Source organism: Mauremys mutica, chromosome 9 (assembly GCF_020497125.1).
Source record: "Mauremys mutica isolate MM-2020 ecotype Southern chromosome 9, ASM2049712v1, whole genome shotgun sequence".
NCBI lineage: Eukaryota > Metazoa > Chordata > Testudines > Geoemydidae > Mauremys > Mauremys mutica.
The window spans coordinates 48150778-48269728 of record NC_059080.1 but is presented as its reverse complement, the minus strand read 5'-3'; the positions used below and the strand labels follow the sequence as shown (position 1 = coordinate 48269728).

Below are 118951 nucleotides of genomic sequence, written 5' to 3'. Positions count from 1 at the left end.
TTTGATAGCTGCTTTCAACTACCAGATAGGGGGTTCCAAAGAGGATGGATCTAGACTCTTCTCAGTGGCACCAGATGACAGAAGAAGGAGTAATGGTCTCAAGTTGCAGTGGGGGAGGTTTAGGTTGGATATTAGGAAAAACTTTTTCACTAGGAGGATGGTGAAGCACTGGAATGGGTTACCTAGGGAGGTGGTGGAATCTCCTTCCTTAGAGGTTTTTAAGGTCAGGCTTGACAAAGCCCTGGCTGGGATGATTTAGTTGGTGTTGGTCCTGCTTTGAGGAGGGGGTTGGACTAGATGACCTCCTGAGGTCCCTTCCAACCCTGAAATTCTATGATTCTATGAATGGGTGCAAAGGCTGGGTGGATCCTCTTTTTGAGTTTAAATTAGGCTTATTTCAGTTTAGCTGATGTTGATATAGAGCAGGGATTGGCAACCTTTGGCACGCAGCCCGCCAGTGCTGGCCGCCGCTTCCCGCTGCCCCCATTGGTCTGGGACGGGGAACCGCGGCCAGTGGGAGCCATGATCAGTCAAACCTGCAGACACAGCAGGTAAACAAATGGGCCCAGCCCACCAGGGTGCTTACCCTGGCGAGCCACGCGCCAAAGGTTGCAGATCCCTGCAGTAGAAGTTTCTGTGTAGACAAGGCCTGAATCTTCCTCTCATCAGCTTGTGTGACTGCAAAGAGCAGTGTGGCGTAATAATAGACAGGACTTGTGTAACCAACACACCTCCTGTGTGTGGTGTTCTGCCCCATCTAGAGGCACCGAGACCACTTAGAGAGAGAGATAAAATGAGTCTGCCCTACAGCTTTAGCTAACAGCCAGCTGGCTTTTAGCTCATGCAGTAGAGGCTCATGCACTAAGCTCCAGAAATCCCATGTTCGATCCTGCTGGGGTCTTTCAGCATTACACTTGCGGTACTATTATGTTGCTCATTGTGCTGGTTGGGATGATGAAAGGTTGCAAATCTGCTTGCACTCTAACCCTTATCTACACTTGGTCCAAACTTCTGCAAAGTTTGCCCTTTGCAAGGAAACCCATAACTGATTTGCTCCCAAAGGCAAATGTTTTGGAAAGAGTGAGTTCACTCCACTGCCATTTTTATATTACACAATAGTGGGAGGGATACTTTGTAAAGAACTGCAAAGTGGCTAGTATTCCTTACCTTCTAGCACAGTCCCATGGTTCTTTTCCCATGAGAGAGAGAGAGGCATGATTTGGGCCCATAGCTTTTAGCAGGAACATAGATTTTCATCTGGAAATATACTTAAAGGAATGGATTTGCAGAAGAGCTCAGACCCAAGAGTTCCCATTTAGACTTCTAAATCAGTGATCAGATTTTCAAAAGAGCTCATCACCTAAATACAGTGGTCAACAGGAGAGAATAAAGAGAACAATGGGGCACTGAGAACTACAGTCACTCAGGCCATTACATTAGGTGACTAAAGGGGAGCAGAGTTCTTTTGAAAATCTGGCTTTAAAAGTATGTGCTGGTATCTAAAGACATTTTCTGTCATGGGTCAGTGTAGTCATGATAATTAAACCATAAGGCTGGGACTTTCAAAGGAGTCTGTGGGATTTAGGCACCCAGACCCAAATGAACCTTTCAGTGGGTGTGGGTGCCTAACTCCTTCAGGGTCCTTCGGAAAGACTGCAAGTTGTTTGGGGCAGGGAGCAGCTGTTTGTGCAGCACCTAATGTAATGTTCTCCTGAACATGATGGGGGCTGCCAGGCACTGCTGAAATAATATTAATACATACTTCTGTGCTGACTGTATTAGGTCATTTTGTTTTCATATGAAAGTTGGACATACATTTTTTACAGCCTGGTTCTCATTTACACTAAGGCCTCTCTCTGGCAGTGAACTGGAAACTTAGAATGAGTGCAGCATCAGACCCTGCTAATATGCATTTGCACCCCCCCTTCCCTCGTCTTTTCTTTTTCTTGTAATTTTCACCCTCTTTTCACTGCCGGAAAGGTGAACAGAAAGGGGCCTTAGTGTAAATGAGAACCAGGCCCTTCAATTTGTAGTGCCTTTTCTTATATGACTGGTACCTTTTTAGGACACATAGAACATGTTGGAAAACACTGCACGTCATTTTTCTAGATGGAGTGCTAGTGGGTTAATCACGGCCTTGCTTCCAGCCTCTGCATTGACCAAGATGCAAGAACTAGAATATAATGGGAACAATACCTAGCTCTGACATGGTGCTTTACATCAATGGATCTCAAAGTACTTTACATTTACTCGTCAGTACAAAGCCCAGGAATTGTACTCAGGTGACAGTTCGGTGCATTTTTGGTCTGGCATATGGGGCATGGATGATCTGTGCAACAGAGATTAATTTCACTGAAAGAATGTATCAGAGTGAGCTGACAGACGACATGAAGAGAAGAAACTCTCCCTGTTCTGAAGGGACCACCTGACTTTTTTCAAGTTCGAGGATGTCAAATGGCATCCAATGCTAATTTTTGACATGCTTGGTGTTTTAATCATCTCATTGTTATGCAATGGGTTGGCCAGAGTCCTCAATGAACATTCACCTCAAAGGCATTTCTTGCCTTGATGGGATACCAGCTGTGGGGCTGGTTGGCAGAGAGCCAGCCTGAAGTGGTTTTAAATCAGCAAGCATCAATGGCAACTTGCCAGTGGCAAATGGAAGAGTGAAGTCTGGCATGTCACACTGGGGGATGTTTGTTTCAAGGCTGCTCACTAATACAGGCCCCAGGTCTTGGATTCTGACTGTATTTCCTCCTCTCAACCACAGAGCACTCCAAGAGAGCAGACCCCAGCACAGTGCTCACTGGGGACTTGATCCAACGTTCACTGAAGTCAACAGGACTCTCTCCATTGTTTTCAATGGGCATTGGATCAGGCTCTGAACTTTACTCTGGGCCCAATGCAGTTCTGGGCAGGAGCAGAAGCTTTTCTTTTTCATTTGCTCACAGATTTAGACTAGCAAATAGAAAATAACGCTGACTGTACTAGTGGGCAGTGTGGATAACTGCAGGGCAGCTCATACCCCCTGCCATACAGTCTGTGGCAGGAGGAAACAGAGCATGGACATTTTCCAGAGTGAAAAGTACAGGTTCCTACCCATGTGGCCCATAGTGGAGTGATGACACAGCCTCCAAACTCCTGTCAGGGGGTGGACTGGGTCCTTTCTGAGGGAATTGGTCCAGCCCACCAGTTTCTCATGATGGGGGGGTAGGGGAGAACTGCAGAGTGAGGCTGCAGGAAGAGAGAATCTCCTGCTGTGGTCCCTGAGGAAGGGAGTTGTGGCTGGGTAGAAAGAAACCCCTGGCTCGAAGTTTAGTTTTCCTTTTGGGGAAAAGGCAAAGAAGACAGGCCAGGCCTTATGTCTTCTCCAGCTGCTCAGAAGAGCAGGAAGAGACAGCTCTCAGGGAACAGGGGCTGGAGTGAAAGACCTTTTTGTATTTATTTTTTACCTTTATGTTAATCAGCCAGACCCCAAGAAGGGTTGTTGCTAGTGCACTCACGAAAGTCCTTTGTGTGTGGAGTTTATTGAGAAGCCTGAAGAGAGGAAACTGAGGCAGTGCACTGCACAGCCACTCCAGGTCACAAGGGGCATTCAGGAGGCAGCTGACCCTGTTATACTCCCTAAATCATAGGGAGCTATCTGCAGGCTTTTCAGTCTGGATTAAGGCATAGGCTCGGTAGGCCCATGCCTGGGGCCCCAGCTCCTGTAATTACAGGATGAGATCAGAATTCTGTTTGCATTAAAAAACAACTATGCTTCGAGCCCTCGTAGATGCAAAGAAAACTTGAAAATATGTTCTGAGAATAACTGATGACTGCAGACCGCCTGGAACAGGAGGTCCCAGAGGTATAAACTGGCCGATTCATCTTAACTCTGACACCTGCTGCCATCCCAGGGAGGGGCAGAGCCATAACAAGGGGGGAGGGGTAATGGGGGGGTCTCACATGGATTGTGGGTAGGACCTCAGATTGCCATCATCTGACACCAAGGCTTCCTAAATGGTGCATGAGGAAATGGATGGGCACAGAGTCCAAGTGATCAGTGGGCCGGCTGCCTTGCGGCCATGAGGAGACACGTGACTTAGTCAAATGGACAGAAAACATCCCAAGCAAACCTCTGTGTGTACTGAACCCCTGCTCCTTCTCCCCAGTGACAGAGGGCTGTTCTGCAACTGAGCTCACAGGGAAATCCTTCACTGCCTCTTTGTGTTTCATATAAATACTGCAAACAACGCACTGCAATGGACACTAAGTCAGCTCCCCAGCTGATGTAAATCAGCATCTCTCCATTGAAGCCAGACCCCCAGCAGGGTATAAATCAGTATCTTTCCACTGAAATCAATGGAGTGATGTCTCTTTACACCAGCTGAGGATCTGACCCGGCCATTTCCTGTTTGCTGAGCAGGATAGCTATGTGCTATGCCTCAGACTTATCTGCCTGGCTGGGTCTCTTGCTGGATACATCTGATTGTTAAGTAGCCACTGTCAGGGTTCCCTCCCCACTCTGAACTCTAGGGTACAGATGTGGGGACCCGCATGAAAGACCCCCTAAGCTTATCTCTACCAGTTTAGATTAAAAACTTCCCCAAGGCACAAATTCTTCCTTGTCCTTGGAACGGTATTGCTGCCACCACCAAGTGAGTTAGACAAAGATTCAGGAAAAGGGCCACTTGGAGTTTCTGTTTCCCCAAAATATCCCCCCAAGCTCCTTCACCCCCTTTCCTGAGGAGGCTTGAGAATAATATACCAACCAAATAGGTTAACAAGGTGGGCATGGTTCAGCCCTTGGGTTTTTAGGACACTAAAAACCAATCAGGTTCTTAAAAGCAGAACTTTATTATAAAGAAAAAGTAAAAGAAGCACCTCTGTAAAATCAGGATGGAAGGTAATTTTCAGGGTAATCAGATTCAAAACACAGAGGATTCCCCTCTAAGCAAAACTTTACAGTTAGAAAAAAAAACCCCCAAAAAACCACGAATAAACTGCCCCTCTTAGCCTAGGGAAAATTCACAAGCTAAAACAAAAGATAATCTAATGCATTTCCTTACTATTACTTATAATTTGTAATCTTAGATGCTTAGATCAGGTATGGCTTTAGGAGATGTATTTTCCCTGCCCTGGTTCCTCGCTGACCCAGAGAGAACACACAAATAGATCACAAAACAAAAACCTTCCCCCACAGATTTGAAAGTATCTTCTCCCCTTATTTGTCCTTTTGGTCAGGTACCAACCAGGTTATTTGAGCTTCTGAACCCTTTACAGGTAAAGAAGGGATTTTATGCTACCCTTAGCTGTATGTTCATGACAGCCACCTTGGCAATGAATAGTTCAGAAGGTTTTGGCACTCTTTCAGCTATGTAGGAGAAAAACACTGGGTTTATTAATGTTTTAGAATGTCTCTCCACTGGCTGCTTCTCCCACAGGGCACCTGCTCCCAGCCCTCTCTTCCTTTCCCCCCCACCTGCACGCATACCTGGCTGTACTGGGGAGGGTGTGGCTTGCACCACCAAAGGAGCTCTGCAGACAGGAGTGGGTCTTTGCCCTGGCTTTGTAGCCATGGCTGTGAAGTGTCAAAGTTAGACTCAGGACTCACAGTTTGTCAGACCACTCTGTTTTATTAGCACAGCGCTCTGCTAATAACACCCAGATAATGTGAGCCCCATGCAAGACACAAACTATCTTATTTATACAGATAAAAGGGTGAGAACTTAACAAGGTAACAAAGGAAGCAGAATCAGATAAGTTTACCTGGGCTAGGCATGCATATCTTATTTCCTTACTAACTATTACCCATCTTCTGTTAATGTTTCACCATTAGCACCATTGTTTATGCCTAATGTTTCTTTTCCTGGCACCTGTATTTCAACATTTCTTATTTCTGCTTAAAGGTACATACAACATTTCTTTAATCCATTCTTATTTTTACAATATAATTCATTCTACTTTCACAGAAGGTTTCTCATTGGCACAGCTATCTGTGAGTGATACTGTCCCGCGAAGGTCAGAGGATGGAGCACTTCCAGAAGGCAGAGAACATCCTGCTGACTGTGCTAGAGAAAATCACTGCCATGGACCCCAGATTTATAGCTGATTATTCAAGAAACCTGGAAGCTTTTGAATTTTCCCGCTGCACCTCAGAGGATGCAGTAACTGTGGGGGTTCCCCTGTCCTGCTGCAGGAGTGGTCCAGTAAACAGGGTCAGTCAGAGACAGTTACCAATGGGCACCATCAGATGTCAGGCTGCTGCCACCTAGGAGTGCCCAAAGAAGGAACTGGCTGGGAGAATTGGACCAGTGTGGTGGACAGTGCTGAGTGCAGGGTGCACATAGAGCCAGACAAGATCCTCAGGCTCCTGAAAGAGCTAATTGTCGCTGCCATTGTCCACTGCAGGCACTAGTTCCTCATCAAGCCAGGTCTGTATGCCAACTGCATCCACAGGGGTGTGGGCCGGGGGGCAGAGGGATCGCAGGGGGTTCTGTGGTTTGACTAGAGGCCTGCTACCTCTCTGCTCCTGTCCCAGAAGGGGGGAAGGGGACAGAGATGCAGATGGCAAGAGACAAAAAGGGAAATGAAGAGAGGCACAGAGAGAGGCTGAGAGGTGGGGGAAATGGGAAGAGGAGAAGGGGAGAGGAAGAAGATGGAACAAGTTGGAAAAGACACATCAGGTTATTCAGACCATATTATATGGTGATATGACAAGAAAAGTCTTTGATAGGTTTCAGATCGATAACGGGTCAATAAACTATATAGAAGTGATTGTTGTTACCCCCAAAATGAACATAAACTGAAAGGCTGGATTCTGAACTCCCACCTATGCCAGAAAAGGGAGAAGCTATTCAGTCAGAACTACGTGAAGCACAAGCCAGAGCAATAACAGAGAAACTCAGTTCCCCTCTCATCCCAAGATGCACTGATTGGTCCACTGAGGACAGAGTGACCCATTGATGGAGACATAAACAAGAGGTTGCCAACTTTGGATCCCAATGTCTGTCCAAACTTTGAATTAGTTAGTTACATACTCTGCAGAGTGGGAAAAACAAACAAACCAACCAAACCTCTAGGTTTCACCTAGAGAGGTAAATTTTCTTCAATTTGTGCAATGCTCCTGGCACAGGATATCTTCAGTGTTTCACTCTAGAGGTGGTTGCATTTCAGTGGTAGGTGAGAAAGCCCCATGGAGTGGCTGTAGTCTAGAGTGCTTTGGTATTCTTCAGGCGGAAAGGGCTAGATATGCCATTTGATTACAATTCACTACCACATTGAAATAAAGTTGCTGGGTGAAATCTTGACACCAGTAAAGTCAATGGGAGTTTTGCCGCTGACTTGAAAGGGGCCAGGGTTTCCCCACTGTAACTAAGGATGTCCTAATAAAAGGCTTCTCAATGATCAGATGACTGTTAAACTGTGGACACTGTCCTGGTCTCAGGTCTTGCTCTCTGAATTAAAAACATCACTGCTAGTGGTATGATAAAGAAGTGACTGTGCTGAAGTTAGTCATAGGCTAGTGAGGTATTGCTGACCTCTCTGTTCTGTGAAATAGAACTACGAGTGGGACCAGTTCAAAGTGGGCTTACTACAAGCTCAGCTAAGCAGGACACTTGTTCTAGGCTACCCCTATCCCTGGCAGGGCTGGGCTGAAAACAGGGTGATTACATGAGTTTGTCAGATCAACATCAACTCCAGTCTTTCCTTAAAAGGAGAATGACTCTCAGGCTACAGTTCACCCCTCTGTCTGATCCAGTGCTAACTTGAGCAACAAGTCCATCTTCTTGGGTATGACACATGCAATGTGAATGGCTGGTGGCAGCTAGCACCTGAGAGGTGGGAGTCAGTCTTGGCAGCATGTCAGCACATTGCTTTTTGAAATGCAAGCAGTAGAGAGGGAGAAGAAAGTGTTTACAGTGGAGATCACCAGCAATATAAGCTTCCTGCAGTGCATTTAGTGTGCAATGGTGACATGGGCCTGGTTCGGCTGTAACAACAACAGCAAAGTCACCAGGACGCAAATTCCTCTTTGGTGACCTGCACTGCCTCTTCCTTATAAAGATTTATTTTTCAAAGAAAACAACTCAGCATCATATTCTCATTATATCCATCACAGGCATCATTAGTCATTCTCTGCCGACTCCAGGGCTACAGCCTCTTCAGCATGTGGTCATGCCAGGGGGCTTGGTTTGAACCTCACCACATGTGGCTTGTGCTAAGCATTAACCAAGTGCATTTCCCCAACAACCTCTCCTTGACAGTTGAACCTGCTCTTCCCTGGGATTGCCCATCTGGATCATTTTCTTTGATGGTATCTTTGTCATGCAAGGAAAGAACTCAAGATAGTGGTTCCAGATGCTGAATCAGACTCTCAAGATTGCTGTTACCAGGTTTTAGGTTTCAGAGTAGCAGCCGTAAAAAAGAACAGGAGCACTTGTGGCACCTTAGAGACTAACAAATTTATTTCAGCATAAGCTTTCGTGGGCTACAGCTCACTTCTTCGGGATGCATAGAATGGAACACACAGACAGAAGATATTTATACATACAGAGAACATGAAAAGGTGGAAGTAGGCATACCAACTGGAAGAGGCCAATCAATTGAGATGAGCTATCATCAGCAGGAGAAAAAAACCCTTTGAAGTGATAATCGAGATGAAGGTGTGAGGAGAACTTAACATAGGGAAATAGATTCAATTAGTGAATTGGGTCATTACACTAATTGAATCTATTTCCCTATGTTCTCCTCACACCTTCTATGAGTCATCTCAATTATCACTTCAAAGGTTTTTTTTTCTCCTGCTGATGATAGCTCATCTCAGTTGATTGGCCTCTTCCAGTTGGTATGCGTACTTCCACCTTTTCATGTTCTCTGTATGTATAAATATCTTCTGTCTGTGTGTTCCATTCTATGCATCCCGAAGAAGTGAGCTGTAGCCCACGAAAACTTATGCTGAAATAAATTTGTTAGTCTCTAAGGTGCCACAAGTGCTCCTGTTCTTTTTACCAGGTTTTAGGTAATCCTGGATGACCTGTGAAATAGTAATGCAGTTGTGTCTGTGTGCAGGGAGTTTTTAATGTCATTCTGGTGTAGAGTGATGGGATTCTTATTGCTGGAGGTGATGTTGTGCGGTAACACAGGGGAGGTAATGCAATCCTATCTCAGGGCTGGAGGTTCCTACATAGCTGTGCTGCAAGAAAACAGTTGTTCCACTGTAGTTTTGCATCTGGTTTAAATAAAGAATCCCACTTCCTCCTCATGTTGTTGAAGGACAAACAAAATCTCTTGGGTCCTGCTAGGCCTTCAGAAAGGGAGGACCACACAGCAGCCAGGGAGAACTAGAGGCAGGAAGCCTGGGGGCAGAGTGGGCCTTGGGAGCGCCTCCTGGGAAAGGCCAGGAGATTCACTTGGAAGCCACAGAGATGGAGCAAGCTCCTGTGGTGAACCTGGTAAGACCTCCTGGAGTCAGCCTGAGCAGGTCAGCTTGTGAGGAAGGAGCCAGGAACACAGAGAATCTAAGGAGAGCTGGGCCTGCAGGGAGAAGGTGCTGGGGGAATCACTTGATACAAGAGCCAGAAGGAACTATGCAGGGTCTGGGAAAAGGCAAAGAGTCTGCAGAGGGTGAGCCCAGGCAGGGGCTGGGGAAAGGGCCTAGTGGCAGGCTGAGGCAGAAAGTGGTCCAGGAAGGCAGTTAAAACATAGCTGTTCTCAGTGGTAGAAGATGACAGAACAAGGAGTAATGGTCTCAAGTTGCAGAGGGGGAGGTTTAGGTTGGATATTAGGAAAAACTTTTTCACTAGTAGGGTGGTGAAGAACTGGAATGGGTTACCTAGGGAGGTAGTGGAATCTCCTTCCTTAGAGGTTTTTAAGGTCAGGCTTGACAAAGCCCTGGCTGGGATGATTTAGTTGGGTTTGGTCCTGCTTTGAGCAGGGGGTTGGACTAGATGACCTCCTGAGGTCCCTTCCAACCCTGAGATTCTATGATTCTATGATTCTATGCTTACCACGAGCACCCAGGACTGTACCCTAGAGAAGAGGGAGGGCCCAGGTTCCCCTATCAGCCACTAAGGAAGGGGCTATGAAAACCTACCTGATACAAGGGGGGAAGGACTGTTGGAAGCCCTGGGGAAAAGGGGTGTAAGGAGAACTGGGCCCAGAGTTGGGGCCAGGGTTGCCACCTGTCCAGGTTTTCCCAGGACTGCTCCTTTGTTGAGGTAGCAGATACGGATGAAATGGTTCAGATGTCCCAGTTGATTGTACCTCAGAGGTGACAAGCCTGGCTGGGTCAGAGGACCTGGCATAAGGTCACTGGACAGTTGTTCATGGAATTATGTTACCCTCGAAGGGCTGGGATTGAATGTTACCCGGTCAGAGGGCCAAGTCATATGATGAGGCAGACTGCTGCAAGGCCGAAGCTGCTGTTGGCAGGAGTGTTAGAGGAGGAGGGACTGCTATCTTGTGCCCAGCCACAAGGGGTTGCCAGCCAGTGAGTCACTCTTCTACACACACCCAAACAACCATTTGTCTGTCCAACCATCTGACTCACCAAACACCCACCTATCTGTCTAGCTAAGCATCCTTCTCCATGTTTCCATCAACACACATTTCTGTCATCCCCAGGACGAGTGCACTGGTGGTGATACTGGGAGACTGGAGTGTCTAAGGAAATTGCTTGTGTGACTTGTGGTTAGCCAGTGGGGTGAGACCAGAGTCCTCTTTGTCTGGCTGGTTTGGTTTGCCTTAGAGGTGGAAAAACCCCAGCCTAGGGCTGTGACTGCCCTGTTTGAGCAATTGGTCCTGATTTGGCACTCTCAGTTGGGTCCCGCCAGAATCGCTCCGTCACAGTGGCGTAGTTGGCAGGATCCACAGAACCAGGTCAATTAAGCTTTGGGTCAGAACCCCACGCTATCCAAATTTTAACTTTGGGATTGAGAGTTTGGTTGGTTAAAGGTCAGTGACCATGAGACAGAAAGCATCAGGAAAAGCAAGGAAACTGCAAGCCTTGAGAGACAGCCTGCAGTTTGATTATGAGCAAGAACTGGCAGAAATTCGAATGGAGAAAGAGTCTGATGAGAGAAAGAAAGAAGTTGCTAAGAGAGAAGAAAAAGCTCGTAAGAGGCGTCTGGAGTTGCTGGCTGCTGAGGAGAAAACTCGACAGATGCAACAGGAGACGGTTAGACTCCAACTCCAAGTCAAAAAAGCAATGGAAGAACAGCAGAGACTGTATCCTCTTGAAAGTCCAGTTTGTAACAATGTTGGTATGTTGTATAACTCTGAGCAGTTGTCTGGGGGTAACCAAATGTACCCCAACAATGCCACCTTTTATGTCAATGCTGTTACTGTGGGTTCAGTAGAGGGTGGCCCCATAAATTGTGCCAGTGCTATGTATGGGAGTGGGAATGGAAAATTCATAGAGAGTGTAAAAGTCAATGGTAAAAGCTGTTCAGGGCAAACTATGGCTTCTAACATCACTCTTGTTAAAGCAGATCTGGTCAAAGAGGAAGATTATTTACCAAATCAGGGTGTGAATGTTGTGATCCTCTGTGAGTTTACTGTCCGTGTGCCTTTAGCCAGAATCCACCTTGAGTGGAATGGGGCTCAGCATGAAGTGATAGCTGGCGTCAGGAAGTTATTGCCTAAAGATCTTTTAATTGGGGAAAATGTTAAAGCTTTGTTCAGTCCAGGTAGCCAGTCACAGGAGAGGAATAATCTTAAACCTGTGTCTATTGTGAGCAATGATTTGCCTGAGGTGGGTTGCTCCAAAGGTTTGTCTGTGCAAAAAAGCAGCGTGTCTGTGAGTGGAGTTTCTGAATGTCTGTTTGATGTCTCAGAAGGAAATCTGGAGTTAGATCAAGAGCAGAAAGATCTCATTGGTGAGGAAAATGTTTCTCAGGAGCAGATTAAAGTAAATGGTCAGGTTAAAGCCCTAACTGAGGAAGGAAAGGGTAAATTTGTGATAAGTGATGGATTGGTGGCTAGTGCAGCTTGTAGAAGTGAACCTGAAATGGGTAACTGTGATTTGCTAAAAGTAGCTCAGTGTAGTGAAAAAAGCAGCAGCTTACCTGTTGGGAGTGGCTATGTGCCTGGTAGGGAAAGTTTGGAGGGGCCTAGGCAGCCTTGTGAGCTGATGGCTTTGTCTAATCAGCAGTTTGGGAAGGGAGGGATAGTGGAAAATGAGTGTCCCTGTCCCTTACCTGTTTCCAGAAATGTGACAGTGAAGGGAATGTGCCTATGTCGGTCAGGGGTATTGACTTGCCTATGAAGGAAGCTATCTCGGTCTCCAAGCAGTTGTCTATGAACAGCCATGTGTGCTGGGACAAGGGAAATGAGATCCCAAGCTGTGTGTCTGGTGAAGGAGAATGTGTCTCCGTCTCTTCTGTGTCTGTGGAGCAGACAGAAGGTGCCTGTCAGCCTGTGATGGTTGAGGGTGATTCAGTTGTCTTGGAGTTGGTTGTAAATACAGCTAAAGCCCAGGAAGGAAATGGTCCTAAGTTTGTGTCTGCTGGGGAGAATGGCACTGTAAATAGGTTGCATCCAGTTAGTGTCTTAGCAAAATCCCAGAGAACAGACAATTCTGGTGCTTGTAGTTTGCCAGTTGCTAATGTGTGGTTGGAAAAGGGTGTAGCAATTCTGTCTGATCAGGGTGATACCCTAGCCAGGGCACAAGGAGAGCATGAAGGTGATTTAATGGTGTTACCTACTGACAGTTTGACAACTTGTAGCAAGAAGGAAAAGATTCCTGAACTTGTTCATGGCCAAGGGAAGGAGAGTGCTTCTGACCTGTTATCTAGAAAGTCTGTAGGTGTGCCTAAAAGGGGATTGTGTAGAAATCCGCCTGTTGGGCCTGAAGTGATTCTAAATGTAAGTGAGACCCAGAAAGCGTCTGTGGTTGCTCAGGGAAGTGTTCCTGTAGAGCAAGCCCTAGGTGAAGAGGGGAAGGGCAGAATTTCTAAGAGGGGTGAATTGCTGCTTAGAGAAGCTCCTAGGGAAAGGAATCCTCATGGTAGCCTGTGCAAGCAGTTTACTGCAACTGAAGGGTGTAAAAGTGATTTAATCAAGAAAGTTTCAGTTCCTAACAGCCAGAAATTTTCGGTTGTGAATGGATCCACTGACTTTCCTTTTGAGAGATCCAGTGTGGGCAACTTTGAAAAGGTCTCAGGTGGAGTAGAAGCTGTTAAGGAAGTTAAGCAGCCCTATAACCACCTGGCTGTGTGTGGCCAGCTTGTTGGGGAGACAATGGTGTTGGGATAGGAATGTCTCCATGCTGAATCTGTAAGTGAGCAGTCTGTGCTTCAGGATCTGAGGACAGATTCAGTTACTGGTGTTTCAAAGCAGAACAGTTTTATGGCTGAATGCTTGAGGAGGCAGGGGAGAGCAAGCCAGCTCTCACCCTCAGACCCTTTGAATTGGTGTGGTATCTCTGTAAGACAAAGTCCAGCCTTGGAATCCATAGCAGCTAAGAAGTTAAAAGCTAGTGTCTGTGTTGATGCGAATTACTTGGCTGGCAGGGAGAAGAAAGACTTGCTAATAGCTGTTAGCAAAGAGAGCCCACCCCATCAGCCAGTGAATTCTGTTAAGCAAGAGAAATCAGAGTTTAATCCTGAAGGACAAGAAGGAAAGAGAAGACTGAATTTTGCAAAGGGAAGCCACAGGTTAACCCTAAAAGGCCCAAACTCCAATGGTATTGAGCCAAGGGTGTGGCATGACAAACATGTTTGTAGATGGACACTTGCAATCAATTTGTTGTTATTGCTAATGCTAATTTTTGTAACTAATGTGTTGCTATTGCCAAGAACTGTAACAATGTACAATGTGCCTAATCTTTTGGAAAATCCCTTGAACATGTTGAAAGGAATACATGAAAACACACTTTATGTTAAAGGGCCTTGCTGTACTGATGTTTCACAGTTAATGCCTGTAAAGAGTGTTGGAACTTTTCACAGGGGAAAATACATTCCAGACCTGATGTGCTGTATGAAAGGGGAAACTGAGGCACACTACCATATTGCTTTCATGGCTAAATGCCAAGATTCCTGTACTATGAACAACTTCAATATCTACATTGGTTTAATGTTAATTGGGTTCAAAACATTGGCCAAAGCTGGTATGGATAAAGTAGCTGTTTTCTTTAGCTCTTGGCAAGATCACATGAAACATACAGGAACCATGCTGCAAAAGCTAACCAAGTTATACCTTGAGTTTGTAAAGAGATTCATTCATGTTATTGAACATGACTTTGATAAACCATTTCGGTTATACACTGGTACGGCCTCTAGCCCAACACTAGCTGTAGTGAGACAGACCCAAGGAAAGGGGGCTCTTGGGATGCAGTCAGCGATGTTTTGTCATCCCTTCCTGCATCAATTTTGCGTTGGGGGTGTGACGTTATTGATATAAATTGGGACCATATAGAACATGGGTTGCAACCAAGGTCCTGTAGTGGCACCAAATCTTAAATAAAGGGGGTCATATAAGGTGTCTAAGACCAGGTTCTGGGTTGCTGGTTATGATTATGCTGTCTGTATGTCTGTGTATCATTTTGTAGTTGAAGTTATAAGTATTGGCTCTGTACTGTCTGTATTTTGTATTATGCTCTGCTTCTGGGAAATATCCCAGACAAGCTGGTGTTAGCCCTGCCTAGCTGGCTTGATGGCCCATTAAGGACCATCAGCTACACAATTGACCCATGGAGAGAAGGCAGACACGCCTTGTGACTCAGCAAAGTATGCAGAGACTTGTCCATGTGACTGCAGACTCCATTTTGCTGTAATTTTCCACAGTGAGGACAAAGAGATTCTTACACCTGGAAAAGTCTATATAAGGCTGATGCATCATCTCCATCTTGTCTTCAATCCTGCTTCTGACCTCTGGAGGGACTTTGCTATGAACTGAAGCTCTACACAAGGGACTGAGGACCCATCCCAGCGGGGGATGTTCCAGAGACTTAATTTGAACCTGCAGTTTACTCCATCACTGCTGCAAGCCTGAACTAAGAACTTTGCCATTACTGTATGTAATTGATTCCATTTAACCAATTCTACCTCTCATCTCTACCTTTTTCCCTTTGTAAATAAACCTTTAGATTTTAGATTCTAAAGGACTGGCAATAGCGTGATTTGTGGGTAAGATCTGATGTGTATATTGACCTGGGTCTGGGGCTTGGTCCTTTGGGATCGAGAGAACCTTTTTCTTTTATTGGGGTGTTGGTTTTCATAACCATTCATCCCCAGGACGAGTGCACTGGTGGTGATACTGGGAGACTGGAGTGTCTAAGGAAATTGCTTGTGTGACTTGTGGTTAGCCAGTGGGGTGAGACCAGAGTCCTCTTTGTCTGGCTGGTTTGGTTTGCCTTAGAGGTGGAAAAACCCCAGCCTAGGGCTGTGACTGCCCTGTTTGAGCAATTGGTCCTGATTTGGCACTCTCAGTTGGGTCCCGCCAGAACAGCACCGTCACAACCTCCTTTTCACACAGTTAAGATTCCTGTTATATTAAGAATAAAAGTTAACATGGTTAAAGCACTTACCGACTGCTCCTTCCCCTGATTCAGGGTCCGGGTTAATGGCCGGGGAGGGTTGTTGGGGGATCTCCGTGACGGTGATGAATAGATCCTGGCTGTCGGGGAAACCAGCGTTGTAAGCGCTCTCGCCTGCCTCGTCCTCCACAAACCCTTCCTCATCTTCCCCGTCCGCGAACATCACCGAGGAACTGGCCGTCGACACTGTCCCATCGTCAGAGTCCATGGTCACTGGTGGGGCAGTGGTGGCAGGCTCTGTAGCGTCCGTTTGCCGCTTTGATTTTTTGGTAGCCTTGTCTGGGGTCCTTGATTTTCACGCGGCGCTGCATTGCATCCCGCCTGTATCCTCTGTCTCTCATGGCTTTGGATACCTTCTCGTAGGTCTTCGCATTCCCTGTTTTGGAGCGCAGCTCCGAAAGCACAGACTCCTCGCCCCACACACCGATCAGATCGAAGAGTTCCCAGTCAGTCTATGCTGGGTCCCTCTTTCTATTCACAGATAACATGAACTCCTCTGCTGGAGAGCTCTGCGTCGTTGCAGGTGCTGCGGAGCTCGCCCCGATGTCCAGCCAGGACGTCAGATTCAAAGTGCCCAGACAGGAAAATGAATTCAAATTTTCCCGGGTCATTTCCTGTGTGGCTGGTCAGAGAATCCAAGCTCGGACTGCTGTCCAGAGCGTCAACAGAGTGGTGCACTGTGGGATAGCTCCCGGAGCTACTAAGTTCGATTTGCATCCACACCTAGCCTAATTCGAGCTAGCCATGTCGAATTTAGCGTTACTCCACCTGTCGGGGTGGAGTACCAAATTCGAACTAAAGAGCCCTCTAGTTCGAATTAAATGGCTTCCTGGTGTGGACGGTTGAGCGGTTAGTTCGAATTAACGCTGCTAAATTCGAATTAAAGTCCTAGTGTAGACCAGGCCCCAGACAGTCTTCCCTGGTATGCAGTGGAGACTGGATGACTGGATGTTAGGCATCCATCCAGGAAAGGAGGTTTTATTTTAAAGAACAGGGTAAGAGCTACCAGTCTGAGGGTCCTGCTCAGCTGAACCGGGACTTGTCTCCAAGACAGGCAAAGCTTAAAGACAGGGGGAGAGAGATGAGGATGGGGAGATCACTGACTATTGTTTTCTAAAAGCAACTTCTGCCCATGCCCAGGTGACCTCAGCGCTGAGAGCCTAAAGGAAGAAGGTCTGCAGCTGTCCCTGCTGGTGTCCAGTGGCTGGAAAATGATCAGGTTCAACATTATCCCTGTGGTGCAGAGAAAGCAGGGTGCTCTGAAACTCCACAGCAGACGCAGAGAAGGAGGTTTTCCAGAAGGCAGCCTGCAAAAAGTAACACAGTGGGCTGACTTCATCCCCAGCAGCTACAATCACTGGAGGTAAACACCAAGCTATGCTCCTGCCATCCGCACCCATTCCTGAAACCTTACTGAGGGCTTGGCTACACTGGAGAGTTGCAGCGCTGGTGGTGGCTTTACAGCGCTGCAACTCACTCACCATCCACACTTGCAAGGCACATACAGCGCTGTATCTCCCTGGCTACAGCGCTGCATGTACTCCACCTCTGCCTGGGGAATAATGACTGCAGCGCTGGTGATGCAGCGCTGCTCTGCCAGTGTGGCCACCAAAAGCGCTGTTATTGGCCTCCAGAGGTATTTGGAGGTATCCCAGAATGCCTGTTCAGCCACTCTGCTCATCAGATCGAACTCTACTGCCCTGGCCTCAGGTGACCCGCCCTTTAAATGCCCCAGGAATTTTAAAAATCCCCTTCCTGTTTGCTCAGCCAGGTGTGGAGTGCAACCAGTGAATCTTTCCAGGTGACCATGCCTCCACGCACCAAACAAGCCCCAGCATGGAGTAATGGCGAGTTGCTGGACCTCATCAGTGTTTGGGGGGAGGAAGCTGTGCAGTCTCAGCTGCGCTCCAGCCGTAGGAATTACGATACCTTTGGGCAGGTATCAAAGGCCATGCTGGAAAGGGGCCATGACCAGGATGTGCTGCAGTGCAGGGTTAAAGTGAAGGAGCTGTGGAGTGCCAATTGCAAAGCCCGCAAGGGAAACCGCCACTCCAGCGCTGCCCCCACAACCTGCCGTTTTTAAAAAGAGCTGGACGCGATACTTGGGGGTGACCCCACCGCCAGTCCAAGGACCACGATGGACACTTCAGAGGGGAGGGGGAGGAGAAGGAGGGGGGGAGGAAACCGAGAGTGAGGGTACTGGGGTGAGGGGAGACACCCCGGAGTCCCTGGAGGCATGCAGCCAGGAGCTCTTCTCAAGCCAGGAGGAAGGTAGCCTGTTGCAGCAGCCGGTACTTGGTGGAGGACAAACAGAGGAGCGGGTTCCCGGTAAGCGGCTTTTTATTTTCAGGATGGAAATTTTTCGGGAGAGGAGGGAGGGTTCTGCATGCATGCATGCATGCCTAGATGTGGAATAACGCATTGATGTGGTCTATCACGTCGCGGTAATCGGCTTCGGTAATCTCTTCAAAAGTTTCAGTCAGAGCGTGGGCAATGCGCTTGTGCAAGTTTATTGGGAGAGCCACCATGGTCCTTGTCCCAGTCAGGCTAACGCGTCCACGCCACTGTGCCGCGAGGGGTGGGGGGACCATTGCTGCACACAGGCAAGCTGCATAGGGGCCAGGGTGGAATCCGCATTGCTGTAGAAGACCCTCCCGCTCTTCCCAGGTGACCCGCAGCAGCGAGATATCTTCCAGGATCAACTCCTGTGGAAAATGTTGGGTGAGTGTTCAGTGTAGGTGCCCCCTGCAGCTGTTTGCTTCCCCCAACGCACAGAAACCCCAGTACAGCCCTGAAGCAATCAGTCCCCCTTACTCACCATTTTGGGGCTCCTGTGGGTTATGTGCGCTCTCTTTGGTATGGGAAAATTATGCTATTGTGAAGAATGTTACTCCTTCACTGTGTGGGAATAACTGTCTGAGATATAAACAATGCTGCCTCTGTTAAGTGTTGCCTTTTTTGCCTTTCCACAAGCAACCTTGAGTTCTCGGCTGCTCGTGTTATCAACAGCTCAAAGACTCCAAAACCTCTGGAAGAAGCCACGAAAAAGCAAAGAAGACCTGCTGCAAGCAGTTATGGATCACTCTGCCAGAAAGAATCAAAAAGTGCAGGACTGGAGGGAAAGGGAAAGCAGGATCCACCAGAGAAACACAGCGGCCAGGAAAAAAAGCACAAAGCAGCTGATAAGCATCCTGGCGCGCCAAGCGGACTCTATCCAGGCGCTCGTAGCCATGCAGGCAGAGCACTACCGCGCTGCCCCCCCCATCCCAAAGCTCTTTCCCTTGTGCCCCAATGTCAGCTCAAAACCCACTTCCCCAGCATCCAGGTTCTTACCACCACCAGCTGCCTCCAACACCTGTACGTTCACCAACCAGCCCTGAGAACTACGACCCTTACCCTCTGCACTCAACCCCCATCACCAGGGCCGGCTCTAGGTTTTTTGCCGCCCCAAGGAAAAAATTTTTTGGCTGCCCCCGCCCCCAGACATGAGCCCCCCCCACCCACCAGTACCCCCCACTCACACCCCCTGTTGCCCCAGCACTGGCCTCCCCCCCAAATGTGGGATCCGCTACCAGCACACTGCAGCCGAGCCCTGGCCCAGCTGTGACTCTGTCCCCATGTGGGTGGAGCTGCTGGGCGGCGCGGAGCGGGAGTACTTCCAGGTGGCAGCACGGCTACGGGGTGGCGCAAAGAACACGGCCCCCTCCCTGGGCTTCGCAGCACTGCTGGTGGCCAAGGTGGATCCGTTCGCGCTCACCGCCCTCACCCTCGACATGCTGGCGGCCAAAGACCTGGAGAGCCCCCTGGACCTGCTGCTCTTCAGCCTCACGGTGCCCTGGCCCAGCCCTGGCAGGAGGGAAGGCGAGGATCTCCGGCTGCGGGGCTACCTGCTCAGCACCGACGAACCCAGTCGGCCGCTCACCTCCTCACACACTCCAGGAGCCCCTCGCCACCATCGCAGCCCGGGCTCGGCTCCAGGGGACCCCGTTTCCCTCCCTCCCCGGCTCCTCACACACACTGGGTAGGGCCGCCCAGAGGATTTAGGGCAAAGCAATTTTGGGGGCCCCTTCCATAAAAAAAAGTTGCAATACTATAGTAACATTGTCATGGGTTCTCACCCCCACTTTGAGCTTTTGGGTTCAAAGATGGGGACCCGCATGTATTCTTCCCCCACCCTAACCCTTAGGGTAGGTCTCCTTTGCGCTGCCACCAGTCAGGTTAAAGTGTCTGACACACTGCCTGTCCCCCAAGCTTCCCCTGGGGAACCCAGATTCAAACCCCTTGAATCTCTACACACAGGGAAGCAGTCCACTTCCCCCCTCCCTCTCCTGCTCTCTCTCTGCTTGGAGACAACTCTTGTCTCCACAGAGTGGTGCCTAGCTTCCTTCCCCTGAATCCACAGGTAAGGAACTTAACCAAGTCCTGAACTTAAAAGAGTTTATTAAAAGAATAAAAGAAAGAAGAGAAAAAATACACAATCTCTATGAATCCAAGATAGACATTCATAGGGTCTAATCTTATTAATCCCTGGAGAAATTTCTCCCTTTTCCTCAGTACAAACAATACAGGCAAAATTACGAATAATCAATGCAAACACACAGAATTGCAGACACAGGATTCTTATATGCAATTACCCAGTTCTTTTAATACTCACTAGCTTGAATAGAAGAAATTAGTTCAGAAAGATGAGCAGACTTGATTAAGCGTCTGGTCTGGTGTAGGTCCAGACGGCTAAGAACTCAGAACAAAGAACACAGAGACTCAAGTTCCCGCTCTCTGGGATTTTCAAATTCTCTTCCCTGATTGGTCCTTTGGTCAGGTGTTTCACCAGGTCTGGGTTAACCCTTTACAGGTAGAACTTAACCCTTAACTAACTACTTATGACACGCCCCCCAAATCACCAACAGTGGGAGCACTGGCGGTGATTTCCTCCTAAACTGCAAAACCAACAGAGTAATAACCACATGCACTATTACATATACTATTAAGCATATAACATGTAAAGAACACTTTTTAGCCACTAGATTCTGGGAAACTGTCACGAGAGAGTGCATCAGCAACTTTGTTGGAAGCTCCTGAAATGTGTTGAATTTCAAAATCAAAGTCTTGGAGAGCTAAACTCCATCTGATAAGTTTTTTGTTGTTTCCCTTGTTAGTATGAAGCCACTTTAGTGCAGCATGATCGGTTTGTAGCTGGAACTGCCGTCCCCAAAGGTATGGGCGTAGCTTTTCCAAAGCATACACAATGGCGTAACACTCTTTTTCACTGACGGACCAGTGGCTTTCCCTCTTAGACAGCTTCTTGCTGAGAAACACGACAGGATGGAAGTTGTGATCCGGTCCTTCCTGCATTAGTACCGCTCCTACCCCACGTTCAGATGCATCGGTGGTAACTAGGAAGGGTTTGTCAAAGTCCGGGGCCCTTAATACAGGGTCAGACATGAGCATCGCCTTAAGCTGGATAAAGGCTTCCTGACACTCATCAGTCCACTTAACTGCATTTGGCTGGGTTTTTCTGGTCAGATCAGTTAGTGGAGCAGCGATTTGGCTGTAGTGTGGTACAAATCGCCTGTAATATCCGGCCAACCCTAAGAAGGATTGGACCTGTTTCTTTGATCTTGGGACAGGCCACTGTTGGATAGCCTGCACCTTGGCCTGTAGGGGGTTGATGGTTCCTTGACCCACCTGGTGTCCTAGGTAAGTCACTCTGTTTTGGCCTATTTGACACTTTTTGGCCTTAACAGTTAGTCCTGCCTGCCTGATGCGCTCAAAAACCATTTTCAAATGTTCTAGGTGTTCAGGCCATGAATCAGAGAAAATGGCCACATCATGGAGGTATGCAACTGCACAGTCTTCCAATCCTGCTAGTAGACCATCCACCAGCCTTTGGAAGGTGGCAGGTGCATTCCGCAGTCCGAATGGAAGCACAGTAAACTCATACACCCCTGCATGGGTGATGAAGGCAGATTTTTCCCTGGCGGGTTCATCTAGTGGTACCTGCCAGTATCCCTTGGTTAAATCAATGGTAGAGATGAACTGGGCACGTCCCAACCTTTCCAAAAGCTCATCAGTGCGTGGCATTGGATAGTTGTCTGGACGAGTTACAGCATTGAGCTTACGGTAGTCCACACAAAAGCGTATTTCCCCATCTGGTTTGGGAACCAGAACCACTGGAGATGCCCATGCACTGGTAGAAGGGCGGATGATACCCATCTCCAACATGTTGTCAATCTCCTGTTTAATAGCAACTTTGGCATGAGGTGACACCCTGTAGGGTGGGGTCCTAATCGGGTGAGCATTACCTGTGTCAATGGAGTGGCAGGTTTGCTCAGTCCGTCCTGGGTTGGCTGAGAACAAGGGCGCGAAGTGAGTGCACAGCTCCTTGATCTGTTGACGCTGCAGACGTTGCAGGGTTGTGGTGAGGGTCACCTCTTCCACACCACCATTTCTTTTACCTTCGTAGTAGACACCTTCAGGCCACTCGGTGTCATCTCCTTCCTGAACTGTAAAGTGACAGACCTGTAATTCTCTGGGATAAAAGGGCTTTAGAGAGTTAACATGAAACACTTTAGGCTTTAAAGAGGAATCAGGGAATGTTATGAGGTAGTTAACAGCTCCCAGGCGCTCCTGGACCATGTATGGTCCTTCCCAGGATGCTTCCATCTTATGGGCCTGTTGCGCCTTCAAGACCATGACCTGGTCTCCTACCTTGAAGGACCGCTCCTTGGCATGTCGATCATACCAGACCTTTTGCTCCGCTTGAGCATCTCTTAAGTTCTCTCGAGCAAGGGCCCAAGAGTCTCGGAGGGTGTTTTGAAGGTTGCTTACAAAGTCCAGAATGTTAGTCCCTGGAGGAGGTGTAAACCCCTCCCATTGCTGCTTTACCAGCTGTAATGGCCCCTTAACCTCATGGCCATATACCAGCTCGAATGGTGAGAATCCTAAACTGGGATGTGGAACAGCCCTGTAGGCAAACAGCAACTGTTGTAACACTAGATCCCAATTATTGGAGTGTTCATTGACGAATTTGCGGATCATGGCCCCCAATGTTCCATTAAACCTTTCCACTAGGCCATTAGTTTGGTGGTGGTACGGGGTGGCAACCAAATGATGCACCCCATGAGTTTCCCACAGGTCTTTCATGGTCCCTGATAGGAAATTTGTTCCCGAATCTGTTAGAATCTCAAAGGGCCAACCCACCCTGGTAAAAATGTCAGTTAAGGCCTGGCACACAGTTTGAGCCCTGGTGTTGCCTAGAGCTACTGCTTCCGGCCATCTGGTAGCAAAGTCCACAAAAGTCAGTATGTACTGCTTTCCTCTGGGGGTCTTTTTTGGGAAAGGACCCATAATATCCACAGCTACTCGCTGAAATGGGACCTCAATTATGGGAAGTGGCTGGAGAGGAGCCTTGACCTGGTCTTGAGGTTTTTCTACCTTTTGGCATACCTCACAAGACCGGACATACTTGGCAACGTCCTTGCCCATCCCCTCCCAGTCGAAGGACCTTCCCAACCTGTCTTTGCTTCGGTTCACCCCAGCATGGCCACTGGGATGATCATGGGCTAAGCTTAAGAGCTTTTCCCGGTACTTCGTCGGAACTAGCAACCGTTTTTGAGGATGCCAGCCCTCCTGGTGTCCACCATAAAGACTTTCCTTGTATAAAAGTCCTTGGTCCACAACGAACCGGGATCGGTTAGTTGAGCTGAGAGGCGGTGGGTTGCTGCGTGCCGCCGCCCATGCTTTCTTGAGGCTGTCATCAGCTTCCTGCTCTGTCTGGAACTGTTCCCTTGAGGCGGGAGACACCAGTTCCTCTGGAAGTGATGTAGGTGATGAGATTGTTTCTGTTGACTGTGAACCGCTCTCCGCTGGTCCACGAGGTGTTATTTCAGGCTCCGGCTGAGCCTCTAGGGTAGGCTTGTGTGCTGGTTTTTCCAGTTCAGGCCCGTTGTCGCCCTCTGGCGGTGGAGTTGTAATCGCTGGCGCCGGTGCTGGCGCTGGTTGCTCTTCCAGTTCCGGTTCTGGGACTGGATGTAGTATGGCTGCTGTAGGTGTTGGCATGGGATCCGGTTCCACCACCTCTGTCTGGGTCTCTGGTAACACAGACGGGGTCTTGGTGGATGGCTCAGGAACAGGTATGGGTGCAGCAGCTCGTCTGGCTTGGCTGCGTGTAACCACTCCCTCTGTTTCTGGCGGCTCAACGTGATGGGCCAAGTGGTTGCCCAGTATCATGGGGACAGAATAATTGTCATAGACAGCAAAAGTCCACGTCCCTGACCAGCCCTTGTACTGGACAGGTAAATGCACTGTAGGTAATGTTACAGGTTTTGACATGAAGGGGCGAACTGTCACTTTGGTTTTCGGGTTGATGAATTTGGGGTCCACGAAGGTTCGGTGGATAGCTGACACATGTGCTGCAGTGTCTCTCCATGCGATAACTTCCTTTCCGTCCACTCTCAAAGTTTCCCTAAAGCATATGGGTATTTGAGAGATATCTAATTCCGGGTTTCCTTGGTGTGCAGGTGCAAGGAGTTGGACCCGGTTCAGGTTCTTTGGGCATTTGGCTCTGATATGCCCCAGTTCATTGCATCCAAAACATCGCCCACTTGATGGGTCACGGGGTTGTGTTGGTTTACTGGAAACTGGTGAGGTAGAAGAAGAGGTAGGGTGTGACTGTGCTTGGGTTGTAGGTGTGGGCTTGATTGGCCCTCGATGGTAAGGTTTAGTCTCGGTGGGTACCTTGTGTGATTCGCTCCCTTTGGCAGTAGCTTTCGTGTTGTCTACCGATGCCATCCATCTGGCTCCAATCTCTCCTGCCTCAGTGAGAGTTTTAGGTTTACCATCTTGGATGTAGCGTCTAATGTTCTGAGGAACACCATCTAGGAACTGCTCCATCAATATCAGGAGGTGTAGGTCGTCTAGCTCCTCAACCTTGGATCCTGATATCCAGGAGAAATAGTGTCTTTCCAGGTAAGCAGCGTGCTCTGGAAATGACATCTCTGGTTTCCATTTCTGGGCTCTGAAACGCTGACGGGCGTGATCAGGGGTGATGCCCATTCTGAGTCTGGCCTTGGTTAGGAACAGTGGAAAGTCGTCCATCTGGTCCCTAGGCATTTCAGCTGCCACAAGGGATAATTGTCCGCTGAGCTGTGACCTCAGCTCCATCATGTATTGGTCTTTAGGAAGATGGTATCCAATACAGGCCCTCTCAAAGTTTTCTAAAAAGGCCTCAACATCATCCCCTGCCTTGTAGGCGGGAAATTTTTTCCGAAAAGTGTGATCAGTAGGTGGATGGGGTGGTGGATTATGCTGCTTAGCCTGTTCTACTTCCAGAGCCTGCCTCTGGATTTCCAGATCTTTCTCTCTTAATTCCATTTGTCTGATGTGGTCTGCCTCTCTGGCTTTCTGGTCTGCCTCCATGGCTGCCATGGCCATCTGGTGTTCTCTCTCTTTGGCTTCCAGGATTTTTATTTGCAATCAAGCAAGCTCTAGTTGGTCACTTGTTTCCGTCATATCTGTGCCTTGGGGTGCTGGCCACACCCCTCCCTGTTTATGATAACTTGAGTAGAGAAAGGGTAATTAATCCTGTGTATAGCAAATTGTGTGTTGCAACTCTCTATTGTTCTGTACTGAGCAATAGGGAAAATCTAAAAAACTCTGTCTCTCTGCGAGAAAGTCTAGTGAAATTCTCACAAGTATCAGTGGCTTCCTGCCTTCTGCATTTCAAAAGTCACAGGAAAAAAAAACTGGCTTCAGGAGCTTTCTCTCCTCGCCAAACCTGTTTTCCCTGTTGGACGGGATGAGCTCGGAGGAGCACTCCCCCCACCCAAGGAATCCTGATCACACAAAGGAGGGACACACCTCCTTGCAACCTGTGAGGGCACTTCCCCCCACCTAAGGAATGCACACACTTTCTTTTCCTCCAAGGTGCTTTTCTATGCCACCCGAAAGAAAACTGCTTTCAACAAAGCCTGCTGGAAACTTAATTCCCTCCAGCCAAACTGCTGAAACTGCTTCTAACAATACCACTTAGAAACAGAAGACTAGTAAACTACCTCTTCTCTCAGGTTGCTTTCCTGCTCTAGAAGAAGAGAATAGCTTCCTTCAGCGTAGCCCAGCTGAAAAAACTCCTTCTAACAATGGGTTCGAAACTCCGCTGCCACCATGTCATGGGTTCTCACCCCCACTTTGAGCTTTTGGGTTCAAAGATGGGGACCCGCATGTATTCTTCCCCCACCCTAACCCTTAGGGTAGGTCTCCTTTGCGCTGCCACCAGTCAGGTTAAAGTGTCTGACACACTGCCTGTCCCCCAAGCTTCCCCTGGGGAACCCAGATTCAAACCCCTTGAATCTCTACACACAGGGAAGCAGTCCACTTCCCCCCTCCCTCTCCTGCTCTCTCTCTGCTTGGAGACAACTCTTGTCTCCACAGAGTGGTGCCTAGCTTCCTTCCCCTGAATCCACAGGTAAGGAACTTAACCAAGTCCTGAACTTAAAAGAGTTTATTAAAAGAATAAAAGAAAGAAGAGAAAAAATACACAATCTCTATGAATCCAAGATAGACATTCATAGGGTCTAATCTTATTAATCCCTGGAGAAATTTCTCCCTTTTCCTCAGTACAAACAATACAGGCAAAATTACGAATAATCAATGCAAACACACAGAATTGCAGACACAGGATTCTTATATGCAATTACCCAGTTCTTTTAATACTCACTAGCTTGAATAGAAGAAATTAGTTCAGAAAGATGAGCAGACTTGATTAAGCGTCTGGTCTGGTGTAGGTCCAGACGGCTAAGAACTCAGAACAAAGAACACAGAGACTCAAGTTCCCGCTCTCTGGGATTTTCAAATTCTCTTCCCTGATTGGTCCTTTGGTCAGGTGTTTCACCAGGTCTGGGTTAACCCTTTACAGGTAGAACTTAACCCTTAACTAACTACTTATGACAAACATGTATTTGGAAATGTAAAAAATAACTAGTGAAAATTAATTTGTAATAATTTGAAAATACACCAAATACATTATTTTAAAACATTAAATGCTTTACTGGTCTGTATACATTTGCAATTACAAAATGGGCTGTTGCTGGGTGATGGTGATGGTTGGTGCCAATGGGCTGTCACTGCCTGGAGGTGGTGCTGCTGTTGCCCAGGGCTGGGTGGGGAGCTGGGCTCTGGGGGGTGCCCGGCTCACAGGGGCTGGGCTCAGGACTGTGAGGAGATGGGGTCGGAGGTTGTCTGGCTCAGAGGGGCTCGCCTCAGAGCTGGGGGTCTGGGCTGGGGGGATGGGGTCGGAGGGTGCCCACCTCAGAACAGCTGGGCTCAGAGCTGGGGGTCAGGGCAGTGGGGGATGGGGTCGGGGGTGTCCGGATCAGAGGGGCTGGGCTCGGAGCTGGGGATCAGGGCTGTGGGGGGAATGGGGTCAGGGGGGTGTCCGGATCAGAGGGGCTGGGCTCGGAGCTGGGGGTCAGGGCTGTGGGGGGAATGGGGTCAGGGGGGTGCCCAGCTCAGAGGGGCTGGGCTCAGAGCTGGGGGTCAGGGCAGTGGGGGGAATGGGGTCAGGGAGGAGTCCGGATCAGAAGGGCTGGGCTCGGAGCTCGGAGTAGGGCAAGTCTGGGCAAAGGTCTCAGGGGGGTGTCTGGATCAGAGGGGCTGGGCTCGGAGCTGGGGGTCAGGGCTGTGGGGGGAATGGGGTCAGGGGGGTGACCAGCTCAGAGGGGCTGGGCTCGGAGCTGGGGGTCAGGGCTGTGGGGGGAATGGGGTCAGGGGGGTGTCCGGATCAGAGGGGCTGGGCTCGGAGCTGGGAGTCAGGGCTGTGGGGGGAATGGGGTGAGGGGGGTGTCTGGATCAGAGGGGCTGGGCTCAGAGCTGGGGGTCAGGCCTGTGGGGGGAATGGGGTCAGGGGGGTGTCCGGATCAGAGGGGCTGGGCTCGGAGCTGAGAGTCAGGGGTGTGGGGGGAATGGGGTGAGGGGGGTGTCTGGATCAGAGGGGCTGGGCTCAGAGCTGGGGGTCAGGGCTGTGAGGGGGATGGGGCTGTGGGGGTGCCCAGGTCCTAGGGGCTGGGCTTGGAGCTGGGGATCAGGGCTGTGAGGGGGATGGGGCCGGAGGGGTGCCCAGGTCCTAGGGGCTGGGCTTGGAGCTGGGGGTCAGGGCTGGGCCTGGGGGGTAATGGGGTCGGGGGGTGCCTGACAAACACCTCCCTGAGACCCCCCCAATCCACCCCCCCCTTCCCTGGCCCCTGACCGCCCCCCCCACAGAACCTGTGCCCCCTCCCTGCCCCTTAGCCACCCCCTCCCCCGCCCCGGCTGCTTACCCCAGGCAGCTTACCCCCGGCTCACCGCGCGGCAGCCGCATGGCTCCGGAGGGGGCTGAGCTCTTCCCCACTCAGAGCCACGTGGGGAGGGGGCGGGGCCGCAAGCTCCAAGCTGACCTCAGCTGCCTCCGCTCGGCCCGGAGCTTGTAGCCCCGCCCCCTGACCACGCGGCTCTGAGCGGGGCGGGGCTCAGCACCCCCCCCCGCCCCGCAGCCAAGCGGCTGCCGGGCTGTTTAGGACCCGGGGAACAAGCGGAGGAGGAGCGGCCCGTCTTCTGCAGCCAGGCGGGGCCGCGCTACCGGTAAGGGGCCCCCCCTCTCCCCCAAGTGGAGCCGGTAGCGCGGCCCTGCCTGGCTGCAGGGGACGGGCCGCTCCTCGGCTCGCAGGGGCAGGATGAGCTGGGGCCCCAGCCCCAGCCTTTTGCCGCCCCCTATATTTTGCCGCCCTAGGCAGCAGCTTGTTTTGCTGGTGCCTAGAGCCGCCCCTGCCCATCACCATGCAGTATAGGCATCCTGAAGTGCAGCAGTCATTGCACAGCACTCCAGACAGGACATATTCAAACCTGTGACTGCACAGTTCCCCACCCCACCCTCCTGCCCTTTTAGGTTCCCAAAATGTTGTGTGTCTGTCAATAAAGTTGTTTTCTTTTCAATAAATGAATTCTTGGCTTTGAAAACAGTCTTTATTATTGCAGAAAGTCAAAGATACCTTAGCCCAGGAAAGAAACAGGCACTGCAAATCAGCTTAGGAAAAACAGATTCCTACTAACATTGTAACCACTGCACTTCACTCCCGTGCAAGGCACCAAACATTACTGTTGGTTTTCAACCTCAAATTCCTCCCTCAAGGCATCCCTAATCCTTGAAGCCCTTTGCTGGGCCTCTCTAGTAGCCCTGCTCTCTGGCTGTGCAAATTCAGCCTCCAGGCGTTGAACCTCGGAGGTCCATGCCTGACTGAATCTTTCACCCTTCCCTTCACAAATATTATGGAGGGTACAGCACATGGATATAACCGCGGGGGTGCTGCTTTCCCCCAAGTCTAGCTTCCCATACAGAGCTCGCCAGCATCCCTTTAAATGGCCAAAAGCACACTCCACAGTCATTCGGCACCGGCTCAGCCTGTAGTTGAACCGGTCCTTGCTCCTGTCAAGCTTCCCTGTATACGGTTTCATAAGCCATGGCATTAACGGGTAAGAGGGGTCTCCAGGGATCACAATGGGCATTTCAACGTCCCCTACTGTGATCTTCTGGTCTGGGAAAAAAGTCCCTGCCTGCAGCTTCCTGAACAGGCCAGTGTTCCGAAAGATGCGTGCATCATGCACCTTTCCAGGCCAGCCTGTGTTAATGTCAATGAAACACCCACGGTGATCCACAAGCGCCTGGAGAACCATAGAGAAATACCCCTTCCGATTAATGTACTCGGATGCTAGGTGGGGTGGTGCCAGAATAGGAATATGTGTCCCATCTATCACCCCTCCACAGTTAGGGAAACCCATTTGTGCAAAGCCATCCACAATGTCCTGCACGTTCCCCAGAGTCACGGTTCTTCTTAGCAGGATGCGATTAATGGCCCTGCAAACTTGCATCAACACAATTCCAACGGTTGACTTTCCCACTCCAAACTGGTTCCCAACCGATCGGTAGCTGTCTGGAGTTGCCAGCTTCCAGATTGCAATAGCCACCCGCTTCTCCACCGTCAGGGCAGCTCTCAGTCTTGTGTCCTTGCGCTGCAGGGTGGGAGCGAGCTCAGCACACAGTCCCATGAAAGTGGCTTTTCTCATCCGAAAGTTCTGCAGCCATTGCTCGTCATCCCAGACTTCCATGACGATGTGATCCCACCACTCAGTGCTTGTTTCCCGAGCCCAAAAGCGGCGTTCCACGGTGCTGAGCATTTCCGTGAATGCCAGAAGCAATTTAGTGTCATACGCATCAGGCGACTCGCTATCATCGTCAGACTCCTCATCACTTTGGATCTTAAGGAATAGCTCAACTGCCAAACGTGATGTGCTGGCAAGATTCGTCAGCATACTCCTCAGCAGTTCGGGCTCCATTTCCCACAGAAATTGCGCTGCATAGAAACCGTTGAGAGAGTTAAGATGGCGCCAAACGTGGACGGAAAAACAGGGATTGCTGGGATGTGAAGCGATGCATCATGGGGTGTTGGGACAGGAAGCAGAATGACCCGCCCCCTCTGCCCCCTTCCCACAACCCACTGCGCCAAAATGGCACCAAAATGGGACGAGGTGCTCTGTGGGATAGCTGCCCATAATGCACCACTCCCAACACCACTGCAAATGCGGCCACACTGCAGTGCTGGTAGCTGTCAGTGTGGCCACACTCCAGCGCTTTCCCTACACAGCTGTACAAAGACAGCTTTAACTCCCAGCGCTGCACACCTGCAAGTGTAGCCAAGCCCTGAGAGAGAGACAGAGGGTTTGTCTGCCATTTAGACTCTTAGTGGGGATGCAGTCTTAAGCAATGGAGTATAGTTCTGTAGAATTTAAAAAAGCTAGTGAAAAATGGAGAAACAACAAGGAGTACTTGTGGCACCTTAGAAACTAACAAATTTATTTGGGCATAAGCTTTCGTGGGCTAAAACCCACTTCATCGGTTGCATGGAGTGGAAAATACAGTAGGAAGATATATCTACACAGTACATGAAAAGATGGGAGTTGCGTTACCAAGCGTGGGGGGGAAGGGGTCAGTTTTAATGAGACAATTCAATTAAAGTGGGCTATTATCAACAGGAGGAAAAATCACTTTTGTAGTGGTAATCAAGGTGGCCCATTTCAAACAGTTGACAAGAAGGTGTGAGTAACAGTAGACGGAAATTAGCATGGGGAAATTAGTTTTTAGTTTTTGTAGTGATCCATCCACTCCCAGTCTTTATTCAGGCCTAATTTGATGGTGTCCGGTTTGCAAATTAAATGTGGTTCTGCAGTTTCTCATTGGAGTCTGTTTTTAAAGTTTTTTTGTTGAAGAATTGACACCTTTAAGTCTGTTATTGAGTGTCCAGGGAGGTTGAAGTGTTCTTCTACTGGTTTTTGAATGTTATAATTCTTGACATCTGATTTGTGTCCATTTATTCTTTTGGGTAGAGACTGTCCAGTTTGGCTAATGTACATGGTAGAGGGGCATTGCTGGCACATGATGGCATATATCAAATTGGTAAATGTGCAGGTGAACGAGTCCCTTATGGTGTGGCTGATGTGGTTAGGTCCTATGATGGTGTCCCTTGAATAGATATGTGGACGGAGTTGGCAACGGGGTTTGTTGCAGGGATAGGTTCCTGGGTTAGTGTTTTTGTTGTGTGGTGTGTAGTTGTTGGTGAGTATTTGCTTCAGGTTGGGGATCTGTCTGTCAACCTCCTTCCTATTGTATATTCCACTCCATGCATCTGATGAAGTGGGTTTTAGCCCACAAAAGATTATCCTCAAATACATTTTTTAGTCTCTAAGGTGCCACAGGTACTAGTTGTTTAAGCTGAAACAGACTAACACAGCTACCATTCTGAAAAATGGAGGGAACATTTTGATTCTGTAAATTTTGATGAATTTGTTTGCTGTTTTTCATCCAAATTTGAAGTTTCAGTGAAAATTTTCATCAAAATTTGAAAATGTTATCTTCAAAATTAAAAAATTTTCAATCAGCTTGTAAGGGTCCGGTGTTGGGGCCTCGACCGTCTCAGGTGCAGCTGGGAGCCAGGCCGCCTCATTACAGGGGGCAACAAGTGACAGTTCAGGGCTCAGACCCCCAGGCAGGGGCTGAGTAAACAGTTCAGTAATTTAAGCCCAAGCCCTAGGTCAGGGCGGGCAACAAACAGCTGTTCCGGGCTCAGACCCTCAGGCAGGGGCTGAGCAGCAAACAGTAATTTAAGCCCAAGCCCTAGATCAGGGCGGGCAACAAACAGTAGTTCAGGGGCTCAGACCCTCAGGCAGGGGCTGAGCAAACAAACAGTATATAAGCCCAGGCTCTTGGGCAGGGCGGGGCAGCAAGCAGTTCAGGGCTCAGACCCTGAGCGTTGGGGCGAGGAGGAGACTGCCACCCATGAGTGGGGGTGGCAGCGGGGACACAGGCCCACCCACTCCACTGCGTCCCAGCCCGGGGCCCTAACAGTGGCAGGTCGTCTGCTGCTGTGTCAGTGGGGATCCTGGCCGCAACACACTGACATTGGCTCGGGGTCCCCTGGAGCCAGACTAGGGTCGGCTACCCCCGGGCCACTTCCAATCTCCCCCTCCACTGGTACCTGTGTATCCCCAGCGTCTTCCGCAGTGTCCCACACCATGGGCTCCTCAGGGTACTAAGCGCTGGGTAAGCCGGGCTGCTCCTCAGGATACTGGGCGAGGGGAAGCTCAGGCAGCTCCTCTGGGTACCGGGCGCGGGGAAGCTCAGGCAGCTCCTCAGGGTAGCAAGCACGGGGCAGGCTCGGCCCAGCAGGAGCTTGGGCACCAGCGTCTGGCTTCTCTGGCGGCCAGCAGTCAACTGAGCGCTGGGGCCGGGCCTTTATACTTCCTGTCCCGCCCCTTGACTTCCGGGGGGCGGGGACAGGCGGCAGTGGCTCCGCCCACCTCGGCGTCTGTTCTGGCTTGACCGTCTCAGGCGCGGCTGGGAGCCAGGCCGCCTCACTACACAGCTCTAAATAAAATTCAGCCTTTCACTAGGAAGAAAAGTCATAATAAAATGAGTACTCTGCAATGGAGTTCAGTACCATGTAACACATTGTGAACCACAAAATCTATTGCTGAGTTCAGCTGCCATGCCATGCTGGCCACTCCTGGGTTCTTCTATGGAGTTGTCATGATCACTACTAGCTTCACCCTGGAGCACAGGGCAGATTCTGTTGCCTCAGTGGGCTGGATCCACCAGCTTTTTCTGCCTGGGAAAGTTGTGGCTGGTAAGAATTCTGGAAGAGCATTGGCTGCACAGATGGTGCTCATTTAAAAACAGAACCGAGCACTATTTTTAAATCTGTGTTGCTATGTTCCTAATCTAGGGATGTACAAGGTGCGACTGTCCTGTGTGAAAGAGGAATCGAACCAGTTCCGTTCCTGGAGAGGCAGGGCTAAATCTGGTGTGTCTGTTACAGATCTATTATTAATACATCACTGGATAAAGGCAAGGACCCAAGTCTCTAGCCCTGCTGCGCAAAGGTGCCTTGTTCCCCTAGGACCTCTTCCCACACCAGCCTGGCGGGACCTATGAGTGGTGCAGAAGAGGAGGAGGATGAAAAGTCTTCAGGCTTGCTCCATTGCCAGGAACCATAAGCTGCTCTCTGCACCTCCTGGCGCCCTTCACCTCCTGCAGGCCATAGAGCTTGGGCAGATGTTTTGGGAGACACAACAGCCAGAAGGGGTTTGTACATTAAAAACAATAAATACATTGAACATCTCTGGGGAGGATCCTCTCCTGGTGGCCATTGTCAGCTCCCCAGCTGGGAGTGCTGTTACTGAGCTGTTAGTGAGGGTCTCTCTTTGGGCTACTCATCCTGCTCTGTCTCTCCTGTTGCCAACCACAGGAACCCCCCTCTCAGACGGGGATATTGGAGATCCACCACCAACCCAGTCTTAGCTCCAGTGCTCTTTTGGGAAGTGAGGTCTCAGATGCCACAGAGGGGTAGGCAAGAAGTTTGGTGCCACAAAGCCACCAGACTGCCTCCCCTCTGAGAGGGTGGATTTGACGTTGCACTCCATATGCTTTCTGTAAATATGCTTATAAATGTGAATACGATGTAACTGGAATATGCTTTATGAAAAAGGTCTCTTGTAAGGTATCATTACAAAGCTTACAATGTACTGAGTGTGTTCATTCTATTTGTTTGCATTTATTATTTCTATGTCTGGAGTTAGGAGAATAAGATACACACTTGTATTACTAATGTAAACATATTAAGTGGAAGCCATTAAGGGTGCTTCAGAATCAATGAACTATAAATGGCTCTGTTTACTTGCAAATCTTCCTGTGTATGTGTGGACCAGCCCAGGAAGAATGGAGGCTGGGGTTTCAGAGGACATGTGACCATGTCACATGATGCTGGAATCCATCTTAAATCTGGTACTTTTCCATTTAGAAGGAGGGGTTGGGACCTAGAGAGACAAAAGATTCCCACCTTGTGCCAAAGCTATAAAAGGGGGTGGAGCAGGACAAAGGGGCGGCCAGTCATAAGAAAACCCCTAGTTAACACCTAAGATGTCTGCTGGAACTAGTAAGGACTGTATCAGCGGAAAGGATTGGGCCCAGACTAGGAAGGAGTCTAGTCTGTGATAGAAGCTTATTGGACCATCCCTGAGGGTGAGATATTACCTCTAATCAGTTTCTTAATGTATTAGGCTTAGACTTGCGTGTTTTGTTTTATTTTGCTTTGTGACTTACTTTGTTCTGTCTGTTATTACTTGAAACCACTTAAATTCCACTTTTCATACTTAATAAAATCACTTTTGTTTATTAGTAAACCAGAGTAAGTGATTAGTACCTGCGGGAGCAAACAGCTGTGTTTATAGAGGGTGGACAAGTTATGAATTTACCCTGCATAAGCTTTATACAGAGTAAAATGGATTTATTTGGGGTTTGGATACCATTGGGAGCTGGGTGTCTGGGTGCTGGAGGCAGGGAATCTGCTAAGCTGTTTTCAGTTAAGTCGGCAGTTTTGGGGGCATGGACCAGACTGGGTCTGTGTTGCAGCAGGCTAGCATGTCTGGCTCAACAAGGCAGGGTTCCGGAGTCCCAAGCTGGCAGGGAAAACGGGCTCAAAGGTAACTTCACCACATCAGATGACAGTCCCAAAGGGATCTCTGTGACTGAATCCCCAACAGTGGGATCATCCTCTGGCTAGAGTTTTGTCATGGCCAGAATTTAATTTGAACTGGGGCTTGCCAGGGCTCTGCCCGGCACCTCTTTTCATGCCAGGGTACAGCCTTGGCACCTCTTCTGTCAGTGGCATTTAGTAAGGCATGAAATTCTATACTTGCATGCAAGGCATGTCCTTGCACGTACAGTGTGTGAAAGGTCATGCTGTGCAGAAGTTGCCGTTTTGTTTTGCTTGAGCTCCAGCACCTCTTTACAAATGAAGCACTGGGCAAGGCTGGGTCTCCCAGTTCTGAATGGCTCTGCAGTGTGAGAAGAAACACAAAGAGCCATGCTTTAAGCAGCAACTGGAGACCTCCCTGAACCAGGAAGAACTCATGTTTATTAAGCTTCCTGTTGCAACCCATCCTGGTCCTCTCTGGTAACTGTGGAGAACCAGGAATGCTATAGCCACTCCACATCTCCCTTTATGATAAAAGATTAAAACTTAACTTATAAACCAATGTGTGTACTCACACCACAACCCAAAATAAACTTAAATTCCTTAATACTATTTACACATGTATGTCCCCTTATCCATTCCATTTAAATAGCCCTGAACATTATTCTATAGATCACATCTTGGGGGATTCTCATTAGCCTTCCAAACCTTGTTCTCACTTTGGCTGAGTTCCTGTGTGGCATTCCCTGTGGAAAGCGCTTAGTTCCTGACAGAGTACCTGCAAGTTTTAGAGCCTCTCTTTGTTGTGCTGGGGAATACTGAGAGTGAACCCAATTGCTCTGGAGAAGTCCTTTTGGAGTCTCCACTTGGGAGGATCTGGGAGTTCCTGCTGAGTTTTGAACAGTTCCAAAAGCGAGGAGCTGTTATCTACATTTTGTTCCCTGGGCTCAGTTCAGGCAGTGCTTTCCTTCTGTGCTGAACACTGAAGTTTTATTTCTGCTGAATTTTTGTTTCAGCATTCAGTTTTCAAATTCCTTCAGATCAGGCCACTTTGGTTTAAGTCTACATTGAACTTGTTCCGGCAGCAATTCCAGCATCAGCCAGCTCACTTCAGCAAATTAGTGATGAACAACTAAAGGATGAAACTTGCCAGAAATTGACTCACCTCTGCCAAAGAGGGTAGGGTCAAAGAAGACAACTTCCAATTGGCCTACTACCCTGTGGAAGTAGAGCAAGAACTGACAGGGATTTGAAGAGGATTTCAATTTTCTCCGACAGTCCTATTAGCAGGACCAAAGTGACGTTCACAGGGCTGATGGACTGCTTCTGAAAGGACGGCACTTTTTAATTGTGGAAGCCAGGAAATAATTAACAAGGATTTGAAGGGATCTTAATGAATGTCAGTTACTTAGCATGAGTTAGGCTAGCTGTGACCCTAATGACGTGAGATTTGTAGAAGCAAGATAATGTGAGACAGAGTGAACTGTGTGAAAAGTTATTACGACCTTGCAACAGTCTAACCAAATATGCAGGCTTGCTTTTCTTAGGAGTGAGACAAATAAGATAGCAGAAAGGCTTATGTATAAACAAAATGTATTTGTTGCTTTTTACCGTCTGTATTATTGCTAGAAATTGTCTGTAACAAAGGTATAAAGCTTGCTGTAATTGTTTACCAGTTGAGAGACCTGTCCGGGACTGGGGTGACCCTGTGTCCTATGGCACTCTCTCCCTCCATTGTAATTACTGGAGAAATAATAAAGTATTTGATTTTGCTGCACCAAAACAAAAAGCGAGAACTTAGTTTTTCTTCGACAATTTGGGGGCTCGTCCGGGATGGCAACGCCCACGGACCCACAGACGGCTACTACGGATCATTCCCCTTCGAACCCCATGGCGCCACATGAGAGGTATGAGAACTTTTGAAATCTCTATTGGGGTATCGGAGGAGGACTTTCCGTGAGGACGTCTGTCTCTGTTGGGCTCACGCCATCTGAACTTATTGACTGTGCAGCAGGATCAGATGCAAAGTGGTATTGGGGAGAGGCCCCAATAAGGTTAGTTTATAGCAGTACTGGGAACTGCTGAGTTGGCCAAGGTAAATGCATAGGTAAATGCATAAGGTAATGCATAGGTAAATGCATTAGAATGCACCGGTGCTGAGGGGTTTTTACCGCCTCAAGAGGGGTTGTCATACCGCCTCATGGTATTGGTCCGGACCAGGTAAAGATGCATCGAGGTTAAAAAAAAAATTTTTAAAAAGAGATAAAAAGGTTAAAAAAGGGTTAAAAAAAAAAAGGAAGAAAAGAGGCCTTGGTGTGTGTGAGTGTGTGTGTACACCAGTGTGAGTGATCGTTATCGGAAGACGCCCAGAGTACCCTGTGAAGCGGAAGCTCATGATCAGGACTGCTCTAACATAAGCCCGGTAACTAGTGGATCTTTAGGAGATCCGACCCACGGTGGGCTGACTCAGCCTGGCATAGTCCGGCGAGGAAACTGCCTGGGTCTAGGCGTGTGTGAACCCATCTTCCCTCCCCTTCCTTTCCGTGTGGGCTACTGACAATCTGATCGTCTCACTGGATGCAATTAGAGTAAGCGGCGCCGTCTCCCAGAGACTAGCCGACGCTCTTTGCTGAAGGGAGGTGTAGGAGAGTCGTAGTCTTCCTTGTGAGTCTCTCCTGTGTGAGTGCCCTGTAGGGAAAGATCCTTAGTTTCTGAGCCGCTAGCGCGGACAGGGCACCCTCTCTGTGTGTGTAAGTGGAAAATGGGTAAGGGACAGTCTAAATATTCCACCTTACCCCCTAAGGGTACCCCAGCATATTACATGTACGTACATTATGGTCCTAAAACCTGCAGGTATTTAGAAAATTGGAATCTTCACATGCGTGAAAATCCATCTAAACAGTGCCCATTAGAAGGTACCTTCAATCTAGATAAGATCATATATCTCAGAGGAGCCTTTAATCACCAAAGAAAAGCCTCTGACACAGTGTGAGCAATTTGTCTAGGAACGGGTTAATTTGAAATTCAGCTTAGCCCAGAGATAAAGGAGAAGTTGTTTTGTGTTCAAGGTCAAGAATAAGTGCGGACTATGCTATGTGCAAAGAAAAACTGCTTTCAGCCCCAGCTGCTTGTGGAAAATAGAGACAGAGGCAAACCAAAGGCAATACAAGTTACAGAATTGAAATTACATTTGCAAAGCTTAACTTTCCAGTGAGACATGTGTGAGTATTAAAGTGGCTTAAGGCTTGGGGCATTCATATTTTTCCTGTGTGATGTGGGAGCGTTCCCAACACTCTCCATTGTTGTTTTATTATTTTTAATGAAGCTTTAAAATTTGATTATATGCAGTGTCAGTCTGATCACCTGACATGAGGGATAAATTGGTAACAGAAATTTGTCACAGTTTGGTGAGCAATTGAGAATGGGGGGGGACCTGCAGAATTTACACCATCTATCTGTTTTACCCCTGTTATTTTATGTTTGTTTTGTTTGGTGCTGTTGGTGTTATATGTTAAGAATAGCATGATTAAAGGTAAGCCCTAATAGAATATGGAAACACTATCTGGTTTTGTTCTGTTTTGTTTAACCGGTTACTGTTGTTTTTCTGCTCTGTTCATTTGGGCGTTGGGTGTGTGAGCGGAACTGAACTTCTCGTTCGTAATTCATCAGAGTGAAGCCATGTGTGCGATGAAGCTCTGAGGTTGTATTGAGATCTTTCTGACCCGCCCCCTGTAACGGACAATGTAATAGAAGTAGAAAATCTGGCTTAGACTATAATTCTCTCTGCTCTCTGTGTAATTTTCTTTTCTGTTTAAGTGTCAGCAGACAAATGGGTGGGTCTCTGGGTAGACCCCCTAAAGGGGTTTGGATTGGCCTTTACCCAATGGCCATGTATTTTTGCCCAGGTGGCAACCCTTACTAGGGAGGACTCGGGTAGTTTTGTGAGTAGAAATGTTTTAGGGAATAGACCAGAAGGGTGGGGGCTAGTTGAGAAGCTCACCCTCCTAGCTAAACTGGTAGTGGAGCAAATTGGTGCCAATGGAAGGGACGGCTCAGCGAGAAAAGCAGGATCGGGCCCAGGCGGGCAGGCAACAGACAGAGAGATTGGAGAACAGGTTGGAAACTTTTGATGGTGTAGTGGAAAGAAGGAGTAAGTGAATATAAGCATGAGGATTTCAAATACTCGGGAGGATATTTGGAATGGTGATTTGCGTTGATAAAAGTGACTGTTGGGAGACAAGCAAGTGATTTTTAAGGAAAGTGAAAAGTTGACTCTGTAGTTGCTGAAGGGAACAGCAGTTGAACTTTGTAAAAATGCTAAAGAAAAGTTTTTGGTGTCTTTGAAATGTTTGTAGATAAATTCAGGCAAAGAAATTATTAGATTGCAATTGTTTGGCTATGAACAATTTTGTTAACTCAGTTGAAGAATGTATACAGTGCTATGTAATGAAAATTTTATTAGGCTCTAAAGGCACTATAAGTGGTGCTGTTTTCTTTCAGTGTTTAAAAGCAGGAGTTAAAAGTCAAAAAAAAGCAAGCCAGAAAGCATCTGTGTTAATGCAAATTAACTAACTGATAAGGTAGAGGCCGCTGAACCAGGGCTGTCTAAGAAACACATACGAGAAAATATGGGGTAATTCCTCTGTTTTGCCTAGAATCAACAAGAGTATTTGTATATTTTAAGTATTTAACTGCCCAGAAGGGGTGGGCCTCTGTTTTTGTCTTTCAGATAATCAAAGAAAACTAATGCCAGCTGCACAGCATTCAACGTACCATGATTTACTGGCACAGTCACAATTATGTTGTGTGTTCTATGTTCTGTCTTGTGGTGTTTGTCTCGTGGCCAGAATTGTTGTGTTTAATATTTTCATGAGATGGTCTGATTTGAAATCAAGCGGAAGTGTTGGATTGAAATGCAGATACTTGTTTTGTTCAACTTAGAATACAACGTGTTTGGTTACATCAGAAAAATGTGATATACTAAAGTCTAATACATTTTCTTAAGTAAGAGAAAGAAACTGAATTGGCCAAATCTTTTAATTGAGAATTGTTGTTAAAATTTGCATACTGACAGTCTTTGGAAGCAAGGACATGAAAAGTTAACCCACTCCCCATATTGTACAAGGGATCCTTCTGGCTACCTCAGACTTTTAGCCAGCGGGCTGGGGATGGTGGAATGCTATTGGACTAGAGGTTATATTAAGTGAACTTCTCAAAGTGGGTGTCCCGTCAGGGTAGTTCCTCGACCTCCACCCTCTCAGCAAATATTGTCATAAACAGTGACAACTTCCCCTGGCTTCAGTTTATAGATACACTGAGCTGTGGTGGTTCTAACGGCCAAAATGTCCATTGACTCTCTATTCTTATCCAAAATGTCAGGTGTTATTCTAGGGGTACTGTTTAGAAATCAGTTAGGTATACCAGGTGGTCTAATTTCCCAGATGTCTCGGTAAATAATTACAGTCCCACATGCATCCTCCCCATGGACCCAGCAGGATTCGGTATGTGGGAGCCCACACCCACCCTAACCGGTCCATATGCTTGGAAGGAGCACTGTGAATGTCCACACTTCCATCCAGAAAGTGTCCAAGTACGTCTCCATGACCATAGATTAGATGGTACTCCTGATGTGTCTGTAAGGGCAGTGGGCCAAGATCCCACTGCAATGCCTTCCCAGCCTCAGTGATATTCAATACCATCTCTGTCAGTAACTTCTGGGTCATAGAACTAAGGGTGGAAATGGCATGTAACTCACCAACTCCAGCCTGTACTTAAGATAGCTGAGCTTCAAAAATAAGGCTAGTGTACCTGCTGGACAGCAGGAAAAAGGACAAGGTGACGTACTAGCAACCTCTCCCTTGTCCACTGACAGACCTACTGTGCCTTTGAACTTTTGTAGAAAAAGCAAATCATTACAGGATGATGCCCTGGTAATCTCCCCTGTAGGATGCTGAACCACAACTGCTTCAGGAAAGAAGAAGAAACACTCACTCCACTGACATTGCCAAAGTCCAGGAATTCCTGACTAAAAAGGACATTGAGAACTGACCCTGGTGAAGAAACAAAGAATTACACACTGGCAGGAAGAAATTTGTGGGACCCATGCTTGGGAATGTGGTATTGATTGGATTTTGGGGTTTATTCTACAGGCTGCGCCCTGTGTTTTGGATAAATCCTTCAGTATGTATTGCCCTCCCTAATTGGATTTTAAATGACATTGCCCTTATCCAGTTTTCAAATCACTTTTACATACCCAGATTGCTCACAAGGGGCTGCCATTAGATTAGCACAACGGAGAACCTGGAAAAAGAGGAAATTGGGCAGATCCCTGTGGGCTGGGGCCAATAGTGTCGTAGCCATTTGGACTATTCTTAAAGGCCAAGAACATGATAAGAAATTGGGCCAACTAGAAAAGGCCACTAGCCTTATTTTTGAAGCTCAGCTATCTTAAGTACAGGCTGGAGTTGGTGAGTTACATGCCATTTCCACCCTTAGTTCTATGACCCAGAAGTTACTGACAGAGATGGTATTGAATATCACTGAGGCTGGGAAGGCATTGCAGTGGGATCTTGGCCCACTGCCCTTACAGACACATCAGGAGTACCATCTAATCTATGGTCATGGAGACGTACTTGGACACTTTCTGGATGGAAGTGTGGACATTCACAGTGCTCCTTCCAAGCATATGGACCGGTTAGGGTGGGTGTGGGCTCCCACATACCGAATCCTGCTGGGTCCATGGGGAGGATGCATGTGGGACTGTAATTATTTACCGAGACATCTGGGAAATTAGACCACCTGGTATACCTAACTGATTTCTAAACAGTACCCCTAGAATAACACCTGACATTTTGGATAAGAATAGAGAGTCAATGGACATTTTGGCCGTTAGAACCACCACAGCTCAGTGTATCTATAAACTGAAGCCAGGGGAAGTTGTCACTGTTTATGACAATATTTGCTGAGAGGGTGGAGGTCGAGGAACTACCCTGACGGGACACCCACTTTTTCAAGCTAATGATAGCTGTGTGTACGTTAAAGCCACCGCATTGCAAGATATACATATTAATCTTACCACTGCTGCAGGCAATCATATCATTTCCTGGCCTGCAGATAGAATGTTGCAAGTAGCTCTTAGATTTCAGGTATATTTTAATTGGATTAGAGTAGTGCCTGATCGGTTTCAAAATTTGCTTTCATTGTTACCAGAGGTTCGAAGAATCTCTGAATTGCAAGGGCAAATTCATATGCTTCAGAATATATATCATGCTGAACAGAATGCCTTTTATACAGCTTATAGAGTGTCTACTTTATGTACTACGTATGATGTATTGTGCTTTGTAACCAAAACTGTACAACAACCCCATTATTTTATTTCTATGGGAATGTTATTGTTTGTAGTGTTGTTAGTTAGTTTAGGATTATGTTATTGTTGTTGTTTTTGTAAAAAACGTAATGATAGTAATAATACCTTTCATGTTCATGCTAATCATGCATTGTCATTACATCCCATGAAAACCCCTAAGGTTGACATATCTGCTGTAGAATCTGAAATCCATGGTTTAATGCAAATTGAGATTTGGAATATTTGTTGTACTAGAAGTACAAAAGGGGGGAGTGTGGAAGCCAGGAAATAATTAACAAGGATTTGAAGGGATCTTAATGAATGTCAGTTACTTAGCATGAGTTAGGCTAGCTGTGACCCTAATGACGTGAGATTTGTAGAAGCAAGATAATGTGAGACAGAGTGAACTGTGTGAAAAGTTATTACGACCTTGCAACAGTCTAACCAAATATGCAGGCTTGCTTTTCTTAGGAGTGAGACAAATAAGATAGCAGAAAGGCTTATGTATAAACAAAATGTATTTGTTGCTTTTTACCGTCTGTATTATTGCTAGAAATTGTCTGTAACAAAGGTATAAAGCTTGCTGTAATTGTTTACCAGTTGAGAGACCTGTCCGGGACTGGGGTGACCCTGTGTCCTATGGCACTCTCTCCCTCCATTGTAATTACTGGAGAAATAATAAAGTATTTGATTTTACTGCACCCAAACAAAAAGCGAGAACTGAGTTTTTCTCCGACATAATGCACTTTTTTTATTTCAGAAAGATGCCCTCCAAAATCCATTTTAGGGACACCAAAGTATAAACAAGTGCAGGGATGAGCACAACAATTCACATAGTGACCGGATCTGAGGAGGAACCTTAACAGAGGGTGCCATGGTGCTGTAGACTTCCTTGGCCTCCACTGCTCCCTAGCATCTTCCCCTTGCTTGGAAGGATCCAGGAGAAAGGGCAAACCTGCTCATATTAATGTCGATTCAATCCATACCAGCTCTAGAAAAGCCCTGAAAAGGCAATGAGCGGTTCAGCTGCAGCCTATACATTTCTCTCGCCAGGTACTCCACCAATCGCCCTATCATGAAACTACTCCATATTGTGGGAATGCTGAAGGGCCACCATTTGGACAGCCTTTACCTACTGGACCAGGTCAACAGTGAGGACTGGAAAGAAGAGGCCAGGAAAGGAGGGCTCACATTTAATCACTTGAAGGTATGTTTTCCTGAGAGACCAACTAGGGACACTGTACTTGTGGCTGTGAATAGCTCGTATTCTGGTGTATGGCACCGTATTCCAACCTGAGTCACTTTGACTTTATGAGAACTGTGCATCTTACACATCTTTACTGAAAGAAACATTCAATTAACCTTGGCATATGAACCTAACAGGATGGGAATAATATAGCTGGTGTGTATTTGTACCATTGTCTTATGCTGAACAGAATGCCAGGTCTGGTTAGGTGTATCAGAATACGTCACTCTCTTGTGCCCATGAGCCAGAGAAGGTACATAAGGCTTAATACTACTAAAGCTAATAGTGATTCTTGTTCCACTCATGTGACAGTGGCCTGTGTTTCCAGCCCTGAAGATCTTGTGTTCTATTCCCTGTGCTCCATGTGTGATGGCTAGGGCTGCACATTTGTCATGGCTGGGAAACTGTCACAGAGAGTGTGATTTTCCTGTTCATCTGTGACTTTTCTCCATGTCTATGACACACCCCACAACAGCTGTTCCTGCAGCCGCTCCAGGTGTTGCAACCTGGTGCATCTGGTTGCAGCGCTGCTCAGCTTTGGCCCACCTGACTCTCCATAATGATTGGGAGGGGGCCCAAACCTGAGCAGCACTGTGACCCCACACACCAGGTCACAACACCATGCCCAGCCACATGGAACACAGGAACCGCAGGAGCCGCCAGAGCTGGGGGAGTGCAGGGTGGGCTCAGTGCTGGGGGAGTGCAGGGCAGGCTCACTCTCTGGCCTCCATCCCCCCAGGGACTCTCCTCTATAGCGGGCCAAGATTAGGGTTGCAGTACCAGGGCAGAGGGTGCTGCAGTGGTGGTCAGGGCCCTGTTGGTGGGGCAGTAAGGAGAGTTTGCTCTTTAAAAAAGTCAGGGAGCAGGCACTGGAAGTATAGCAACCCATGCCTTTTACTACAGTTACTGTGACTGCTCCGGGATTTTTGATAAAAAATACTGTGACAAATGTTCAGCCCTAGTGATGCTTGATACATGGGGAATGGAACCAGGGACCTCCAGAACTAAGAGCACGAGATGAGCTAAACAGCCAAGGCTCTATAGATGGGGGTTACACATGTTGGGCTCAGCCAGCAACTGCAGTGTCAATTCTTTGTGGCTACTGATTTGGTACAAGAGAATCCTACTACAACTTGAGATGTTGCTTTTTCTACCAAGTCCCAACATGCCATTAGGAGGGTCATGCGTCATGCTTTGGACAAACTTCATCTTTCAACACCTTAGGAAAGGGAAGATTGAGCTGCTGAATTTGTTTTTCACAGCCTGAGCATGCACCAGCTGCTAACATTGCAGCCTGATGCTGAGGATGTTGTGCTAGTGGCAGTACCATCTTTAGTAATTTGGACATGCTCCATCTCACAGGCCGTAGCTAAGGTATTACGAGGCACCATGCTCTTGGATGTGCTTCCTTTCATGGTTGGGACACGTTCTGTCCTCCAGAACTGCGGATGGTGTTGAGGAATTTGTCCTTCAGATTTGAACCCAGTTAATACACCACTCCACAGCAGTTTGGGGTGCCCACTTTGGGCAGTGCTAACCTTTATGACTTGTGTATGCTTCATGTTATAGCATGGTATTGGAAGGTACTAGCCATTGTGACCAGTGCTCCGTTTCTCAGTATCCCAGCATGGCAATAGGGCTATGCTATGCTAATTATAGACACAAGAGTGTTAGTAGAGGAGTAACCTGCCAGTGATGGCTGGTATGGAATTCTGCCCTGGCCTTGCTGATAGTTTCAATGTGATGATGCCCCATGTAAATTGCCACAGTAGTGCTGATTATTTTCAAGTTGCTGAATAATTTGAATCAAGCTTTCATTAGACAAAAATTAAGATACTTATTAATTTGAAGAAAGTCTTCAGAATATGAACCGAGTGTCCTTGATGTGCTGATGTCTGCTGGAGTCTGCAGCTCTGGGAGACAGAACTGCACCTGTCAAGTCAATGGGATGAAAACTAAAGTCTGTCCACATTTAAATGTCCTCATTAAGCATTTGGCTACCACAGTTACAAACATAAATAATGGGTGGAAGTTTCAACATTGCCGAGGGATTTGGATGCCCAATTCCCATTAACGTTAGTGGTGCCTAAATCCCTTTGGCAGCTTTGAACATCCCAGCCATAGCTGTATAACCCCTGATAGTTTGCATATTCTGTATTCTTGCTCTCTGAATAAATCCTTTCAGTTTCCTCTAGATGGTGCTACTGTGGGCCACTGAGCTGTTCCCTTCCCCTGAGGATTGGGAGGACCTGGAAGGGTCAGTCTATCAGCTCCTGGTGATCCTGCTTTGTTGCTTAGCAACCAAAAATCTCCCCCACTTCCTGTATCCAGAAGAAAATCTTTTCCAAGGTGTGGCATTATGAGTTTAATATAATATCTCATTGAAAGGTGAAAGGGCCAGAAAGAGTTAATTAACTCACAGACTGACCTGACCCATGGCCGAACTTCAAATACTGGTTAGGAAGATATGTAAATGAATAGAGCTTTGACATGCAGGCCTGTATTGTTAGAGGTAGAAGGGTAAATGTTTGCTCAGGTCTTGTGATATAAGCAAGCAAGTCTTGTTTATTGCTATAGCTCTGATTCAAAGATCAAAAAAGGAGTACTAATATTTAGGAAGATACTTGAGTGAAATAGTATTATTGTCTATATGTCTCTTTGAAGGTTGTGGTAACCCGTATTTGAACTGTTTAAAGGATTAATTACCCCATGCTAATTGCCATGATGTTTAGGAGAAGGAAAGTTAAGCTATTGTTTTCTCAGGCCAAAAGGCTGCAGGAAATGTATAAAAACCCTGGGACACGGTCCTTCTTCATCTCAGATTTGCTTTGGGTTTCAAGAGGGGGAAACCTTAGGCCATAAGGATTGAGATCCCCAGTCACCCTGGGGCGTCCCCTGAATATGGACATTGGACTATAACCTATGGACTATATCTAAAAGGACTTTTGGCAACTACAAGCTCATCTCTGCTGTGTATCTGAACCTCAAGAATTGAATTCAAGTCTGTATGTGTATTGATCTTTTAACCAACACTCTCTCTCTTTTCTTTTTTAATTAATTTTAGCTTAGTTAATAAGAATTGGCTATAAGCATGTATTTTGGGTAAGATCTAAGTTATCATTTGACCTGGGTCTGGGGCTTGGTCCTTTAGGATCAGGAGAACCTTTTCTTTTATATGATGAGATACAGGGCCGTCCTTAGGATTTATGGTGCCCTAGGTGGGATTATTAAACTGGTGCCCCTGTGCCTATCTTGCTCGTAGCAACACAAACATAAGCTTACACTGTTGGAAAACTTGCTACATGCATGTTATTAAAACCAGTTTAACTTAGTTAAGCACACTGTAACGCTGATGGACTAGCACTGAAGAAGTAGCACTATAGAAAAAATTCTGATTTGACAGAATGATGCAAATAATATATATTTTTTTAATTTGTCAACATTTTATTGGAAATGTATATGAAGAGGTGTTGAAACAAGGATTAGTTTTGAATTAAAAGCAATCTTTCTGGCTTTTTTGGCTGCAAAATCAGTAATAATGGCATTGTATGACAAAGACAAAGTGATGTCTTGTTCGATTGCAAGAATAGCAAGACCAGTCAAGTGTTCCTGACTCCTTGTAGAGCGAAGATAGTTTTTAATGAGCTTTAGTTTTGAGAAACTCCATTCTCCTGATGCTACTGTTACAGGAATTGTCAGGAGAATACGAGTGGCAATGTACACATTAGGATATATGTCAACAAGTTTGCTGGTATGAATAAACTGTACAATGTCCATCATCAATTTTGCATGTGGCAACAACTCAATTCTTCTTAAAGTTCAAGTCCATTTAAATCAAAACGATCGCCGTGCTTCAGGAGGCTCTCTAGGTCAGGGGTCCCCAACGTGGTGCCCACGGGTGCCATGGCGCCCACAGCGGCCTCTCAAGGCACCTGCGTACTGGCCAGCAGGCGAGCATCCATCAAAATGCCTCCGACGTCGCTGGATGACGCTGCTTGCCGCCGATAAGCAGCGTCATCCAGAGGCGTCACCGCTGAAATGCCACCGAAATTCGGTGGCATTTCGGCAGATGCTCGTCCACTACCACGGTCCTTCGTCTGGCACCCGCCAGACGAAAAAGGTTGGGGACCACCGCTCTAAGTGCTTGCACTTTGTCATTAGTTGCTCTTGTTTTCCTATTTCGTTGAATTTAGACCTGCTCAGCCTGCTACCAGCTGAGTGACTGGAACCCCAGGCCGACAGCGGGTTGAATGGCTCAGCCGGGGTATCAGCCGCCGGCCTGCTCAGCCTGCTGTCAGCCTGGGGTTCCTTGGGGGTCCCCAGGCCAGCAGCAGGCGCTAATAGGGGCCAGTGGCCGGGACCCCGGGTGGCAATGGGGCAGCAGCCGGAACCCCAGAGCAGCAGCGGGCTGAGCCGCTCAGCCCACCGCTGCGTGCCATAAAAAATCAGCTCGCTTGCCACCTTTGGCACATGTGCCGTAGGTTGCCGACCCCTGCTCTATACATTAGTAAGGAGATGAGCATATTACAGTTGTTGGAGGGCTCTATTTAGCAGTAACAGGTCTATAGGAAAGTCAGTTAACATTTTTTGTTTCTCTGATGAAAACTGGCCCACTCTCTTCCCCATACCAAACTTGTCACAAATAATTGTCAACAACTTAATTTTCTGTTTTTGGCTAAGATATTGATTTAAAAAAAATATATTGAAATTGAATTCAGGATTGTTAGCAAGCATTTTTGGCAAACAAATTTGTTAAATGACAATCTAAATGGCAACTCAGTACTGCTTTCATGCTTGGCTCACCCCTCAGCCTGCTGGTCCAACAGTTGCAGTAGAGGAGGAGATAGGTGGAAAACTGCAGGACCCCAAAATCCACCTCTTGGGGTGCAGAATGGCAACAGCAGCAGCAAACCCTCAGGTCCGATCACACACCAATGGGCACCACTGCCAGCCCAATAGACCATGGTGAAGTTAGCACATCATCTGATCTCAGGGACGGGGCACCCATGGAGCCACAGCGCTCATCCTGCCCTGTGCAGCTCCCCCTGGATGAGATGGATCACTGCCAGCCCAGGGGAGAGACGCACTCCCCAGCTATGGTGACCAGATCCAGATGTCCTGATTTTATAGGGCCAGTCCCGATATTTGGGGCTTTGTCTTATATAGGCACCAATTACCCCCACCTAGGGTGACCAGACAGCAAATGTGAAAAATCAGGACAGGGGTGAGGGGGAATAGGAGCCTATATAAGAAAAAGACCCAAAAATCGCGACTGTCCCTATAAAATCGGGACATCTGGTCACCCTACAGGTGAGTTCCTTCCCCCACCCCTTCCCAGAGACCCCAGCAGCCAATCCCCTCCCTCAGACTGTGCTGCATTTGGCTCTCTCTAAGACCCAGCAGCCCTGCTCTTACATGCTCCACTGCTTCCCATCTGTCCGGGCTCCCGGCAGAGTGGTGCCCCCAGACCTAGTGGTGCCCTAGGCGGCTGCCTGTTCTGCCTATGGCTAAGGACGGCCCTGATGAGATAAGATTTTCAGTAATCATCATCATATCTGACATGTGTGTCTGGATGGAGGCCTGAGGCTGGGTACTTTAAGGGAACTGCATTGTTTGGACTGCTGAGTAACCAGTGAGATAATATAGAAGCTGTTTTGTGCTGGCTTGGTAAATCTAAGTATTGGAATATCCACCAGCTTTTGGGGTTTGTCTGCTCCGTTCTGTTTGCAGTTCACCCTAATTGAGTGACCTCAGCTGGTTCCCATGGGCAGCAGCATCACACAAGGAGAGGATCTAGACCCGAGTGCTTTGTACCACAGAGTAGAGGGGATTGCCAGCTCACCAGAGCATTTCCTCAAGTGCCATTTCACCCAAGCAGGGCAGAACAATCACCAGTGGGTAGACAATGGCATCAAGACCTGGCTGCAGCTCCCAGCTCAGGCTGGAGCCTACTGGGACACAGCCTACTTTGATGTGCTGCTTAGCAAGGTAATTCAGAATCACGCTCAAGGATCCCATCAGAGTGCCGGAACAGCCGGAGGCCTGGATTCTCAGCTGTCTGTAGTATAAACTGGACCCAGTGGGCGGGGGGAAGCTGCCAAGGAGAGAAGAAAGCTGGTTACAGCTCCCTGATTCTCTGCCCTGGGTGCAAGATAGAGTGGGTTAGGAGATGCTCTTGTTGGTGTCCCTAGGCCTAAATAAACCAAAGTGGTAACCAAAGGTCTTCCATGCTGTGAACTTTAACCAGCCTAAGATGCTAACAGACAGCAAGCAAAATGTGTAACTGTCAGCTGTCTCAGCTTGCAGCTGTAGGACAGTTTGAAACAGCAAAAAGCGGTGGGGAGGAGGGGGAGGAAAATCTGCATGTGTCTGTGCTGTGAAGGCCATAGATAAATATGTGAATGGGAACTTTTCTAACACGCTGAAATGTAATGTTTAAAGTAACTGCTGTTGGGAAGGGAGGGGTGAGGGGGAAAACCTAACAAAAGGCTTACACAAACAAGAGGGGTATAAATGCTGGGACCCCGCCTGCGCGCGGGTGTGCAGGATTTGAGAATGCTTTTTCTCCCTGGGCTCAAATAAACGTGGTTTGCTTCTCCACCCTGGTGTGTTAATTAGTGCGACGCACACCGGGCAACGAACCCTGCTGTTGCTCCGCCTTGGGCCCTTTGAGCCGGCAACATTCTTATCTGTGCTAGCTGAGTGTGGTCCTCAGAGAAACTTCCACCAGCTGGGGATTGCTGAAGCTCCTTGCCATGCCCACACTGTCGTGTGGTTAGAGGTAGGATTCCGCCGAAATATCAAAATAGGTCAGCATGGTGCTAGAGTGCTAGCACTTAACCTGTGGCTCTAGAGCAGTGGTTCCCAAACTTGTTCTGCCACTTGTGTAGGGAAAGCCCCTGGCGGGCCGGGCCAGTTTGTTTACCTGCCATGTCTGCAGGTTCGCGGCTCCCAGTGGCCGCGGTTCGCTGCTCCAGGCCAATGGGAGCTGCTGGAAGCGGTGTGGGCCGAGGGACATACTGGCTGTCACTTCCAGCAGCTCCCATTGGCCTGGAGCAGTGAATCACAGCCACTGGGAGCTGCGATTGGCCGAACCTGCGGATGCGGCAGGTAAACAAACTGGCCTGGCCCACCAGGGGCTTTCCCTGCACAAGTGGAAGAACAACTTTGGGGACCACTGCTCTAGAGCCACACATAGCTCTCTGGGGCTGAGAAATGCCTCTGATCGGCAGCATTTCATGATCAGAGTGGGCCTTCCATCTAACTCCTCCTCTTTCCTTGCTGTTCAGTTCCAGGCCTACCACATGCAGGACAAACAGCGAATCTCTGCTCTGTCGGACATCTTGTCAAAGGCGAAGAAGGTGGTTACAAGGGCGGCTCTAGGCACCAGCAAAGCAACCAGGTGCTTGGGGCAACCCATTTGCAGGGGCGGCAGGGATCCAGCATGGGAGCTGAGAACCAACAGGGGGCTCTGAGAGCTGTAGTTCCTTGGTTAGCTCCCTGCCTATAGAGTCAGCCCTGGAGCAGGGAAAGAACTACATTTCCCAGCATTCCCGTGACCACCACCAACTGGAAAGGAAGGAGGGGGCCCTCATGCGGCAGCGTGCTGTGAGTGGAGAGTTGCACTGTGAATGGTAGGGGTACCATATTTTAACATTTAAAAAACAGGACACTCCATGGGGAGGGAGGGTAGCCCCAGCCTGCCACCATCCACTCCCTCCGACTGCCCCCCACAGAAACCCCAATCCATCCAACCCCCCCTGCTCCCTGTCCCCATATCACCCCCTCCTGGGACCCCTGTCCCTAACTGCCCCCCAGGACCCCACCTCCTATCTAAGCACCTCTGGTCCTTGTCCCCTGATTGCCCCCTCCTGGGACCCCTGCCCCTAACTGCCCCTTGGGACCCCATCCCCTATCTAAGCCTCCCTTCTCCTTGTCCCCAACTGCCCCCTCCTGAGACTCGCCACAACTTCCCCCCTAGGACCTCACCCCTACCTGTCCCCTGACAAGCCCCTAGGACTCCCATGCCTATCCAACCGCCTGTCCCCTGACTGCCCCCCGAACCTCTGCCCCATCCAACCCCCCCCGCTCCCTGGCCCTTGACTGCCCCCCCGGAACCCTCTACCCCTTCTCCAACCCCCCAACCCTCTTACCGTGCCACTCAGACCAGCGTGTCTGGCTCCGCACAGCGCCAGACACACTGCTGCATACATGCTGCCATGCTCCCCCGCAGAGCCACAGCCCCCGCCCCCCAGCACCTACCTTCCAGATTTGAACACCTCAAAATTCAGGAGTGCTCAAGCTCAGTTTGGGCAGCTGTTACTTCATTTCTCCCAAATCAAATATACTGATCCACTGTAACTTGCTGTAGAAAAAGTAGGATAAAATTGAGCAAGAAATGCTTCCCAGGAGTTATTAGGACTGGAATTGTTATTTTCAACAGCCATTGCCTTTTTGTTTGTTTGTTTGTTTGTTTAAAAGGAAGACAGTGATATTGCATTGGCAAATTCCCCATGGAAAGAAAGAGTGGAACAAAAGAATAATAAAGGCACCTCAACTTTTCCTCATTTATGGAGGACAGTCTTATGCATCCAGATATCCTCCAATCACACAAGCTGAAAATTGTTCCACTTTACTGCAGCTCTGTAACCATATGGGAACCAACCCTGTCTGTGTTTTGCGCACATCCAAAATTCCTGCTGAATGACCCGCCCTGGGAGCGAGTTACCAGTGACCCAGGGCTGCGGTGGAAGGAGGGTGCAGGTGGTGGGGGAGAGAGCCCAGGGCTGGGGTGGCAGGAGGTGTGTGTGGGGGGCACTGGTGGGGGGGAAGGGGGGATCCCAGGGCTGGGCGGCAGGGGGGTGGGGGGAGGGCACTGGTGGGGGGCAAAGGGGGAATCCCAGTGCTGGGGTGGCAGGGGGTGTGGGTGGGGGGGGGAGCCCAGGGCTGGGGCAGCAGGGGGGTGCAGGAGGGAGACCAGGGCTGGGACGGGGGGCAGCCAAAAATTTTTTTGCTTGGGGCAGCAAAAAACTTAGAGCCGGCCCTGTGTGGTTAATGACCAGAGCTGAGCCAGCTCATCTCACATGATCATGCCCTGAACCCATAAACTGAATGGGTTCCCCCCATGTTTGCCTTTACTGCTTTGATCACAGCAGCTGTGCTGGGAACCCAACATTCATTGGCTTCACATTGCACAAATGGGAAAAAGAGCAGTTGGGACAGAGCTGAAATAAGCTTGTGGTGGCGGCCAGGTGTTGACACCAGAGTGTCACCAGATCAGGAGAGGTGAAGGGGCTACCCATGGCACATAAACCCTTTTCAGTCCTCTGCCTTTGAATTGCTAGATGAATGGACACAGGACAGTTCTCTGTGTGTGACACACTCAAGTACACTACTACCACATGGCTGCATAGCTGAGCTCCAGTCAGTGCAGGGTAAGCCATGACCCCTGGAATTACTCCTAGTATTGCTGGTCACTTGTACCGTGTCTTCTGCTACGGGAAGTATGCTGTTCTGTAGCAAATCAGAGTCACACACAAGCTGTGCTGTGCCATATGTCGCTGTTTATTAACACAGTATGATCTATTCTGGGGTCATGCTCTGTGCACCAGTGAATTTACACATGTATATAGCATATGCTTTTGCATGGGTGTGCCAGTAGAGCTTGGCTGTTGAAGGGAGCTTCCAAGTTCCTGATTGGTTGTAATATCTGCTTTGATGATGTAGTTTCCTGTTTGTGGGACCACTGTAAGCAGGATTGTGAGGCCGTCCAGGCTGCTGTGCTCATGCTGAAAGGACTAACATGGCAGAGGGCAAGAAGGAGGAGGAATATGAAGCCTTGATCCCAGGAATCCATGGGCCTGCAAGTCAGTGTGCAACAGGGAGTGCAAAGCTGTTGTGCTGGAGGGCAGGTGTGAACAGAGCAGGCACAGAGGGCATAGATAAACACCAGGCCAGCCCTTGGCACTAAGCACACGCCTGCATGTCCGCTGTCTTAAAAGAGGGCAGGGTGTGAAAGGGGGAGGGCATAGGAAGAGAATGGGCCTGGCTGAGGAGACCAGGACTTAACTTTAGCTTGGTGCTCACCTCTCTGGCCTTGCTGTCACTGCTAGACGGGAGCACCGAGGTGTCCAGCAGAACTCTCACTGATGCAGGTTCAGGTTCCACTGTGCTCCCAAGTCCTCCACATCCCTTTTGCCTCATCCTTCACCTGAATGCTGTCAGATCAAGTCTTGGTCATTCATCAGTAAAGCAAAAACTCTCAATATCCATGTGAAGATCCACCTGACACTGCAAACAGTCAATTCTCAATGGAGCATGGCTCCTTGGGTATGGCATGGTTCATTTTTCCCCTGTAGGGTGCTGCAGCTGGTCAGGCGCTCATCAATATTTCATCGGGTACAACAGACATGAGGGAAATGAGAGCAGTGGCCCCACTTCAGCCTCCTGCTTGAGTTCAGAAGAAGACAGTGGCATTAGCAAGGCCTGAAATGATCTCTCTGTACTTGTGTCTGCAGCTGCACTAGGAGCTGCTCACAGCTTGTTCTTGTGGCAGTGCTGGAGGGCATCTTTCAGGGCATGGAGGGCTCGGTCCACATTGAATTTGGTGGAGTTATAGCCCATGAGTCCTATTCGAAGAACCTGAAATTGAGAAAAAAAGAAACTCAGTAGAAAGTAGTAAATATTGATGAGATCAAATTGGTTCTCCAGGGTTCGCCCAGTGACACGTCAGATTGCATGTCTGCAGGGGATGCAAGGCTCATGGAGGAGGTGAGACCCATACCAGTGACTTCCTACACACATACCATACAATGGGCTGGATTCTCCAGTGCCCTGCACTATGTATGGTCACTTATGCCTGGGCAAAGTGAATGCAAAGGTGGTGTAAAAAGGTAGCAGATCAAAATGGAGTCAAGCTGTCGTCACAGCCACATTGCAGTAGTGTACGCTGCAGAAGGTGCATGGCAGTGGGGGAATCAGACCACATAGATGTAATTGTTTTTGTTATCAGTAATTTAAGCAAATACAAGTAAAATGAAAACACAAGAAATCTTCAGCTTCTTTGGTGGCACCTGCTTTAGCTCTGCTGGCCAGTATGCCAAAGATAAAATACACTAGGGAGCAACTATGTGGCTGATTTCCTCCTAGGGTGACCACCTACAGTTAGAGATAATAAATGACATTATATGAAACACTAAAACAAAGCTTATTTGTAAGGAGCCGCCCCTCCCAATGCTTTATTCATCCCTTTGTATCTTGTTATACTATTCCTTATGACTACTGGAGAAAAGTACCTCATATATTGACTTGGGTTGATCCAATTCCTATTGAAATCAATGGGAGTCTTTCTATTGACTTCAGTAGGAGTTGGATCATGCCTCCAATAAGGAACAGCTCTTAAAATAAGGAACCAATGGTCAACCTAGGTCCTCCTAGCCAAGGCCCTGCAAGAATAGCTTTGCTTAAAAACTCACCCCTGTAAGTCTGCAAGCTTCTCACAAGTGGATACCAATCCAGAACAAGGTATACTCTCTACTGAGGCTTGGAAAAAGTGCTCAGAGCACTTGACCTAAAGCCAGCATAAATCTCATGCTGTTATTGGAGCTTCCCTCTCCTCTAATAAATAATTGCATTTGAACTTTCCCATTTTCCCTAGTCTCTTCCAGTTTAAGGTAACGACTGGTTAGTAACAAGCCTACAGAAAAAGACTTTTCAATGCAGCTGTCTTAGGTATTCTCTTTTAATTTGCATTCATTGACACAAACAAGGAAAACATGGAAAGAACAAAGACTAGCTTTTCTTCTCCTCTGAAATTTGCTTACACAAATTTTTTCTACAAGCAATTCCATTCTCTCTTGGAAAGACCTACAAATGCTACACCTTCTACCACACACCTTCTATTCTGCCACACACCTTCTACCACACACATAATGTTGTGTGTTGGGGGGGGGGGAGGAGGTTGTTTGTTATTACAGCCCCTAATTAAACAGATGTCTATGTTAGAATTCCCTCACAGAGCAACTGGCTTCTTTAAGAGGAAATCGGTCCAGTTCACCTGTGTCCAGGGGCGGCTCTACAAATTTGGCCGCCCCAAGCAGTCATGCCCGGGAGGCGCCCCCGAGCCGCGGGAGCAGCGGACCTCCCGCGGGCATGACTGCGGAGGGTCCGCTGGTCGCGCGGCTCGGCTGGACCTCCCGCAGCTGCGGGCGGTTCGCTGGTCCGGCGGCTCCGGTTGAGCTGCCGCAGGCATTCCTGCGGGAGGTCCAACCGAGCCGCGGGACCAGTGAACCGCCCGCAGTCATGCCTGCGGGAGGTCCACGGGAGCCGCCGGCTGAGCGTCCCCTCCGCAGTCATGCCTGCGGCAGGCCCGCTGCTCCCGGGGCTCCAGTGGACCTCCCGCAGGCATGACTGCGGCAGGTCCGCCGGCCCAGCCTGCCGCCCCCCCGGGAAAGGGCCGCCCCAGGCGGGTGCTTGCCCCGCTGGGCTCTGGAGCCGGCCCTGCCTGTGTCTAGTTAGTTGCCTGATAGAGGGCACCTGACCTCTATAGAGACCCAGGCAGCAGTTGAGAAAGGGGAGTAGGAAGCAGCAGCAGGAAGGTGGAGAAGAGCAACTTGGCCAGCCCTGGGGACCATGGGAAACTGGGGCACAACTCATCTGTATCATTGTGGTTGGCTACAGAAGGGTGGTAAACCCTGCTATAGGTTCCCAATAGTCACTGCTTATTTTGCAAGTGGCTGTAAGAGCACAGCATGCCAGGCCTTATCTTGAGACAGCTTTTTCTCCAAGTTTGCTTGTTTCTGGATCTCAGTGCATGAAGCCCTGATGCAGCAGTTTGTATCAGTCTTGGGCGGCATTCCCTATGGAAGGCCCGAGGGATCTATTTGGAAAGGAGTCTGTGATTGGATGAGCTGGGAGTTCAGCACATCTCCTGGACTCTACTCTTCACAAGCCTATCCAGACCAGTGCTGAAAGTCATTGGGACTCAGCAAAGGCAGACGCTCATTTAGGGAAATCCTCAGATACCAAATCATCCCTTGGCCCCAGGTGAAATGACCCATTTCTGTCAAGGAAACTGGCTCACTTGGTACCTTCCTGACACCAGACTGGGAGTTCCTTTGCGGGCAATGGATCCTGAGGTTCTTATTAAGCAGCAAGGAGGGAACCAGGAGGCTGATGGCACTGGTGGCACTATCAGGATCAAGGCAAGTTCTTGTTTGGATACATAAAACACATATAATGTAGCACTAGGGTGATGTTCCACCAGTATCATTCCAGTGATGTCAATAGAGCTGCTTTAGATATAACAGAGGGAACTGAGAAAAGAATCAGGCCCATAATCTGTTGAGATCCATATGAGCATTTGTAGCAAGCTCAAGTACCTGACTAGCCACAGACACTCGCAGACCTTGGCTGGCAGCTTGTACCTACCTTCCCTGCTGATGGTCCCAGGCCCCCTGAGATCTCAATTGCATGTTTATTCATAATAAACTCTGTGACCTCCTTCCAGTCATATCCCTCAGGCAGTACAAAGGTGGTGATTGTCGGGAGCCGCACCTCCTGAAAAATAGAGAGATCCATTCAGGAGGTCTCCTCTGAGCATATGCAAACAGTCCTCTTCCCCCTCTTCCCCACTCCTTCTGTACCTTGCTGCAAACTTTGCCGTCTGGAACAAAGATTCCTTTCTATGGGGATGATCCTGCTTTTCCATCCTGGGTTGGCTGGGAATCTCCCAGCATGTGAAACCGCCTGAGAAATTCAGAGCTGGGCAAGATCCCCAGCTGGGGTCAATCAGCGTAGTTCTGCCAATGTCAGTGGAGCTACACAGATTTACACCAGCTGAGGATCTGGCCTCATCTGTCCCAAACTATCCCCTTATCTCTCTTTCTCTGTAGCCCAGCTACACAACACTTCATCCACAGTGTCAATCTACCAACATCAGTGAGATCCAGCAGGTCCTATACAGTGTCCAGTAATATCAGCCCAAGTCCTACCTGTTCCTTCACAAAGAGCTGGAGACCCAGCTCCTGCAGCCCTGCACACAGGTAGAGACTGTTCTCCTTGTGACGCTTCCAGGAGTTCTCCAGCCCCTGGGCCAATGGGGAGAAGAGCACAGCCATTAGCTAGGAGGTTACTGTCCCAGGGCCAGGCATGTGATAGGCAGACACAAATCCCAGGTCAGATAGGTCGATTTAACGTTTCATTTTGATGGGGAGAAGGCGGCTCAAATGACCCTTGATGGGGCCTCTCACCTCCCAAGCACCAGTTCCATCTAGCCCAGGTCTGGAATGACCACAATTTGTTACCCGCTCGTGGCTGCACAAACCGAGCCCAGTCCTTGGGGGCATCTCTAAAACAAAAAGCAGCTCCCCCAAGATTGGTCTCCTGCCTGGCAGGCTCAGCAAGAGGCCAGGACTGAATGGCGGTGGAGATTGAACTGGAGAGGCACTAGGCAGACACTTGGATGTTTGCCTGGCAGCTGCCCATACTGTAGTTAAACAAAAGACTTCAGTCTCCAGGGCTGTCCACCTGGTTTCTTCCATAAGCACCAAGCACAGATTTTTAAAGGCATTTAGGTGCCTACAGAGGCAGACAGATACCTAGCTCCATTTGAAAATCCCACCTGGCCTATGTTTGCATCTTTAAGCACCTAAATACTTAAAAAAAAATAGCAGTGTTATCTTCAACTGCATTTCTAAATAGCAATCCCAACAACCAGCTCGGTGATGATAGTCCCAGTATCGTTTTCCCACTCCTGTTCCTTCTCTTTGCTTTTCCCCAGCCTGCCTGGCCCGAGTGTCTCCTGCCATTGCTCACCTGTTCTGCAAGGATTGCCAAGCCTTCCCTCAGGCTGAAGAAGCTATTGATCGGTGCAGTATGATGATAACTGTAATATACATGTGACATGCTGGAGAAGGGCTCATGACCACATTGACTAAATACATTATTGGATCAAATCAATACATTACAATTAATACTGAAACCTAGACAGATCCTGGAGGCTAAGCCACCAAAACCATACTTCAACCTGACCTCCTCTTTCTATCCCATCATAGCAAGGGGAAAATGAAATGAAGTGAGGTCACTACCAGGGCTGGATTTATGACCCACAGGGCCCGATTCGAATACTCGGCATCCAGGGCTTCGGGGCACTTTGGCGGCGGGGGGTTCGCTCTGGGTCTTCTGTGGCACCGAAGGACCCCCCGCCGCTGAAGACTCCCGGAGCAGACCCCCTGCCGCCAAAATGCTGCCGAAGACCCCCAGAACCAGGCCCCCGCTGCTGAAATGCTGCCGAAGACCCCTGGAGTGGGGCCCCCTTAGGCATGGGGCCCGATTCCAGGGAATCGGCCTAAAGCCGGCCCTGGCACTACACTGACATCAGAGGTTGGAACTGCATGAAGACTAAGCAGCAGCCCAGAATCTGCTGATGCCAAGGATGCAGATAGCAGGATGCTGTAAGTTGGTGCTATGTGAGAAGTATTCTCTGTATTCTCTGGTTCACCTCTCCTCTTCTAGTGAGGTAATGGGGGTGGGGCATGAATTAGTTTTGGGGGAAGAATGAGGATTAGCTCAGGGTTAGGGTGAGGGTGGACACAAGGGGCTTGGGGTCAGGTTGAAGTTTAGATGAGAAGTAGGTAAGTTGTGAGGTCTGAATGGATGTCAATTATGGAGCCGGGGTGAGTGCTGGGTTCAGATGGGATTTGGGTGGGATTTCAATTTGGACTGAAGTGGAAATGCTTTGTGATTTGGATGAAAGCCCATCTGGACTCAGGTCGTGGTGTGTTAAATCCCTGGTCAGAGAGCTGCTTCCAGGACACCCCAAAGCTCGCCCCTCACATTCTTGGCTTGTCGTCACAGCCCCAGTAATTGGCCAGCCAGCCCATGTCCAGGAAGAAGGAAGGTGGCTTCGTCCTCCTGCTGAAAATCTTCTTCCTGACAACATGGATATGACAAAGCTGAGTAACTGATCTGAGGAGCTCTGCCCTCCAGCCAGAACCTTTACTTAGTTTTCCCACTACATGCACCACACAGATACACTCCTGGCCCCTCTGTTCCTCAGTTCCCCCCCTGTAAAATGGGGATAACAATACTGCCCTCCTGTAAGGCACTTTGATACCTGCCAAGGGAAGTGCTAGATATGAGGTAGATATGGTTATTGTTAACTAGTCGGGCTTACTCCCACTGACTAGGGAAGGGAGGGGTTGCCTGGGTAGCACTCAGACGTGACACTGACGGAGGAACCGCTGGGACCGAGATCGATTCAACAGATTAGATAATGGTGAGATGGAAAGGAATCCCGCTGACTACTCCATGGGGGAAAAGGCAGCCACTGCACCGACCAGAACTGACCCAGTGAGACAGTGCCAGTGCCTGGCTTCCTGCAGCTTGAACTGGCTGCGGGCGCAGAGAGCTCCTGTGTACTGGGGACACTCTGACAGGCTGGGGCTGCAGGGGTAATGCCTGCACCTCAGGCTTAATTGGAAGTTGTCAGGCCTGGTCAGCGGCTGCTTTTACTCCACCCTCATATGACATAGGACCCAAGCCTGCCACCCTTCCTCCCGTGGCGTGACGCTGACTCATGGGAGGGGTCCCCTAGATTCCAGCGGCACTGCCCCCAGGGATGACAGCCCTGCTGCTGGAGGGCTGAGTGATCACCCTTCTGTACACCTAGGAATCAATGGTCTCAGTCACTGGGAGAGAGGATATTTCTGGGTGCTTGAACACCTTGGGCTGGACTTGCCCATGTGTAACAGAGGGTTGAATGTGGGCCACCTTTCCTCACTTTCAGGGACATTGTTCAACCTGTGTAGGTGCTTCTACACATCTGTGGACCTGAGTCAGTGGCTGCTTAGCCTGCCTCGCCCTGGTGTTGTGTACATGAGCACCCCTCCCTGGCCCCGTGCACGTGTTTCACAATCTACAGGGATGGCGGTGTTGTCCTCACCTGGCTCGCTCACTGAAGGAGATAGGGGCACTGCCAGGGGGAGCATTCAAGACTTTTTGAGATCCCGAGTACAAGATGTCAATACCTGTGTTAAATGGAAAAGTAGTGTTAGAAACCCAGCCATTTAAGATTGATTGTGGAGGAAAGGCAGTGACACCATCCTTCCAGTCCTGACTAGCAACTAGCTTTCCATTAGGAGCCCAGTTCTGCACCCAGGGCCGGATTAACTCGCCTGGGGCTATTAGATTTTGTGGGGCCCCTGTATACAAGCCTTTATCCTAATTTAAAAGAAAAGGATCACAATTATGGCATCGAAGCTATTCATTCTATACTGGACTTGCCTTTTAATTAACATAAAGCCGTTCTGTGTTTACATTTCAGTCTTAAAACATGTAGAATATAGTTAAGATAATTCAAAATAGCCTACTTCTTACCTTAGAACAGCTGTTATTTTAGTTTCTTTCTGGTCTTCAGGGCTGAGAAATCCTCGATGATGTAACTGAAATCCAGTTGACGAAGCAAGTCATACTCTATTGACATTAGAGTCAAATTATTCAGTCTCATCTGATCCATTCTTGACCTCAGCTTGTTTTTTATTAGCACCAGTTTTGAAAACGATTGTTCTCCTCCAGTGTTAGTTACCGGCAGTGTCAAAAAAATCCATAAGGCAATATCTACATTGAGAAACACAGACTGCAGACTCCATTGTCTTAAAATGAGTAGTGTCTTTGCTATTTTGTTTTCCTCGTGTTTTGTGAACTCCCTAAATTGAACCAGTTCATTTGCAAAATCCTCTTGTAAGTTGGTACTATATTTGTTTTGTAGTTTAACAGCTGAATCATGTAGTTCTGATGCAGAAAGTAGATGAAGATAGTTCATACATCTGAAGTTGCCGCATACCCCTTTGTATGCCTTACACCTGCAATGCAGCTCTGCAACAGATTTATCAATAATAACATTGAAAAGCTCCACGCACGATTTCTCTAGGCCTGACAGCTTACAGTCCAGCTCCCCAGACTCGTTCTGTTGTTTTTTACACTTCAGTTCACAGTGTTTTTCCGAATTATACTGTTGAGAAACTCGAGGTGTCATTTGTTTAGTGGTAGTTTCAAAGCTGTCAAACTGAACTCGTAGACCAGCCACAAAATCCTTAAAGAGCCCACCAACTTTACAGCATTAGGCAAGTCAAGGTCAAAAGCCTGAAGTGCAGTGCTTGTTGCTTGAAATGTGTTCCAGAGGTTGCAAAGAAAAACAATTTACAGCTTTGTCCATTTTCATGACCTGTGATCGAGCATCGTTGCACATATTTGGGTTCCGATTTAGATTGTCTGCTAGTTTTCAGAGAGATTCCTGAATATTTTCATAATTCAGCTGTAGTGCTTTTGTAGCCTGGGCATGTGCTGACCACCTTGTATCTGAAAGAGCTTTCACATCTCAGTTCGTTTATTGTCATTTGGCTCTAATCTTGCAGTAACAATTTGCCAGCGAGTGGTTGATTTCAAGCAGAAATTTAAAAGTGACGGAACAAAACAAAGTATTTGCCTCCAAGCAGCAGTTTATGCTCATAACCCCAACTAAATTGAGAGTAAAAAGAACAGGGATACTTGTGGCACCTTAGAGACTAACACATTTATTTGAGCATAAGCTCAAATTGAGAGTGTGAGCTGCGCAAGGTACCCATTCTACTAAAGGGTTTATCTCCTGAATTTGTGATTGCAGACCTTTGTATGCCCCTGACATGTTACTAGCATTGTCATAACACTGACATCTCAGTTTGTTATGTCAATGTCCATCTTCTGCAAAACTGTCAAAACTGACTTGTTATTGCGAGAAATTTAAGAAAACGCTCTTGAATCTGCCCCTCTTCCGACACATAGCGGACATCTACGTGGGATATGTCAGAAGTGGAATCTACAATAACTGAAAAGTTCTTTGCAATCTGCAACTGACTGTTTATTTCTGAAAGCACCCTTTGTCCCATTAAAGTTATAAATTCCTCACAAATCATATAAGAAAGGTATGAAGGCCTTCCTTACCAGCATTCCCGTATTTCTTTAATGTTCATAGAATCATAGAATATTAGGGTTGGAAGACACCTCAGGAGGTCATCTAGTCCAATCCCCTGCTCAAAGCAGGATCAACACCAACTAAATCATCCCAGCCAGGGCTTTATCAAGCCGGGCCTTAAAAACCTCTAAGGATGAAGATTCCACCACCTCTCTAGGTAACCCATTCCAGTGCTTCACCACCCTCTTAGTGAAATAGTGTTTCCTAATATCCAACCTAGACCTCCCCCACGGCAACTTGAGACCATTGCTCCTTGTTCTGTCATCTGCCACCACTGAGAACAGCCGCGTTCCATCCTCTTTGGAATCCCCCTTCAGGTAGTTGAAGGCTGCTATCAAATCCCCCCTCACTCTTCTCTTCTCCAGACTAAATAACCCCAGTTCCCTCAGTCTCTCCTCGTAAGTCATGTGCCCCAGCTGGCACATTTTCATTGCCCTCCACTGGACTCTCTCCAATTTGTCCACATCCCTTCTGTAGTGGGGGGACCAAAACTGGATGCAATACTCCAGATGTGGCCTCACCAGTGCCGAATAGAGGGGAATAATCACTTCCCTCTGTAGTGAGGCGGTGTGGCTCCGCCCAGAGGAGGAAGAGCCCAGCCGGAGGCCAGAGTGGGCGGAGCTAGGGAGCTCTGAGCCTGCCCCTCAAATGGTCAGGCAGCGACACGGAACTATAAAGGCTGTCCCTCAGAGCTCAGTGAGGCACCAGCAGCCGGATGAGCTGCCGGAGCTCCCCCGCGCCCGCTACCCGGAGGAGCTGCCGGAGCTCCCCCGCGCCCGCTACCCGGAGGAGCTGCCGGAGCTCCCCCGCGCCCACTACCCGGAGGAGCTGCCGGAGCTCCCCCGCGCCCGCTACCTGGAGGAGCTGCCGGAGCTCCCCCGCGCCCGCTACCCGGAGGAGCTGCCGGAGCTCCCCCGCGCCCGCTACCCGGAGGAGCTGCTTGAGCTCCCCCGCGCCCGCTACCCGGAGGAGCTGCCAGACCTGCCATTAAGCCCCGGCCGTGACGAGTCCATGCTCCTGGACCCTGCAGAGACCGACGTCAGGACCCAGGTAGGTCCCGAGGGGGACCCCAGTCTGGCTGTAGCATTACTGGAGCCTATGTCAGTGTGTTGCGGCCAGGATCCCCACTGACTAAGCAGCGGACTGTCAGCCGCTGCTAGGGCCCCGGGCTGGGACGCAGTGGAGTGGGAGGGCCTGCGTCCCCCCTGCCACCCCATTCCAGACTCCCCCTTTCCCTGGCCTGAGGAGGCCGAAGCCTGTTACTGTTGCTCAGCCCTGCCTAAGGGCCTGAGCTTCCTGACTCAGTGTTTGTTGCCCCACCCTGACCTCGGGCCTGGCCTTAACTGTTACTGTCACTCAGCCCTGACTAAGGGCCTGAGATTCCTGACTCAGCATTTGTTGCCTCGCCCTGACCTAGGGCCAGGCTCATAGTTCTTGTGACGGCTCAGCCCTGCTGAAGGGTCTGAGCCTCTTGCCCCGCAGGGCAGGCAACTGCCGCAAGGACTGCCGAGGGAGACCCCGGCCGGACTATTTCCCCGGACTCCCTGGTGTGTAGTGAGCCAGTGTGGCTCCCCTGCACCCTGGAGAGGGTCGAGCCCTGGTGAACACTTGTACACCCTCAATCTGCTGGCAATGGTCCTATTAATACAGTCCAATATGCCGTTGGCTTTCTTGGCAACATGAGCACACTGCTGACTCATATCCAGCTTCTCGTCCACTGTAATCCCCAGGTCCTTTTCTGCTGAACTGCTGCTAAGCCAGCCTGTAGTGGTGCATGGGATTCTTCCTTCCTAAGTGTAGGACTCTGCACTTGTCCTTATTGAACCTCATCAGATTTCTTTTGGCCCAATTCTCCAATTTGTCTAGGTCACTCTGGACCCTATCCCTACCCTCCAGCATATCTACCTCTCCCCACATCTTAGTGTCATCTGCGAACTTGCTGAGGGTGCAATTCATCCCATCATCCAGATCATTAATCATTAATCCTTTAGAAAAAGATCAAACTGACTCAATAATTCCAAGGCGCCCAAGTAATTCCCGTTATTGGGGGATCCAACAGTTTCATTTTCTCCTTTGAAAGAAAGCCCACACTCTGCCAGAAACTTAACAACTGCAACAACCCGTCTGAGGACCTTTTTCTAATAAGCAAGGTCAGTTTCAAACTATTTTTCCAGTTCCGAGTCAATTTGCCTTTTGGCTTGTGTCGGAGAAATCCTGGTAAGCATTGCATTTCTGTGACAAATGTTGCTCTCGTGCTCGACAACTCAAACTGCATCATGTTTCCAGTCATTAAAGCCAGACCACTAAATGCCCTTGTATGAGAGGATGAATCTCCAAACAATCGACACACACACAAAAAAAAACCAGACCCTGTCGATGGAGAATAAAGAAGCCACTCAAGAGGTACAGATTCCCCATTTTGAAGAGTATGTGTGAAGAGGGTTTTCAATAAACACCGTTTTTGGTGTTTGTATTGTTTTTCAGACACTGAAAAATCACAATGTTTGTTTTGATACAGTGTTGGCCCCTTTGTGATCCAATAAGATTGCACTGTTTCATTTATTGGGCCCAACGTGCTGCATCAGTGCTGTATGGGTCAAAGTTAGCTGCGTTTTTGCCTTCATCACATGCAGCTATTTCACTCTCATCCAAAACTGGCTGACTGACTGTGTCTGGACTGGCTGTTGTGGCTGCTGTTGTTTGCTCGTGTGGATTTGTGACACTCGTTGACTTATTTTCCAAATCATTAATATCTGTTGTTGGTGGTTTACTGAAATAGCCTGTCAATTTTGGTATTTTGTTTAACAACTGTTCCCGACGAATCATTTTTAACTTCTGCACTTTCCTCTTTTGAGCTCCGCTGTCGTATTTTCTAGGTGCACCATTATCCGACATTTTTATAAAACCACTGCACAGGCGCACAGATCCAAGCAATAAGAAATGGCACATGATTGGATTTTATCACATGATAATTATGATCAGAAAGTTGTTTTAATAAGATATGTTAGTAAAATAGATTTGTTCTATCCCAAACCATAGATCATACATTATATATATATATATATATATATTCATGTATATAATTATGGATTTATTTTTGCGGGGACCCCCCCTTAGCCCAAGGCCCTGGACTGCAGCCCCTAAAGCCCCTGTGTTAATCCAGGCTTGTCTGCACCCTATCATTTCCTCAAAAATGCCTCATGTCTCATTACATATGGGCCAGCAGCTCCAACACATACCCTCTTGCACTTCAACCACTCACTGCAAGACACAGGACATCTCATCTCATGCTGCACAGATGTTACATTAGAATGACTATTCCATTGCCAGCCAACCAGGCCAATCTGCATAATGCACAATTCACTATTCTCAGCTCATCATCCATCATCCTAAGGATAGAGTGGTTTTAATATCCCATTAGTGCCTCTTAGTCACCCTGTGATCTGGCTCAAACTACTCCTGAAAGTGAATAGAAACTACACCAGAAGACAGTATCCCTAGTGAACCATAGTGACATGACAAACTAATCATAGGTCCATTGAGGAGAGGGCTATGGGTCAGAGTTAAGGCTCTTTTTGAACACAAACTATGAGGGTTTGCAGTCCTGACTACATTTTTTCCAGGTTTGGGAGGAAGGGTTTGTACCTGAATTTCTTTCACAATGGAGAGCGGTAAATAATGGGGTTCCCCAAAGGTCTGTACTGGGACCAGGGCTGTTCAACATATTCATATATGATTTGGAAAAAGGGGTAAACAGTGAGGTGGCAACATTTGCAGATGACACAAAATTACTCAATATAGTTAAGTCCAAAGATGACTGTGAACAGTTACAAAGAGATCTCACAAAACCGGGTGACTGGGCAGATGAAATTCAATGTTGATAAATATAAAGTAATGCATATTAGAAAACATAATCCCAACTATACATACTCCAGAAAGAGACCTTCATATCCCATCATACCATCCCTTCCATAAACTTATCAAGCTTAGTCTTAAAGCCAGATATGTCTTTTGCCCCCACTACTCCCCTTGGAAGGCTGTTCCAGAACTTCACTCCTCTAATGGTTAGAAACCTTCGTCTAATTTCAAGTCTACACTTCCTAATGTCCAGTTTATACCCATTTGTTCTTGTGTCCACATTGGTACTAAGTTTAAATAATTCCTCTCCCTCCCTAATATTAATCCCTCTGATATATTTATAAAGAGCAAGCATAACCCCCCATAACCTTCTTTTGGTTAGGCTAAACAAGCCAAGCTCTTTGAGTCTCCTTTCATAAGACAGGTTTTCCATTCCTCAGATCATCCTAGTAGTCCGTCTCTGAACCTGTTCCAGTTTGAATTCATCCTTCTTAAACATGGGAGACCAGAACGGCACACAGTATTCCAGATGAGGTCTCACCAGTGCCTTATATAACGGTACTAATACCTCCTTATCTTTGCTGGAAATACCTCGCCTGATGCATCCTAAAACTGCATTAGCTTTTTTAACGGCCATATCACATTGGCGGCTCATAGTCATCCTGTGATCAACCAATACTCCGAGGTCCTTCTCCTCCTCTGTTACTTCCAACTGATGTGTCCCCAATTTATAACTAAAATTCATATTATTAATTCCTAAATGCATGACTTTGCACTTTTCACTATTGAATTTCATCCTATTACTATTACTCCAGTTTACAAGGTCATCCAGATCTTCCTGTATGATATCCCGGTCCTTCTCTGTGTTAGCAATACCTCCCAGCTTTGTGTCATCCGCAAACTTTATTAGCACATTCCCGCTTTTTGTGCCAAGGTCAGTAATAAAAAGGTTAAATAAGATTGGTCCCAAAACTGATCCCTGAGGAACTCCACTAGTAACCTCCTTCCAGCCTGATAGTTCACCCTTCAGTATGACCCTTTGTAGTCTCCCCTTTAACCAGTTCCTTATCCACCTTTCAATTTTCATATTGATCCTCATCTTTTCCAATTTAACTAATAATTCCCCATGTGGAACCGTGTCAAATGCCTTACTGAAATCGAGGTAAATTAGATCTACTGCATTTCCTTTGTCTAAATAATCTGTTACCTTCTCAAAGAAGGAGATCAGGTTGGTTTGGCACGATCTACCTTTTATAAAACCATGTTGTAATTTGTCCCAATTGCCATTGACCTCAATGTCCTTAACTACTTTCTCCTTCAAAATTTTTTCCAAGACCTTACATACTACAGATGTCAAACTAACAGGCCTATAGTTACTCGGATCACTTTTTTTCCCTTTCTTAAAAACAGGAACTATGTTAGCAATTCTCCAATTGTACAGTACAACCCCTGAGTTTACCAATTCATTAAAAATTCTTGCTAATGGGCTTGCAATTTCATGTGCCAGTTCTTTTAATATTCTTGGATGAAGATTATCTGGGCCCTCCGATTTTGTCCCATTAAGCTGTTCGAGTTTGGCTTCTACCTCAGATGTGGTAATATCTACCTCCATATCCTCATTCCCATTTGTCATCCTTCCATTATCCCTAAGCTCCTCATTAGCCTTATTAAAGACTGAGGCAAAGTATTTATTTAGATATTGGGCCATGCCTAGGTTATCCTTAATCTCCATTCTACCCTCAGTGTTTAGTGGTCCCACTTCTTCTTTCTTTGTTTTCTTCTTATTTATATGGCTATAGAACTTTTTACTATTGGTTTTAATTCCCTTTGCAAGGTCCAACTTTACATGGCTTTTAGCCTTTCTCACTTCATCCATACATGTTCTGACCTCAATAAGGTAGCTTTCCTTGCTAATCCCACCCATCTTCCACTCCTTGTAGGCATTCTGCTTTTTCTTAATCACCTCTCTGAGATGCTTGCTCATCCAGCTTGGTCTACAACTCCTGCCTATGGTTTTTTTCCCCTTTCTTGGGATGCAGGTTTCTGATAGTTTCTGCAGCTACGACTTAAAGTAATTCCAGGCCTCCTCCGCCTTTAGATCCACAAGTTCTTCAGTCCAATCCACTTCCCTAACTAATTTCCTTAATTCTTTAAAGTTAGCCCTTTTGAAGTAAAAAACCCTAGTCCCAGATCTATTTTTGTTTATCCTTCCATCTAGTTTGAACATAATTAGCTCATGATCACTCGAACCAAGGTTGTCCCCTACAACCATTTCTTCTATGAGGTCCTCACTACTCACCAAAAACAAATCTAAAATGGCATCCGCTCTTGTTGGTTCTTCAACTACTTGGTGAAGAAATCCATCAGCTATCACATCCAGAAAAATCTGAGCCCTATTATTGTTACTAGCACTTGTCCTCCAGTCTATATCTGGGAAATTAAAGTCTCCCATGATCACACAATTCCCATTAGTGTTTATTTCATTAAAAACATTAAAGAGGTCTCTATCCATATCCAAATCAGATCCCGGTGGTCTGTAGCACACCCCAAGCACTATCTCAGGGGAGGCTCTAGTAGCTTTCTTTCCCAGTGTGATTTTTGCCCAGACAGACTCTATCTTATCCATTCCATCACTTCTTATTTCTTTACAGTTAACCTCATCATTGATATACAATGCTACTCCACCACCTTTGCCTTTATTTCTGTCTTTCCTAAACAGCACATAGCCTTCAGTACCTGTATTCCAGTCATGACTACTATTCCACCATGTTTCTGTTATCCCTATAATATCTGGTTTCACTTCCTGCACCAGTAGCTCTAGTTCCTCCATTTTGTTACCTAGGCTCCTCGCATTAGTGTACAGACATCTTAATTTTTGCCGTTTGGCTTCACTGACATTCTTTACCCTGTCATCATGGATAGTTCTCTGAAAACATCTGCTCAATGTGCAGCAGCAGTCAAAAAAGCTAACAGAATGTTAGGAACCATTAGGAAAGAGAGAGACAATAAGACAGAAAATACCATAATGCCCCTATATTAATCCATAGTACACCCACATCTTGAATTCTGAGTGCAGAGCTGGTCTCCCCATTGCAAAAAAAATATATTAGAATTGGAAAAGGTGCAGAGAAGGACAACAAAATGACTAGGGGTATGGAACAGTTTCTGTATGAGGAGTGATTAAAAAGACAGGGACTGTTTCGTTTAGAAAAGAGACATCTGGCGGGGGGATATGATAGAGGTTTATAAAATCATAAATTATGTGGAAAATGAAAAAGGAAGTGTTATTTACCCCTTCACATGACACGGGAACCAGGGGTAATCCAATAAAATTAATAGGCAGCAGATATAAAACAAACATAAGGAAGTACTTCTTCATACAACAAAAAGTCAACCTGTGGAACTCATTGCCAGAGGATGTTGTGAAGGCCAAAGTATAAGCCAATTAAAAACAGAATTAGATAAATTCATGCAGGATAGGTCGATTTATGGCTATTAGCTGAGATGGTCAGGACACAACCCTATGCTCTGGGTGTCCCTAAGCCTCTGACTGCCAGAGGCTAGGACAGGGAGACAGGGGCATAGGCAGCAGGTTATATATTTGTGCGGTGCCCGGGCTCCAGGAATATTCAGGGCCGGGTGCCCTGCTCCAGCAATAGTTGGAGCTGGGTCTCTCCCCCGGCCCTGCCTGGATCGGGCCCCGGCCCCCGGCCCCCGGGGGCCTCCCCCCCCCACGCCGCATCCCTGCCTGGAGCAGGTCTCAGCCCCCGCCTGCCACCCCCCTCCGCGTATCCCCCACCCTCCGCCGAGCCGTGTCGCGTCCCTGCCTGACAGAAATAAGCGCGCGCCTCTCCCCTGCCTGCTCTGTGCTGCTGGAGGGCTCCCAGCAGAACTGCTGTCTGCTGCCGCGGGGTCCTAGTGCCTGCCATTCACTAATGGCAAGGCAGGCTGCCCTTACCGTGAGCCTCTCCAACGCCCCAAACCCTCATCCCCAGCCGGAGCCCTCATCCCCCCGCACCCTAATCCTCAGCCCCAGCCCTGAGCGTCCCCGCATCATGAACCCCTCATCCCCCTGCACCCTAATCCTCAGCCCCAGTCCTGAGCCTCCCCCCACAGCATGAACCCCTCATCCCCAGCCAGAGCCCTCATCCCCCCACACCCTAATCCTCTGCCTCAGCCATGAGCCCCCCTGCAGCATGAATCCCTCATCCCCAGCCCCACAGCCCTCACCCCACATCCAACCCTCTGCCCTAGCCCTGAGCCCCCCCTGCATCATGAACCCCTCATCTACAGCCCTCATCCCACAGCCCAACCCTCTTCCCTAGCCCTTAGCCCCCTCCTGCATCATGAACCCCTCATCCTCAGCCCCACAGTCCTCACCCTGCACTCCCTCCTATCCCCAAACTCCCTCCCCCTTCCCACACACCCCTTCCCAATCCCAAACTCTGTCCCAAAGCCTGCACCCTTCACCCCCTCCTGCACACCCACCCCTTGCCCCAGCCCAGAGCCTGCACCCAGCACCCAAACTCCATCCCAAAGCCTGCACCCTGCACCCTCTCCTGCACCCTAATCCCCAGCCCAGGATCTGCACCCCAGACCTCCCCCGCTGAGCCCCCTCCCAGAGCCTTAGGCAGGTGGGGGCAGTGTTTGGGGGGTGGAGTTGGGGGGCGGGTTCTGGGCACCACCAAAATTTTTACAAACTTGCCACCCATGGACAGGGGGTAGATCACTCGATAAATTGCTCTGTTCTGTTCATTCCCTTGGAAGCACCTGGCATTGGCCACTGTCAGAAGATAGGATACTGGGCTGGACGGACCATTTTTCTGACCCAGTATGGACACTATTATGTTCTTATGAACAGGAAATGCTATTACAGCCCCACCCTCTGGATCTCGAACCCTAGGCCGGAAAGCCCTACCCTCTGAACCAGAACCCTAGGCCGGAGAGCTCTACCCTCTGGATCCCAAACCCTAGGCCGGAGAGCCCTGCCCTCTGAACCAGAACCCTAGGCCGGAGAGCTCTACCCTCTGGATCCTGAACCCTAGGCCAGAGAGCCCTGCCCTCTGAAACCCTAAGCCTGGCCTGGGGAGTCGTAACATCTGAAATCCTAATGCTAGACAAGGAAGTCATACTCTCTTGAACGCTCACCCTTGCCTGTTAACATTTGTACCCTCATCCTAAACCGAGAAGCCCTACACGGGAAGCCTAACCCTTGCTCGGGGAGCCCCGTCTGTTGGAATGGCTAACCCTACCCTGGTAGCCTTAGGCTCTACAACCCTAAGTCAAATCCAGGGTGCCCTACCCTCTGGAACCCTAACCTGAGCCTTGGGAGGCCTACCCTAGCCTGTGCAACCCAAAGTGCTAGAACACCAACCCTATCCTGCAGAGCCTTACCCTTTGAAACCCTACCCACAGTTCAAGGAGCCCCATGCTTTGTTTCCCTAAGCGTAGTTTGGAGAGTCCTCTCCACTGTAACCTTAACCCAAGCCTGGGTAACCCTACCCTTGGAAACATAGCCCTAGCTTGGGAGCCTTGTCCTCTGGAATCGTTCTTATAGCCCAGATGGCCCCACCATGTGGAACATTAATGTTACCCTGAGATGTCCTACCTTTGGGCATTCAGGTTCAGCACCTGGCCATAGCACTACCTTCTGGAAGCTTAACCATAGCTTGGGGACCACCTGCAGTGGAAGGTCTCATCACTACCCTAGACCAGTTTCTCCCAAAAGAAATCACTCTAGAGAATATGGTTCAGGATGAACCTTCTGCTAACTTTCCCTGCCCCCAAGCACCATGTGGAATAGCCCAAGAGCACTGGCTTTTAAGGCAATCAGAGTTACCCTTTCCCCAGCCTCCCCTGTAGAGGGGAACTTTCTAGCCACACATACTTTTTTTCTTGTTTATTGTATGGGGCTGGTGAATACTCTAGTTAAGAAGATGAGTTCTTTGCTCCTTACCCTGTTGGTCCATGAGGATGGGAGCTCCACCTAATGATGCCACAGAGTCCACCAGTAGTAAGCACTTATATCTAGCAGAGAGAAAGGAAGAGCAGATATTACTTAGCAAATGTCAACCTGTTTGTGTTGGTGTCTGAAAGCTTCTCATTCATTCTGGTTCTTATCATTTCTCTCACCAAACAATATTTTTCCAGAGTCTTGGATTTCCCAGGACCCCATGAAATGTGTTAAGCACCACTGCAACAGCTCTAGCAGGGTCACTAACCGGCCCATTGCTTTGCCCATGGGCAGTGGTGAAAGAGAAACATGCAATTGTTCCTTACCTGGGAATGCTATTATGCCCCACTGTTCGATAAGTATTCAGCCCCCCTCTGGGCAAATGATCCACAGAAGATCTAAGTTTGCAACAGCTGCCTAGGAGGGCCCTGGAACCCTAACCCAAGCCCAGGTAGCCCTATCCTCTGGAACCCTAACCCTAGTGGTTCTCAACCTTCCCAGACTACTGTAACCCTTTCCGGAGTCTGATTTGTCTTGCATACCCCCAAGTTTCACCTCACTTAAAAACTACTTGCTTATAAAATCAGACATAAAAATACAAAAGTGTCACAGCACACTAGTACTGAAACATTGTTACTGCCTCATTTTATCATATAATTATCAAATACATCAATTGGAATATAAATATTATACTTACATTTCAGTGTATATGTAAGGGACTGTTAGCCCCTTACTAAAACTCAGTGAGGTTTTTTTGGTTGGCTAGCTCCCAGTACTAAAAGTAAGGGGAAGGGCCAATGGGAAATCAGGACCCTGAGACTGACAGTCCCCAGGAGCAATGGGGAGAGACCTATGCTCCAGGTGAGTCTGACTGAAAAGTCAGGCAGGCCAATGAGGGAGTCAGGAGGCCAGGGGAGGTTCCCATCCTCTGTGTGAGCTGGAATTGCCTGGAACAGACTGGGGCCGAGTTAAGGAGAGGGTAGGGGCCCAAGCTGAGCTGGGGAGCAGGGCTGTGCCCGACAGAGAACCTGAAAATAATAGAACATTAGGGTTGGAAGAGACCTCAGGAGGTCATCTAGTCCAACCCCCTGCTCAAAGCAGGACCAACACCAACTAAATCATCCCAGCCAGGGCTTTGTCAAGACAGGCCTTAAAAACCTCTAAGGATGGAGATTCCACCACCTCCCTAGGTAACCCGTTCCAGTGCTTTACCACCCTCCCAGTGAAATAGTGTTTCCATTGCTCCTTATTCTGTCATCTGCCACCATTGAGAACAGCTGAGCTCCATCCTCTTTGGAACACCCCCTTCAGGTAGTTGAAGGCTGCTATCAAATCCCCCCTCACTCTTCTCTTCTGCAGACTAAACAAGTCCAATTCCCTCAACCTCTCCTCATAAATCATGTGCCCCAGCCCCCTGATCATTTTCATTGCCCTCTGCTGGACTCTCTCCAATTTGTCCACATCCCTTCTGTAGTGGGGGGACCAAAAGTGGACGCAATACTCCAGATGTGGCCTCACCAGTGCCGAATAGAGGGGAATAATCACTTCCCTCGATCTGCTGGCAATGTTCCTACTAATGCAGCCCAATATGCCGTTAGCCTTCCTGGCAACAAGGGCACACTGCTGACTCATATCCAGCTTCTCATCCACTGTAATCTCCAGGTCCTTTTCTGCAGAACTGTTGCTTAGCCAGTCGGTCCCCAACCTGTAGCGGTACATGGGATTCTTCCTTCCTAAGTGTAGCTCTCTGCACTTGTCCTTGTTGAACCTCATCAGATTTATTTTGGCACAATCCTCCAATTTGTCTAGATCACTCTGTATCCTATCCCTACCCTCCAGTGTATCTACCTTTTCCCCCAGCTTAGTGTCATCCGCGAACTTGCTGAGGGTGCAATCTATCCCATCATCCAGATTATTAATAAAGATGTTGAACAAAACCGGCCCCAGGACCGACCCCTCGGGCACTCTGCTTTATATCGGCTGCCAACTAGACGTTGAGTTGTTGATCACTACCTGTTGAACCCGACAATCTTGCCAGCTTTCTATCCACCATATAGTCAATTCATCCAATCCATACTTTTTTTAACTTGCTGGCAAGAGTACTGTGGGAGACCATATCAAAAGCTTTGCTAAAGTCAAGATATATCACATCCACCGCTTTCCCCATATCCACAGAGCCAGTTATCTCATCATAGAAGGCTACCAGGTTGGTCAGGTATGACTTGCCCTTGGTGAATCCATGTTCATAGGCGCCGGGGCTGGAGCACCCACAAGGAAAAATTAGTGGGTGCTCTGCACCCACCGGCAGCTAAACTCCCCTCCCTCCCCTCCCCTCGCCCCACCTCCTCCTCCACCTCTCCCCCGAGCATGTTGTGTCCCCGCTCCTCTGCCTACCTCCCAGTGCTTCCACCCGGCCACCGCCAAACAGCTGTTTGGCAGCATAGCAAGCTCCAGGAGGGAGTGGGAGGAGTGGGAACGTGGGGCGCTCAGGGTAGGAGGCAGGGAAGAGGCAGGGCTGGGGAGGGGATTTGGGGAAGGAGTCGGAATAGGAGCAGGGAATGGGCAGAGTTGAGGCGGGGACTTTGGGGAAGGGATTGGAATGGGGGCGGGGCAGGGGTGGGAAGAGGCAGGGCAGGGCAGAGTCACATGGAAGGGGTGGAGTGCGGGCAGGGCCAGGGGCACATGGGTCGAGCACCCAGGGGAAAGCGGAGAAGTCGGCGCCTATATGCCTGGCAATGACCTGGCTGATGATTGTTGTGCTGTGCCTGACTGCAGAACCATCTCCTGACCAATGCGCTGCTTGACACTTTGCCCCCCCCCCTCCATTCAGTCCCCTTGAGTAGAGGCTGTTGATAGACGTTTGCTCCCCTTGCTGCTGCTTTGTCACCTATCTCTTCTCTGCGGCACTTAGCAAACAATAATGTGTGTTCCCTGGGCTCTCACAGGGCCACTTGCTGATCTCCCATGACTTAGAACAAGAATAAAGTGCAGGTGTGGTAACCTGGTGGTGTTTGAGCTTTGTGGTTTCTAGAGAGCATGATGCTCATTGGATGTTGTTAGTAAGTGTAGTGATTGTTTTCAGTTTCCCAACACACCCTGATATCCCTGCCTTCCATGGCCCAGACAGTCTGTCCAGCCACAGGGCACCGTGTGGGGGATCCCACTGACCTGTGGCAGAGCTCTCCAAAGCCATCCAGGGGCTGAAGCACCCCGCTGGATGATTCTCCATGTGTGATGAAGAACAGTGAGGGCTTGTGCTGCGCCAAAGCCTACAGGGGCAAGAGACAGAGAGAGAGAATTAAATACACCATCCAAGCTGAGGAGACTCTGGCACAAGGGTGGGCAAACTTTTTGGCACGAGGGCCACATCTGGGTGGGGAAATTGTATGCAGGGCCATGAATGTAGGGCTGGGGCAGGGAGTTGGGGTGCGGGAGGGAGTGCGGAGTGTGGGAGGGGGCTCCAGGCAGGGGGCTGCGGTGCAGGAGGGGCTCAAGGCAGGGAGTTAGGGGGGCTCAGGGCAGGGGATTGGGGTGCAGGAGGGGTGTGGCAGGGGCTCCAGGCAGGAGGTTAGGGGGCTCAGGATAGGAGGTTGGGGTGTGGCAGGGGGCTCAGGGCAGGGGTTGGGGTATGGGGTGCAGGAGAGGTTCAGGGTGTGGGCTCTGGCCCGGCGCCGCTTACCTCGTGCAGCCCCACAGTGGCTCCTGGGGGTGGGGTGGGGCAGGCGGCTTTGCAGCGTGCTGCCTTGGCCTGTGGGTACCACCCCTGAAGCTCCCATTGGCCGTGGTTCCCCGTTCCCAGCCAATGGGAGCTGCAGGGGGAGGAGGGGCAGTGCCTGCGGGCAAGGGCAGCCCCCTCAGTCCTCACACCAAGAGAGTAACCTGCTGTCATGGGGTGTAGAGATCCCATTCTACCACTGTCACTACGGGGTTAACGGGTAGGCTAGCCATCTTCTCAGCTGCAGCAACAGCTGGGGGATAAGAAGGCAAGCAGGGCCAAGGAGAGGGGGGCTGCAGAGGGACTACAGAGAAGGAGTTGTCTTCAGCTGCAGACTGGCAGGAAACTGGACTTCTAGAGAGGCAGAAGCAGAGTGTGAGTCTGGCAAAGGCTTCCAGGAGAGCTGAGGTAGGTAGCAGTGAGGGTTTGTGAGGAGACAGTCCCCACTGTTTAATGTATGGTCACTGGGCTGAACCCTGGAGGAGTGGGTGGGCAGGCTGGGGTTCCAGCAACTTCTTGGAGCAAAGGGGTCAGAGTGCTCCCCCAGGGGCCTGGAATTATTGACCCTTCGTTGGACTCCTGGTCAGTCAGACTCTTTATTGCCCCAGCAGGGGAGAGACTATAAATAACTAGGCTGGAGTCATAGGAGCAGCCACCCAGCACAAGGCCAATGACTGTTGGGGGAAAGTGAGGCAGAATTTCTGCAACATCACACTGAGATGGCACTGGCTGGCAAAGACACTGTCAGATGCCTGCATGGGCAGTGGTGCACTGGGAGCTCTCCTGTGGCTGCTGTCAGGTGTAGGTACTGGTGGGCTGCAGAGGTGGCACACCTGCTGGAAGACAGGTGTGTCTGTGCAATGAGAGCAGTGCCACAAGGTGCTCCTATTTATTGTAGGCATGTGCCATCATCATCTCCCACTTGTTACCTCAAACTAGCTCCTTCGTGCTTCTTCCAACCTACCTCTGACTCTTGGGGCTGCTCCCTATAAACCTCTGCAAAGACACCTCATAATCCACCTTATAACTCTCCTTTGCTGTGGGGCCTGCCAAAACCCTGGGGATGGCTGGTGAGCCGAGACCCTGCCTGTTGTTTCATTGTTTCCTTGTGCTCCCCTGTCTGTCTGTAGCCATCTGTTGTCTCCTATCTTACACTTGGACTGTCAGCTCTTTGGGGAAGGCTCTCTTTGTGCTGTCTTTGTACCTCTCCTAGCACAGTGGGATCCTGGTCCATGGCAGCTTCAAGGTGCTAACACAGGGATCGGCAACCTTTGGCACCCTTTGGCTGGGCTGGTTTGTTTACCTGCTGCGTCTGCAGGTTTGGCCGATCGCAGCTTCCTCTGGCTGCGGTTCGCCGTCCCAGGCCAATGGGGGCTGTGGGAAGCAGCGCGGGCTGAGGGATGTGCTGGCTGCCACTTCCCGCAGCCCCCATTGCCCTGGAGCAGCGAACTGCGGCCAGTGGGAGCCACGATTGGCCGAACCTGTTGACGCGGCTGGTAAACAAACCGGCCCGGCCCAGCCTGCCAGGGTGCTTATCCTGTTGGGCCGCGTGCCAAAGGTTGCCAATCCCTGTGCTAACACAACACAAATGAATAATGCTGTTACAAAGCCAGGTGGGCTTGTTAGTGATGAACGCTCTCCCTCTTCTGGACACTGTAGGTGTACCAGGCATTCAGGTCTGCTAGGAAGCTACACAGCAATCTCAGGGTGAAGGAGTCCTGCCTGAAAATGCTCACTGTATATTCTTGCAGTTAAATACGTGCGCGTCTAGTGGAAACAGTGCATGGTTCTCTCTCTTACTTCTCCATGCTTTCCTCCTGTACTCCCTCATGTCTTTCCTCTGAAGAGCCAAGGAGACAACCCTCAGCCCCGAACACTTATACAACAAAGCAAAGGGTGTGTGGGTGGCAGCATAACAGATTTAGGGCCAGGTCATCAGGTGGTGTAAACCAGCATTGCTTCCATTGCACCAAGCTGGGGCTCAGCCCTTTGCTTTCCCTCTAGCAGTGCAGGACGAGTTCCCACATGAGGGCTGCGTTTGGCAGGAGCCAGCGGAGACGCACAGTGCCCCGACTGTCTGCTAGGATGGGGAATGCTCCTTTTCCCAACATTTCTCAGGGCTGCAGGCAGAGATGGGCAGGGAGCTGAGGATCTGCAGACACGCTCTGATAGTGTGAGTAGCTGCCCGCCCTCCACTTGGTGAGCTGCAGGGTTCTCCTGGGCAGGGCAGCTACTCGTAAGCCCAGAGGATGCAATCAGGGGACTATTGAGAATGGTTTCTCCTCTGGGCATAGCCCATTCTTGCTTTCTCTGCCTGCCATTGCAGCAACATAAGGATTCCTGCCTCTCCTTATGTCCCAGGAGGCCACAGTCACCCAGGCTGTTCTAGCCAGTGCCTGTGCACTGCAATCTAGTCCCAACGTCCTTGCTCCGATACATGCAGCACTCACCTCCTCGATCTCCTGTAGTGCAAAGTATTCTCCAGGGGGCTTCACCAGTTGGTGGACATCAGCTCCTGAAAGGGGTGGGACAGAGTCAGTGACCTAACAGAAATGCCCTAGCAGACCCTGCTGTGCAGTCCCATCTCTAACAACAGCCCTGAATAGCACCAGTAGCCTTGAACCCCCAACATTAAACAATGAGGGACAGATTGTGCTGGCTGTGCTGCGGTATGCAAGCGTGGGAGAGGATGCACAGAGCCCTTCCCCACAGGGCCGGCTCTAGAGTTTTTGCCGCCCCAAGCAGCGCACTGAATTGCCGCCCTGGGCTGGGGGGGGGGCAGTCCGTGCGCCCTTAGGGCGGCAGGCGTGTCTAAAGGGCTCTGGGCTCCCCCTGCGGGGAGCCCAGAGCCTTTTAACTCCCAGCCGCGGCCGGGAATCAGAGGGCTCCGGGCTGCCCGCCTCGGCGGGGAGCCCAGAGCCTTTTAACTCCCAGCCGCGGCCGGGAATCAGAGGGCTCCACTCCCAGCTTCCCCATGGGCACCTTGGCACAGTGCAGCCAGCATCCCAGGGTTGGTGCAATGACCTGGGGAAAATTAGCATGTCTGATGGCACAAAGCTCCCCAAAGGGGGTGGGTGGGGAGGTGGGGTCACCATGGTGCCAAGCCTCCACTCATCAGCGGATGGACCATGACCAACTTCGAGCTGTTGTTCTGGGTATGTAATAAGTCATGTATTAACTGGAAAGTGGAGATGCCTGTCAAAGTCCAGCCTGGCCTCATGGGAATTTGTCCAGTTGAAAACTGGGAAAATGCTGAAAGCCCTCCCAATATCACTGATTAAACTTGGACATGCTGTGCTCCTGGGTAGCAGCCTCCCTATCCCCCGTCCCAACCACTGGCTCACTAGAAAGGAGGGGAAATAGAAGCTTCTCTGTGTGGGTCAGAGACCTAAAGGACAGAAGATGCCATCAGGATCATCTTGTCTGGTCTCCTGTATCATGCAGGCCAGAGAGTTTGGCCCAGGAATCCCTGCATGGAGCCCAAAGACTGTGTCAGTGTTACACAGCAGAGTCAGATTCTCACTGAGAGACCGAGAACTGCAGCTGTCATGGCTCCCACTGGGATATCACATACAGGGACTCCATGCATTTCTGAGGAAGGCAAGGTTGACGGTTCCGCGAGATGTCTGTTCTTTTTAAGGCTTCCTGGGTGGATTCAGTTCCCCTTCACTACCCCCAAAGGCCTGTATTGATGGCAGGGCCCCTGGACCTACTTCTACTCAGTGAGGCTGCTCTACACTGGGGTTTTTGCAGCAGGGTAGCTACAGTGATGGATGTGCCCAAAGCAAACCCTTAGTGATGCTTGTATTAGTGTAATACATCACTTGCACTGGTTTAATTTACCCAGGCTTGCAACTGGGATTAGCTCCACTGATATAATTCATGGCTTACCCTAGTGTAGTGTGTCTATACCAGGCATTTGCACTAGGGGCTTACAATGGTCCAGCTACCCCAGTGTAATTACACCAATGCATAGAACCCCAGTGTAGACAAGGCCTTATGACAGATCCTCAAAGGCACCTAACTCCCATTGAAATCAGGTGGGAAATATATGTCTTCGTGGATCTTACATACTATCAGTCCTGCCCAACTTCTTCTCTCCTTCAGTGCCTGAAAGCTTTCTCTCTATTCTGCAGCAAGCCCCTTGCTAACCAAATCTGCCTTTGCCAAAGCTTCCCTGATTTCTATGAGTTCCCAGAAGACAGTCAGTGGGAAAGGGAGAGAGGGCTAGTTCGTCCACATTCTCTCAGGCCTGCCAAGTGCCCAGCTGGGGCAGAGTGAGCAGGGCCATACTGTATCTGAGCAGCGAGAGTCCAGGTGAGCTGTCAGTTACACTAGGTCAGTGTAATCACTCCAGAGTTTGGACAGAGCGATTTGGCCCTGTGTGTCAAGATGCAGCATGTCTCTGTATAATGGTTCTGACCTAGCCATGGCGCACATTTTACTGAGAGCCACTCAGGGTGACCAAGAGTCTAGCTTAGTCCCTGGTCTGAGCCATCCTGGAGCTGTTTGTAGCTGGGGGCCTCACACAGCAAACGGGAAGGGGGCCAAGTCCCATACCCAGTCTCTTGGAGATGTCTGTTGCGCGCTCGCCCCAGATTCCATTCACTGCCATCAACACCACCTCTCCAGCCTCCACTGTGTTCAGAAGCGCAGCCTCCATGGCACAGTGGCCCGGGCCACTGATGGCCAGAGTCAGTGGGTTCTGTGTCTGGAAGGCATACTGGATTCCCAGCTTGATTTCATCCATGATCTGAGGAGAACGGACAAGATGTCAGAGTTAAAGCAGCCACCTGCAGTTTGGCAGTGTAACTGCATTGAAATCGGCACCCACTAACAGTGACATTTTGTGTGCTAGGAGGAAAACAACCAGGATGTGGCAGCTGGTAGTGGGCCAAAGTTTACATCTACACCCTTCCAGTGACTCTTATACAGAGGAAATAATCAGCCATCAAAGGGGGAGCTAGAATGTGCAGAGCTCCAGCCCTCGTCTGCTTGCTGTTGTTTCTGCTCTGTGCTAGGCAATATACATGCAGTACTTCTAATGAAACAGGGATAGGCAGAAATCACGGAGTTCATGATGTGATCCAGCGGAGCTGTCACTTACTGCAGAGTATTTGACTGTGAGACACACACACACTATATTTACAGCTTTTAGCTATTTCTTACAGAAATTGGTTTTACCAAAAATAAAACTGATCCCTAGCCCTCCCTTTGTGGAAGGCCTCTCTTGTGGTGCCCATGGGGCACTACTGAACTAGACAGACACTCTACTCAGTTCTGAAAGCAATTTAAAGAGCTAGAGACCAACACCAAACAGCTAGACGCAACCAATGCCAGACCCTGCTGGCACCGCTCATGGAGAGCTTTGCCATGGAAGCACTGAAGGAGGTTAGGGAAAGGATTTTGTTTTTACCCCTGAGTTCTCCAAATGCTGGGAGAACTGGGAATCTGACAGGCAGTGGACGGTGGTCCTCTAGGCAGTCCTCCAAACTGCTTGTCAGCTTGATCCAAAGCCCATTCAAATCAGTGGGAATCTTTCCACTGACTGAAAGGGTCACGGGCTTTGGAGTAGTCCCAGAGTGGTGAACGGGGAGGAATCAGAGCTGTGGCTCTGAGTCTGCAAGAGCCTGAAGCATATGAGTCATCGCAGTGGCCATGGGGGCAGAGGCACACGCACAGAGGAAAGATATCAAGAAACACACTGACACCAAAAGCTGAAAGAAGCCAGGAGAAATGACAGCCCAACAGTGATTTACAATTAGTACCTGGGCCCTAGGAGACTCAGAAAGTGACCTCATGTGGGAATGGAACCCAGAAGAGGGGAAAAGAAGATCGGGAGCAAGGGAAAGTGGATTTCATCTGCTATCTAAAACATTGCACTGGTGCTTGAGGAGAGGGGGGGGGGGCTGCAGATTGCAGGAAACACTTGGAATGAGTCAGTGACCATGTTCTGGAAAAGTTGAGTTGTAGCCCTCACCTGGAACATTTCCTTGTGGAGGTGTCCAATTAGCTGCCGACCTCCTGCACTCAAGATCCGAGGAGGGACGTTTGAGGGCCCAGGCCCCAGGAGCAGCCTGTCTGGAACGGCCAGGGGCTGCTGCAGCACTGCAGGGGGTGGCACCAGCAGCAGTTGCGAAGACATTGTGCGATAACGTGGAGCTGGGAGCACAGGCAGACGGAGAGAAGCCCGAGCCGTAGCTTGGAGCACTCGGGAGGCACTGCCCATCACTGTTCGGTGCATCTTTTGGGCCAGAGATAACAAAATGAACCTTCGCCCTGACAGCAACCAGCTCCTGGGCCTGCTGCCACTAGCCTTCAAGCTCCTGTTCCTCTCTGACAGAGCCTCTGCTGGCAGTGGTGACTCAAAGCCTGTCAAACCCCCCTTCCTGTCACACTGACCTTCACAGTCCTGGCAATAAAAGCCTGAGCCCACCTCCCAATGACCCAGCAGCTCCCTGGCTCCTCCTTGATGCAGAGAGCTCCTCTTGAAAACACCCCCTGCCCCATTGGCCCTCCTGGCCTGTGAACTCTGCACCTGGTAGGAGCTGGCACTCTGACTGCCGCTCTCATGTGGCACTAATAGCTTTGCTGCTTCTTGCTTTAGCCACATAATTTCCTGCTGCAGGAGAAAGTCCCCATGTTTGTTTAACTTGCTCGGTCAGACCGGTTTTCCCCAAAGCTCAGTGAGATAACAATACACTGCTGCACTCTGCCAGACTGCCCTATTGGGGCCCGGTCCTTACTCCCTGTCCTATGTCCTTTTTACCATGCCATGGTTTCTGGTAGCTCTGAGAGGCTGCAGCCATACTACTGAGCACTCAGAGAAGCCCTGCCCCGAAGAGCTTCCAGTCTCAATAGCCGAGATGTGCAGAGGGTGAGAAGGAAAACAGGCACAGAGAGGTGAGGGAGTCTTGTCCCAGGTCATCCGGCAGGGCAATGGCAGAGCTGGGAATGGATCCCAGCTCTCCCGAGTCCCACTCCCGTTCAAGAAGTCACTTTTCATCACTGTGGGTTACTCAGATATTGGTGTGTGAACAGTTCCAGGCTTCTTCCCTGGCATTTCCCTTCAGGGATGCGTTTGTGACATCCAGTCCCTATCCTGTAGTCAGGGATGTCACAGACATTGCCCGGGAAGTACTAGATGCTGCAGTGGGTTTGTGGCCTGAACTCCACAGCACAGCTTGTTGAAGAGGAGGAGTGTGAAGTATGGAGAGCTCTGAACTCTCATGAGGTGTTTCTCTCTCTCTCTTTTCCTTCTCACATTCTCCCTCCTACTCTCCCTCTTCCCCCCACTTCCTCTGCTTTCCTTCCCTTCCTCCCCTCTTCCTCTGAGCCTCACTTGGGCCCTGAACCAAAGCCTGGGAAAGTTAGCAGGAGTCATTTCATTGATTTGGGATCAGGCCCCTAGGCCTCATCAAGTGCCAATGAAATCAATGGGATGCTTACTATTGATTTCAGTAGTGCATGATTAGGACCTTGAATTAGCACTATTACTAGTTTGCCAGGACTAGCAGGTGGAGAAGCAGGATTAACTGGGGTTAATAGCTGGCCATATCAGTGCACTTCTCAGGTCTTCGGATCTCAACTTACTGGTAGTGAAATTCCATGAACCAGTGCACAAGCAATAGCTGCCCCGTGTGGTTTGCCGCCTCCCTCTCTTGGATGAGTCCCCTCCCCAGTGCTGTGCCTCTGTGTTTCTGTGATTTTCCTGGATGCTGCCACATTTTGCTCACTCAAGTCCCAATCCTCATTTACTGTCGACTAATCTGTATAGTTTCTATACGAGTCCTTTTGCAGGATCCTGGATTTAACAACAACAACAAAAGAGAGAGAAACCAAAACATGTAGAGGCTAGGTATTTTCCCCTTCATCCAGAAACACTTTACAAGCTGATTCAGTGAGTATATAGGACTCCTGTCACTCTCCACTGACATGCAGTTGTCTCTGGGCTGAAACATAGCAGCTGTTTAAAAATACACAAGCAGTGAAGAAGAAAGATGCATTGAACCTTCAGGGGGAATTTAGAAAGGCAGAATGCAACTAGACCACCTGGAACTTGGCTAGGGCTGCATGGCTAATGCACATGTTCTCTTGTACAGAAATGCATCCCCATGGATCTTTAATGCACCCCAGGACGTCAGTTGTGTGTCTCAAAAGAAAGCCAGCTCCGAGCACTATGGTGTGGCACTGATTCAGTACTCGGTCCACAGGTAGAGCCACATTTGGGGAAGCAACTTTTCCTGCTGCTTTCTGGCTTTTCCAAGAGGTCACCCATCCAAGTCCAACCTACTCTGTCTGACAAGAGGACAGCCTGGAGTGGTGTCACTCTCACAGGCCAGGGGGCTCCTCTAAATGCTTAAAAGCCAGGCTCTTTCCTTTCATCATGGATCAGAAATGGCAACCAGTGCTGTTGTATTCTGCTCTCTTCATGGCAAGAACTCCATGCTGGTGGCATTAGAATGGCTAATAATCCGCCAAAGGAGACAGGAGCCCCCAGCTTGTAATAGTAAGAGACAGGGATGTCGCAGTGGTAATGCAGGCAGTGATGAGAAGCGGTCGTGCAGGAAGGGGATGAAGAAAGGAGCAACATTCAAGACAAGATTTGAAACTCTTAGCTCTGCAGGCCCAAAGCTCTTTCCCTTTTTATGATCCATCAGGTGCCAAATGCTGCTCTGTCCTCCTGGTACAAATCTAAAGTAACTCAGCTGAGTTAGAGCCGCTCAGGGCTTACGCTGGCATAACCAAGTGTAGTCCAGATTTACACCAGTTTAACTGTGCACAGCATTTTGCCCAGTTGCTTCACACTTTAGGAGTATGGGCCCAGTCAGAGCCTCTATGATGTCCAAGGAGCTCACAGTACAGTTTAGGATGTAGGAGACAAACTTGGCCTTTGACCTCCTCCACCTATGTGCTTGACTGGGGCCTTGGCATAATTTAAAGCAGGGATTCTCAGCCTCTTTCTGTCTGAGGCCCCCCAATATACTCCCAAAATTCCAGGGCCCAGCACAGGAGAGGCCAGGGCTCCAGGCTCCAGCCACAGGGAGGCTCAGGGCTCTGGACTTCAGGTGCCAGGGGGGGACACAGGGCTTGGGCCTTTAGGCCTGTGGGGCAGAGTGGGGGTCTTGGGGCTCTGGGCATCAACCGTGTGGGAGGGGAGCTCAGGGCTCTGGGTTTCAGCTGCTGGCAGGGGAGCTCAGGGCTTGGGGCTTCTGCCATGTGAGGCGCTGGGACTTGGGGTTCTGGGCTCCCAGCTTTAGCCCTGCAGGGTAGGGGGACTTGAGGCTTTAGATCCACAGGACGCTGGAGCCCCGGGGCTTGTGGACCCCCTGAAATGGCTCACAGACCCCTGAGTCACTGAGCCTTGGTTGAGAACCGCTGATTTAGAGCATCCTGGGAGCTGCTCTCAATTACACTGCCAGTTAAGCAGCCGGGGATCAATGTGATACAAGGATGCCCTGGCCACACCCCTTCCACAGGCCATACCCTATCTATTATCTCCCCCAAGTTATCCTGGGGTAGCTAAGAGTAGGAACCAGTCTTCTTTCTTTGTTTTCCTCAGGACCCCAATTTGACTGGCTCTGGGGAAAGATATTGCATGCCCAGATGATGGTGTGTGGGGGTGGAATTTACCACCATCACAAAGAGTCATACCGGCAGCCATGCCCAACGTGCATGTAAGACTGTGGCTGTAAGAGTGAGGCTATGGGACAAGAATTCACTCTGTTATGTTAATTAGTTCCCCCTTTGCCTGGTCCTTCTGCATCTTCCTGGCCAACATGGAATATACGGAGTGTGTAACTGACTTGTGGAGGACTCCGTTTCACCCCAGCTGGGGAAGGCTGACATGTTGCCTCAAGCAGCACCACAGCCGGTCTCTGTCAGACCCCCAGCTGTTTTTGTACTTTATTGACTTAGCTGGGCTGTGTGTGTTTTTTCTTGTGAGGCAACAGTGTAGTTGAAAGAGTGCTCCCTTGACGTGAAAGCTGACTGGATAACTGCATGGGTGTTTGTGTACGATAACTTACCCAATCAGCATGGTGTTGGAGCCAACCCTCCCATCCAGGATTGTTTAAGCAATTTAGTGTTTAGGCAGAGCTGTGTGGTGAGGTTTCACTGTGTCAACCCACTGGTCAATGCATGTGATGCAGCAGCTGGGGCTGAGCCACTGAAAAGATGGATCTGGTGCAGCTCTTGGCTATAATAATAATAATATCTAACTCTTATACAAGGCTTTTCCTGAGTAGATCTCAGTGCACTTTACCAAGGGGGGGATCAGGATCACTATCCTCATTTTACAGATTGGGAAACTGAGGCACGGCAGTTACGTGACGTACCCAAGCTCACCAGCAGGCCAGTAGTAGAGCCAGGACTAGAACCCAGTGTAGTGGGGCAGTTACCCCGCTCCTAGAAAAAAGGCTGGGCTGACTGGGGAAGCAGCCACAGCTGGGGCCATGCCCCAATCAGGCCACACTTGGCCCTGTTATAAGGGCTTAGGGAGGAGCTGGGACAGGCTCTCTCCAGCCTTGGAGGGAGAAGGACCCAGCTGCCTGGGAGCTCAGGGTACAGAGAATAGAGCAGGGCTGGGGAAAGGCAAGAAGCCCTCGGGAGCTCTAGCCTGGTAAGTCCCCAGGCTGCAGGCCTTGCTAAAAGGCCAAAACAGGTACAGGGGTTGCAGAGGCTGCCGCCTGGGCTTAGGCAGAAGCAGCTGGTCCGACCCCCTTGCCAACGATGAGTGGCCTTTACAGACTGAAGTTTGCCCCAGTAAGTGGGGGCTAGATGATGACTGGCAGTATCCACTGAAGGAAGGTGGGTGAGAGGGCTGGAGGTTCCCCTGGGAGGGGAGACCCAGAGTGTGGTGGGGTACTGCTTGGGCAGAACCCCAAGGTAAAGGACACCGGGGTCTCGGAGGGACACAGGGCCTGAGGCAGGTGAGACATTATCCGGCAGAGGACGCTCCAGAGCTGGAATTGAGCTGATAACCAGCAGGAGCTGCTGCACTGGTGAGTCTTCACTTTGCTTCACCCAGGTTTCCAGCATGCCAGTTCCATGCGCTAGCCACTTGACCACACTATAAAAGGTTGCTTTCTAGCAGCTCATGCAATTAGCACGGGAGCCCCCTGGTTCAATGCCGATTGTGTTGGCCAAGCTGGCAGCCATCACAGAGGTAGGAGCTGGTTTGGGAGTCAAACTGCAGTGGGTGTCAGATGCTTAGGATGAGCTTCCTCTGTCTGGAAGAAGCATGTAACACACTGGTCAGTGTGTGTATTGTGTGTCCCCATCCAGAAAGGCTGTCAGGCTGTTGTAGCCTCAAGCCACAGAGCCTTGGCCAGACTATAAAGGTTCATACTTTCAGCTCTGGTGGTCCCCAGGTCAATCCCAGATGCATCAGCCAAGACTGCAGCCATCACCCCAGCACAGTCTCCTGTCTGAGAGCTACAGAGGATGTGCACGTCCAGCAGCATCTTAACTAACACAGCCCCTCTGTGTTTACTGCACTGGAGACCTGTCTGGCCTCTCTCATAAGGGACAGTACAGTTCTTGTTTGGGCAGTAATGAGACTATGTTGCACTACACTCTCTGCCTCAGTCAGCACAAACCAATGGGCTGATTTATGAATGCAGACGATACAGTTGCATCTACTTATAAGATCATGTAATGTGTTTGCATGTCCAGTAGAGATGGAGCATAGTTGAGCTCTTGAATCCACATGCAAGGATTGGGTGTGCAGCAAGGCTGGGTCGGGGAACCCAGATTGGAACAAAGATTTAGTGTGAGTTAAAAACCTACCTCACAGGATCCGGGGGCTTATTTTCCAGCTTGGGTTAGCCAAAATCTTTACAGATCCTTTGTGAGTTTGGGCCCATGATGGTGGTGAAACCATGCAGTAATACTCATTGCCCCCCAGGGTTCCAGTTGCAGGCCCACGTGGGGCCACTGCACCACAAGGAGAGAGTGGGTAAGAAGGGAAGCCTTCTTCAGTTTCACAGAGTCCTCTAGTGAACCTACTAGTCCAATGTCTCCAAAGTCATAGAACCATAGAAGATTAGGATTGGAAGAGACCTCAGGAGGTCATCTAGTCCAACCCCCTGCTCAAAGCAGGACCAACATCAACTATATCAACCCAGCCAGGGCTTTGTCAAGACGGGCCTTAAAAACTTCTAAAGATGGAGATTCCACCACCTCCCTAGGTAACCCATTCCAGTGCTTCACCACCCTCCTAGTGAAGTAGTTTTTCCTAATATCCAACCTAGACCTCGCTCACTGCAACTTGACACCATTGCTCCTTGTTCTGTCATCTGCCACCACTGAGAACAGCCGAGCTCCATCCTCTTTGGAACCTCTGGGGCATTCTTCCGGATACCAGCTGCCAACTAGACATCAAGCTGTTGATCACTACCCATTGAGCCCAATGATCTAGCCAGCTTTCTATCCACTTTATAGTCCATTCATCCAATCCATACTTTTATTACCTTGCTGGCAAGAATACTGTGGGAAACTGTTATCAAAAACTTTGCTAAAGTCAAGGTATATCACCGCTTTCCCCATATCGACATAGCAAATGATCTCATCATGGAAAGCAATCAGGTTGGTCAGGCATGACTTCCCCTTGGTGAATCCATGCTGACTGTTCCTGATCACCTTCCTCTCCTCCAAGTGCTTCAAAATGGATTCCTTGAGGACCTGCTCCTTTCAGGGGACTGAGATGAGGCCGACCGGTCTGTAGTTCCCCGGGTTCTCCTCCTTTGCTTTTTTAAAGATGGGCACTATATTTGCCTTTTTTACAATCATCCGGGACCTACCACGATCGCCATGAATTTTCAAACATAATGGCCAATGGCTCTGCAATCACATCAGGCAATTCCCTCAGGTGCATTAGATCTGGATCCATGGACTTGTGCATGTCCAGCTTTTCTAAATAGTCCTTAACCTGTTCTTTCACCACTGAGGGCTGTTCACCTCCTCCCCATATTGTGTTACCCAGTGCAGCAGTCTGGGGGCTGACCTTGTCTGTGAAGACTGAGGCAAAAAAAGCACTGAGTACTTCAGCTTTTTCCACATCATCTGTCAGTAGGTTGCTTCCCCCATTCAGTAAGGGGCCCACACTTTCCCTGACCACTTTCTTGTTGCTAACATACCTGTAGAAACCTTTCTTGTTACCCTTCACATCCCTTGCTAGCTGCAATTCCAGTTGTGCTTTGTCCTTACTGTTTATACCCCTGCACGCTCAAGCAATATTTTTATACTCCTCCCTAGTCATCTGATGAAGTTTCCACTTCTTGTAAGCTTCCTTTTTGTGTTTAAGCTCACTGACGATTTCTCTGCTAAGCCAAGTGGGTCGCCTGCCATATTTGCTATTCTTTCTGCACATCGGGATGGCTTGTTCCTGCACCCTCAATAAGGCTTCTTTAAAATGAAGCCAGCTCTCCTGGACTCCTTGCCCCCTCATATTAGCCTCCAGGGGATCCTGCCCTTCAGTTCTCTGGGGGAGTCAAAGTCTGCTTTTCTGAAGTCCAGGGTCCATATTTTGCTACTCTCCTTTCTTCCTTTTGTCAGGATCCTGAACTCAGCCATATCATGGTCACTGCTGTGCAGGTTGCCACCCACTTCTACTTCCCCTACCTGTTTGTAGCAGAAGGTTTAATGCTGTCCTACATCTGCGAGAGAGTCCTATGGTCTGCTGCTTCTTGGGAGCCCAAGAACCTTCCTTAGAACCAATCTCTGCCTCACTGGATGAGGAGCCTTGCACTGCTCCCTATACCCGGTGAATCCAAAGCAGGACAAGGTGTTTCATTTATAAAACCAACACAGGATGCATGAGGTTTTGCCAGCAATCAGCCCTCTTGCTCCAGCCTATCCCATCTGGTGTGGTGTGGGCAGTGTGAACAGCAGTGATGCCTGCCTGGTATTCTTTTCTGCCTTTGGGTGTGCGCGGGAATGAGCAGGCAAGGTTGTGTCCATCCCTCTCCTTCACAGAGCACATGTAGGGGTTTGGGGCTGTTCCTAGAGATCAGCATGTCCCCTTGTCTCTGAATTCTTCTGGGGGAGTTCCCCTAGGTGCCCCTATGGCGGCTGGCTGTGCATGTGGGGATCCCATGTTGTTGGGTTTGTATGCTCGAGTGTCTGTTTTTAACATGATTCCCTGGGCAACTTTTAATTTACTGCAGCCTCAGGTTAAATTCACTGAGCAGCCGGGCCCCCTCTCAGCTAGGGGGCCACTATCGAGGTGCTAATCCAAAGCCCCTGGATGTCCTTAGAGGGATTCCAAGGAGAGCAGCCAGGTGAGCTTTGGGAGCTAATAGGTTTTCAGGGCTGACACCCCTCCCCAGGCCAGCCAGAAAACCCCTGAAGAGAGTGAGCGGGGCAGGGGCGGACTCTGCCCGGGAAGTTTCATGGAGTCCCCCTGCTGTTTCCCTCCTCTCCATGGCTTTTCTGCAAGAGGGAGTGATCTAGGCAAGAAAAATTATTGCCTAACTCAAATGATACATACACGCAAGTAACAAGCATAGATCTCTCTCTCATGCAGACGCACACACCACCCCCCTCCACCCCGCAGTCATAAGGTTAAAATAACTTGCTGAGAGACTGGCTGATGTTTTACCAGTGTTTGCTTCCCTCTTATGACAGCACCAAAGTCAGTTTACTCTGCTCCTGATGGTTTTTAAAAGGAGGGTGAAGGCTGAGCAGACTGCATTGGGCTAGGCTGTGTTTGGGAAGATCTTGTGTAAGTTGCTGATGACATCCATCAGGACAGAGACCATGCAATGGTCACACTCCGAGGGTGAAGGCTGAGCAGACTGCATTGGGCTAGGCTGTGTTTGGGAAGATCTTGTGTAAGTTGCTGATGACATCCAGCAGGACAGAGACCATGCAATGGTCACACACCGATGGGACAGTTGTGCAAGGGGCTTTACGTACTCAGGAGGTATGGTGGGAATTTTTCCAGGGGAACTGTGAATTTGGTGGAAAATTGGGGGTTTGACTAAACAAAAATCTGTACGGAAAAAGTCTGCTTCCCAGGAAAAACCTGAACTCTGAACCCCCGGGGGTGGGGATTGGGGGGAAGTGTTGTGATGAAAAGGTGAAAATGTCCACATGAGAAAAAAGCCCACATTTTCCAGCCAGCTCTATTTCCTGAGAGCAGCAGCACAGCCCTGTTCCAATGCCCTCTAACGTCCGTAGGAGGCTCTTCACTGTCTGCAGGGGGCTTTGGGTCAGGCCTGGCATAGGAAAATAGGGATGAATAAGATCATACAATGGGCAGTGCTATTTCAAAGATCTCTGTTCATGCTTTCCTCATCCTCAACATGAAGGGAAAGAGTGTGGTTGGCCCGTACAAAGAGGGGGAGCAATTCACATATCTATTCTCCCATGTGCAATGTGCCAGCTCTCCCTGGAGAGCCAGCCCCACCCCAAATCAACAGCTGCCCCTCTGATGGAGAAGGCCAGCAGGCTAGCCCGCTGCATCCCAGGCACTGGTACGGCAGAGGCCTAAAGCAAGTCAAGGCTAATTACACTTCATATTAGCCAACAAACCGGTGGATTGTTCAGAGCTGCTGAGGCTAGAAGGGAGGCCAGTGATTATCTAGCCTGACCTCCTGCATAGCCTGAGGGCTGTAGAACTTCCCCCCAGCGGTTCCTGCATCAAGTCCCGGAGCTTGAGGAGGAACTAAGGGCTGTCTTGTTTAGAACGGTGTCTTTTAGAGCTTGACTGGACTTGGGTTACTACCCCAGCCCTTGGGAATCTGTTTCTGGGTCAATTAAACTCCTGTATAAGCATTTTTCTCTGTATTTCCTCTGTGAACTTTGCTGAGTTCAGCTTCCAGCCATTGGATCTCCTTCTGCCATTGCCCTCTAGCAACACCCAGCAGAGTTAGATTTCGCTGTATATTACTAAAGGGACTAATTACATTCTATTGGCACAGCTGTTGCCTCTGGCCCAAAGCTAAGCATTCCAACACCTACTGAATACACCTCTTCACACACCCACAGGTTGGCATGCTGCTTTAATAAAAGCTTTCATATACAAGTCCAATGTTCCATAGCTCAGCCAGAAGCATTGCCTCAGGGTCTGGTTTGCTGGCTTACAGTTCTGTCTTTGGGGTGGACTCCAGTGGTTCTGCAAAGCTCTCCATTGCACCAAAGGGGAAAGAATGTCACTCTAACATACATGGCATAGTTCAGTCCATTGCCATCATAGGTCATTGCAACATCAAGGCTGGGATTTGCACAGGAGCCTGTAGGAATTAGGCACCCAAATCCAATTGAAAGGCAAGGGGAGCTGGGTGCCTAAGCCCCTTAGGCTCCTTTGAAACTCCCCGCAAAATGATTGCCCATTAGGGTTGTAAATTGGATGTGTGGGGCTCAGCGCTAGGCAACAAGAGGAGAGGAATTTTTTGCTCTCCATTGACCGCCTTTGGTCTCACTTCTCTCCTCCTCTTGAAGACCTCCTCCAGCAGCTGAGCCAAAGATCAGGCAGTGTCTCTACAGCCACCCACAAACCCTTTTTCCTGCAAGCGTGAGTTTATGGAAGTGAACTAGGGAATGGGCCATGCCCTCTGCTTCCACGACTGTTTTCCCCACCCCCACCTGCTTCTCTTCTCTTTCCAGGTCTACAGGGGGCTCTCAATAATTTGGTTGGTCTCATGGTCATGTTCTCTCCTCCATTCTTAGTCAGTAGTAGGGTGAGGAGGAGACTGTTGTGGACATCTTTCTCTGAGTTACAAGCAGGACTCCTTCCGGCTTGGGTGAGAACTTTCCTTTCAGATAAACCAACCTGCCATGCACGAGAGTGGCAAAAACCTCTCCACGAAGCTGGAAGCCAAGGTATGGGGTCAGCTAGGAGAAAAAACACACCAGCCATTGCAATGCAAACTCTTACCACAAGTTTCCATTTACAAGCCACAGGTTGCCAGATATTGACATAACTCCCAAGCCCCATGCTCATTCCTGTAGGCCATTGCTATGGATCTTCCTCTGCAAGAGGAAACCAATGATACAGTCGACATGAAGGTTGAATATCCTCTCGCTACAAGACAGTGTCCTTTCAGGTGCATTGTTGGGCAGTGTAAAGAACTCCCTGACTAAACAGAGATGGCAATTAGAATCCCTACAGGGTCTGAGACACCATTTGTACTTCTGTAAGATTTTCTTACAACTAGAAGCCAAAGGAGCAGTGTGTTCTACAGTAGGTGAGGGTGCAAGTTACCAACAATAAAAGGGGGTTAGTTTAAAGTCTTACTACTTTCCCGAGGGGGTTGGGAGAAAGAGGATGTACTGTGTGAATATAGAAAGTATGAACTGTTCTTGTACCTGGCTTTTATGTTGAATCATGTTTTTCTTCACCTAAAAACAACAACAACAACAAAAAAAACAATGAATTTTATGGCTGCTGAATTGAGAATGTCTTCAAATATGGCCTGCCCCCTGTCACCACCTACGAATGGGACTCTTTTAGCCAGCATCATCCTGGACCTACCAAGTAGGGAAATAAACAGAGGCTCGTGTTCCTTTTCAGGGTAACAGGTCACAGGAGATGAACGAAAGTGGCAACCAAAAGTTAGGTGAAATTTTATTCTACAAGTGTCCGATCTTAGTCTATCAAGACTGCCCTTCCATTCATTATGTATATACTATTGTATATCTCAGCCTATGTCATGGATCATATCAAGCGAAAGACTCATCCTATTTCCCTATTGATTATTATAGTGCACACACCCAATGTTGGGCATTTCCAACTCTGTGCTACCTTTCCCATCATTACCTCAAACTCCTTGTCTGGATCCCAGATCACCAAGTCAGCATCCATCCCTGTGCACAGCGCCCCCTTGCGGTCATCCAGTCGGCTCAGGCTGGCAGGATTTTTGCACATCAGTTGCACCACGTCATGAAGGGAGAATCCCTTGGATTTTGCTGAGGTCCAGAACAGAGGAAGCCCTGCGTGTAGTTCCAACAGTAATCAGGACATGTGTAGGGGGGTCAAGGCTGTTACTGATGGGTCAGCTCTATCTCCTGCTCATGGAAGGTCACACATGGCTCCTGAGATTCAGCAACTGAAGCTGGAGAGGTCTCTACCACATTTGAGAGTCACCCTCCATGTTCCTCCATCAGTAGTGGGCACAAGGGTCTCTGTTTATTGTAAGTGTGAGTGCATTTATTTCTCATTACACTACAGGGGCTGATAACAGGGGCTAGAGCTAGCCAGAGCTTGGACAGCCACTGCAGCCTTCCTCCACATGCCTTAGCCAACAGAGGCTGTGTGGAATGCATGCCCACGACTCTCATCGCTGTCCCCTTCAAGTGCAAGATGCACTCCTTCCACCTGGCCTTTGCTGATAAAAACAGACAATGCAGTACCCAGAACTGAACATTAAACAACAAAACAGCCACATGCACTATTTCCCCTGGGACTTGGAAGAAGGACTGGACCACATGTGGCAGATGCTAGGCCTGTCGCTTAATGCACTACTGGAAAGTGCTCAGATACCAGAGTGACAGACATGGTAGGAGAACATGAATAGAATAATGCAGAAGGACTGGGCTAGTCAGCTTGAGGCTTGGAGGGGTTGGGCAGTAGATAAGGCACAGTACAGCTAATGAAACCACCGCGGGGGGGTCAGAACTGGAGTCTGCAGCAGGCCCCATCCCCTCGGAAGATGACCAAGCACTGAGTTGCCATGAGTGTACACCAGGGCTTAAGTTCTCAGAGATTATTTCCCAGAACCTCTGCCCCCTCCCGCCTTGAGGGCTCGGGGCTTCAACTGCAGGGCAGGGTGACTTGGGGCTTTAGATGGGGATTAGGCACTGGGACTCACGGCTTCTGCCCCATGTGGGGAAGCACCAGGGCTCCTAAGGTTTTGAAAACATTCACCGGAGCTCTGCTCTGGAGGGCTCTGGCTGAATTTAAGCCCTGCTGTACACCATATCTCGCAGACTCAGTACAGCCAGTCTGGTCTGACCCACCCCTCTTACCAAACTGCAGTGAGGCAATGCCTCCCTGTGCCTGGAAAAAGTCTCCATCATCCAAGATTTTGAGATCTGGTGAGCCGGGGTTATGGGCTGACACCACCATATCGATCAGCCCCTCTTGCAGAGCACTCCACAGTTGCTCCTGGAGGCAAGAGAAAGAGAGAGGTTAACCTCACAGCAGACTGGGATGGGTGGAGGACTCTTTCCTGTATGGAAGAGGGTATTTGCTCTGCCAGCTAGTCTGACAGGACCACTATTATGTGCAAAAAATCTTAAATTAGCCTGAGTCATCCTGTCATGATATATGGACTTACAGTCAATTTTATATAACAGACACTGATTAAATTAAACTACTACATATAAACATAAACAAGGAGGTTTCTACACAGCTCCTGTTCCAGCTTTGTTTCCCTGCCTGGACCCGTGTCCAGTGTACGAAACAGCTAGTGGCTGAATAGCACACAGCCCCATAGCTTATCAGTACATCTCATCCCATAGCAATTAATTGCAACTGTCCAAAGCCAGCTTCCCCCTAGCTGATGGCACACTAGGCCCTGCCAGAGCCACCGGAAGGAGCAGCGAGCCACATGCACTCTTCACACCCCCTTGCCCTTCATGCTCTGTCCTGGAGGGCTGGAATGTTCCTGGCCTGACAAGCTTCATCTGATGTCTTTCATAAGACAGTGAAGTGGTTCCACCTGACAACATCAAATGGGACATCCTGCTTGCCAAGATGGGCTCCACCATCTTCCAGGGGCTGCTGTGAACTGAGCAGTGTGGAGATGGAAGCTAGGAAACATCCCTCACTGACTGAAGAGAGGCCTTGGTTATCACAGCTTTAATAGCCTCCCGTCCTGGACACCCATAACCCAGGCTGGTTTATTCAGTACCTGGACCTTGCTCTAGCCAGACGGGTAACTGCCCAGCCCTGCCTTTCTCCTGGGGCCCCGGCAGCCTGGCTTCTGCTCCCTTGCTGACTCCACAGCAGCCACCCTTGCCAAGGTCATCAGCTACCTTTCTGTAGCCAAATCCAGTGTGGACAAGCCCCAATCCACTCGGGGACCTGCTGACTTGTCCCTGATCTCTGAGCCTGTCAGATGCACTTGCTTCACATTTTCAAACTTTCCTCTACAATCTCGGGGGCTAGAAACTGCACTACCACAACCCACAGCCACTGTTCTCCTGTGAGACTCTGACTTCCCGAGCTGGGCTTTACAAAACACACCAGATATCTTGAAACTCAAGAGAGCTGACACCAACGCAGAGCTCATGGCCTCTTCATTTGTGTCCTTTTAACTGACAATAATCACCTCTTAGCCAACACTTGTCACCAGTTAGTCTCCAAGCGCTTGACAAAGGAGGGGACATTATTACATCCATCGTACAGAGAGAGAAACAAAAGCACAGGGAGGGGATACAACATGCCCCCAGTCACCTAGAGGCTGACTGGGACTAGAACCCAGGTCTTCTGAATCCCAAGCCAGTGCTCTAGCCATTAGGGGGCACTGCCTTTGGCACCATGGAGCACTTCAGCTTCCTGGAAGCACTCCATTCTTGAGGCTGCAGAGCCTGCACTTTCCTGCTTCTATTGCTTACCTGAGGCTCCTTTGGTACTTCCTTTGGCAGTACCTCCCCTCCTCCCTCTGTTAGTTTCCTTGGCCTGCTCCATCCCACGTAACTTCAGCACCAATCACATGGTTTAGCTAGGAGAGTTTTGTGCTGGTGACCCTCAGCCCTACCTTCCTGTCCTTAAGCAGGCACCCTTTGTTCAGAGCAAGAGCAATCATGTCTGTTCAGACCATCCCTAACCCCTGCCACTCTCCCTCCATAACATGTCCAAACCCCACCCATTCCTTTCTGTTCCTGCGGCTAAACCCCTTGTCTGGGCCTTGGTCACCTAGAGCCTTGGCCACTGTAGCCTTGGCCACTCCTTTCCGAACCTCACCATGTCCCACAACAGCCCATCCCAAGAGTGGACCATGTCTGATCGAGGCCACACTCAAGGATTCACCACCAGGTGACTGAAGCAGAGGAGACATGACTGACAAAGTTGCCTGGATTCTGCAGAATGGGAGTGAGGGGCAAGAGGATGGGCTCCACAGAGATTGAAGAGCTGGGCCAGTCTGACTTTTGCTGCTCCTGAAATGTATCTTCTTAGATGGTGGCCTCATTTCCCTCCTTTGCTGGTGCCCCTTCCCCTAGCCCCGGTTATGCTCATGGCATCTGATGTCTTAGGCTGAAATTCCCCTCTGGAGCCCCTCTAGGTCTCATTACCTGATTGGTTTTGGCCCTGATAGGAGGACAGCACTTGTAGTAGGTGCCCCCAGGTGGAATGCGTTCAGCCGTCAGGGTGAGGTAGTGGTGGGCAGTCTCTATAGTGAGTGGTGCCCCTTTCTGGCAAGCCTCTCTGATGATGGGCAGGGCTTGAGCAGAGGAGAGATGGAGGATGTGGCAGGGCACCCTATTAGGAGAGAGCATGAGACAGTTATCCTGCTGGCTGGGCAGCTGTCCTCAGGCCGGTGACTTCACTCTTCATCTCATGATGGTTGAGAGCAGAGCTGAAATGTCACCACCTGTGGGTTAAGGGGAGGGCCTTGCCCATGACTTAGCCACTGTCCTCAGCCTCACTGATGAGCTGGCAACACAAGTGATAATTAGTGACTCCAGCTCCGTCTCCTGAGGCTTAAAGAGAAACTGACCCCAGCTGTGGTGGTGAAGCACCAGAGCTAAGGAGGAGGGTCCCCTCTGGGAAGAGCCTGCAGAAGCCAGCATGTGAGCTGAACAAGGAGCAGAGGGGAGCCCCAAGCTAGGGTGTGTGAGGCTGAGGGAATAGAGGAGACGCCCAGGAGGTGTGTGAGTTAAAAGAGAAGTTCTGCAACAGGGAGATCCCTGGGGAAAGGAGGCAGGAGAACCCTGCGGGAGAAGCTCTGCAGGGCCAGGAGAAGAGGCCAAGAAGCAGAAGCCTTTAGTGGCACCTGAGAAGGGCAGGAGGACTATTAGTTGGGCCTTTTGGTAGCTGGAAGGAGACTGAACCAGCGTGTGACTTGGCCAGAGAGCCAAGCCACAGGAGACCCAGCAAGGCAGTCTGGGGAAGAGAGCAGCTGGGCGTGGCCTCCACAACACAGGAAGTGGCCACCAGAGGGTATGAGAGGCAACATTCCGGGCAACACTGCATCTGGACGGGGGTGCCCGAGAGGCAAGGACACATGTGTACGCCAACTTACCGTACTATGAGATGGGTGAGGGAAGGGGGTCACTGGCTTCCCTGCTGGAGGGGAAGCCCGGGTGTGTGTGCACCTTTCTGCCCAGTGACGGGTTGCCCTCAGTTTACATTGCCATGGCTCTCTTGGCACGGATAGGGGCCACACACCCTTTTGTGCAATGAAAGCAGAGAGCCAGATGGGGTGGGCCTGCAGAGAGCAACTTTCTGGAGGTCAAAGGTCACTGCCACTAAAGCACTCACATGTCTCCTCCTGCTTCCCAACCCCAAGGAGAATGGTTCCTTACTTGTACTGGAGGCAGAGACTAGCGACGGTCTGGATGGCCTCCACTTCCATTGCATCGGGGCGGGAGTCCAAGAGTGTCCTGTACTCTGTGGGGTCTGCACAGACACCGGAGAAGGAAAAAGAGTCAGGTTTGCATCTCGAGGTGCAGGAGGTTTGTGCCTAAGGGACATAGTGATGTGCTCCTGGACTCCGTGGGCTATTTACACCAGCGGAGGACCTGGCCTGGGATGTGTACAGAGTGGCTAACTGCCCAGAAAGGGTAACGGCTAGGGGAATTTTATTCCGTGACTCCCTTATCAGTAGGCTCTTGCTTGCAACATTCATCAGTGTCGTGGGATGTCTGTGTGTGCTCTGCCCTGGCAGCGTAAAGTGAGAGTCAGGCCCATATGTCTCCTGCAGGCTGTGTACATAGAGAGATGTGCTTGCCGTAGTTTCCATCCCAGAGTCGTCACCACGTACCCTCTAGTGCCGGCTTCCACTGGCCCAGCTCTTGCTCTGCGTGGAACTGGAAAGCGAATCCAAATGGAGGGAAGGGTTAATGCTAACAGGTTAGAGAGGTAAGCCCTTTCCAAGGCTACTCCTCCCATTACCCTTCTTTCCCATTTGTGGAAGGAAACGGAAGGGCCTGGTGGGTCACACTCTGAGCCATACATTAGAAGAGCCCTGCTGTCTCCTGAGGATTGAAAACCCTCAGAAACCGCCTATCCTGGGGAGTTGAGATGACACACAAATGATGGCAACTTCCTCCCTTTCTGGGGTGCCAGGAAAGGTTGGCTCTGTCTAATCTATCAATGGCTTTTCTGGGATGCTTGTCCCCCGGGTCTCCATGTGCTCTGGGATCACACTCCAGGGGGAGAGGCTTGTCATGGGGATGGTTGTCTGTGAAGGTAATATTTGAAGGAGGAAGCTGGAAACCAGTATCTGCTTTTAGTCTCCAGGGCAGGAACACTGCCCACTGAACTATGTGGGCCCTCCCCTGCCCTTCCCTTTGTGCAGTTAGTTACACCTATGCCAAGTGCATAGGAGATGCTGCTGTTCTGATTTGGTAGTGTAGCACCGACAGACCCCGGTCATTGGTGGGCAGGACCAAACCTGGAACCTAGGGAGCTAAATGCATGCGCTTCTACTGCATGAGCTAAAAGGCATATGGCTGTTAGCTAAGGCTGTAGAGCAGACTCATTTTATCTCTCTCTAAGTGGTCTCGGTGCCACTCGATGGGACAGAACACCACGCCCAGGAGGTGTGTGGGTTACAGTAGCACTGGGTCTTGAATCTGAAGAGAGAAAGCAGGGACCTGAACTTCATGGGACCAGGGTAGCTGAGTATAAGCAGTGACACTTACCAAGAGAACACAGTCTGTGCCTTGCAGCTCATTCATTGCCATGTGCAGATCTTGGAGGCTGACATGGGGGAATTCCTCCACTCCACTTCCAATCAGGGAGCACTTAAAGCCTGGGACTCCAGCCTGCAGCATGGACAGGAGCTCATCCTAAAGCAGGCAACCGAAGTGATGCACTCAGGCCTGGACATCCCACTATGCACCAGTTCTGCCTAATGCAGCCTTTGCAGGGTGTGCATTCCAACCCTAGCATTTGCTGCAGAATGATAGCCTGGCCATCTGAGATGATGAAAGTAGGGCAGTGACTGAGATAGATGTTATGTTCTATGTTTGCAGGTTATCAGGCACCTGGTTCAGCCAGCCCTTCTGGATGGCTCCAGCTATGAGAGCCACATTTAAGCAAAATCTGCCAAAGAACGAGCACCTAAACTACTGTCCATATGCCCCACGAGGCATCGTCCTAGCCAATAACTCAGCATGCATATGGGACAGCTCTGCTCCACAGTGGATAGGGCCATCAGTTTCTTCAACATTTACCTCCACAGAAGGTCAAATTCCAATAGACTTTGAAGGTCAAGATGCCCCTTAGAAGGCAAATGCTTCATTTCAACAGATCAAAACTGTATTTGTGCTAGTGGTTACCCAACAACTTTGCTCAGCCAATGCCCACTAACCTCTGACCCCTGTGCTAGGACAATGGGATTCTATGATTATTATGATATTTACTGCCCCATTGCTAATAAATTGGACCAACACAAACCTCCCAACACCTGCAAGTTGACCCAGCCCAGACGTCTCTTCTAACAACCAAGGGCGGCTCTAGGCACCAGCAAAGCAAGCAGGTGCTTGGGGCAACCCATTTGCAGGGGCGGCAGGGATCCAGCATGGGAGCTGAGAACCAACAGGGGGCTCTGAGAACTGTAGTTCCTTGGTTAGCTCCCTGCCTATAGAGCCAGCCCTGGAGCAGGGAAAGAACTACATTTCTCAGCATTCCCGTGACCACCACCAACTGGAAAGGAAGGAGGGGGCCCTCATGCGGCAGCATGCTGTGAGTGGAGAGTTGCACTGTGAATGGTAGGGGTACCATATTTTAACATTTAAAAAACAGGACACTCCATGGGGAGGGAGGGTAGCCCCAGCCTGCCACCATCCACTCCCTCCGACTGCCCCCCACAGAAACCCCAATCCATCCAACCCCCCCTGCTCCCTGTCCCCATATCACCCCCTCCCAGGACCCCTGTCACTAACTGCCCCCCAGGACCCCACCCCCTATCTAAGCGCCGCTGGTCCTTGTCCCCTGATTGCCCCCTCCTGGGACCTCTGCCCCTAACTGCCCCCCAGGACCCCACCCCCTATCTAAGCACCACTGGTCCTTGTCCCATGATTGCCCCCTCCTGGGACCCCTGCCCCTAACTGCCCCTTGGGACCCCATCCCCTATCTAAGCCTCCCTTCTCCTTGTCCCCAACTGCCCCCTCCTGAGACTCGCCGCAACTTCCCCCCTAGGACCCCACCCCTACCTGTCCCCTGACAAACCCCTGGGACTCCCATGCCTATCCAACCGCCTGTCCCCTGACTGCCCCCCGAACCTCTGCCCCATCCAACCCCCCCCTGCTCCCTGGCCCTTGACTGCCCCCCCGGAACCCCCTACCCCTTCTCCAACCCCCCAACCCTCTTACCGTGCCACTCAGACCAGCGTGTCTGGCTCCGCACAGCGCCAGACACACTGCTGCATACATGCTGCCAAGCTCCCCCGCAGAGCCACAGCCCCCGCCCCCCAGCACCTGCCTTCCAGATTTGAACACCTCAAAATTCAGGAGTGCTCAAGCTCAGTTTGGGCAGCTGTTACTTCATTTCTCCCAAATCAAATATACTGATCCACTGTAACTTAGTTGCTGGAAGAAAGCCTCGTCCCCCTCATCCCCCTGGTCCGAGGTGTGCTGCTTGCCAGGGGCTAGGATTCATGATGTGACGGAGAGACTGCCGAGACTCATCCAGCCCTCGGATCGCTACCCCTTCCTGCTTCTCCACGTGGGCACCAATGATACTGCCAAGAATGACCTTGAGCGTATCACTGCAGACTACGTGGCTCTGGGAAGAAGGATAAAGGAGTTTGAGGCGCAAGTGGTGTTCTCGTCTATCCTCCCTGTGGCAGGAAAAGGCCAGGGTAGAGACCGTCGAATCGTGGAAATCAACGAATGGCTACGCAGATGGTGTCGGAGAGAAGGGTTTGGATTCTTTGACAATGGGATGGTCTTCCAAGAAGAAGGATTGCTAGGCAGAGACGGGCTCCACCTCACGAAGAGAGGGAAGAGCATCTTTGCAAGCAGGCTGGCTAACCTAGTGAGGAGGGCTTTAAACTAGGTTCACCGGGGGAAGGAGACCAAAGCCCCGAGGTAAGTGGGGATGTGGGATACCGGGAGGAAGCACAAGCAGGAGATTACAAGAGGGGAGGACTCCTGTCTCAGACCAAGAAAGCGGGACAATCAGCGGGTTATCTTAAATGCCTATACACTAATGCAAGAAGCCTGGGGAACAAGCAGGGAGAACTAGAAGTCCTGGCACAGTCAGGGAATTATGATGTAATTGGAATAACAGAGACTTGGTGGGATAACTCACATGATTGGAGTACTGTCATGGATGGATATAAACTGTTCAGGAAGGACAGGCAGGGCAGAAAAGGTGGGGGAGTTGCGTTGTACGTAAGAGAGCAGTATGACTGCTCAGAGCTCCAGTATGAAACTGCAGAAAAACCTGAGTGTCTCTGGATTAAATTTAGAAGTATGAACAACAAGGGTAATGTCGTGGTGGGAGTCTGCTACAGACCACCGGACCAGGGGGATGAGGGGGACGAGGCTTTCTTCCAGCAACTAACAGAAGTTGCTAGATCACAGGCCCTGGTTCTCATGGGTGACTTTAATCACCCCGATATCTGCTGGGAGAGCAATACAGCACTGCACAGACAATCCAGGAAGTTTCTGGAAAGTGTAGGGGACAATTTCCTGGTGCAAGTGCTGGAGGAACCAACTAGGGGAAAAGCTCTTCTTGACCTGCTGCTCACAAACAGGGAAGAAATAGTAGAGGAAGCAATAGTGGATGGGAACCTGGGGGGCAGTGACCATGAGATGGTCGAGTTCAGGATCCTGACACAAGGAAAAAGGGAAAGCAGTAGAACAGAGACCCTGGACTTCAGAAAAGCAGACTTTGACTCCCTCAGGGAACTGATGGGCAAGGTCCCTTGGGAGAATAACATGACGGGGAAAGGAGTCGAGGAAAGCTGGCTGTATTTCAAAGAAACCTTATTGAGGTTGCAGGAACAAACCATCCCGATGTGTAGGAAGAGAAGTAAATATGGCAGGCGACCAGCTTGGCTTAACAGTGAAATCCTTGCTCGTCTTAAACACAAAAGAACAGCTTACAAGAAGTGGAAGATTGGACAAATAACCAGGGAGGAGTATAAAAGTATTGTTCAGGCATGCAGGTGTGAAATCAGGAAGGCCAAATCACACTTGGAGTTGCAGCTAGCCGGAGATGTTAGGAGTAACAAGAAGGGTTTCTTCAGGTATGTTAGCAACAGGAAGAAAGTCAAGGAAAGTGTGGGCCCCTTGCTGAATGAGGGAGGGAACCTAGTGACAGAGGATGTGGAGAAAGCTAGTGTACTCAATGCTTTTTTTGCCTCTGTCTTCACAGACAAGGTCAGCTCCCAGACAGCTGCACTGTGCAGCACGGTATGGGGAGGAGGTGACCAGCTCTCTGTGGAGAAAGAAGTAGTTCGGGGCTATTTAGGAAAGCTGGACGAGCACAAGTCCATGGGGCCGGATGCGCTGCATCCGAGGGTGCTAAAGGAGTTGGCCGATGAGATTGCAGAGCCATTGGCCATTATCTTTGAAAAATCATGGCGATCGGGGGAGGTCCCGGATGACTGGAAAAAAGCTAATGTAGTGCCCATCTTTAAAAAAGGGAAGAAGGAAGATCCAGGGAACTACAGGCCAGTCAGTCTCACCTCAGTCCCTGGAAAAATCATGGAACAGGTCCTCAAGGAATCAATCCTGAACCACTTAAAGGAGGGGAAAGTGATCAGGAACAGTCAGCATGGATTCACCAAGGGCAAGTCATGCCTGACTAACCTAATTGCCTTCTATGACGAGATAACCGGCTCTGTGGATGAGGGAAAGCAGTGGATGTACTATTTCTGGATTTTAGCAAAGCTTTTGATACAGTCTCCCACAGTATTCTTGCCAGCAAGTTAAAGAAGTCTGGGCTGGATGAATGGACGGTAAGGTGGATAGAAAACTGGCTAGATGGTCGGGCTCAACGGGTAGTGATCAATGGTTCCATGTCTAGATGGCAGCCGGTATCAAGTGGAGTGCCCCAAGGGTCGGTGCTGGGGCCGGTTTTGTTCAATATCTTCATTAACGATCTGGAGGATGGTGTGGACTGCACCCTTAGCAAGTTTGCAGATGACACTAAACTGGGAGGAGTGGTTGATACGCTGGAGGGTAGGGATAGGATACAGAGGGACCTAGACAAATTAGAGGATTGGGCCAAAAGAAATATGATGAGGTTCAACAAGGACAAGTGCAGAGTCCTGCACTTAGGACGGAAGAATCCCATGCACTGCTACAGACTAGGGACCGAATGGCTGGGTAGCAGTTCTGCAGAAAAGGACCTAGGGGTTACGGTGGACGAAAAGCTGAATATGAGTCAACAGTGTGCCCTTGTTGCCAAGAAGGCTAATGGCATTTTGGGTTGTATAAGTAGGGGCATTTCCAGCAGATCAAGGGATGTGATCATCCCCCTCTACTCAGCACTGGTGAGGCCTCATTTGGAGTACTGTGTCCAGTTTTGGGCCCCACACTACAAGAAGGATGTGGATAAATTGGAGAGAGTCCAGCGGAGGGCAACAAAAATGATTAGGGGGCTGGAGCACATGACTTATGAGGAGAGGCTGAGGGAACTGGGATTGTTTAGTCTGCAGAAGAGAAGAATGAGGGGGGATTTGATAGCTGCTTTCAACTACCTGAAAGGGGGTTCCAAAGAGGATGGATCTAGACTGTTCTCAGTGGTAGAAGATGACAGAACAAGGAGTAATGGTCTCAAGTTGCAGAGGGGGAGGTTTAGGTTGGATATTAGGAAAAACTTTTTCACTAGTAGGGTAGTGAAGAACTGGAATGGGTTACCTAGGGAGGTAGTGGAATCTCCTTCCTTAGAGGTTTTTAAGGTCAGGCTTGACAAAGCCCTGGCTGGGATGATTTAGTTGGGTTTGGTCCTGCTTTGAGCAGGGGGTTGGACTAGATGACCTCCTGAGGTCCCTTCCAACCCTGAGATTCTATGATTCTATGATTCTATGAACTTGCTGTAGAAAAAGTAGGATAAAATTGAGCAAGAAATGCTTCCCAGGGGTTATTAGAACTGGAATTGTTATTTTCAACAGCCATTGCCTTTTTTTTGTTTGTTTGTTTGTTTGTTTAAAAGGAAGACAGTGATATTGCATTGGCAAATTCCCCATGGAAAGAAAGAGTGGAACAAAAGAATAGTAAAGGCACCTCAACTTTTCCTCATTTATGGAGGACAGTCTTATGCATCCAGATATCCTCCAATCACACAAGCTGAAAATTGTTCCACTTTACTGCAGCTCTGTAACCATATGGGAACCAATCCTGTCTGTGTTTTGCGCACATCCAAAATTCCTGCTGAATGACCAGCCCTGGGAGCGAGTTACCAGTGACCCAGGGCTGCGATGGAAGGAGGGTGCAGGTGGTGGGGGAGAGAGCCCAGGGCTGGGGTGGCAGGAAGTGTGTGTGGGGGGCACTGGTGGGGGAGAAGGGGGGATCCCAGGGCTGGGCGGCAGGGGGGTTGGGGGAGGGCACTGGTGGGGGGCAAAGGGGGAATCCTAGCGCTGGGGTGGCAGGGGGTGTGGGTGGGGGGGAGCCCAGGGCTGGGGCAGCAGGGGGGTGCAGGAGGGAGACCAGGGCTGGGACAGGGGGCAGCCAAATTTTTTTTTGCTTGGGGCAGCAAAAAACTTAGAGCCGGCCCTGCTAACAACAGCAGGGACTGGACTTCTATCATCAGCCTCACAGGAGCCAGGGCCAAACTCTGGCTCCATTGAAGTCAATGGGAGCCTTGCCAGTGGCTGCAGATTCGTTAGCAGCATCCCTGGGACATTGTTCTGTGTCCCTTCCCCAAGAGACCCCAGTGTGGTTAGGCAGATCAGCTGAGTGGGAGGCATTCACCACAACTTTGTTAGACTGATCAGTTTCCTCTGCATTATTTCGCAGTCTGCACTGACTGTGCAGCAATTTTTTAGTGACATGCAGCCAGGTTTCCAGAAGCACTAAGCCCGTTAGCTCCTTGCACTGAAACTCCCCAGAGAGGAGATGAGTCCTGGGTATCTGCCCTTGCACCATTCCAGCTGGTATTTCATGCTGTTGCATTTGCCGAATGACAGCCACTGACCTGGTTTCCAGGGATGACTCCACCCCAGAAGGCTACATCCACATAGCACTGCCCTTCGGCAGACTGCAGCTTGTCCTCAAAGTTTGCCAGAGTTGTGGTTGGGGGAAGACAGCTCCTGGAGGGCATAGAGAGAGAGAGAGAGAGCATCTTAGCAAGGCCCAGAACCCTTTCTCGACTGGAAGGGAGAATGCTACACAGATATAGAGAAAGAGTGCACAAGGGATGCGGGATGAGGAGAGTGCAGGGTAGACAGGGGCGCAGCTAGCTCCCATAGAGGATTATAGGCAGATTTCATTTCCTGGTGTGGCGCTGGGAGCAAAAGCGGGTAATAATATAGTGGGATGGGAGTAGACAGAGGATGATTAAGACAAAATGGGGACCAGAGCTACCAACACTTTGGTGCTCTCCTAGATCACTCGTCCCCACCAGACACTTCCTCCAAAGCCCTCAGCCCCTACAAATGGATTATACTTCCTAGTCCCCTGCCAGCGGCAAGCCCCTTTTTGTTCTCATCCCCTGTAGATGGTCTCCTTCTGCTATTGGGACCCTCCATGCCTGGATCCCTACTTCCACTAGTTCAGCCTTGGGATGGACATCAGAATGAGGATCTTTGCCCCTCCTCTCAGAATAAACTTCTGCTTATAAATCCTTTTTCTTTTCGTCCTGAGGGTACTAGGTGTGGCCAGTAGAGAGCACTGTTGGACCACATTTGTCACTCAGGAGCTGGGTCAAGTGGCAGTGCTTGCTGGGATCAGGCAGATTTGGATGCAGTTTATTCCCCTTGCAGCTCTGAGCTGCAGTTTGTAGGGGATTTGTCCTGCATTCCAAGCTGGGTGGGGTGGCGGAGAATAGTTTCCCTGACCTGGCAGGAGCTTAGCAAATAGCATGCACCCATTGAGCTCCCATTCTTTTGTCACCCCATACCCTTCACAGACACAATAACTCAGCAGCATTGCAGAGGGAAAGGGCGACCCAAACAGCACATGTTCAACACCTGCAAAGAGTGGGCTGAAGTCCTGGGGCCAGATTCTCAGCTGGTGTAAATTTGCTTAGGTTCATCCTTTATACCAACAGAGGGTCTGCCCCATTCTGCAGGGGCCCTGATCCACCTCCCATTGCAGGTGATGGAAAGATGCCCATAGATTTCAGTGGGAGATGGCGTGCGTCTAACTATCCACATGCAGGACAGGCGGGTCTCCAAGACTCATCAAACCCAGTGCAATGCAGTGAGGAGCCACTTCGCTCTCCGCTCCATCCTTCCCTTTACAAAGGTCATGCTATCATTGTATGGGCCCCTTCCAATGCATGGCAACAAGGAGGTAACCCATAGGTGCATGCAGTAATGCTTAGGGTGACCAGATGTCCCGATTTTATAGGGACAGTCCCGATTTTGGGGTCTTTTTCTTATATAGGCTCCTATTACCCCCCCACCCCCATCCCGATTTTTCACATTTGCTGTCTGGTCACCCTAGTAATGCTGCTCCCACCCCACCTTCGGTACCGTACAGCGGCATAGCCACCAGGGTTGTGACGCCTCCTGCAGCAGCAGCCTTGGTTGCAGAAGAGTAACCCTCCCAGTCTGTGTGCCCTGGCTCACATGTGTGGACATGAGTGTCTATGATCCCGGGCATCACCACGAGATCGCCAACATCCAGCACCTGCAGGGAGAAAGGAACTCTCAGACAATCCTGGGGGGGAGGTCATGTTAGAATCCTCTCAGCCCACATCAACATTGCGATTAGCACTGAAAAGGCCCAGTGTCCCAGGGTGGCTGGCCCTTTATGGGGAGATGGGTTCAGCCCCAGCCACTCTCCTGGTGGGAGAGGAGAGATGAGGTAAGCCATGTGACCCAATCAGACCTTGGGGGTAGATAGGGATTGTCTGGATGGAGCCAAGGATGAGCTAAAGTCTCCTGCAGGAGTCCCAGAGAGATCTAGCAGGGGAGGCTGCTGGCTGGGTGCTTAAGCTGACAGGCTGCGGGCGCCCCAGGAGAGCTGTCTGGAAGGAAGCCCTGTTGTCAGGATGATTTTGTTTCTTTCTGTTTCTTGCAAGACTTTGTTGCCCGCCATGGCGGAGCTGCTGGAGGGCAAGGAGAAGCACAGAAGTAACTATGGCAGGAGGGTGGTGGAGTCTCTTAGCAAAGCGGGAAGGCTTTGGGCCTGGAGGCCGGGCTTCAAGGGCATGGTGCAGACCTGGCAAAGCAAATACAAACTGGGCTGGGTTACTGAGGGTGCATTTTAAGCACTGTGTTACCACAGCAGCTGCCCCCAGATTATGATTACTGCTCCCCCCACATGCACATACACACACATACATACACAAACACACACACTTCAGGCAGTGCTAGAAGTGGTCTGAAAGGAGAGGGCTGCTGGAAACTGTACAACTGCAATAAATCGGACTCCAGAAGGGGAACCTTTTATATTAAATACTCTGGACTATGGAAAGTCATGAGGAGGCGCAGGAGGGGAATGTGGGGTGCCTGCAGGGCCACCCTTTACCATGAGGGGGTACTCTAGAGGTGATGTCCCTGCTACACCCACTTTCTTGTATGCAGGCTAGGACCCTGCAGTAGGACTGGGTGGGATCCCGTGGATCCCAGGATTGCTGCCATAAGTGGGAGTGGGTAAAATGTACTTTGTTGCAGTTGGGATTGGGTGAGGAAAAAATCCAGTCTGGGGGGGTTTGCAGGAAAACACTAACTTTCTCGTCACCTTGTCCTATATAGAATTTGAGCAATGTACAGCAAGTTTTTCTTTTTTAAAATAAAGGTTTTAATACTTAAATTTAAGCAAGGGATAGAAAGAGATTTGATGTCTCTTATAACGGGAGTTAAAGTATTTTTACATGGTTTAAGCAAGATTTATTCTTTTAGTGGTAAAATTGTTGTTTTAGTAGCATAAAAAAATCTGTCTCTTTTGCGGGATCTAAAGTTTTTGCGGGTGGGAGTGGGATAAAAATGCAAGAAACTATGTGGGAGTGGGTGGGAGTGTATTACGGGGCGGGGCGGGATCAGGATTTTAAAAATAGTCCCGTGCAGGGCTTCACTGTCAGGAAGTGACTTCCAGAGTGATGGGAAAATGTGGATTTCCCAACAGCTTCTGTGAATACTGTGATGGAACAAGGCCGGATGGCTACAGGAAAGTACTGAGGAACAGGTATGTTAGCCCCAGGCTAAGCAAATCCCTAGTACCATGGGAACCAAAATGGCAGTTGCTCCAGGGTAATTAAGGCACCTGGGGCCAATTAAGAACTTTCTAGAAGGCACCGGAGAGAGCTACATTGATTGGAGCACCTGCAGCCAATCAGGGCACCTGGTATAAAAAGGGGAGCTCACTCCAGTCAAGAAGGAGGAGCCAGAGGAAGGAAGGGCGTATGAGGAGCTGGGAGCCAGAGACACAAGGAACTAAGAACTGAGAGGGTGTACTACTGGAGGACTGAGGAAACACCATACAATCAAGCAGTATCAGACACCAGGAGGATCCTATGGTGAGGATAAGAAAGATGTTTGAAGGAGGCTATGGGGAAGTAGCCCAGGGAGCTGCAGCGGTCAAGCAGCGGTTACAAGTAGCACTATAGAGACTGCTGCAATTCACAGGGCCCTGGGCTGGAACCCGGAGTAGAGGGCGGGCCCGGGTTCCCCCCAAGCCTCGCTACTCCTAATCAGACATAGGAGGAGGTGATCCAGACTGTGGGTTTCATCCAAGGGGAAGACCACTGAGGGGAGGAAATCCGCCAATAAGCGCAGGACCTACTAGAGGAGAGGAGGAACTTTGCCACAATACCTCCAATGGATATACTAGGCCAGTGAAGTAGCAAATGTTCTAAAGGTCATCTGCATCCAGGTACAATTCCTACAGACTTTCAAAACAGCTCCCTAATCTCAGACATGCCAGTCTGATGGTCCCAGTTAATCAATGATTTACTTGGCTATTCTTTTCATGTGTCCAGTTTGCTCCTGTGCACTAGATCCTGCTAAGATCTTTTAATCAGGTATTAAAAATATGCCAAACAGATTTTATGGCTGACTTCACATGTTCATGTCCCTGATACCAAGGGCCAAACTTACAAAAGGGTGTTCTTCCAATTGTGGGTGAAATTTGCACTGGCCAAGTTTGCACCTCTACTTTAGAGGTGCAAGTGCTCTGATGTGCACCTTCAGTTCATCTAAGAAGTACAACACTGTAAGTGCAATTTGCACCTACAGAATGGGAGGCTTGGCTTCAGCATGTTTGAAAATACACTGTTAAGGAGGACCAGAGGTGACTCGTGCCTGCTGATAGTGTGCGGGGAGGGGCGGAGTGAGGGCAAGCGGCTTCAGCCGTGCTCAAGCAGCAAATCTGGGGGGAGAGGGACCCTGTCCCCTCTGAGGAGGATTTCCCCTCTGCACGCTCTAGCACTTACCTGACAGAACAGAGGTGATCTTGATGAGTTGGGCCCAGCTGGCTTGCCCACGCTGTGAACTTCACCAGATCTGTGTGTGGGTGTGATTTCTGTGTCTCTTCTGGTTCAGGCCAATCTCTGGGCCAGATACTCCACCGGTGTAAACTGGCATAGCCCGTTGACTTAAACAGTGCTACACTAACTTATGCCATCTGGGGATCTGCCCAAAGCAGTCAAGTTTTCTGGCTTCCCTCTCCTTATCCAGACATCGGTAAGCATAGCATCATAGAATATAAGGGTTGGAAAGGACCTCAGGAGGCCATCTAGTCCAACCCTCTGCTCAAAGCAGGACCAATCCCCAACTAAATCATCCCAGCCAGGGCTTTATCAAACCTGACAAAAACCTATAAGGAAGAAGATTCCACCACCTCCCTAGGTAACTCATGCCCATGCTTCACCACCCTCTTAGTGACAAAGTTTTTCCTAATATCCAACCTAAACCTCCCCCACTGCAACTTGAGACCATTACTCCTTCTTCTGTCATCTGGCACCACTGAGAACAGTCTAGATCCATCCTCTTTGGAACCCCCTTTCAGGTAGTTGAAAGCAGCTATCAACTCCCCCCTCATTCTTCTCTTCTGCAGACTAAATAATCCCAGTTTCCTCCGCGTCTCCTCATAAGTCATGTGCTTCAGCCCCCTAATCATTTTTGTTGCCCTCTGCTGGACTCTTTTCAGTTTTTCCACATCCTTCTTGTAGTGTGGGGCCCAAAACTGGACACAGTACTCCAGATGAGGCCTCACCAATGCCAAATAGAGGGGAATGATCACGTCCCTCGATCTGCTGGCAATGCTCCTACTTGTACAGCCCAAAATGCCATTAGCCTTCTTGGCAACAAGGACACATCTGTTTTCCCCCATTACACACACCTGAAATTGTGATAACGGAGCACAACTAGAGTATTTACTAAAAATGTTTATGGAAACTTGAAAGGAAATGTGTGCTGACCAATTATTCTGGTCTCTGAGAGCCCTGGCTCACTACACTAAGGGTCAGCACTGAAGTAAAGAAAGAACAGCTTGATTACTTTCAGTGATGCTGGTTCAACTCTGGAGTAGTTCCATTCAAATGAATGGAGTTACTCTCAAGTCACGGAGGTCACAGGCTAGCCGTCTATATGGAACTAATAAAATGGCCCAGCATCTTTCCTACAGTTAGGGATGGGTACTTCAGGGGCTGCCTCTACATTATTTGTCCCAAGTTCCAGGGGCCTGATCTCACTTCCACCAGTATAATCCACTGGGTTAGACCCTCAGTGGTGTAAATCTACATATACCTCTGTAGTCTTTGGAGTCTTGCGGATTCACCTGAGGATCTGCCTCAAGATTTCACTTTTTGGAATGATTTTTAAATGCAACTACTCTATCCCCGATAGCTATTCCTTCTGCCATCTCTCTCATCTTTGATACATGGTTGTTTCCTCAATACCAGTTCATCTAGCACTTTGGCCCATACTTGCCTTCTCTCCGCTGGCACAAGCCCAGCTCCTCTTGGGCAGAATGTCAGCTATCTTGCCATTGCAGATGATGATTTCAGCTGGGCAGATGGTATTATCCAGCACCACCCTGTTACTTCTCACAGCCATGACCTCCGAGCCCACCTCCACTTTGGCTGCCCCTTAGTGGGATGGGGAAGAGAAGGGGAGCATACTTAGAATCCAAGGACATAGTGCAGTTAAGGAGAAGACCAGGCAGTTGGACTCTTTGCGTTTAAGAGAAGTAAATTGACAGTGGAATATTGTTGTCGGGGGCAGGCTGGGGAGAAGGGAGCTGCTCCCAAAGTAAGCCATTTTGAGGGGGCTTATATATGAGATAAAACACAATTTGATTCCCTCCTCTGCCTGCTTATGGTCTTTATTGTTAGAGCAGAGCCCAGAGGTCCATCCTGAACTGGAGATCTCATGGAACTAGGCCTGGAACATATATGGAGTCAGAGACTGTCCCTGTCCCCACAACTTACCATCTCCATAGACCAGAAAGGCACGGGGTCAGGGAGGAGAGGGAGGAGCATTATCGCTGTTGTATGGATGGGGAGCTATAGAGAGCGAGTTACTTGCCAAAGGTCACCTAGTAAGCCAGGCAGACCCTGAACTGAGCCAGCGCTCTGAGGCTAGTGCTTGAAGCCCAAGCGCCCTTCCTTTCTAAAGTTCTGCTCTCTGCGCACCTCTACCCCCTGCATAGTCCCAAACACCCGGCCAGACTAAGTGCTGCTTGTTAATTCCTTCCTATGTCTACACCTCAGTCTTGCTCCAGTGAAGTCAGTGGGAGTTTTGCTATTGATTTTAATAGGAGCAGAATTTGGCCCCACCCCTTTACAGTTGCAGATTTTCCTCTCGCTTTCCTTGTGAAGTGTTTTTCTTCTCATGGATGTGTGCATATGCAGGTGTGTATGTGTGTGTGTGAGTGCAGGCCTTTATCCAATGGAGACCACCTCTTCTAGCCCCCAGGAAAACAGTATTTGAAGACTTCTCATCCCATTGCACTGCTGCTGGGGGTTCTCACCCCCATCCACTTGCTAACTGCATGCAGAACCCAAGACAACAGCTCAAGCGGCCTATGACACAGAGACCTCTCCTCCTAGTGCTCAGTGGGTGTGGTTGGAAGCTTGAGGAGCTAAAACTGGCTACCAATCCAGCTCAAGCGTGAGGACAGGGAACCACGAGAGACCAGCGGGGTTGGCTAATGTCCAAAGGGATTGATGAGGCCCAGCTCCCTGACGAGAATGTTCACTGGCAGTTTATCCCTATGGAATTGCTGCCTTTAATCCTACGAACAGAGCCCTACTGGAGGAGGATTTCTGCCAGCTAGTCCTAAGCGTTCTTTCACCTGGAGGTTGGATCTGTTCCTTACTCACCTGTTTGGGAAGCTTCCCCGTGTTTTGTAGACATCCTAAGATCTGCCTTTCTACCTGGCACCTCCTCGATGTTGATTTGTTGATTCCGCTTCCCTGTCTCACACTTGCGAATGGCTCCTTTTTCAGTGAAGCTCGGGAGCAGGAGAAACTTTCCAAATGATCCCAGTGAGGATTTTCCTCACTCCCTCATCAGGGATGTGGCAGGGAGGGGATAGTTAATATTTGATGAGCTCTGAGCTTTGCAAACAGACAGTCACTTTTACCCAGTGCAGGCTCAGTACTTCCATGGCTTTGACCTTTGAACTCATTTATTTTGTTTCATTTCTTAGCATAACTTTAGTGCTGTGGCAAGCCACTGAACTGATGACAGTGCAACAGGGGACAAGTGCCAGCTTCCTCGCAGCCCAGCCAGTGAGCCTTGAGCACGTTCTGGGAAGAGCACCTCCAGGAGTGCTTCAGCCTTGCTGCTTATCCAAGTCTTCCATTGTACATTCTTTGGAGATGGCTGCAGAGGGTTACGTGAATCCGAACTTTCTGAGATCAAGTTCTTGATTAGATTGTCAGCTCTCTGGGGCAGGGACTGTTCTGTGTTTGTCCAACACCATGCACACAGGCTCCTGGGCTATGGCTGAGGTTCCTACGTACTACCACAATATATTTGACTGACTCTGTAGGCAGTTAGATCTTGGAGAAATGCTGATTATTAACTATCATTTTAGAAGCTGTGCATGTACTGACGATGTTTGTTTACTTCCTTTAGTCTCTCTGATTGAATAATTCCTTAGGTGCAATGTTGCTTCAGGGATATGGCAAAGCAAGCAGACAAAAACATTACATGGTATAAAAGCACTCCAGGCACTACATCCCATTATCTAGCACCTGCACCATCCAGTGCCTTTGCTTTATTTTTATTGATTTTTTTTGGCATGGCAAGGAAACCAATACTGCATAAACGCTGCACTCTCTTCTTATACTATTAAGCAACCATAATGTCAAAAGCACGTTCAGCCCTAATGCCACGTTAGTCTAGATTTGGAAATATATGAATTAATAATAAACCTCCAACCTAGGCTTTATCCTGTCCCCCTAGTTAGGCAAATAATTTCCCCAACTGTAGGAAGAGAGAGTCTAACACAAGCAATACCCAGGTCTAACAAGTCAAAGTGAGCATTTAAAACACCCAGGAAAGCCATACTGAAGCTGACCTACTTATCCTTTCTCACGGTAATTAGTACAGTGGCAGAAAGGGGCCCCAACAAGATCAGGGCCCCATTGTAGTACACGCTGTACAACCATGTAGGGCCATCCCCAAGGTGCTTGCAATATAAATACACCAGACAAAGGCAACATACCTTGGCTAAGGCCACCCATGACAGGCTGGGTGGGGGGGAGTAAAACCCTGATTTTCCATGTCTGATCCGCTGGACCATGTTGCGTCGCTACTGCATCCTGCTGGCCATTAATAAGAAGTCAGAAAGTATATCATAAAAGCAGGCACAGCTCCATGGAAATCAGTGGAACGATGTAGATCTGCACTAGCTGAGGAGCTGTGCTCTTGTGTTTCTTAAAAATACAAATGATTTTGTAGCTCTGTACTTTCCCTTGATGGGCCAGAATCCAATTAACAAACCAGCCTACCAACCCCTCTCCTCCCACACTCCCCCAAAAAGCACCATCACCATCCGCAGCTGATGCCTTCATTTGAACTGTGCTACAGTTTTTAGCCTTAAAATATGGAGACATTAAAAAAAATCCTTGTCCCTCTTAAAAGAACGTCTCCATGTCATTTCATATACCATTCGTGTATAGCAGGGATCAGCAACCTTTGGCACACGGCTGGCCAGGGTAAGCACCCTGGCGGGCCAGGCCCGTTTGTTTACCTGCCGCGTCTGCAGGTTTGGCCAAGGGGGCTGTGGGAAGCGGCGTGGCGCGGGCCGAGGAATGTGCTGGCCACTGCTTTCCGCCACCTCCATTGTCCTGGAGTGGCGAGCCATAGCCAGTGGGAGCCGTGATCGGCTGAACCTGCGGACATGGCAGGTAAACAAACCGGCCTGGCCCGCCAGGGTGCTTACCCTGGTGAGCTGCATGCCAAAGGTTGCCGATCCCTGGAGTATAGGATACTGGACAGGAGTAAAAGTTAATAATATGTAGCTCTTTTCATCAGTAGATCTCACAAGTGCTTTGCAAAGGAGGTCAGCCTTGTTTTAGGAGCAGCAGTGATCTGTATGCTCTGTATAACCTGTATGTTCAAAGGATCTGTTACACCTCCCCCACATTTTGTCTCCTCTCCCTCTCTGAATACCCATGAAGTGGCTTTCCCCCTCCCCCTTCCTCCTGGAATGCTTGTGGAATGAATGGGCTGCTTGAACAGCTGGAAGATCAGAAGAGCTCCCAGGTAGACACGGTATCTGTGACTCTAATTAGGCAGCGCTCACACACCCAGTGCATGGACACTGCCCGAGGTGGAGTGTGACCAACCAGATGCGGCCAAGTCATCTCTAGTCGCAGGTCATGAGGAGTAGGTCCTTAAAAGGGGAAGAGGCCATGTGCTCAGGAGTGCACTCACAAGCTTGTACCTCCCGTAGGCCCTTCGCCCGGACTGCCTGGCCAGTGGTTCACTGCGTTGCATTTCATCATACCTCAGGAAGACTTACCTCCATTGCACCGTCCATTGCTGCGCTGTGGGACACTTACCTTGAAGGATCCTGACATCTCCATTGCTGTGCCTGTCCTGGGAGCGTGAATATATGAGTGTGACCCCCTCCCGCTTCTTTTGAGCTTAGCTATCAGTATAATAAACGTGCTGCTTTCTGCCAAACTCTGGTGGGTCATTAGTTCTCCCTAAGCTTACTAGCTGGCCCAATTCTGGGTAAGAAGCCTCATAATCCCCATTGTACTGATGGGGAAACTGAGGCACAGGCAGGGGATGTGACTTATCCAAGCTCACCCTCCCACAGAACTCAGGTCTCCCAAGTCCCACTGTACTGCTCTATCCACTGACCACCCTACTAGCTGAGTTTGTTTGACAGCCTAAATCCTGAACCCTGAGTGCAGCCTTTATCTGAGGATTTTCACATCAGTGAGGGAGAGGGAAACCTCCCCACCAGGGCACAGAATATCAGTTTAGCCGCTGCTCTGCTAGTGTGATCCCTGGACTGCAGTACTAGCTCTGGCACCCTTTCTCAATGGGGGCGGTGGTTGTGCAGCGCATCTACATGTGAACCTATCCATTGACCCATCGCCTGTCCATCTCTCCTGCTGGGCTATGCCAGAGACAGCTCCTGTGGAGCCCAGTTCCTCTGTGCCATTTCCCTGTGCAAATGCCCCATTGCCCTCCGTGGTGCTGCTGCGCTAGGCAAAGCGGCTGGAACCGGTGCTCTCAAAGGAGAAATGTGTGCTGGATTTTTTTATATTGTGCTTCTGTTTATAATTTATTGTCACGGACCCATCCAGTAATAACACACCTCTTCAGAACTCCATACACTGCTGACAGATGTTAAAGTGACAGCTCAGACAGATAGAGAGACATAGATATTTAGTGAGTGTTCCAGGTTGATTGGGCTGGAGAGGGTTAATATCTGTTTGTAGGAGGCTGAGGTGGGTGGCAAACAATTGGCTCCGTGTAAATTGTAAATTATAAAATGATCTTGGCAGCTTTCCCTTTTTGCTTTGTGTTTTTGATTATTTTTTTTTAAAAGCAAAGGCAGCTGAAGGCTTCTGTGAAACTGGCTGATTGACAGACTTGGAAATGGCTATTCATTAGAACTGCTACAACAATATACGCACAGCAGGCACTTGCCTAGTGCAGGGAGATGCTTAGTGGTTCAGTTTGGAGAAATTGTTAATAAAGATCTAGAGACAGGTTAGAAAAAGAACCGCTGAGTTTAGCACGAGTTTAGCTGATTGTCACGCCAGCAGAGGAGCTTCTCTTTCACCTTCCACCTCCGGACCCTCCAGAAGGATAGAAGCTAAAATTGTTAGGGGCTGGGTTGTGAAGTCCTTCTGTCACCCTCCTGCTTGCGTCGCAACATGTAATGGTGTGAATAAGAGGAGGTACAGTGGGGAGGACAAATGGCTCTTGGTTTTGTTTTTTGGGGTGAGCTCTGGGTGCCTGAAGACTTGACTAAGCCACTTGGTGACTCTGCCGGGTGGGCCTAAATGATGCAGGCACAGGGTATGGTGAGCACAGGGCATCCTCATTAGCTGTTTGAAACTGCTTGGTTGATTTCCATTGTGGGTAAGTAGCCTGACAGGATACCTCCTGAGTCCCTCTCTGAGAATGAATGAGAATTCTAGGGGAGGGAGGGGAGTTCATAAATAGGAAGGGTGGGAACCAGAGTGGAAATCTCAGTGGTGAAGCAGCGCAAGGACCAGAGAGTGCTGCTGCATGGATTGGGATTCAGGGGCTTTGCCAGTTTTGTTGAATTAGACAGCAGGCTCCCTAACGCCTCTGAAGAAGATGAAGACTAGGATGGCTGCAGATTGAGCAAATTGCAGACTGTTGTTGCACAGACTCAAGGGGAGTTTGAAGGAGATTGTGGGGCTTTCCTTTGTTTCTCAACTTTAAAGAGCCAGCATGCCCTACAGAGGGATTGGATACCACTCCACAGAGACGGTGAAGGGTAAATATTTCCTCCCAGAGAAGAGCCCTAGGACAGTGTATGTATGTACGTGTGTATAATTATATTCTATACTGAACTTGTGGTAGTACCTAGAACTAAAATTTGGGGAACCCCCTCCAAAACTGTTAGCTTTAATTATCTTGTTATTAAGAACATAAAAATGGCAACATTGGGTCAAACCAATGGTCCATCTAGCCCAGTATCCTGTCTTCTAACAGTGATGAGTGCCAGGAAATGAACAAAACATCAAGTGATCCATCCCTTATCGTCCACTCCCACCTTCTGGCAGTCAGAGGTTTAGGGACACTCAAAGCATGTCCCTAACAATACTGGCTAATAGCCATCGATGGACCTATCCGCCATGAACTTATCTAATTCTTCTTTTTAACCTAGTTACAGTTTTGCCCTTAACAACATTCCATGACAATGAGTTCCACAGGTTGACTGTGTGTTATGTGAAGAAGTACTTCCTTTTGTTTGTTTTAAACCTGCTGCTTATTAATTTCATTGGGTTCTTGTGTTATGTGAAGGAGTAAATAACACTTCCTTATTCATCTTCTCCACACCATTCATGATTTTATAGACCTCTATCATATCTCCCCTTAGTCATCTCTTTTCTAAGATGAACAGTCCCTATCTTTTTAATCTCATCTCATATGGAAGCTGTTCCATGTCCCTAATGATTTTTGTTGCCCATCTCTGCACCTTTTCCAATTCTAATATATCTCTTTTGAGATGGGGCATCCAGAACTGCATGTGGTATTCAAGGAGTGGGCATACCATGGATTTATATAGCAGCGTTATGTTATTTTCTGTCTTATTGTCTACCCCTTTCCTAATGGTTCCTAACATTCTGTTAGCTTTTTAGACTGCCGTGAAACATTGAACAGATGTTTTCAGAGAACTATCCACAATGACTCCAAGATCTCTTTTTTGAGTGGTAACAGCTAGTTGAGTCCCTATCACCGAATATGTATAGTTGGGATTATTTTTTTCCAATGTACGTTACTTTGCATTTATCAACATTGAATTAAAGCTGCCATTTTGTCATCCAATTTTGTGAGATC

General features: G+C 49.3%; 3 protein-coding genes across 4 annotated transcripts; 1 reads left to right on the top strand and 2 right to left on the bottom strand.

The window, feature by feature from the left end:
- Positions 1-5951: 5951 nt before the first annotated feature.
- Positions 5952-50645, top strand: MAB21L4 (mab-21 like 4; the record flags this gene model as incomplete). Its single annotated transcript, XM_045029375.1, is given in 7 exon segments — positions 5952-6168; positions 6171-6416; positions 16661-16883; positions 42971-43124; positions 45359-45512; positions 48949-49151; positions 50453-50645. Coding segments are annotated over 7 exon segments (1383 nt in total), but the record flags the coding sequence as incomplete, so codon positions are not given.
- Positions 50646-52706: 2061 nt separating this feature from the next.
- On the bottom strand, positions 52707-82094 carry AGXT (alanine--glyoxylate and serine--pyruvate aminotransferase). The gene is made up of 11 exons (XM_045030385.1): positions 81679-82094; positions 80259-80451; positions 78149-78213; positions 75152-75252; positions 71987-72057; positions 60106-60190; positions 58998-59093; positions 57978-58047; positions 57155-57250; positions 56592-56720; positions 52707-53804 (listed from the first exon to the last, which is right to left on the bottom strand). The coding sequence occupies exons 1-11, from the start codon at positions 81940-81942 to the stop codon at positions 53697-53699; spliced, it is 1278 nt and encodes a 425-aa protein (XP_044886320.1). The 5' UTR covers positions 81943-82094; the 3' UTR covers positions 52707-53696.
- Positions 82095-91688: 9594 nt separating this feature from the next.
- LOC123377733 (allantoinase, mitochondrial-like) lies at positions 91689-113454 on the bottom strand. Of its 2 annotated transcripts, none has more exons than XM_045030965.1 (12): positions 113263-113454; positions 111869-112026; positions 107473-107624; positions 105967-106081; positions 99516-99662; positions 98633-98678; positions 98175-98268; positions 96942-97128; positions 94671-94809; positions 93463-93635; positions 93012-93044; positions 91689-92537 (listed from the first exon to the last, which is right to left on the bottom strand). In XM_045030965.1, the coding sequence occupies exons 1-12, from the start codon at positions 113294-113296 to the stop codon at positions 92373-92375; spliced, it is 1443 nt and encodes a 480-aa protein (XP_044886900.1). In that variant the 5' UTR covers positions 113297-113454; the 3' UTR covers positions 91689-92372. The 2 variants fall into 2 exon arrangements, with proteins under 2 accessions (XP_044886900.1, XP_044886902.1); XM_045030967.1 differs by having other exon boundaries at positions 99516-99638.
- Positions 113455-118951: the final 5497 nt, after the last annotated feature.

Bases quoted from the DNA above. Each gene is read 5' to 3' on its own strand.
- AGXT (XM_045030385.1), bottom strand. From the start codon at position 81,942: ATGCACCGAACAGTGATGGGCAGTGCCTCCCGAGTGCTCCAAGCTACG. The intron at 57,251-57,977 runs GTGAGCAATGGC...CCATTGGCCCAG, and splicing joins TGGCAATCCTTGCAGAACAG to GGGCTGGAGAACTCCTGGAA. The intron at 56,721-57,154 runs GTAGGACTTGGG...TCTATTTTTCAG, and splicing joins AGCTCTTTGTGAAGGAACAG to GAGGTGCGGCTCCCGACAAT.
- LOC123377733 (XM_045030965.1), bottom strand. From the start codon at position 113,296: ATGTCTACAAAACACGGGGAAGCTTCCCAAACAG. The intron at 99,663-105,966 runs GTCAGTGGCTGT...TGCCTGCTTTAG, and splicing joins GAGTCATCCCTGGAAACCAG to GATGAGCTCCTGTCCATGCT. The intron at 94,810-96,941 runs GTAATGAGACCT...TCTTGCCTCCAG, and splicing joins TCAGGGCCAAAACCAATCAG to GAGCAACTGTGGAGTGCTCT.